A 107,989-nucleotide genomic window follows, 5' to 3' on the forward strand; every position below is an offset into this window, starting at 1 on the left:
AGATTTCCAATGTCAGATGGAATTATAGAAATGTTGTTGTTTTGTGCATCAAGATAATACAGTTTGTCAATATTGAAAAGGGCTTTGGGCAAAACCTCAATCTGGTTGTGTGACAGATATAGATACTCGAGCTTCTTGATCAGATTAATTGTTGGCGGGATGACTTTAATCATGTTGAACAAGAACTTCAAAGAGTTTAATTTATCTAGGTATTGCAGATTAGAAATATCTTCAATTTTAGTAAGATTGTTACCTTTAAGGTCCAAAACTTGAAGTTTGGATAAGGTATAAATGGCTGTTGGGATTTTGTCCAATTCACAGTTGTGCAGTTCAATTTGGGTCAGATTGACCATTTTCTTCAAGATACTTAAGCTCAAGAGCTTGGTCTTATCATTGTGAATGCAAAGCTTGAGCAAGTGGAATGCCACATCAATGATAGTGGAGGGTATTTTAGAGAGACTTGATTTTAAGTAAAGAACTTTCAAGGAGCGAAGTCCTTTCATTGAATCCAATTCTACAGCCTTCTTTTCTATTGCTAGCTTTCCAGTAAGATACAGTTCTTTCAGCTGTACCAGTTTATAGATCCATTCAGGTATCTCATCACGACTTACATATTTAATTCCCACTTTCTTGAGTTGGTTTCTCAACCACATCAAAGCAGATGGTGTAATTTCAGTTACACAGTGAGAGAGCCAGACTTCCTCCAACTGGCTGAGTTGAGTAATTTTGTTGGAAATTTTAACATTACTACAAAGTTCCAGCTTTAAGATCTGTATGTCACTAACATCATAGACAGCGTCAGGAATTCCTGATAACATGAAGAGATATAACTCATATTGGTCCTTCTTAGTTTTTGTTAAATGCTTTTTCACTTTCTCCACAGTCCAATCATTGTTCAAACTTAACAGTTTTAACTTTTCCTCACTCACTTCCGAGAGGAAAACTGTAAGCCGTTTGCAGAACAGAGTATCGTACTGATCAAGTAGATGCAGCAAGAAGGCAAAATCATTTGTTACATCAGGGATATCACTGAATTGGTCTTCAGCCCGTTTCTCAAAAGAATATTGCTTCAGCGGTTTTCTGAAAACCCAAATTAATGTATGGATGCAGAGTATCCAATAGATAACTATTAAACTCAGATATAAGAGAGACAATTTTCCAATGAAACGAGCAGTAGTATAAGTACATCTGAAGCGCTTGTAAACAACCAGTGATATGGCATTAGGCTCACAAATATTGTAAAACTCAACAACATAAATAAAGACTGGAAAGTAACCCATAATAATCACACAATGTATAGTTTTGAACAATGTTTGCCCAGCATATAATTTATAGATGGTATCTCTCTCTTCCACATGGAGTTTAAATTTCCTTACTTTTTCAAACAAAGCTTTGGCTTGCTCTGCATCCTTCTTGTCCAGAGATGAATCGGCTTCCACTGTGCTTGACTGAATGTGCGATGGAGCTTTAATGGCTGATGCATCAGTTTTAATGGCTAATGCATCAGTTTTAACACTAAGCTCATCATCATCACTTTCAGTGGCCTTTGGAGATTCCAACACCCTTTCCACTTCACTGCTATCAACAATGACAGCTGTGGACAGGGCTTTGGAAGTCCATGGTGACTGCAGACATTTATAGAGGATGTCAAGAAATTGTTGCAGTTTGGAGCTTGTTTTAGGATATGTGAAACAGAAATTACTGCAGATAATCAAGCCAACTGTATGGAATAAAATTAAGTAAGAGAAAAATCTGGTAAACCAAGGAATCTGACTGTGACACACTTGATTGATGTAGTAATATTGCCAGTTGTGTAATTTTGTTACTTTTCCTTGATTGAGTCGAGGAGCCAAGATTGGCATTGATTGTGTATTAGCAATGGCATGCGATATTTCTGGAATATTTTGCTGGTTTGATTTTATCACAGTTGGCTTCCCTTCAACTACATTGATGTACGGCAAGCATAAAGTATCATCCATGTACAGCTGTATGCTGCAGCCAAATATAGCCAGCAACAACATAATGATGGTAAGATAATCCATGAATGTGTCCCACCATGGTTTGAAGATCCGGAAAGCTGGTTGCTTGCTTTCCAAAGTTGAAACATCAGAGACAGTAAACATACCTGAAATAAATGTAAACATTTGGTGGTTATTTGAACCAAACACTTTATAAACACTTGAGATATTAGTCTTTCCATTATGCATTTTGGCGAAGGTTCTTCCACCTGATAACATATCTAACAAATTAATCCACTAATATTTTCAACATTAAAAAGTGCTGGACATGGACAGGTGTGTTTCGGTTCGAGAGCCGTCTTCAGACTAGTTTTAGGGGCAGGAGTGAATGCTGGAAAAGAGGGGTGAGGGCAGGACAAGCGGGGCAGGTGATAGATAGATACATGTGGGAAGGGGGACATAATTGGCAGTTAGATGGGCAAAGGTGAGAGAAGAAAAGGAGACGAAACGTGAGAGATGAGGAGTGAAATGAGCAGCCAGAGGGAAGGATTAAGGTGCAAGGAAATGGGGGAAGGGTGGAAAGTGGTGGTGGGGGGTGGGGTGCAGGATGGTAGGAAAAAATTGATATCCGCCCGGATAGGGCAGGGAAGGGGGTGGAAATCAGTCTGAATAAGGGTCCTGACCCCAAACATAATCTATCTTTGTTCTCCAGATATGCTCCCTGACCTGCTGAGTTACTCCAGCACTTTGTGTCTCTTTTTTGTAAAGAGCATCTGCAGTTCCTTGTGTCTCAATATTTTCAATGTAGTTGAGATATGTGAAACAGTACTGTAGTTAAGTCAGTTCAATATAAAATGAGGAACATTAAACCAACTTATATTTTGCACAACCTTAATATGATCTGATTTTAAATACTGTACAAATTTACTTTCCTAAACTCCACCATAATTCTGAACCATAATTTACTTAGCATGATATATCAAGGCTCTACAGAAGTATTGGCTCATAGTCACATGCTTGAAAACCATTTTAAACTCTAGGAACAAGAGCATTATTCAGAGAGGAAAGTGAACATCGATCTTAAAAAAATATTATATTCTTTAGAAAATGGAAATAAATGTTGTTTGTGCACCTAAGAACTCAAGATTAGGAACAGAGATAGGTTGCATTGCCATCTTGAGATGTTCCATTCAATAAGTCCTATATGCAGCGGCAGATTTTTCAGATCTTTCAGGAAATTAACTCCCTAGCCACTAATTGGGTGAGAGGGGATAAGGGGAATATCTTCGGTACGCATGCAAGCTGCCTCAGAGACTTTCAGAGCTTCTACTTTATAAAGCTTCAGCACACAGTCTTTTAATGAATATTTTCTTTATTGTAGATATAAAACAGTAAGATACATCCAAGGTTTTCCGACTTGTTCCAGCAATCTTCTTCGAACTCCAGCGCATTGCTTCAGATACTAGAAAACTCCTCGTGTCTCCTTCTTCACATGAGGCTTGATGCTTGACCTGCTTGACATGGTCGAAGGATAAACCTTCTCCCTCTCCTGTCCAAAACGAATCCCCAACTAAACTAACACGCAAGCAGTTAAGCTGCATAAACACGCCCCAAGACACGTCATAAAATCCCACCCACATTATAACGGGCTGGCTAAAATTTAAAGGAACATGCCATCCACAATGACATGCAAAACAGGCCAAATGGCCACTACACTATATGCTTTAATCCACTTTGGTCTAGAAATCCATCTAATGCAGCCATAAATATCCTTATGGCAGTTTCCACAACTCTCAGGGTAGAAAACGCAAAATACTCGTGACCTTCTAAGGAAACTCCTCCTCAAATCAAACTGAAGTGCACAATACATCACCTTGAGCCTTTTGTTTTATATCAACATTACAGCATCTCCTGGTCAAGCCCTCACCCCGCCTACCCCAACCCTCACCAGAATGCTGCACGTCTCAATGAAATTACTTCTCATGCTTCAAAATCCACAGAGAAGGGCCCATGTAGTTCCTTTTCCTACAGAACATTCCCCTCATTTCAGAAATCAACCTAATTAATATATACTGCTTGCCTAAAGTACACGCAGCATATATCATGTTCATAGGGTCTTGGAGCAGAATTAGGCAAGTTGGCCTATCAAGTACACCCCGCCATTCAATCATGGCTGATCTACCTTTCCCTCTCAACCCCATTCTTCTGCCTTCTCCCCACAACCCCTGACACCCTTACTAATCACAAATCTTTGATTAAATTTGTCATATTTCAGGTTCTGACTTTGTCCACAAATAGATACTTATTTTTTTGCTGTCAATGCATCAGTCTTGTACACCAAGGTATTCAGTATCCATTGATCCCACTGTACTGAACCCACATTTAAATGATGCTTGGATAGGAAAGCTCTAGAGAGATATTGGCCAAAGGCAGGCAAATAGGACTATCTTGGATGGAACATCTTGGTTGGCATGAGATGGGCTGAAGTTTATCTTAGTTTAGTTTAGTTAATTATTGTCACTTATACAGAGGTATAGTAAAAAGCTTCTGTTTGCATGCCAATCAGTCAAAAAGACTGCATGAATACATTCAAACCATCCATAGTTCACAGATAAAGGTTAAAGGCACTATTTAGTGTAAAGATATAACATTGTAATCCAATAAAGTCCCATTAAAGATAGTTCAAAGGTTTTCAATGAGGTAGATGGGAGGTTAGGATCACACTCTAGCTGCTGAGAGGACCATTCAGTTGCTTGATTATAGCTGGGAAGATACTGTCCCTGAATCTGGAGGTATGCGTTTTTAAACTTCTGTACCTCTTGCCTGTGAGTAAGAGAAGAGGAAGTGACCAGTGAAGAGACTGATCCTCGATTATGCTGGCAGTCTTGACAGGCAGCGTCAAGTGTAAATTTTTGTTTGGTGAACAGTCTAGTTTGAGTGTTCCCAAAGGCCATTGTATTTGTTTAGTTAAGTTTATTGTCACGTGTACCAAGGTACAATTAAAAGCTTTTTTGTTGTGTGCTATCCAGTCAGTGAAAATACTATACAAGATCCACAGTGTATACAGATACAGGATGGTCTGGCTACATCTACAACTCTCTTGAATTTCTTGCAGAAGTTTCAGTACTGTATGACTCTATGATCATCAACATTCATTCTATTTTACTGGTCCTAGATTGAAATAGATAAACACATTTCTACACAATATATACTATCTGCCATTTTTTCCTCACATTCCATTAATTTGTCTGTATCCTGGCTCAGATCTTTTTCATCCCGAGTTTATTTTCCCGTCTATCTTCAAATAGTCAATGGTACATTAGCATTTTGTTCTATCTTCAAAGAATAAATATACATAAATGTATACATGACAGAGGCTCCAGCACCGATCAATGACACACTCATTATTTTGCCAATTTAAAATAAACTGATTATCCCGACCCAGTGTTTTATGTCTGTAAACTGATCCACTGTCTAAGCCAAGGTTTTTAATCCAAGATCCACAAGCACTTCTGTTACATGACATCTTATCAAATACCTTGTGAGAATCAAATATCTTCTGAAAATCACTGCACGGGGATCCAATAATCATCCGATTTGACCAAGGGGATAAATAAAACCAGAAGCCATGAAATGTTAAACAGGGCATCATGTTAGGGGCAAAACATATTTATTTTCAGTTATTGACTTCAGGATGGAGAATCAAAGCATCAAAACACGATGGAATCGTGATCCTTCAGAGGACTAGTCAAGTTCTTTACAGCTGGGGAGTTATTGAGCAATGAACCACAAGCAAAGGCTGGTGTTCCCACACAAAAAAATGTATGGCCAATCTTCCAAAACTCCTTAATACCTTTGATTAACAAAAACCTATTATGCCCCAATAGAAATTAAGAATCAAACCAGCTTCAATTAAGATTAAATAGTTACTTACTCTAGACACGTTTTCAGATGGAACTTAATTTGAGTAGATGGCTTTTCCCATAAAGATTAGAATTTGACTTTTCTAAATTCTAAATATAAAAATGTGAGATTATTTAAGAGAGTAAAATTAACAACTCATGTTCAAATAGCTAATAACTTTCGACTTGACACGTACTACAAAATATATAAGGTTCCAAGAAATGATATGGTTTAGAATTTTTCTATTGATGATGTTGAAACAAGAATTTTTGATTGTCTTAATATTCCAATTATTTGAAATATATGAAACCCCCTGACTTCACACAAATTGAGCAGGATGATTAATTTGGGACTATCCTTCAACTAAAAATATATGAATGTACTGTATTCAATACATTGCGTCTTAGAGTCACACAGCAAGGAAACGGGTCCTTCAGCCCTTTCCCATGCCAACCAAGACACCCCATCTATGCTAACCCCACCTGCCCAGATTTGTCATATCAATCTAACCTTTATTATCCATGTACTTGTCTAAATGTATTTTAAATGTTCTTATGGTACCTGCCTCAACTAACACTGGGGGCCTGGGAGCCAAGACTATCGATAAGATGGGGGGGGGGGGGGTCTCTCCCTCCACCAGTTGGGCCAAAGTGGACTCTGGTGCACCAGACTCAGGGAGTCCCTCTGGAGCCAGGTCCTGAGGGAGAGAAGGGCTGGTTTCCCTTACCCCCTCCATGTCTACTGTCTTTAACTGCAGAGACGTGCTCTGCACCTTGCCCTGGGTGGGTTGCTCCTGGGCTTCCTCGGGTGCTTGATGCGGACTTCCCTCCCCAACAGGATTCTTGGTAACCATCTTTTTTTTTTTTACAAAAAATCTATTCAATTATTAAAAAATAATATTTACACTACAATAAAACAAGCCAGAACCCACCACCATAAATACAATACAAACATATATCCATAATAAACTATTATACAATTATGATACAATCCTTATTGAGGATACATTCAACACCCTGCGGAGCCCAGCAGTCCCGGAACTCCCTCAGGGTGCCCACAGACAGGGCGTATTCCCTTTCTAATCCCACCCGGGCACGGACGTAACCCCGGAATTGGTAACCATCTTGGAGGGGATGATGGTATATGTGGGGTGGGGGGGGGGGGACCGTTTAATCTCTTCCCTGTACAGGGACACGACTTTTTCCCTGTCTGGTCTCCGATGTCGTTGGGCCTAATATCGTGGAGCTGGCGCCGGCCTCCAACCGGAACCAACCCGAGGGCTCCAGTTGCGGAGCCTGCAGATTCGCCATCGCGGAGCTGGCCGATTTCGGAGTGGGGTGGGCTGTGGTGGCGCGCGGCTGCAACCCGACTTCGGAACTTCAGAGGCTCCGGCCGCAGGCCTCGTGGACAGGAATATCTGGAGCTCGCAGGTCCCTGGTGGGAGACTGCTTTTCAGAGCTCCCGCAACGGCAACTTCTCCCGCCAGAATCGCAGGGTTTAAATGACTCAGAGCGGGGCCTAACATCACCCAGCATGGCTTAAACGGCCGCGGGACCTACCATCGTCCGTCGGGGGGCTTTAACATCGTGAACCCCAGTTCGCCTCAACGTTGCAGTTGGACTGCTGGACCGCGGGAAAAGAACAAAGGGAAGAGATAAAACTTTTGCATCCATCACAGTGAGGAGGTGTTGGAGATTCACTGTGATGGATGTTTGTGTAAATTGTGTTAAGTGTGTGTCTTTTTGTAATGTTATGACTGCAAGAATGAAATTTCGTTCAAACCTTGTCTGTTTGAATGACAATAAAATGCATTCTATTCTATTATATTATTGTCCAAGTGGTCCAGTGCGGAGTGGAGAGCCTGTGAGATTGCATCCTCCGTTGACCTGTTGTGGCAGTAGGTGAACTGTAATGGGTCAAGGTTCTTGTTGAGGTAGTGTACTATAACTAACCTTTCAAAGCACTTCATCACCATGGACGTTAGTGCCACTGGTCGATAGTCGTTGAGGCATGTCACCTTACTCTTCTTCTGCATCGGTATTATTGATGCCCTCAAAGTAGGTGGAAACCTCAGACCTCAATAGTGAGAGGTTGAAAATGTCTGCATCAACTCCAGCCAGTTGGTCTGCAAAGGGTTTGAGAACTTGACCTGGTGTACCTTCAGGTTCAGGTGCTTTCCTAGTTCCTTTCCCCTCCTCCACCACCTCCACCCACTCATTTTCCAATCCTTCTACTCTGGATCCTCCATTTTTCTCTTCCACCCTCTGGTTTTAATTTTCATTTCGCACCTTCTTTCCTTGTCAGATTGCACCGTCGGAACCATGCTGGCCTCCACATCACGTCCAGCCTTGGTTTCTATCTCCACCCTTCTCTCCTCCACCTGACACAACACCAACCCGACCCTCCTCACCTGCATCCACCTGTCACTTGCCAGCTCTTGCTCACCCCTTCCCACCGCTTCTCTCTCCTCTACTCTATCAGTAGGATGAACAAGAAGTGTCCCGGCCAGATACACCGTCTGTCCATTCCACCGCGGATTCCGCCTGACAACCAGTGTTCCTCCAGCACTTTGCGTTTTGCTCAAGGCTCCAGTGGCTGCAGTTTTTTGTGCCGCTATGTTTGGCCGAAGGGCCTGTTTCCACGCTGTGTAATTACTCTGACTAGTGCGACGAGAGTGACAGAGCTAGTTGGTCGTTTCAGATTTTGCGGGGAACAGTGACAACGTGAGCGGGGACTTTGGATTATAACACTGCACTGAAAGAGGAAAAAAGTGAAAGGAGTAAAGACAGTAAACGCGCGTTGACAATTTTAATCTTTAATTGTACTCATTACATTTCAATTGTGGCTTGTGTTTAAGATGATTTTTTTTAAATGGCAGCGGACGATAAAGGGATCCGCTGGAGGTTTCAGAGTGGATGTATTCCGCGGATATTCAAACCATCGACCCTTCTTGTTCTGCTGCAGATCGACAGTGATAATGTTCCTCAAACCACACAGTAACACAGTCTGTGTTACAGTTCCCCCGAACAAATACAACACTTGCCTGTTCATTCGTCTGCGCGGAGCACACCTCCTGATCGGTCTGAAACAAACGCAGCCGAGAAGTCAACAACCCGGACCGATGTCTATAATGGAATCTACAGCGAACAAACAGTAAACGCCAGGATGAACAGCAGTCATCTCGATCTTAAAACTAGACAAAAAGTCGTTCCTTCCTCATTTGCTGCCGAGAATCAGAGGTGGAATTTGGCGTCAGATTCTAATTAGTTTCAAGTTCCATATTATTTCTGCAGGATTGGCTAGTCTTTCACATTATTTCCTCCCAAAGGTGAAGGAAAAGCAAGGACAACCACTTATGTGTCCGCAAATTAATAAGAGATTCATTTTTATTCCTTCCGTATAGATGACGTGGAATACGTTTCAGTTCAGTTATCTTACAAGTTGAGGAGTTTGGTTTGAAGTTTAGAATTTATTTGCAGTCAGAAGTCAAAATAAATTCTAGTTGTAACCACGTTCCCTGCTTTATACAACTGAGTTTTCCAATTGAGGATGTGAACCTTTTCCGGGGGCTAATATCCTGACATCTATTGGCATATCCTGTATAGAAGACAGATTTGCTTTGATCGACATCGGAAGTGTCTCGGATAAGAACTCATCTAATATCAGACCACTTCGTTTCAGTTTGGTACACTGCCTGATCTCCACTGGGAGTTCTTCCAAAGGATTCCCTTTCAGTTCCAGTTTTGAAAGTAGGGTACATTGCTGAATCTTCCCGCTGAGGACGGTCAGTGAATTATCGTTTACCTTCAGAGTCTTGAGCTTCCTACATTGGAATAGTTCGTCTGGTAATGCTTGCAGGTTATTGGAGCTCAAATCTAAAGCTCTAAGGTTTTTGAGGTATTTAATAGACGAGGGTACGGCGGCCAAGCGGTTGGCGCTGACGTCCAAATAATTTAGTTTCTGAATAGCAAATAGACTATTTGGCAACGTCTCGATCTGATTGTCTGATACATTGAAACGTCCAAGGTTGCCAATGGAAGTGAAGGTATCGGGAAGGGAAGTGATTTTGTTGCTACTAAGATTGAGGGAGGACAGTCTCGGCAGTCGATGGAAAGATTCCAGTTCGTCCACATGGGTGAGTGCGTTTCCCTGGAGGTTCAACTCCTGCAGGTTGTTGATACTGAAGATTCCCAGGGGTATGGTGTCCAGCTCACAATTTTGTAGGTCGAGGCGAGCCAAGTTGAACATCCCCCCTAAATTGTGGAGCATTTCCAGCTTGTTCCTGTTGTTGAAGATGGAAAGGCCGGTCAGGTGGGGCGCCACGTACAGCACGTTGAAAGGGATCTTCGTCAGGTTGCTATTCAGCCGGAGGATCTTCAGATATCGAAGTTCTTTCAAGAATTCTAGTTCCAATGTTTTGCTGTCTATGTTGACGTTGCCGATCAGGGAGAGCTCCTTGAGTCTGGTCAGCTTGTTGATCCACTCGGGCACCTCGTCGTGAACGGAAAAGATGACGGACAGCGAGTGTAACTGGTTGCCCAGGAAGAACAACGCGGCTGGTTTAACGATGACAATGCAGTTTACAATGGCAAGCTCCTCCAGGTTAACAAGTTGGGTAATCTTGGTGCTGATCTTAACGTCGTTGCACAGTTCCAGGTTTAATGACTGTAATTCGGTCACATCGTAGATCGCTTGCGGGATTCCTGTTAGCATGAAGAGCTGAAGTTCCAGTTGTTCCTTGCTGTTTCGGGTGAGCTGTTGCCTCGCCTTCTCCACCGTCCAGTAGTTGTTCAAACTGAGCAGCTTCAGCTTCTTTTCGCTGGTCTCGGACAGGAAGATGCAGAAGCGGGTGCAGTACAGGGGGTCGTACTGGTCGATCATGTGCAGCAAGAAGGCAAAGTCGTTCTTGACGTCGGGGATGTCGCTGAACTGGGTCTCCCGTTTTTCGAAGGAGTATTGCTTCAGCGGCGTCCTTATGATCCAGATGAGAGTGTGAAGACAAAGCCCCAAGTACGCGCCGACCAGAAGCAGGTAGACCAGTATCAGTCTCCGTAACAAATAGGCGATGCTGAACGAACAAATAAACAAGTCATAACCAACCACGGCCTCCACGCCGGGGCGACAGAGAATGTCAAAGCCGACCTGCCGAATGAACAGGGCGAAGTAACACAGGACGACCAGACACTGTGCGATTTTAAAGGCCAGTTGCCCCAAATATAGTTTGTAGATGGTGTCTTCCAGTTCCACGTGCAGCCTGAACTTCCTCACCTTCTCGAACAGGGCTTTGGCTTGCTCGCCGTCTTTCTTGTCCAGCATCTGAAACCGTTTCTTGATGGCCGGGTTCTTGGTTAAGCCTCGAACCGACTCGCTGATGCCTTGGCTGGGCGCCGTGCCTTTGCGCTTCTCCTGCACCCTGACGTTCATTTTGCTGCTGTCCTCGGTGACCGCCAGGGAGAGCACGTCGGTCGTCCACGGCGACTCGAAACACTTCTCCAAGATGAATATCAGATGCTCGATTTTGGAACTGGTCTTGGGATATTTGAACCAGAAGTTGCTACAAATCATTAGGGAGACAGTCTGCAGAAGTATAAAGTAGGTGAAGTACTTAGGGAACCAGGGCACGGCTTGGAAGTAGCATGCCTGGTTGACATAGCGGTATTGCTGATAGTCCAAGGGGCTCTTGTTGTTAACAACTGCGTAGATAGCGGCATCACGTGAGATTGAATCATATCGTTGGCGAATGGATCTGGGATCAATGGATACATTAAAATCCACAAACATATCTCGCCGACTGAAGTTAGCGTCTATACTTGAGCGAGCTGTCTTGTTAATTGTAATTGGTAAGCACACAGTCTTCTCCTTGTATATCTGGGTGGTGCCCCCGAACACAGCGATCATTAACATGGTTAAGGCCAAGTAATCCATGAAAGCATCCCACCACGGTTTAAAGATTCGGAAGGATGGAGGGGGTTTACTCACTGAAGAGATTTCTTCCAAGGTAAACATTTCTAAATACAAAAGAGAAATACCATTATTCATAGAACCATTTCTCAAGCTAAAGCCAGGGTTAACACCGAGTGGTCAATAATTGTCGCCAATGGTGAAATGGAGAAATTTGAACTTTGTAACAGCGAAAAAAAATGAATATTAAGGTATCTAAAATACTAGATGGACATTCTTCCAACCACAACAGCTGACAATAACATTTTAACACGGGGACTTTAACATCGGGAAACATTCATATGTACTTCACAGTGGATTTTCAAACAAAATACACCATCCCAAGTCACGTTATAAGCACTGGCTGGTCAAAGTCTTACTGCAAGTATAAAAGCTCGTAGAAACATAGAAACATAGAAAATAGGTGCAGGAGTAGGCCATTCGGCCCTTCGAGCCTGTACCGCCATTCAATATGATCATGGCTGATCATCCAACTCAGTATCCTGTACCTGCCTTCTCTCCATACCCCCTGATCCCTTTAGCTACAAGGGCCACATCTAACTCCCTCTTAAATATAGCCAATGAACTGGCCTCAACTACCTTCTGTGGCAGAGAATTCCACGGATTCACCACTCTCTGTGTGAAAAATGTTTTCCTCATCTCTGTCCTAAAAGATTTCCCCCTTATCCTCAAACTGTGACCCCTTGTTCTGGACTTCCCCAACATCGGGAACAATCTTCCTGCATCTAGCCTGTCCAACCCCTTAAGAATTTTGTAAGTTTCTATAAGATCCCCCCTCAATCTTCTAAATTCTAGCGAGTACAAGCCGAGTCCATCCAGTCTTTCTTCATATGAAAGTCCAGACATCCCAGGAATCAGTCTGGTGAACCTTCTCTGTACTCCCTCTCTGGCAAGAATGTCTTTCCTCAGATTAGGAGACCAAAACTTTACGCAATACTCCAGGTGTGGTCTCACCAAGACCTTGTACAATTGCAGTAGAACCTCCCTGCTCCTATACTCAAATCCTTTTGCTATGAATGCTAACATACCATTCACTTTCTTCACTGCCTGCTGCACCTGCATGCCTACTTTCAATGACCGGTGTACCATGACATCCAGGTCTCGTTGCATCTCCCCCTTTCCTAATCGGCCACCATTCAGATAAGTCTACTTTCCTGTTTTTGCCACCAAAGTGGATAACCTCACATTTATCCACATTATACTGCATCTGCCATGCATTTGCCCACTCACCCAGCCTATCCAAGTCACCTTGCAGCCTCCTAGCATCCACCTCATAGCTAACACTGCCCCCCAGCTTCGTGTCATCTGCAAATTTGGAGATGTTGCATTCAATTCCCTCGTCCAAATCATTAATATATATTGTAAATAGCTGGGGCCCCAGCACTGAGCCTTGCGGTACCCCACTAGTCACTGCCTGCCATTGTGAAAAGGACCTGTTTACTCCTACTCTTTGCCTCCTGTCTGCCAGCCAGTTCTCTATCCACATCAATACTGAACCCCCAAAACCGTGTGCTTTAAGTTTGTATACTAATCTCTTATGTGGGACCTTGTCGAAAGCCTTCTGAAAGTCCAGATATAACACATCCACTGGTTCTCCCTTATCCACTCTACTAGTTACATCCTCGGAAGATTCTATAAGATTCGTGGTGAGACTACGTTTTTAAAGTGCAGTGGAAGGATGACGGGCTGATTGCAAGAGTGATGATCTTGTCCAATGAGGATACATTATATGACCAGACCTGCAATCCCTAGAGTTCAGAAGAGTGAGAGATGAATTACCAGTAATTGAATGAGAATTCTTGAAGATGTTAGCAGGGATGGATGGAAGGGAAATGCTTCCCCTGGCTGGGAGTCCAGAACCACAGCTAGCAGTCTTCAACTAAATTGTGGGAGCGTCAGGAATGCATTGAAGAGAAATTCATTGTTGTGAATGAAGGGATTTGTTGGAATCCGCAATCCTTGTGTTCAAGATGGAGATCAATTGATCATAAAGGTGAGTCTGGTGCTGGTGCTGGAAGATGGAGCTGATATTAAAAAGGTATTGGTATTAGATTATTATTGTTATGTGTACAGGGAATACAGTGAAAACATGTGCTATCCGGTCAAATCAGACTATGCACGAGTACAATCGAACAATGAACAAATGCAAGAACGATTTTAAAATACCAGAGTATCATGTTACAGCATTATAGCATTACAATTACAGAGAAAGTGGAAGGGCCAGCTGGTCTGAAGGGGAGCATGCTTTACTCTTGCTTCCTTTTCTTATGATGACAATCTTATCTAGGTAATTAGGTTCATAAATTGACGAGCAAATACCAGGCAAATTGATGGAAATGTGGGTAGAATAAGTTGGGTCAGGGCAATATTAGTGTGAAGATGGATGCCTCATGGTCAATGCCACTGTAGTGGGCCAAAGGGCCTAGTTCGGTTCTATATTTTTATCTAACTAAGACATCACAAAAAGTAACTTAAAAAAAAATATATATATATATATATAATTATATAATTATATTCTGAGGATAATTTACCTTCTGGTCTTTATCTTTCCTCTTACTTTTCCGTTCGTTCCTGTAGATTGCCTCTTGTAGTTCTGTAGGTGACTGTAGTCTTTATGTACCTCATTTGTAAGAAGGTTTTCATCTGTGAATGTCAACCAGCCTTGGCTTCAGCAGCATTCCGTTCAAACTAATTCCTATCTTGTCAACCAAGCCGGGCTCCAGTTGATCCTGTCAGGAAAAATAAAGGCTGGAAGCCGATTTATGTCAGAGATTCATTTTAACCACTGTAAGAAACTTATTGGTTTATATTTATTGTACTCCTTGGCATTCTCCTGTTCTAGCTTGGATATCTACATGGTGTGTACAGTGACAAAACTAGGTGTGGATATTCAGACAGTATAGAACTAGTCAGAATTTAGAGTTTAGAGAATTCACCATTCACCATAGATTCTAATAATCTGTTGTGTTTAGAATGTCTTTTGTGATGTGAACTGTAACTGAATGTTTTAGTGCTAGTTTTGAATTTGATAATTAACTTGGCATAATAATGGCAGCTTTTTTCATATTCCTGTCAAGCCAGCACTTGTATTATAATTAATATAGTTGGCAGAATGATCTTGTTTCCCAACTCTCATAGAAGAGACCTCGCATTGTCTCAGAATATATTTGAACTCGGCTCCTCAAAGTCACTGATCAAGGCCTCCCAGATTATTAAAATAGTAAAGTAACCATTTATAAAACCACTGGTAGACAAAAATGCTGGAGAAACTCAGCGGGTGAGGTAGCATCTATGGAGCGAAGGAAATAGGCGCTGTTTCGGGTCGAGACCCTTCTTCAGACTGATGGTCTACCTTCATCAGTCTGAAGAAGGGCCTTGACCCAAAAAGTCGCCTATTTCCTTCGCTCCATAGATGCTGCCTCACCCGTTGAGTTTCTCCAGCATTTTTGTCTATCTTCGATTTTCCAGCATCTGCAGTTCCTTCTTAAACATTATAAAACCACTCTTGCCTTTTGATGCCTTTGACACTTGTTTTGAAGTATTGAATCCATTTTGAGAATCCCATATCCTCGGGTATCCTTGTGGCTTTGCAGATAATAGATTCTTACAGCTGTTCCACTCATTCAATTTAAAGAAATCCAGCAAAAAATGCATTGGTTTAGTTAATTATTTTAATATTCCAGCATTTCCCCATAAAAATTGCAGGCTAAATTTGTGATGTAATTATTAGGACATTATAGTATAGGCCCATTAGCCAAATCCATGTCACCTTGATAATCTGGGTTCCCAACCTCCATTTATTGGGGTTATTTAGAGTTTCGTTGACAGTTAGGTGTTAAACATAGAAACATAGAAATTAGGTGCAGGAGTAGGCCATTCGGCCCTTCGAGCCTGCACCGCCATTCAATATGATCATGGCTGATCATCCAACTCAGTATCCCGTACCTGCCTTCTCTCCAATCCCCCTGATCCCCTTAGCCACAAGGGCCACATCTAACTCCCTCTTAAATATAGCCAATGAACTGGCCTCAACTACCCTCTGTGGCAGAGAGTTCCAGAGTTAAGCGCACCTCCAATCGTGTTTCCGATGGGCCAAGGCCCAATGGTGGTAACCGACTGACTGTATCATTGAAACTGTGTGGGCCCTTAGTCTGGGAGATAGAAAATGTGTCAAAATCACAAATTATGCAAAGTAGATATTAACAGACTTGGAAATATATATTCCTGGGAAGGGTAAACCTTTATTCATGAATACTGAAATAACAGTAAACGCTCTGATAGAGGGGCATTGATCGGAAACACTAACCCGTTTCTCTCTCTCTCCATGAACTACATGACTGCTGCATATATGAAGTGCTGTCCACTTTTATTTAACACTTCCATTACCCGTGGTATTTTTATTTATTTAAGACTATTACGTCTGCAGAATTTCAAATTGTGTCTTTAAAAATTCACAAAATAACACTACAATAAAAATGTGAAGATAAACATCAGCACTTTTTAGGTATAATTTTTTATTACAAAAATGTAACAAGCAGTTAAAAGTTAAAATTATATACATTCTGGTGGTTTAATGCTGCACATTTAAGATTCCTAAGTAAAATGATGAATCTTAAATAAGCATTAAAAAAAATCAGAATACTCTTAATTGGATCAAGGTCCATAAAATCACCTAAATACAGATTTAACACCAAAGACCAGTCGCTGCACTTTTTTTTTGCACATTAAGTTCCAGTGACTATGGCCACCAGTCTGTGTTGCAGAAAAGATTTTTTATACCGTCTTAATCTTTTTGTTCGACAATTATCTTCACAAAAGGTCCATCTGTCTCCTCAGATCCTGGTGAACTTCTACCGCTGCACCATCGAGAGCATCCTTACCAACTGCATCACAGTATGGTATGGCAACTGCTCTGTCTCCGACCGGAAGGCATTGCAGAGGGTGGTGAAAATTGCCCAACGCATCACCGGTTCCACGCTCCCCTCCATTGAGTCTGTCCAAAGCAAGCGCTGTCTGCGGAGGGCGCTCAGCATCGCCAAGGACTGCTCTCACCCCAACCATGGACTGTTTACCCTCCTACCATCCGGTTGGCGCTACAGGTCTCTCCGTTGCCGAACCAGCAGGTCGAGGAACAGCTTCTTTCCGGCGGCTGTCACTCTACTCAACAACGTACCTCGGTGACTGCCAATCACCCCCCCCCCCCCCCCCTTACACTTATTATTTTTTATTCAAATCGTTTGCTATGTCACTCTTCAAGGGAGATGCTAAATGCATTTCGTTGTCTCTGTACTGTACACTGACAATGACAATTAAAATTGAATCTGAATCTGAATCTGAATCTGAATCTGAATGAGGCAACGGTATTCCTATATAATTGTGCACTCTGCACATCATCTGGTGAAGTTGAAACTGGAACTATCCTGATTTACTTGGTTCTTCGGGTGAATATTGACTTGATGACCTAATTTTACATCATACAATAAATCGGTATTATTAATGGCCTATGATTTACCAAAATAAACTCTTGACTCCTGCATTAATATTTCTTCAACTTGTACAGTTTAATCCATTTTTTAAACTCTTACCATATCCATTTATTTTTCTAATAATCCTTAAAGAAAATAAACTACACCTTCACCATTGCCAAACTGGAAACATATTTTCACAATGCGACCTTTTGGAACACTAACAGATGAATAATTTGCTTATTTGAATGGAGTGGGGGAAAAAAAGCAGTGCTGTATTAAGTTACTACAAATGCTTCATGAAGTCAGGTAATGAAAGCTTAGACAAAGTTATTTTGGAAATTGCCACCCTACATTTAATATTGCCATTGAATGTTTGAGGAAGCAAGTAATTTTAGAGTATAGTTTTTTTTTTGTTTTTTTTTTCTTTTTCTCTTTTTTTGATTTGTATGGATTTATTGCATTGATCTGTTCAATTAATTTAATCAATCTCTGTAAAGCACTTTGGTTCAAATACTGGTTTTGTTGAAAAGTGCTATATAAATAAACATTATTATTATTATTATAGTGTGTGAACTGGGAAGAAGGGAGAAGGTTTCAAAAACAGAGTGTAGCTGTAAAGGATATTATGGATGAGAATGTAGACAAAAATGCTGGAGAAACTCAGCGGGTGAGGCAGCATCTATGGAGCGAAGGAAATAGGCAACGTTTTGGGTCGAGCCTTCTTCAGACCCTTCTTGAGGATGAGAATGAGGAGTTTGATTTCAAAAGGCCAGCAAGCCTTGAAGGTGTGGGGAGGGACTGGGTATCAGTTCTGTCTAATTTCAGAGTTTATGCTGACTGGATTCCAGAGACAATTATACAAACCATTATTCACATTGATTAGAATGGTTCTTATATGAAAGGGTTCAGTGGCAGAGCACTGAGTTAGGAGAGTCAATTATATTCATACATACTGTAAGTCATCAATCTACATAAAACCAGGGATAGGTTTGACAATTCTATATTATTCTTAGTAATGTGTATTCATCATTAGTGAGACCACATTTCAAAAAGGTCTTTTTGAAATGACAGCGGCATCATTTTGTTTTCACAATTTACAGTTGCAGCTATTTGTAAAATGACAATTGTGCTGTATAATCAATAGCAACATTTGAAATATTATAACAGGTCAAGTTGAGTGCCGCATCTTGAAATACTATAACAGGTCAAGTTGAGTACCGCATCTTGAAATACTTCATGGTATAAATTAAATCCAAGAAAAAAGACCGAGCATGCAGTTGAGCCATGGACTCGTGCATCACAGAAACAGGCCCTTCGCCCCAACTGGGTAACACCGAACCAAATACCCCATCCAAGCCAATCCTATTTGCCCCAATTTGCTCCATATCCCACTGAACCTTTCCTGTCCATGTACCTGTCCTTATGTTTGTTAAATGTTGTTATTGTACGACACGATATTTATCAGGGCAGTCTCAGTGTCGTAATTTGCTCTGAAACCAGATTGAAATTTCTTTAAAATATCATTTTGATTCAGAAAGTGTTATATTTGGTTGAATACCACTTCCTCCAGTACCTTGCTGTTAAAGGGTTGATTTGATAGGGGTCTGTAATTACTCAGTAGCCCACTGTCTACATTTGGTTTCTTTAACAGAGGCTTTACGAGAGAGTTTTTATAAGTATCTGGGAAAATTCCAGTCTCAAGGGAGATGTTCATAATTGTAAGTACAAAACTGGATAAACTTAAAAGCATTCTTTAAAAATGTTGTATGAACCGTGTCGAAATGACAGGTAGTGGATTTACTCTCAGCCGCAATTTTACAAAGTTCTGAGGTAGAAATACTTACGAAACTGCTGATTTTGCCTGTCCTACTAGGTCGGGCAGCAGGGGACAGTAGAATCTAAAGGGATACCAGTTCTGACAGTCTGAACTTTATCTTTAAAATAATCAGCAAACATTTTTCAGCAAAAAAAAAAAATCAGGAGTTTAGTAATCTGTCAATGGTGGAGAACAAAATCTTACTCTTTCCACCATTTTTGTGATAATTTGAGAAAAATGGGTCCTCCTTGCCGATCTTACAGCATTGTTATAAGTAGCAATGGTCTCTTTATACATGCCAAGATGTACTTCTAGTCTTGTTTTTCTCCACTTTCTTTCGGCTACTCTACATGATTTTTAAACGTATGAACAGAGTTATTTAATCATGGAGCTGTTTGAATTCTCACTTTCCTTTTAATCTTGAGAGGTGCAACTTTATCAAGTGTCGTAGCTAGGTTACTGTTGAAAGCTTTTATCATTTCGTCAACAGAATCTCCCTGGGTGAAAGGAGCGAATGTACTTACAAGCTCAGAAAATTTGAGTTCTGCTGCTGGATCTAAAAAGCGCCTTTTACATGTACTCCAAAGGTCACCTAAACAACTTTAAAAACACATAAAAAAACATACAGTAACGGTCGAAACAGTAAAATCAGACACCAGGATGTTATCAATTTTTAACCCTCGGGATATCACCAGGTCCAGAGTATTTCCATGTTTGTGAGTGGCCTTGTTTATATGTTGAGTCAAGGTGAGGATGTTGAGTAAGCTCAGAAACTCTGTCACGTTGAGGTCTGTGCTGTTGTTTACATGAATGTTAAAATCTCCATTTAAAATCACTGTCATATCTCATTTTGACCAGTGAGATCAATTCAGAGAATTCTACATGGAATAGGGATAGCTGTCTGGGTGGTATGTACGGTGTTAAGAGTGTCCAAAATTCTACCACTTACCTGCATATTGGAGGGAATTTACAGTAGTCAGTTAATGAACCAATCTACACATCCTTGGTAATGTGGAAGGAGACCTGAGCACCCAGAGGAAACCCACATGGTTACAAAAAGTATGTGCAAACCCCCACCACACACAGTGCTGGAGATTAGATTGACCAATGTAGGTGGAGCTACGAGGCAGTAGTTCTACAAGTTGTGACATTGTGCTGCCCCAACATTGAAAATGATTTGAAAATCAAGACCCAAAAGACTGAATGAAATACTTACATCTTGCTGATTCATCTCAGAACATTGTCCTTTTACTTGACATTTTTGCTCTCTAGCTTCATGCATTGGTGTCATTTTCTCTGTGATCTTGTCTTGGGCTCAGCTGAAAATGAGTAACTTGCATTTCTATAATGCTTCTCAGGAAATGCTTCAAATGCAAAATATAAATGTATCCACCTTAAAATTGGATGTTATCTGGATATTTAACTATTGAGTGATATTGTAACATTAAATGTAATGATTTGCAAGAGGTTTAAATTGCCAGAGTTTCACAATATGGTTTGTAAGGCAAGTACCATGGCCCTTCCCTCTACTCTTTGATTCTATAATTACTTAGATTCCACGATTTTTCAAAATAAATAGTGTGATTCAAATTAAACCAATCATCCAGATTCATAATTGTAAGATGCTTGCTTCATGGTTACAAGGATAAATTGGCTCTGTGCACTATTGTGCATTCAGGAACGCTCCCAATTCAATTTTGGGCCAATGCTAAGTTAGCAGACCTCAGTCAACATCAGAACCAATGTTAAGAATGCAAAAAATGAGAATTAGGAATGATTTGTGTGTGGATGTATGAACTTCCTATTACATTGTCCACAGAGTGTGAGGTGATGCACTCTGGGCGGTTGAGTGCAAGGAGAGAGTATACAGTAGATGACAAGACAATTAACAAAATTGATATGCAAAGGGATATTTGGAGTTCAAGTTCATAGCTCATAAAGGTGGCAGCACAAGTAGATAGGATCGTAAAGAAGACATATGGTAGGTTTACACTGCCTACACTGGTCGGAGCATTGAATATAAGAGTCAGGAAATCTTGATGCAGTTCCATAGGACTTTGGTTAGGTCATATTTGCAGTATTCTGTAATTCTGGTTGCTCAATTATAGGAAAAAGTGGAGGTTTTGGAGAGTGTGCAAAAGAGGTTTACCAGAATGTTGCCTCGATTAGAGGCTTTCAGCAGCAGGGACAGGTTAGATAGACTTGCATTGTTTTCTCTGGAATCTCAGAGGTTGAGGAGAGACTTTTGATAGTAGTGTAAAATTATGAGAGACATTGATAGGATAGACAGTCAGAACCTTCTTCCTAGGTGGAAATGTCCAACACCAAAGGGCACAGCTATAAGGTGAGGGGGAAAAGTTTAATGGAGATGAGCACGGCAGGTTTTATTTTTAAACAGAGTGGTGGGAGCCTGGAACGCATTGCTCTGGGTTGAGGCGGCAAATATGATAATGGCGTTTTAATAGGCTTTTAGATAGGCACATTGAAGTACAGGGAATAGAGGGATGTGGATCAAGTATAGGCAGATTAGGTCAATTTAACTAGGCATCATATACTGAAAACATTTTAGGACGCAAAGCCTATTTTGTGGAAGCAAAGCAGAACAAACACCAAGGTCAGTTTGCATATAAAATGACAATCATGGTACTAAAAATTCAGTGAAAATCTTGTCTACTGATAAAGATTTTATATGTAATTTTACAACTTTAAATTCAGAAACTTGGGTTTCCACGTGGTTGATATGTAGGATTTGTGTGTTCTGAATTGCCATATTTTGTGTAATTCTGACCGATTCATTTTATTCAGCAGAAATAGATAAATGGCCAAGCTGAACAAAGGTACGTGACTGGAGCAGAAATGTATCTCTGTAATGAATCATTTTACTTTGCGAATATAAACACATTTTTAAAAAGGTGTAAAATCTCTGCATCATTTCTTGTGTTGTGACTTGTGAACTAATTCTGCACAAATTATCCTTGTTAACGTAGGAGACACTGTTCCTTTCAATATCCCTTCAAATTCATTTTACACAGGATGGTTGATTTGCACACAAGGGCCTATGTCACAGTAGAATTATTCCATGTATAAATCAGTATTGTGCCCTTTTGTTTTCATACCAACAGCAGGGGTGATGAATCACTCTCCGACATCTGAATATTTGATCATTTTTACGGCAGAAATTGAAATTATCATTGCAGAATCACGGCAAGAATTGATATTATCATTGCAGAAACAGAAAAGACTGAAGGCGAAAGTGGAAAAACAATATCAAGTGTAAGTAATCACATTAGTTTCCATAAAAGCATCGTGGTGCAAATAAAAACACACGCTGATATCAATACTTTAGAATATGAATAATCTTGCAATTTATTCCTAACATTTCAATTTATTTAGATAAAAATGCCAGATTTTACTATTCTGACAAGAGGTAAATGTAAAAAGATGGGCTTATTATGAAGATCTCAATCTCCTACTGAGATGTTGACCATTGGGAACATTGCAACTTTAAAATAGCTGTTAAGACAGTAACATTTCAGGTTACATTTTAAGAGAGAAGCAAAATTAAACATTGTTTTAAACAAAGTGTGAATAAAGCCCATTTGTCGACATTGGATAATACTTTCTACGGCCTTGATTAAATGTAGAAGCAAACCAACAACTAGTCACTTTAACATTTAACAGGTCAAACAGTCAAAATAACGAACCTGAGAAAAAGTGTTGCTACAAGATCGAGGCATATTCACCCCTGAGGGCACAGAAATGAAGGCTTAGTATCAGTTACAATTAAAAAATGTATGCAGCATCCAAGCTGTGTGTGAAGCAAGCCTGTTCCATTAAATAACTATTTAATCCTTATCGAGTAAATGATCATTGCAACGTGAACAGTAATTTGAGCATTCATAAAATTAGAAGTTTACCACATGCATTTTGCTGGGTAAACACATAACAGAGATAACAACGTCCTTGATGAATACCCCTTTCCCCTGTGACGGGGGCCAGTATATCCCTGGAACTTACTTTCACTCTCTAGCGACCTTATTTCAGGTATGGCTTATTGCTTTACATACCACTTGCTCCTTCTCCAACTGTGCACAGCAGAACATGACCACTACTAATCCATGCCTCCCTGTCACATTGCTAATTGGGAACTAGCTAGAAGTGGTTAAGTGTACTATGGGTCTGCAGCCACACAGAAATCTCCAAAGGGCTCATACAGTGTAGCCTCTTATTTCATCAGTCTAGACACGACTTGGAATTGGATATAAGTGTTCACAAGACCATATAGCTTATTTTCAAATCCACCCCAACATCCATGACCACCCCCTTCCCTTCCCTGAAGACACTTCAAGACAAGACACTTAAAATTATGTGCATTATCAATGGTTGAAATGCTAACCAGCACAATGGACTGGCAAGCGAAAGGATAAAGCACATGGGTACACAGAATGCAACGACTAATGATAAATGTTTTTTTTCCCCAGTGGAAGACTGTTACCACTTGGCCCATGCTTTTTTTTTTTTTTTAATTAATGATTTATATTTAACAACAGGGAGAATGATGAAGTAGTTTGCAGATGATACAAAAATAAGTCTCTGGTTGTCAATACATTGGAAAGCTTTAAAGTTGGTCTTAGAAATTACCACAGAACTTTCTCTGGAGAAGTTGGAGATAAAGTATTGGAGAGATGCAACAGACAAAGGAACACACAATCAATGGGAAGATTTTGGGAAGCGTGGAGGAACAAATCCTGAAGAGATGACAGACACAAATAACACGGTGAAATGGGCTGATTGAATGTTTTCCCTTATTAGCTGAGAAGCCAGGAGCCCCAGGTTATACTAAAACCTTATGTGACACGAGTTAAAGTAAGGTTTGTGCAATGCATACAGTTCTGGTTACCTCATTGCAGGAAGGATGTGTTGTAATGGAGGGTGTGCAGAGAAGGACTGTGAGGAGGTTGCCAGGACAGGCAATTTATAGCAATGAGGAATAACTGTATAAGATTCAAGTTATTTTCTTAACGGAAACATTTGTGGGGTGACACAATTGAGGTATATCAAATTCTGAGGGTTTTAGATGGAGTAACCAGGTAGGACTTAATTCCCATAGCATAGGAATTAAAAATGGTAAGCATGTAGGACAAAGGGATTTATTTTCACCCAGACACTGAATTAAAAGTTGAGGCAGAAACCCTAATCTAATTTGAAAAGTACTTGGACGTGTCCTTAAAGAGCTGTGGAAGATGACATTAAGCTTGGTTGCCTTTTTGACTGTCAAAATGTTCTCCGGTGACATTGGTTTTCTGAAACTCTAGGTACTGGCTTGCAAAGTTCTGGATATTATAAGCAAATATCAATTTTAAATGAACCTGGATACTAATAATTGGTTATTTAACTAAGTTTCACAAATTTACAACTCGGCTGTGTGCAATAAACAGGAGCAAGATTCTCAAGCCCTCAATATTCTCTTGGTATGTTAGATATTCATTGAGATCCAGTAACTTCCACCCCCAAAAAATATATCTAGAGAAACATTTCTCACATGTTATCTTTAATACTACAATCTGAATTATCATTTAAATTTTATGTCATGGAAAATACTTAGATTAGGATCTTTTACTTTCAATGAAAGATTCAAGTTGTACAACTTTAACAAAATGAAATGTTAACTCTCCGTTAGTCTTTTACCACCTCAATAAATATTATACAAACGGTATCGAAAACTCACTCCTATGTCTTCTCAGACTAGTCCCTAGATCTGATAAAACAGCCCTTGTGAAAATTCCCCTTGCTATCTAATTGTTTTGACAATATGAATTTGACGCATAGTGTAGTGATTCTCTCAGATTGAAAGAAATTGGCAGAAAGGACATGAAAATCTGGTTCAGCTCAATCAGCTTGACATGAACAAAACTTTTAAGTTAGTTTAAGAAGATTGAGGGAGTTATTTTAAAATATCCCCTGTTGTTTCATGCAGACGTTGTACTGCCTACTCAGGCATATACAGTGCCGGCCCCTAACATAGTACTAGTTAAATAAATAACAAGACATTGGCAATATCAGTCTGTTGACATGTCATGGCTATAAATGTATTAGCTTTGTTTGTGATTCATTAAAGCAGAAGTATTAATAGTTAATCCAACTATTGAAATGATTCTTTTAATTACTGGCAGCATTCCATTCCATCTATGCCTCTGTTCCTTATGGGCAGCAGCAGTTCCACCAACTGTAATCAGACTCGTTCCATATAGAACTAGATCACAGATCTGCTCATCTTGCAGTGCAGCAGGCTTCAAAATCTGCTGAAGACTTGGCAAGGTAGATTATTTCCCTTTTCCCCCTCTGCGATACAAATAAAATTCAGGCTTGTTCCTTGTCTGCTCGCCACAGCTGCTCCTTGACTTCGGACGGAAGAGTATTGAAAAGGTCATCCTCCACAACAAGGGCACTTCTTTTGAGTAGCCTGCACTCCCCCAGCTCCACGGGGAGACATTCTAGTCGGTTTCCACGAAGTTCCAGTAGCGTCAAGCTCGTTAGCTCTCCAACCCGCGACTGTAACGATAGCAAGCAGTTATTCCCCAGGTTTAGGGTCCGGAGCTTGCGACACTGGTATAGTTCAGGCGGCAGGTTTTCAATCTATGAGAAAGGGGAAGGAAAACGCAAAGGGAACAAAAATAACTGTTTAACTGATGCACTTATTAGACCTAAGTAGTATTTAAGAAACATTTTTAAAATAGAGCTTTACATTCAGAGAATATCGAAGAGTTAGAATCATAGAGCACAGAAATCAGCCCTCTGGCCCAACTTGTCCCCAGATTTACACTACTTCCATTTGCCTGTGTTTGGCTCATATCCATTTAAACCTTTCCTATCCATGTAATTTTTTTAATGTAGTTATTGTATCTTTCTCAACTATTTCCTCTAGCAGTTCATCCCATATATCCACATCCTCTGTGGGGAAAAAATATGCCCCTCAGGTTCCCCGAGTCCTGGTAGCATCCTCTTAAATATTTTCTGTACACTTTTCAGCTAAATGGCTTCTTTCTTCGGGCAGGGTGACCAAAACCTAACACACTGCACTAAGTGCAGCCTCACAAACGTCTTGTACAACTGTAACATAACGTCCAAACTTTGATACTCAATTCTCTAACTGATGAAGGTCAGCATGCCAAAAGCTTTCCACACCATCCTGTCTCTCTGTGATACCACATTCAGGGAACTACATACTTGTATTCCTAGATCCCTCTGCTCTACAATACCAATAATAGACAGAAGCTGGCAAAGGATGCAAGTGCAAAGAGTGCAAAATTGAATATATATACTCACTCTGTTTGCAGTGACCGCAAAATATTGCAGATTCTGAAGAAATCCAATGTCCTGTGGAATGGAGGTTAGATTGTTATGGCTCAAATCTAAAAACCGCAATTTGCGGCAGTAGAAGAGCTGTGTGGGAATCTTTTCAATTTTGTTTCGATTCAAGTAGAGCCTTTCCATGTTGGTCAGAGTGCCAATTTGAATAGGGATGTAGGCAATGTGGTTATACCACAGCTTAAGGCAGACCAGTCTCCGCAGGTGTTGAAAACTGATTATTTCCTCGATTGTCTTCAGGTTGTTATCTTTCAGATCAATCTCCTGCAAGTTATGGAGACTGAAGATAGAGTGTGGGATTCGTTCCAAATCACAACGAATCAACTCCAATTCTGTCAGATTCACCATCTTCTTTAGACTATTGAGGACCATAAGTTTGGTACCTTCATTGTTGATGGACAGTTTCTGGAGATGAACACCAACATCGGTGACGACCTGCGGCAACTTAGTCAAGTTACTCTTCAACCTCAAAACCTTGAGACATTTGAGATCCCGCAGGCCATCAATCACAATGTAGCGGTTGTTTTCTGCGCTCAGATTCCCAGTTAGATGAAGCTCTTCAAGGTTCTTCAGGCTGTAGATCCACAGGGGGATCTCTTTGATGTCTGTAAATTTGATATGCAGCGACTTCAGGTGCTCGCGCAAAAAGGCAAGGGCTGGTGCCTCGATCTTTGCTGGTGTGTGGTACAACCAGAGCTCCTTAAGGTTCGTGAGTTGGGCAATAATCGGGGGAATGGTGACATCCAGGATCATCTCCAGTTTCAGCACCTCCAGCTCCGTCAGGTCAAAGATAGTGTCTGGAATTCCACTCAGCATGAAGAGGTGGAGTTCTGGTTTGTCCTGAGAGTTTTTCATGATCCTCTGCCGGAGTTTCTCCAGTGTCCACTCATTATTCAGATTGAGCTGCCGCAATTTGTTCTCACTAACCTCGGACAAAAAGACAGCAAAACGTTTTGAATACAAGGGGTCGTACTGATCAATCAGGTGCAGCATGAAAGCAAAATCATTCTTGACATCAGGAATGTCGCTGTAGCTGCTCTCCTCCCTGATGGACTCGAACGAATACTTCTTCAGCGAACGCCGGAGCATCCACCAAAGTGTGTACATGCAAATGAGTCCGTAAACAATGACTAAACTAATGTAAAATGATGCCAGAATCTTGAACAAGGTGGCTAATGGATGAGCACACTGATACACACGGTACCCTGTGAGATTCTGAATGTCCACAATGCAAGACACATCAAATTTTATATCATCAACATAATAAAGTGAGTAACTAATAATAATCGCAAATTTGATCACTTTGATAATAGTCTGTCTCATGTAAAGTTGGTAAACTATATCCCCTTCCTCTACATGGGTGCGGAACTTCTTTACTTTTTCAAAAAGGGCCTTTGCTTGCTCTCCCTCCTTCTTATCCAGCACACCCGTTTCCGAGCGGTCCACTATCCCCTGCTCGATGCGAGACTTTGTTCTCTGCAACATGGGTACGCTGGCCTCCACGTCCTCGCTCGCCGAGGATGATTTCTTTGCCATGGAGCCATTCATTTTAACAAACGACTGCTTAGGGTCACTCTCCTCGACCACAGTCTCAGAAAGTGCCCGTGTTGTCCACGGTGAGTCAAAGCATTTAAGGAGGATAGATACAAAATGTTCCAGCTTGGAGCTGGTCCGAGGATATTTGAACCAAAAATTACTGCACACCAAGAACACTAGTGTGTGCAGGAGTACAAGGTATGGAAAGTATTTTGCAAACCAGTGAAGGTTATTTTCATAGCACACGGCATCCACGTAATTGTACTGATGGCGGTCCAAGTCATATTGGATACCTGTGGGTTCATCGGAAAATGGGGGAAGAACTGAAGATGGAGGCAGGGATGCGTTCAGGTATTCTGCAGTTGGCAATACTGTGAGCAGTGGCTGAGCGGGTTCCATGCAAGTATCGTTCGAAACCCACTTGCAGGGTAAACAGATCATTTTGTCCTGTGTGACCTGTAACGTTCCCCCAAACACTGCTATCATAAGCATCACGATGGAGATGTAGTCCGTGAACACGTCCCACCATGGCTTCAAGATGCGGTAAGCAGGCTGGGTGTCAGCAAAGTATCGCAGCTCCGTTACTGGAATCATCACGCTCCTGGAAGTTAACAGAAATAAATTTCAGGAGGCAACTCGTGCACCGAGGTTAACGTTCTGATCACTAACTGGAAACGTAGCTATGGATATTGTGCAGTTTTACACTACTTATCATGATTATATCCTTCAAACAAAGAGGTAAGAAACTGCAGATGGAGGAATCGAGCAAAACAAGGTACTGGAGGTACTCAGCGGATCAGGGAGCATTGGTGGAGGGGATGGACAGATAACATTTTGGTACGTGACCATCACCGGTCTAAAAAAAGGTTGTCTGTCTATTCTCTCCAAAAATACTGCCTGACCTGCTGAATTCGTCGGGTGCTTTGTATTTTGCCTTTCAAATTTGGATTATTTCCATATATTTGTTTGACAGTTGCCCATCTGGCTTATAAGGTTATAAGTAATTGGAGCAGAATTAAGCCATTCAGTCCATCAAGTCTACTCCGCCATTCAATCATGGCTGATCTATCTCTCCCTCCTAACCCCATTCTCCTGCCTTCTCCCCATAATCCCTGACACCCGTACTAATCAAGAATCTATCTATCTCTGGTTTAAAAATATCCATTAACTTGGCCTCCACAGCCTTCTGTGGCAAATAATTCTACAGATTCACCACCCTCTGCCTAAAGAAATTCCTTCTCATCTCCTTCCTAAAGGAACATCCTTTAATTCTGAGGTTATGACCTCTAGTCCTAGACATTCCCACTAGTAGAAACATCCTTTCCACATTCACTCTATCCAAGCCTTTCACTATTCGGTACGTTTCAATGAGCTCCCCCCCCCCACCATTCTTTTAAACTCTAGCGAGTACAGGCCCAGTACCGTCAAAAGATCATCATAAGTTAACCCACTCATTTATGGAATCATTCTAATAAACCTCCTCTGGACCCTCTCCAGGGCCAGCACATTCCTTCTCGGATATGGTGCCCAAAATATTGTGCTTGACCAGCGCCATAGAGCCTCAGCATTCCATCACTGTTTTTGTATTCTAGCTCTCTAGAAATAAATGTTAGCATTGCATTTGCCTTCTTACGGAACAAGCGTATGGAACAAGCTGCCAGAGGAGGCAATTGAGGCTGGGACTATCCAGCCATTTAAGAAACAGTTAGACAGGTACATGGATAGGACAGGTTTCGAGGGATATGGACCAAGCGCAGGCAAGTGGGACTAGTATAGCTGGGACATTATTGACAAGTATGGGCATTGGGCCGAAGGGCCTGTTTCCATTGTGTCACTCTATGATTTGCAGATCAACTTTTTGGGAATCCTGCATCAGCATTCCCAAGTCCCTTTGCACCTCCGATTTCTGGATTCTCTCCCCACTTAGAAAATAGATTACTCCTTTATTCCTACTACCAAAATGCACGACTCCACACTTTGCTACACTATATTCCATCTGCCACTTCTCTGCCCACTCTCCCAACCTGTCCAAGTCCTTCTGCAGAGTCCCTGCTTTCTCTGCACTACCGGCCCTTCCACTTATTTTCTTATCGTCTGTTAATTTGGCCACAAAGCCTTCAATGCCCTCATTGAAATCATAAATATACAACGTGAAGAGGAGCAGCCCCAGCACCGACCCCTGCGGAACTCCACGAGTCACTGGCAGCCAACCAGAAAAATCCCCCTTTATTGCCACTATTTGCCGCCTGCCATCTAGCCAACCTGCTATTCATGTTAGTATCTGCCCTTTGATACCTTAGCAGCCTCACATGTGGCACCTTATCGAAGGGTTTCTGAAAATCTAGGTAAACAATGTCCACTGCCTCTCCTTTGTCAGTCCTACTATTTACGTCCAAAGCATTCCAGCAGATTCGTTAGGCAAGATCTCCCCTTCACAAAACCATGCTGGCTTCGACCTAGTTTATCATGAACTTTGAAGTACTCCGTAGCCTCGAACTTTATAATGGACTATCCATTTATATTGGATCACAGGGCCATTTCACAGCCCACTAATTTTCCCTGTACCCACCCTGTCCAGGTTACAAAGACCATATTTATGCACACCTATACATATGATCAAACAGCAACAATCGTGGCTGGATGGAGCCAAACAGAACTACCTGGACAAGTGGGAGTGCTGAGCAGACTCACTCAAGGTGTCACCAGTGGCCACTCTTCCCAACCTGCTCAATGTCCTGTCATAGCTATTTCTTGGAAACTCTCCCACACTTCACAGTGGCTCAGCTCGTAGAGCTGTTGCCTCAGCACCAGAGACCAAGTTTCGATCCTGACCTTGGATGCTGTCTGTGTAGAGTTTGCACATTCTCCCTGTGACTATAGGGAGAATTTGAGTTTGACGTGAGAGTTTGTATGTTAATTAGCCTCTGTAAATTTTCCCTGGTGTGTTAGGAGTGGATGTTAAAATGGGATAACATACAACTAACGTGATCAATGGTTGGCGTGTACTCATTGGGCTGAACAGCCTGTACTGTTATCTCTAAACTAAATACACTGTTGTTTTTCATTTTCAACTTTAAAAAAAATTGGGTTCCAAACAATTTCTAGGAAAGGAACCTGGGGCCCACCTGTAATCTTCCTATCCTGTTACCATTCGCCTACCGTCAACCTACACCAGGGGCAATTTACAATGGAATGTACATCTACCAATCTGCACATCTTTGAGATGTAGGTGGGAAGTGTGCCAGACTTGAGAGGATGTTGCCGGGCCTTGTGGGCCTGAGCCAGAGGGAGAGGTTGGGCAGGCTAGGACTTTATTCCTTGGAGTGCAAGAAGCTGAGGGGTGATCTAATAGAGATGTTCAAATTCATGAGAATAGATAGGGTGAATATTTGGGTCCCTGGGTGTTGGAAGGGAGGAAATAAAATGATAGTTACATGGGAAGGTACTGTGAGAAAGAGAGTGGGTGTTGGAGGTGGAAGGGTGAACATATTTTCCAAAAGTATTAATCATGCCCCCATACATGGTAAATTGTAAACTTTTGATGTCTTTAGTTCCATAGGCCTGTCTTTACATTTTAATACAATTAAAATATCTCTCAACTCTTAGATTGGTTTTAAAACATTTGTAAAATGTTGCTTTCTCTCAGGATTAATTTTATTACCAAGAGAAGGGATAGGATCCAGTTCAATGGTGCCAGAACAGGCAGCACAGGGGAGCCTGGCCAGCATCTATGAATAAAAACTAGTTATGTAAACATTGTAGGAAATGAATACAAATTAACATGTCCCCATGCTCTTTCCCAAAATTGTTTGTGGAGCTTTTTCGACATTATTAACCCTCTACTCAGACTTAAGAACAAGAATGAGTAATACTAAAATAACACAAACACAGGAGTAGGAGTAGACCACGTGGCCCGTCGAGCCGTGGCCCTTAGAGCCGATTCAATAACATCTCCAGTCTGACCTTGGGTTTCAATATCCTCTTCCTGCTTGATTGCCATAACCATTAATTTCTCTGTTGTCCAAAAGTCTCTCGGCATCTACAGCTTTCTCAGAAAGAGAACGAAAAGGATTCCAATTCTCAGAGGAAACTCCTCCTTACACAAATTTTAAGTTGTCAGTCTCTCATCCTGTGACTCACCCCCACCTCCTTTTGGAGAACTCAAGTATGATTGTGTTTATGTATAGTGAGATTTTTACTGAACTGTGTGCAAAAAAGGAATTACACTATACCAAGGCACATGTGGCAATGAAGTACCATTGAAGGATCTAATGTCTCTATGAGATTGATCTGTTCAATTATTCCTTTTGAGACAACCTCCACATGCAGGGGATCAATCTTGTGACTGTTCGCCATACTGGCTTGGAGGCAAATATATCCTTAGGGAAACCAAACCCATCTGGAGTAAACCAGGTTTGATCTCAAATGCCTGAACAATTGTATTCAATTATCACTCAATATTAACTTTCCATTTGTGTTAGTTACAACTAACTACCTTTCCATTGTGTTAGTTAGTTAATTAGTTGCTGCATCTCCATGGTAACTTTATATTTCAAGAATACCCAGATCTTTAGAGTAATATAGCATTGAAACAGGCAATGATGACCATGTTTTTACCGGTGCCTGGTCAATATCTCCTCAAACTACTCCAGTCCATGTAGCTGTCAAACTGCCTTGTAAATGTCATAAATGCTCTCACCTCTACCACTTCCTCTAGTAGTTCATGCCAAGTACACACTAACATTTCCCCTTCAAGTCCCTTTTAAATCTTTCTCCTCTCACCTTATGCTCTCTAGTTTTAGACTCCACTACCTTGAGGAAAGATTGGCAAACTTTGGCAAATGGAGAATAATGAAATGTTGAAAAGATCTGAGGGTATTATTAAGATATGACACTATTAAATGTTGATTTACCACCCAAGAATAAGGAGGCCGAGAGGTAACTTTATAGAAGTATCTGAAATCACGAGGGCTATGATAAGGTGGATAGCCAATCTTTTCCTCAACTTCCTTGCTCACTCCCAATCCCATCATCCACCATCAGTCAGCCCCACACATTGCTGGCTTTCTAAAATTACTTGGAGCTCACCACTTTCACTGGGCTTCTTCACTCGAGCGAGACTGTTGGTGCAAGCTTCTCCAACGTTGTTTCCTTATGTCTGCCACAAGGTGGCATGCAAGCTTAATCAATGGGCCTGCAACATGCTCAGGCTTGGGTGTTAAACCAGGCCATGTAATTGAGAACAGTGTAGGGGCAATGTTTCCCACCACAATGCTGTACTCACAGCTGACATACTTCCCATTGGAGTGGAGCTAATGTACCAAAGGGAAACTTTCTAACTAACATTACCTCCACTGCAGAACCACAGTCAAACCAACTCCATTATGCAGCTAAGGACACAAACTGCTGGACTAACTGCTCTTAAGAAGAACCCCAATGTGAAGCATCACCTATCCATGTTCTACAGGAATGCAGATTGACCCCGAGTTACTCCGGTCTTTTTCATAAACCAGCATCTGCAGTTCCTGGTTTCTCCATTATGCAGCTGATGCTTCCATACATGGACTGAGATGAAGCTCCAAGTCATCATCATCTCATTTACTGAAAGATTTCAGAGAATGAGGTTTACATTTAACACATAAAAAACGGGTTCAACTGTACATCGTTGCCCTCTGGGAACAACAGGCCATGTGAAGCTGGAATAAGTACACCACTTCCCATATTTAGGGAATTACCTTGTAAAGAGAGCCATTGATTATGAAATTCACCAACTACTTCAGTACACTAGCAAAGAGCATTTGGCTGCCTGAGTGAAAGAGCACTTAAAGAATCAGGGTTAAAGTGATCCTTGGCCTGCTGAGCGCTTGCGACATGTACTCAGGAAGTGGCGGCGCTGTTGAACAGCTGCAGTTCGTCTGCAGTCCGCCGATTTTAATTTTTTTGTTGTTTTTTTTGTCTTATTTTAGTTAAATTTTAGTTTATTAGGTTGTGTTATGGGGGGGGGGGGGGGGGGGGGGGGGGGGGGGGGGGGGGGGGGGGGGGGGGGGGGGGGGTGTGAAACATGGTTTCTTGACTCTTCCTTTGGGGGAATGCGACTCTTTTTGTCGTATCCCCCTTCTCTGCCTCCGTCTGCGCTGAGGCCTAATGGCAGAGCTGGGGGCCTCCAACCGACCTCGAAGCTCTGGAAGCAGAGCCAGCCAGGACTCACCAACACTAGGCTGGCCAAAAACGGAGCTGTGGCGGCGTTCCGGCGCTCCGGTGGCGGCGGCACGACTCGGGGCTGAGAGGGTGCTCCGGTGGCTGAGGCGGCATGACTCGGGGCTGTGGTGGCTTTCCGGTGGCTGAGGCGGTGTTCCGGCGGCGGCGACCTGAATCCGGGGCTTGGCCGCGGGCCAGTGGACGTCATCGTCGGGAGCTCGCAGGTCACAGGCTAGTGACCCGTTTTTACGGAGCTCCCGCGGCAACAGCTGCGTCCGCTGGACTGGAGGGCGGCAGCTTCGACCACCCCGGGCCGCAGAGCTTGAACCGGCCCGTTCGCGGAGCTCAGTTGAGCCGCGGGACTGACTACCATCGCCCGGTGGGGTAACAACATATCGCCTCAGCGCAGAGGGAGAATAAGAAGGGAAGAGACGGTGACTTTCAGACTTTGCCTCCATCACAGTGAGGAGGTGCCTGGTGAACTCACTGTGGTGGATGTTAATTTGTGTTTATTGTGTGTTTTGTTATTTATTATTATATGTATGACTGTAGGCAACGAAATATCGTTCAGACCGAAAGGTCTGAATGACAAATAAAGGAATCTAATCTAATCTAATCTGACTACAGCAGGCACCTTAAAGCACCCGAGAGCTGCATCCAAAACAGGGCCTGCAAAATGTTCTAAACTCCCTGGCAGGATAAGTGAACCAATATCAGTATCCTTCTTCAGGCCAAATCCTCAGTTTTGTTGGCCAGGTTCACTCAGTTGCCTTCATAAGAAGATCAGATCCTTCACATGACTGATATCAAGCTCTCAAAACATGCATTTGAACTTAGATACAGAAAGATATTACCAGATGGATAGAAGATTATGCACAGGTGCAGTGATGTACAGGTACAATGAAAAACCTGCTTGCAGCAGCATCACAGACTCAGACAACATACAAACAAATTATACAAGGCAGTGAAAAGAAAGACTGCAACAAGACGACACTGGGTCAAAACACAATTAGAGAATAGTTTCATGGTAGTGCAAGAGGTATCAGTAATGCTCCTTAGGACTGTGCAAATTGGTTCCAAGAAACTAATGGAAATCTCAATGCCTCCTTGACAAAGTTTAACATCTCCAGTCACTCATGGGAATCCTATAATAACTCAAAATGAAATACATTCAGGAAGGCTTTGAATGCCTCAGGTCCATTCATCAGCAATACAGATCGCCAGCTTAAAACATCCCCCAAACAGATGGCAATTTTTATTTTTTATTTTAAATGCTTTACATATAATACTTGGAAATGACTTTTCCACTTCTGTAATGGCAGCTGGGCAAACAGATGACTTTTTAGTATCTATCAAAAACACAAATTCTCTGTAAAGATTTAAAAAAAAAAGAATCTCAGAGCTGGTGAGAAAGATAACAAAAGTTTTCTCTCATCTGGTACCGATCTCCTGTCTTCGGAATAAGTTCAAATACGAGCTAGTGGAAACAACAGCTTTTTGTACATGCATTCGGTTCAATTTACCAGTCCTTTAGATTCTCGTTTAAAGTGAAAGACAATTCTTACATCACCATGATCCCAGGATTGAGGAACAATGTGGATGTTATTTACACATCTGTATATTTTGTAGATAATTTAAGGAATGAAACCTTCTCAATGTGGATGTAAAGATTCAATTCTGACAATAGATCTGAAGAAAGTACAATATTTCATCTGCAGATTTGTACCATGAAGCTAGAGGAGTACAAACAGCTGATATACATTCATACCTTTTGATCTGTTACGAAGATAGTTGTAGTTTAACCTGTCACGTTATGGCAGAAATCCCAAGGACAGCAATAGCATTATAAAGTGTATGTGATGTTCATTCCTGGGTGATATGCACAGTTATGCAATTTTCAAAAATCAGTCATGTTTCAAAATGTTAAAATCTTCAAAGAAAATTGTACTTGGCTTGAATCCTACACAGCAGCTTTCTATTGCCAGTAACCAGGCTTTTATAAATATCTTTCCAACAAATAACTGTACATCAGATAGGACCCATTTGGATTAAAGTTGTGTGTTTGAAGGTTCTTCAACCGTTTGCAATTCACATCATTTGAGAATTCTTTTGGACTAAACAACAACATTTAAAAAACTAAAAATAGCAAAAAAATATACATCGCAATAAATCATCACACAAAACACACAATAAACAAACTAATGGTTAAAAGTAGTCTTGACCAGACCCCTGTTATGACTATGATAAAATGCAAAATTAAATTTAGCAATGCAAAGAAGCCAGGTTAAGAGTTGTTGAGAAGGGTAAGCTTGTTTATTGGCGAGGCTTGAACTCAAACAATTCTTCTGCTAATTCAATCTCGCTTCAGTTGCCAAGACTTCACTTCAATAAACCAAGCCAGGTTTTCCCACACAGCACATTCAATGAGACCAGTATAGATTCAGTTTCTAACCAACAACATGGTATTATACAGTGCCACAGAGCACTTGGCCAGTCACGTGGACATGAATACACTAAACACCACCACCCCAACTGGCCCTTGCACTGCAGCAGTACCAGTAAATAATTATGGAGAAGTGCAGAATTAATTTAAAAGCATGTAATACAGTTAAGGGCTGTCCCACTTGGGCGACCTAATTGGCGAGTTTAGAAGAGTTTGAAAAAAATAACATGTTGAAGACGTCCTTCGACTATGTTGAAGACTAGCTTCGACTATGTTGAAGACTAGCTTCGACTAGCTTCGGGAAAATTGGACACCGAATAGTGGAGAGTGAAGACGACCTCCTTCGACCATGATGAAGACTATCTACGACTACCTTCGACCACCCTCGATTATCTACGACTAACATGCCGACCTACTACGACTAAACCTATTAGTAAAAAAAGTATCGATTTTTCCCATGGCGACCTTTTTTTACTTGCGGGCATTTTTTAACATATTGAAAAGAACGCCGCGACCTAGCTGAGGCCTCGAGCACGTGGACCACTCTCGAGAATGAAGGAGTGGTACGAAGACCTTCTGCGACTTTGTGTCGACCATGCTGCGAGTATGAGCCAAGGGCAAACTCGCCAGAACTCACGGATTAAGTCGCCCAAGTGGGACAGGCCCTTCAAGTTGAAACACCAGTGCTACTGCACAAATAATTAATTCCTATGAAAACACTTTTTTTTTTAGGAAATAGTTTTGTTATTTATTTCTATAATTTGAAAGTAACAGATATTCAAACTACAATGATAATCTGAAACAGAATCATATTTAGCTTTTTTTTTTAAAAAAGATTGAAACATTCGCTCAATTAATTCTTTCCATTTAGAAAAATAAATATAAATAGGAAAAGGCCTGGAACAGCTGGAGTTCAGAAGTAGTTGAAGTAACCCAATTTCACGACCTAATTCACGACCTCTGGCGAGTTTGCCCTTGACTCATACTCGCAGCATGGTCGTCACGATGTCGTAGGTAGGTCATAGCAGGTTGTGATGCTAGTCGTAGGTACTCGTGGCATCAAGTAGGTCGGGTCGTTTTTTCAATATGATGAAAAATGTCCATGAGTAAAAAAAGGTTGTGAATTAGGTCGTGAAAGTAACAGGCCCTTAACCCTCTACACCTGAATATTTTAGGAGAGGTTGTGGACTGACTTCCAACTGAACATCTGTTTCTTTCTGCTTGCTTCTTGTGCATTTAAATATGAATCAATGTTTCAGTAGAAATAGTTTTTTTTTTTAAAGCAAAACTGTTCAAGTAACTGCTAGACTCTTCAGCAATAGCAAAGTATCCCAGAGCCTGGTGTACCTGACGCTTACAGTAGAGGGTTCGAAATCAAGAGTAATCTGCAGCCAAACATTAACCATGTGTTTGACTCTAAACCTGTGCTTACACTTTTTCGCCAATCACATTAACTCTCATTCCTCCATCTCATTCTTAGCACATGACCTTGTTCCAGTAATGCTCAACACAAGCCCAGAGCATCCCATCGCCTGATTTGATGATTCAGCATCAGTTTCAGTCATTTCAGATAACCAGTTACATCACTCATGTATTTCACTTTTCCACAAGTTTTGTTACCTCTCACTTAGTTGCATGAAATCACAAATACTCCTATTTATAAATAGGTAAACCCCCTCCACAACTGGACCCTCAACCTCCTAGCTCACTGGCTGCAATCAGAGAGGATAGGCAACATCTCTTCTATGATAATTCTCAATATCAGTGCTCCACAAGGTTACGTTCTCAACCCCTTAATATGTAGATAGACACAAAAGGCTGGAGTTACTCAGTGGGTCAGACAGTATCTCTGGAGAAAAGGAATAGGTGATGTTTCAGATAGAGACCCTTCTTCAGACTGAGAGAAAGGGGAAAGGGAAATAAGAGATATAGACAGTGATGTAGAGAGAGATGTAGAATAAATGAATGAAAGATATGCAAAAAAGTAACGATGATAAAGGAAACAGGCCATCGTTAGCTGTGGCCTAGGTGAAGATTAGTATAGACAATGAGAGTCAACAAGACGACTTTGAAGCTGGTAGGGCTTGGATGGGGGGGGGGGGGGGACCCCCCTCTCGGATGCAAGAGTTACTTGAAGTTAGAGAAATCAAAATTCATACCACTGGGATGTACGCTGCCCAAGCAAAATATGAAATGCTGTTCCTCCAATTTGCATTTGGCCACACTCTGACAATGGAGGAGTCCTAGGTCGATATGGGAATGGGAAGGGGAATTAAGTGTTTGGCAACCGGGAGATCAGGTAGGTCCAGGTGGACTGAGCTAAGGTGTTCAGCGAAACGATCGCCCAGTCTACGTTTGTTCTTTATCTGTCCACATCACCATCTATATCTCTTGCTCCCTTTCCCCTGACTCTCAGTCTGAAGAAGGGTCTCGACCCAAAACTTCACCTATTCCTTTTCTCCAGAGATGCAGTCTGACCTGCTGAGTTACTCCAGCTTATTTGTCTATCTTCGGTTTAAACCAGCATCTGCAGTTCTTTGCTACACACATTAAATACATAGCCTACACACATGAATATAGGGCTAAATTCTGCTCCAATTTACAAAATTTGCAGATGACAAACAATGACAAGATGGAATACAGAGTCAGCAGCATTCTGTTAAGACAATAATCTCTCCCACAACATTAGCAAAACGAAGGAGCTGGTCAGAAAGTGGAGTCCATATCATTGGTGTCCATATCAATGGTGCTGAAGTGGAGATGGCCATGAGCTTCAAATTTGGAGGTGCAAATAACACAATCAATTTGTCCTGGTCCAACTAATGCTAAAGCCATGAAAGCACATTAATGCCTCTATTCTCTCAGAAGGCCAATAAAATTCAGCATGTTTTCAATGACTCTTACCAATTTCTATAGATGCACCATAGAACGTGTCCTATCCAGATGCTGGTATAGCAATTGGTCTATCCAATTCTGCAATAAACTGCAGATGTGTAGGTGTAGCTCAGCCCATTAAACAAACCAGCCGCCTATCCCCCCCATCAACTCTAAATGCATCAGGAGAGCAGCCAAGGACGTTTTTCTCCCCAGTCATTCCCTTTTCTCACCTACTCCTAATCTCACTTAATCTAAGAGACTATTTTTGCAAACTCATGTTCAGCCATTGGTTGCTACCTATAATCCAGTGGTGGAGCAAACTGATGAAATCAAATTTGGCAGAGAACTCCGTACTCACTTCCATTCTTTGGGAACGACTAACTTACCAGTCTTTACTTAGTTGCCCGAGTGGCTGAACAATATACAATGAACTATTATCCACTAAAAGCTTCTGTTCTGCAGCAGTGCTTTTCAAAGCTTCAGGCACTTTCACTTGTAACAAAAGTACTGGCACTGCAGCATACACAGAGACTAAAGAAATTATGTAATATGATCAAACTAAACTATGCAATAGAATATGGTGGATACATTTTACTGTTCCAGACCAAGACAAAGGCTAAATTTCCACTAAAGAATGTTCAAACCTAAATTAGGATACACAAAATAGACAAGTGGGAAAATACAACAGCTGAAATGGCACGTAACTAGACAAAGTTAATAGGATGCAGTCTCAAGAATTACTGCTCGTCTCAATGCACCCAACCTGAGACGGCCAAGGTCTCCAGCTCTCAATCAATTATCTAACGCAACTTCATGTGCAGATTATATGAACAATGCAGGAAAGTAAGTAATTCTTATCTTATTTTAATTTCTCAGCAAGAACGCATTGTTATGATTTAAGAAATAATCTAAAGCTTGCGATGACAGGAACAGCAGCACAAAAGGGGAAGGATATCAAATCTGTTTCAGAGCATGAATAAAATTACTTTTGATATTCTGTTGAGAGGATTATACTCTAGAAACTATTTAATTTAATACTCTTGGCACACAATCTGCAATACCATTGTTAACTTTTTACAAGGAAGGCGATGAAAGAAATTTCACATACCTAAAGTGGATTCTCAAAAAGTGACATTGGATAAATTATTTATGTCCTTTGAAACAGATAGAAGTCCAGCCAAAATCTCTGGCTTGAGAGATAGAATTACTTTACCTCATTGTGGATATTTCATTAGGAATCAGGAAACCACATCTTTAAAATCGCTGAGTGACCTGAGCATTATGCAATCTCATCTGCACTGAAGTCTCACCAGCTGACTAGCAAAGGAATCAGTAAATCAAGTGATTAATGAGAAAAATATTTCATAACTCAAAAATACTCAGAAAGATAAGACTGGATTTATTCTCTCCATAGTTTAGACGAATTTGTGGCGATAACATTGATTTGTACAAAATTCTTAAGCGACTTGAAAGGGTAGACACAGAGTGGATGAAGACCAAGGGCCACACTCAAAATATGGGTTGGCTATTTAAGCCAGAAATGACAAGAAATTGCTTCACCCAGATACCAGTAAATCCTTAGAATTCAAGAGGGCTGTGAAAGCTCAGGTGTCGAGATTGTTTCAGAGATCAGATTTTGAGATGGTAAGCAAATCAATTATATGTTCAGTGCCAGGAAATGGCACTGAGGTAACAGATCAGTCACAATCTTATTGAATGATGGAACATGCACAAATATAATAGACAATAGATAAAACACTATAGGTGCAGGAGTAGGCCATTCGGCCCTTCGAGCCAGCATTGCCATTCAATGTGATCATGGCTGATCATCCACAATCAGTGCCTCATTCCTGCCTTCTCCCCGTATACCCGGACTCTGCTATCTTTAAGAGCCCTATCTAGCTCTCTCTTGAAAGTATCCAGAGAACAGGCTTCCACAACCCTCCGAGGCAGAGAATTCCACAGACTCACAACTCTCTGTGAGAAAAAGCGTTTCTTCGTCTCCATTCTAAATGGCTTACCCCTTATTCTTAAACTGTGGCCCCTGGTTCTGGACACCAACATTGGGAACACGTTTCCTGCCTCTAGCGTGTCCAAACTCTTAATAATCTTACGCGTTTCAATAAGATCCCTTCTCATCCTTCTAAACTCCAGAGTATACAAGCCCAGCCGCTCCATTCTTTCATTATATGACAGTCCCGCTGTCCCAGGAATTAACCTTGTAAACCTACGCTGCACTCCATCAATAGCAAGACTGTCTTTCCTCAAATTAGGGGACCAAAACTGCACACAATATTCCAGGTGTGGTCTCACTAGGGCCCTATACAACTGCAGAAGGACCTCTTTGCTCCTATACTCAAATCCTCTTGTTATAAAGGCCAACATGCCATTCGCTTTCTTCACTGCCTGCTGTACCTGCATGCTTACTTTCACTGACTGATGAACAAGGACCCCCAGATCCCGTTGTATTTCCCCTTTTCTCAACTTGACACCATTTAGATAGTAATCTGCCTTCCTGTTTTTGCTATCAAAGTGGGTAACCTCACATTTATCCACATTAAACTGCATCTGCCCACTCACCCAACCTGTCCAAGTCACCCTGTATTCGCATAGCATTGTTCACACTGCCACCCAGCTTTGTGTCACCTGCAAATTTGCTACTGTTACTTTGAATCCTTTCATCTAAATCATTGATGTATATTGTAAATAGCTGCGGTCCCAGCATCGAGCCTTGCGCTACCCCACTAGTCACTGCCTGCCATTCTGAAAGGAACCCGTTAATCCCTACTCTTTGTTTCCAATGATCGATAAGATATTTATTGTTTCATATCCTGTTAAACTAAGTCATTTCCTAATTGGATTCAAGTAGCTTGCAAACTGGTGGCCAATTTCAATTGTATACCTAGACATGCAAATTATTGGAGTACCATCTAAATATGTATAACTAGCTCATGGTGACCCAAATTTAAGGTATCGGTCTACAATAGTTGACAGTCTACAAGAATTAGATGCATTGTTCACTTAGATTTTAGAAACAGTAGTGATGACCTTGCTGTTACATAGTTGACCATAAACTTGAATCAGAGTCATAGTTATTGAGCTGTTCCCGAGTCTGGTGGGGCACACTTTCAAGCTTTTGTGTCTGCTGCAGGTGGGTGTGGAGAAACATAGAAAATAGGTGCAGGAGGAGGCCATTCGGCCCTTCTAGCCTTCGAGAGAAGGAGGAATGACGAGGGATCTAGATCCCACTGTAAACTTAGATATTCTTCCTCGCAGTCCACCATACCACTAATTTTGGCATCACCTGCAAATTTACTAATAATGCTAATTACATTATTATTCAAATTATTAATGTAGATACAACCAACAGTGGATCCAGTAGAACTCCACAGATTACAAGTATGTAACAAGGCCATTTTGCGCAGAGTTTAGTTTAATCTCAGAAATAAAAGGTTCCCATAGGAAACTTTCACTGTTATCAAATTATTTCCATGCTCTATTTGTAATTAGTCTATTATGGTTGTACACAAAGCTGTTTTCTCTAAATTGTCTTGTGCGGTATTTCAGCTATTTTCTCACTCACCGTGTTGCTGGCTGTTATCTGTCGTCAGATGTTCTGTGTGTTAAGCAAACAAGCTTTTCTGCTGGATTCCCACCAACTTTTGGCACCTTACTCTCTCTCTCCGCCATAGGAGCAGTTGCTGGCACTGAAAGGCAGAAGAAAACCCAGTGATGAAATGGCAAAGTAACATAAAGCTTAGTGTGAGTTTATGACACGACTGCACAGAAATGTGCACTTTACCCAGCCCTAAATATCAGGTACACAGGAGAGATTAGAGGCACTGTTTTCTTTGCGAGATTGTGGACAGTGTTGCTAATGGGAGGATTTTATTCTTTATTCTTTTCCTCTGTTTATTATGAACCAAACAAAAATAAACCCTTCGACAGATTTAAAAAATATTTAAACCTAAAGCATTCTAGAATATAATTTTCTACTACTGAAGTATGTACCTTGTATATATCTAGTGCAGCAGTAATCCAGAACATTGATACAAATATTTCAACACAGCATATCACACAGTATGGTTTATTATTGTCACACACATCCAGACACAGTGAAAAGGTTTTGTTTGCATACTATTATGTCAAATCTAACCATATTATGCATCAGTACAATCAAGCCATATACAAATATAACAGGTAGTGCAAAGAGAAATTTACCAGAGCAGAATATAGTGTTACAGCATTGTGGCACTACATTTCAGGAGAAAAAATACAATGCTCTCATTGGAAGATCAGACTATACCCTACCCTACACTTTAAGCTATATATAGCTTAAGAGCGGTACAGCAGTAGAGTTGCTGCCTTACAGCTGTAGAGACCCGCGTTTGATCCTGATTAGAGGTGCTGTCTGGAGTTTGTACGTTCTTCGTGGGTTTTAATCGGGTGCGCCGGTTTCCTCCCAGACTCCAAAGACATGCAGTTTTGTAGGTTAATTGGTTACTGTAAATTGTGCCATGATTGTAGGATAGTGCTAGTTACGAGGTGATCACCTTTCGGCGCGTGCTCGGTGGCCCAAAGGGCCCGTTTCATGCTGTATCTCTAATTTCTAAACTCTTATGGGAGCACCATGCAGTAGTCTGATAATAGCAGAGATGAAGCTGTTCCTGTTGCTTTCTAGCGTGTACTTGGAAAAGCAGACACATAAAATATCAGGATACCAAACAACACACAAAGCTTGAATTTTTTTTTTTTAAAACAGCTGACAAATCAAGTTCCCACATCAATCTTTTCTATTTGCTTTATTGCAGATGTCAAGCTGACAACTTGCCTCTCATTTACAATATTTAACTAGTTTGTTACAAGCACATGCGAGTCACATTATTCTAATATCCTGCAGTTGTAAAATTCTTCATAAAACTGTTGCTTATTCTGAATTACTGGAAAATGAAAGCAATCACTTACATTAGCCATTGAGTTTTTTGAACTTTCATCAAGATATTTATTCTGACAGGTTAAGACCAGAAATATGAAAATACCCCACAGGCAAAACAGATTGCTTACTTTTACAGGTATTAATGGAGTTCATTAAAAACGAGAACAAATGGAAACCAAATTATTCAAATGTGTGTGAGCAGAGAAAAAATAAATCACTAGTTATTTACAAGATTCTGATTGTCGGCCTAAAGCAACAAAACCAGACTCTCTTTTTCAAAGATGGCGGCTGTGGAAGATGAAGGGAAAAATGTGCGGATGTGAACTCTCCTCCCACAACTGCAGAATGCACCCTGAAGTTCAGCGGGACATGGTGACCTTGTCGCACAGAAGTGGTGGGGCAACTGCTGGAGGTGATGGACGGCATGTTTGTGGTGATCATGGTGTTGGCTGTGGCGCCGCACTAGAGCAGCTGGATTAACGAGCAGCTGCATGGAGCGGCGGTTGAAGGAACCGACAGCATCATGCTCGGCCAGACGGAGCCCCACTTCATTGACCCAATGTCGGCAGGACACCAGGCCTCAACATGAGAAAATAAGAAGTTGCATATCTTCTTGGGCCAATATTAGACTTTTCAGAGACTTGGAAGTTGTAAGAGGGTGCTGGAATAGGGCTCACTGCATGCCGTTCCAGAAGAGAATGGACTGCACTCATGTATAGTGAGATTTGACTGGAAAACACACAGAACATGGATTTCAGTGCATCTCTACAAACATGCCAATAAATAAACTAACAAACTACACCACATTCTGAAATACTGAATACATTCAAAGTCAAGATTGGGAAGCTTTTGATCTATAGGATCAGGATTATAGTGACTAGGTAGGAAAATGAAGCAAAGGCCATGAACTGATTAGCTATGAAATTATGGAACATTAAATTATGGAACAGCAGAGTAGGCTTGAGAGCTCGCACACAGAGGAGGAGAAGGGAGGGCCAGAGGCAGAGGAACCCCAGGCAGTTGAAGAGGTGAACACGCTCTGGAGGCATGATCTTCCCTTCTGTTCAAAGATACCATGAAAGTTAAGGGTAGGAAGGAAGTTTTACTTAGATCATTGATAGCAAACTGGCAGGTAAGATATATTTTAGGTTATTAAAGACTAATTGGATTGCTGTGTATATTCAATAGTCTCTAAAGCTCAATGTTAATTCTAAGGTTAAATAAGTAAGATGAACCAGAAAGCAGACCAAGATGAAGATTCAGTAGCCTATTTAAATATCTTAAACATTAAGGTTTCTGCACATCTAACAAAAGAAAATCTATACTAACAGCCTACAACTGGCAAATTCTATTAGATAACACTGAGCTGCATCTTTGGGCGGCTACCTTAATGTCGGTATGGTTTATAATCAACATTCTTGTATTTCCGTTTCATACGGTGTGAAAAATGCTTCTGTACAGAAATCAGAGCTTGAGTCTTCATCCTACAAACATACACCTTCAGCAGAATGGATCATTTCTAGTGTGGGGATAAATGAGATTACAAAATGTTTTAATGTGGTTGATGATTAAGCTGTACAAATCCAAAATCTTCAACAGAATTTCAAACTAGGTAAATATTAACATGCAGATTACTTACTGCAAAAAACTTTTGTGTTAAGCTGCACAGCAAGTACTTATAAGTGTTCCAGATTTTATTAATAGTCTCAAAGTTACTTTATGCCAGGAAGGAAAGGAACACAATTCCATATACGCCTTCATTTTCAAAATGGATATCCTGAAGTGGTCTGTTTTTGCAGGGCTGGCTCATAGTTACATCTCTACAATGTGACACCTCCTGATGTTCTTGCCTTACTTGTCATCTACCCAACATAAACCTTTTCCAAGTTGCATGGAATGAAGCCGTTTAAGTGTTGCATATTGTAGACATTCAATTTCTATACTGCTGACAATAGGTGCAGGAGTAGGCTTCGAGCCAGCACCGCCATTCAATGTGATCATGGCTGATCATCCCCAATCAGTACCCCGTTCCTGCCTTCTCCCCATATCCCCCGACTCCGCTATTTTTAAGAGCCCTATCTAGCTCTCTCTTGAAAGCATCCAGAGAACCTGCCTCCACCGCCCTCTGAGGCAGAGAATTCCACAGACTCACCACTCTCTGTGAGTAAAAGTGTTTCCTCATCTCCGTTCTAAATGGCTTACTCCTTATTCTTAAACTGTGGCCCTGGTTCTGGACTCCTCCAACATCAGGAACATGTTTCCTGCCTCTAGCGTGTCCAAACCCTTAACAATCTTATATGTTTCAATGAGATTCCCTCTCATCCTTCTAAACTCCAGAGTGTACAAGCCCAGCTGCTCCATTCCCTCAGCACATGACAGTCCCGCCATCCCGGGAATTAATTAACCTACGCTGCACTCCCTCAATAGCAAGAATGTCCTTCCTCAAATTAGGGGACAAAAACTGCACAGAATACTCCTGGTATGGTCTCACTAGGGCTCTGCACAACTGCAGAAGGACCTCTTTGCTCCTATATTCGATTCCTCTTGTTATAAAAGCCAACATGCCATTCACTTTCTTCACTGCCTGCGGTACCTGCATGCTTACTTTCATAGACCGATGTACAAGGACACCCAAATACCGCTGTACTTCCTCTTTACCCAACTTGATGCCATTTAGATAGTAATCTGCCTTCCTGTTTTCACTACCAAAGTGGATAACCTCACATTTATCCACATTAAACTTCATCTGCCATGCATCTGCCCACTCCCCCAACCTGTGCAAGTCACCCTGCATTCGCATAGCATCCTCCTCACAGTTCACACTGCCACCCAGCTTACAAATGTGTCATCTACAAATTTGCTAATGTTACTTTGAATCCCTTCATCCAAATCATTGATGCACATTGTAAATAGCTGTGGTCCCAGCACCGAGCCTTGCGGTACCCCACTAGTCACTGCCTGCCATTCTGAAAAGCAGGTGAGCTTGTGTGTTTTTTATTTGTTGATAAGTTCAGCCACTTTCTTGCAGTAAAGATAGAAAAAGATTTACAGCAGGCAAAGCAAGAGTCTGGAAACTATCGGGAGATTTGGATTTGAATGTAGCATGTATGATTACTAAGTTTGCAAATGACATGAAAACCACTGTTGTTGATAGTGAGAGGATAGTGAGTCTTGGGTTAAAGACGGCTATTGATCAGTTTGTAAATGAGCCAACGTAATGGCAGATGAAATTTAATCCCAACAAGTGATGCATTGCAGGAGGTTTATAAAGTGTAGCATATACATCAGAATTAGCAGGGCTCCAGAATAAGTTGTAGAACATAGGAACCTTGATGTACAGGCCCATTAATCCATGTGGTGGCAGCATAGGTGGTTGAGATGAAGAAAGCAGCAAATGAGACACTGGACTTCATTGTACAACTTCTAAAAACTTTATTTAAACCCAAGATAGACACGAAGTGCTCTAGTAACTCAGTGGGTCAGGCAGCATCTCTGTTGAAAAATGCTAGGTGAAGTTTCAAGTTGGTACCCTTCTTCAGACTGAAAGTAGGGGGGTGGTGGGTTGAAAAGAGAGATGGCTCTTCTTCCCCCCTCCCCAGCCCTTTCTTAAGCTTGAATTGGCTGGAGTATTATTTGCAGCTCTGGGTACTGCACCAGAGGAAGAGTGTAAATACACTGGAGAGGGTGCAGAGGAGATTTGCTAGGATATTGTCTGGGATGAAATGTTTCAGTTGAAGAGAGACTGGATACACTGGCATTGCTTTCCTTGAAGAGAAGGGCGTGAGGGCAATCTGATCAAGGTATGCAAAGGAGCATACGTAGTATGGTTAGTGAGAAACTCTCCCCATCATGGATGTCTAAAACAAAGGGCAGAGGTTTAAGACGAGTAAGAGAGCATTGGAGGAATTTTTTTGAAGACCTCAAGGGGTAATGGCAATTTGGAACACACTGCCTGAAAGGCGAGCAGTTATTATTTTAATGTTGTAGTGATTCAAATGAATCACTGCAACATTAAAAGCAGCTAACAATGTAAATGGGATAGTATAAAAAGCTATTCAATAGTCAGCATGGACATGATGGGTCGATGGCCTGTTTCTGTGCTGTGTGACCTTATGGCCATTTACTTTAAAAAGGTAAAACTCCTCTGCACCATCTCTAGGGCAATCATGTTCTTCCTATGGCACGGCATCCAGAACTACAAACATTACTCCAGCTGAACTAGATCTAACCAATGTTTTTATAAAGCTGTATGATGATCTTGTACCCTATGTCACATTCTACTTAAAAATAAATCTCAAGTTTATACTCAATTCTACCTTTTTTTTTAGTGTGTCATCCATATAAATTTTTCCAAGATTCAATAAATTATGTTGCTCCCTTACCTGTATGTCTGCTTCAAGCAGGCGATCCCTGTCCCTCCTCTTCTTTTCCAACATCCTTAATTACATTTAACAATCTGATGGGGTTGTCTCTAGAATGGTTATCTTTAAATCATCTTTTAGCTAACAGCCTGAAATTTACTCCTTTATCATGGTAAAGTGTTCTACGATTAGAGTCTAGCTGAAAATAGGCCTCATCTGGGATAGAACTGCAAGTCTGAACCCCCATACGATGTCATCACTACTGCATCCATTACTGTTGTACAAAGTGGCCAAAGAACCACTGAGATGATATGCTTCTTTGATCTATTATGCATTTATCCATAGAGGCATAGAGGTGAATATAAATCGGCCCCGACTCCTCATCACAAGAAAAGCCATACATCCACTAAACTATTGTTAAAATGATATATTTAAACAAAGAGCAAATCAAACTTAATAACAAAACTTCAGGGATAAATTTAATGTTAAAAATTCTAAACAATGCAAAAACAGGGTGGGTGGCTGCTTGAATGCTCTCTTAGACCTTGACTCCTGTGTTTTGTCATCAAGCTCACTACAACTGAACAATTACAATCACAAATCTTGGCAGTGGAATACAACACAATAGGAAGAGTCAAGTAAGCGAAGTATGATTTCAATGCAACTTCCTCTCATATCAGACTATCAGTCGGCTTCAATCTCCGCTATTTCTTCAATATTCTAATCCCAATCCACAGATGGATACGGCTTTTCCATTTAGAACAGGGACATTTTTAAACATTGTCTGTAAACCTTGCCTTGAACTTATTGTTCCTGTACACTACTGCGGCATTCAAAAGCTCCATTGACAAGTCAAAATGGAAATTTTAAGATGATTAAAAATAGTTTGCTTTATAAAAATGTACTGATGTGTTGTCATGAAAAATATACTAAACCCCTCATTTGATTTATTTAACAAAAAACACACAAAAAAGCCAAGACTCATCATTTGTCACTAAGTTGTTGCAACTACCAACATACATATAGCCAATGTACCTTAATCATGGCTCAGAACACACTCCGTTGAACACTGAAGGGCAAATCCCAAACGTACAACTTCCACCTTCCATTAAAATCTGGACATAATGTGTTATTGTCATTGCTCAATGTTAATTTATTTCAACTTCTTTGGTGCATAGGTCATTAAAAAAATTTGATTACTTGTAATCTCCTTTTGTTGCCCTAAGAAACAGGGCTGTCAATATTTCACAATTTGGAAGACACGTAAGCCACATTTGGAGGAGTAATTTGTTTTTATGTATGCAATTGCAAATTTGGCTAAAAAAAAACCCAAAATATTTCACAGCTCTTGGTCGTTTCTTCCTGTTTATAGATATTGTTGTAAACCAATGCATAACAATTCAAATATGCTGCAAAATCCTGTATTAATATACCAAATGAAAATACTTCAGCAAGTCAAACCAGAACTAGAGCAAGCCAAATAGCAGGTGGAGAAACACAGTACATTTCCAATTATTCTTACTACAACATGAGCATGCAACATAAGTTTTTAAAATGAACTTGCCTGTTTCAGATTTGGTATTAATTTGTAAAGGACTTTATCACTTTCAAATAATAGTATGTGCAAAATATAGTTGGACTTAATTTTCTCCAATGAAATAACCAATCATTAAAATGTTGGATGACCTATTTACAACACAAGGATTCCCAAGTCGGATCCCAGATTCCAGATAATTGCTCTGCTCACACGGAAGCCACACATCAGCTCATATAAATGGCACTGAGCCAGCCAACTGCAACCAAGACCCCACAATCAGTCCACAGTCACCAATGGAAAGACTGGAGTCCTGGTACTCAATGTACACGTTTCATTAATTCTCAGCCAAATCACTGGCTGCTTGATGATGAATACTGCTAATATGATGTATATAACTGCTGCACTAAACATCTTCTTGCCAATGGCTATGTTCACAGCCCAAGGCATCAACATTTTGTTGAAGAAATAAATTTTGTCAATACAGATTTCCCACAGGGGATTGAGATCAATTACTGAATGTGAGGCCAACTGAATTAACTTGAAGATATATTAACCATCAGAGGTTGATTTTGAAAAAAGAGCGAGAGCGAGAGAAAGAAAGATATTAATTTGACCAATAAAATCCAACCCATTACTCAGTGAAGGGTGCTCTATTTCATAAGACAATATCAACAAAACCTCAAAACCACAGTTCCCACAAACTAGATTCTGATTACCAGAGCAAAAGATAAAGTACTGGAGAAACTCAGCAGGTCAGGCAGCATCTGTGGAGAGGACAGATAGACAATGTTTCGGGACACTTTTCAGACTCCAGAATCTGTAGCTTCTTGCGTCTCTCTCTTCCAATTGCCAGAATTATTTACCATATCCAAGCCTCCCAACTACAAACAACTCCACAAACCCATTGACAGTCGCCACACGACACATATACAGTCAGTCCTTTTCATTGAAGAACATTGGTCTTTGTCTAAGACGGCAAAAAATTGCAGAGTGTTGTAAATGTAGCCTAATCCATCACACAGACCAGATTCAGAAAAGCAGCCAACATCGTTAAAGACTTGTCCCATCCTGATCATTCCCTCTTCTCCCTGCTCCCATCTGGTAGAAGGCATAGAAGCTTGAAAGCACATGCTTCAGAATGGTCCTTCCATCAGCAGGGTATTGTCTGATTCACCTCTATTCCATTGTGGACATTGGACTTTGTCTAATGAACTGATGTGCTACGATGCTGAGAACTATATTCTGCAATGTGTATCATCTATTTTGTTCTATCTATTTTACTTGAGTTTAACTTGATTGTATTTATATCTGTTATTATCCATTGCTTGGATAGCATGCAAAACAAAGCTATTCACTGTACCCCAGTATAAATGACAGTAGTAAATCTAAACCTAAAATAAACATTGAAAAGTTTCAGCTGTAGGCTTACAACAATGAGTGACCCATTTGTTTTGCTACAATCAACAGACCCAGTAATCCCCAGAATAACCATCTACGCTTTGGCTGCAATGGTCATTCCAAGCTCCCGGTTGCATACCATGACAACTTCCCTTACCATTCCCACAACAACCTGCCCATCCTTGGCCTTCTTCATTGCCAGGGTGATGTCAAATGTAAACTGGAGGAACGACACCTTACATGTCCATCATCCTACATCAATCTACCTCGCGTCTACTAGCCAGTACGTCCTCCCTTCCTCTTTATATTGGCTACCTTCCCTCTCCACTGTCAATCCTGATGCAGGGTCTCAACTCAAATTCCTTCCACCTTTCAGATGCTGCTCAACCTGTGGAGTTCCTCCAGTGGTTTGGCGCTTTTGAGCCAGATTCCAGCATCTGTAGTCTCCATTCTATTTCCCTTCCCCAGAGTATGGTGCGCTGGTCATTTGCCTGACTCTAGATTGCCAGCCATTCCCATTCCACCAGATCTCGAGCTATTAGTCACTCTCCTTCACCAGTGTCCCAGCCGATCCCATTCCCCAGCCAGGCATTCTCACTCTCCAATGTCCCAGCCATTCCCTCTCCCCAGTTTCCCAGCCATTCCCATTCTCACTCAGCCGTTCCCACTCCCCAGCCATTCCCATCTGCACTCCCCAGCCATTCCCTCTACCCAGTGTCCCAGCCAGCTATTCCCTCTCTACTGTCCCAGCCATCTATTCCCTCTCTCTAGTGTCCCAGCCACCAGTGCCAGCCATTCCCTCTGCCCAGTGTCGCAGCTATTCCCTCTCTCTACTGTCCCAGCCAGCTATTCCATCTCTCTACTGTCCCAGCCAGCTATTCCATCTCTCTACTGTCCCAGCCAGCTATTCCATCTCTCTACTGTCCCCGCTATTCCATCTCTCTACTGTCCCAGCCACTATTCCATCCCACTGTCCCCAGCTATTCCCTCTCTCTACTGTCCTGCCAGCTATTCCCCTCTCTACTGTCCCACCATCTCTCTACTGTCCCAGCCTCTATTTCCATCTCTCTAGTGTCCCAGCCAGCTATTCCCTCTCTCTACTGTCCCAGCCATCTATTCCCTCTCTCTACTGTCCCAGCCATCTATTCCCTCTCTCTACTGTCCCAGCCATCTATTCCCTCTCTCTACTATCCCAGCCATCTATTCCCTCTCTAGTGTCCCAGCCAGCTATTCCCTCTCTACTGTCCCAGCCATCTATTCCCTCTCTCTACTGTCCCAGCCAGCTATTCCCTCTCTCTATTCCTATTCTCTCTACTGTCCCAGCCAGCTATTCCATCTCTCTACTGTCCCAGCCATCTATTCCTCTCTCTACTGTCCCAGCCAGCTATTCCCTCTCTAGTGTCCCAGCCAGCTATTCCCTCTCTACTGTCCCAGCCATCTATTCCCTCTCTACTGTCCCAGCCATCTATTCCCTCTCTCTACTGTCCCAGCCATCTATTCCATCTCTCTACTGTCCCAGCCATCTATTCCCTCTCTCCACTGTCCCAGCCATCTATTCCATCTCTCTACTGTCCCAGCCATCTATTCCCTCTCTCTACTGTCCCAGCCAGCTATTCCCTCTCTAGTGGCCCAGCCATTCCCATTCCCATTCCCATTCTCATTCCCCAGTCATATCCAAAGATACTAGAGTCATATCCACTCCCCAGTGTCCCAGCCATTCCCACCCCCGGCGCGCTGCCTCAGAGAAAGGGACCGGCTCACCGTTCTCGCCGCTGCCTGTCCCAGGGCTCGGGCTCGGGCTCCTGCTGGCCGCCACGACCCGGGGCTGCGGGGCTGCGGGTCTCCGGCGCTGCCTGTCCCGGGCTCCCTCCCTCCCGTCACTCCGGCTGCTCTGAGGGGGCGCCGCGTACCCCGCACAAAAACATCCCCCACCCCGCCGGAAGTGTTGCGAGCTCCCGCCGGAAGAGGCGTCGCCGCATCCCCGTCCGCAAAGAAACAGGGCGACGTGTAAAACACAGAATAAACTGTAAGCGGCGGCGGCCGGGCGCGATAAGGGAGTCGCGGTAGGTCTCTTAATGTGGGCAGAAGCGAGGGGCTGCCAGTGTGAACCACTCGGCTGGTCCGGCCAGCCCCATAGAGACGCCCTCAGCTGGGGGTGTTACACTGCGGTGGTTCCCCGAGTGCCAAACCCGAACCCAAACACCACTGGTCCTGGCACCGCTTGTCAGTCAGTCTCAACAACACGGCAGTTCCCTGAGTACCGGCACCAACACCAACACCAGGTCGGGTGCCGGGGAAACGAAGCCCTGTAAGTGGTTGGTTCGTTGTAAAACACCCATGATACTAGTATCCGACAAGCTGGGAGGGGATGGATTTTATGTGTGTTTATGGGTCAATTTAATTATCTTTCAAATTATTGTACTAATTTTTAGATACACAATTGTGGAGGTTTGGAGTGATCACCTTTTGTAGCAGGAGAGGACAGAAGAATAGTATTTGTCATTATGTCACGCAATCTATTTAAATCCTCTCTCTCTCCCATCCCCCTGTATTTTTGGTTCCCAGATTTATATGCTGCTGGACATCCAGAAGTAAACAAGTGACTCAGCAAATTAGCCGATAATTATGGACAAAAGAACAAAGTTTATGTCTCAAAACGAACTCCAATGTTATGACAGCATGAAGGACGTTTATGCTTTGTTGATTTGAGACTAAAGTCCATGCACCTGTCTGACGCAGTGGGAAGTGCAGTACTCCTGTTGTGCATTACTTTTCACCTTTACTAGCAGAGGGGAATTGTAGAAAAGGAAATTGATACGACATTGAGAATAAAATGAACAATCAGTTAAATTTGACTGTAGTAAGTTAAGAAGACATATGGTATGCTTGACTTCATCGATTGAGGCATGGACAATAACAGTCAGGAAGTCAATGTGCAGCTTTATTGGACCTTGTTTAGTCTGCATTTGGAGTATTGCTTGCAGTTATGGTCGTCCCATTGCAAGAAGAATGTGAAGGCTTTGGAAAGTGTGCAGAGGATGTTTATCAGAATGAAGGTTGGATAAACTTGAACTGTTTTCTCGAATGCCAGAAGCTTCAGGGAGACCTGATAGAAATATATAAAATTATGAGAGGCATAGACAGGATAGAAAGTCAATTTTTACCTCAAAATGGAAAAAAGCAAATACTAGCGGGTGTAGCTTTAAGGTGAGAGAGAAGTTTAAAGGAGATGTGCGGGTCAAATATATTACAGAAGGTGGAGAATGCTTGGAATGTGCTCCCACTGACGCTATTTAGGCAAATAGGAAATTGAAGAGATTTTTAGATAGGCATATGGATGCACAAGGAATGGAAGTACATTGGTCATATGCAGGCCGGTAAGATTTGGTCTTGGCATCGTGTTCAACACAGACATCGTGGGCCAAAGGGCCTGTTCCAGTCCTATGTTCTATACCAAGATAGAGGTGTGATCAAATTTAAACGTATACTGAAGTCCATAAAGGATAGAAAGGAAAAGGCTGGAAAAGAAAAGATTGCATGTTAAACCATATTGATGATGCCAGGGATAATGCATTTAGCAAAAGCTAATCTGATCCAAGGCAAATGTTGGTCATATAATACATATTTAAACAAGTGAAACGTGTGATGGAGAGGACAAATAGAAAACAGCTATTTTTTTTTGTCAGTGGAAGCTACTTGATATGAAAGCCATTTTTCCTGGGCAAAAACTTAAATTTCATGAAGTTCATTTTCTGATGTATTAATTAATAAATGGTGAATATCAAACATCTTGGAATAATCTGTCATGATGGGCATTACTCACATATGCTTCTTAACTTTCAATATTGGCAAGCCATCTTGGGTTGAAAAGTGCAGCAAGACACTGCTGTTATTACCCACTTTTATAGCCAGTTACTTGACATTCCAGTCAATTTTCTTGTTGCTGTCAAGTTGCTGTTAGTGTCTTTTTAGCTGTCCATCCTAATTTTAAGATGATGAATGGGAATTCAATGTAGGGCACTTTTGAATTGTTAATGCACCTTCTATGGGATAAACTCACTAAGATTTCAAGATTATGGTTTTTGATCTATGAAAACAATATCGTAAATTCCCAAATTTATGTAATGGATAGAAGAACATGTTATTATTGTCGTAGCACCTAATATGTAACCTTACACCTACCCCATCATCTACCAATCCATATAAGGATATAGATGTGAAGCGTTCACAGCTGAAAGTAATTTTTGACTGGTGTTAAGCTGTTTTATATATATTCTAATTTATTCAGAATAAGTGTATGGACATTTGTTCAGGCTCTGCTGACTAAAATGAGATGTAAAGCAATTTATTTTCCTTGTTATACTAAAGTCACACTGCAAAACATGAATACATTAAACATTTTGCATTTATTAAATAAAACACCCCCAAAGTACTGGAGGAACTCAGCAAGTCAGGCAGTTTCTGTGGAGGGAAACGGTCAGATGACGTTTCAGATTGCGATCCTACCAAAGCGCATTGTTATTTGCTTGGGACTCCAGTATGTCTAGTCTAATGTGCCTTCATCTTGCACTTATCAAAGGTGCTTTTAACGCATAGATCCTGCCCAGTGTGCCCCTTCCAAACATCCTGCTAAACAGGCTTTGGAACAATGAATGGAGTAGAACGGCTCTCCTGGTCCTGTCATTCATCCCACCAGCTTCTGTACTCAACCTTCTGCCCGATCCAACAATATTCCACCACCAGGCACATATTCCCCTCCCTTTTCAGAATTTTGAAGGTATCGCTCATTTTGTAACACCCTGGTCTCTTTTGTCCTGTCTACAACTACTGCTTTTTTTTCATTTTCTGTAACTATTTAGCATATTGTACTTTCAATTTTGGCAGATGATGTTCAGACGATGCAAGGATTGTAAGGGTATCTTTCTGGTTCCTATTTACCCAGAAGATAGCAGATATGCTGAGAGCCCCAGCGCACTTGGTCATCAGAAATAACACTTTGATCAACAACATTTTAAATAGTCAAAAGGTGAATAATGCGCTTTGTGTAATAACTCTTTGTGCGATGATGAATCAACTGGCTGTAAAGGAAGGAAGACGTTTCTATAAATGTAGTGACTAATGTTAAGGAACCTGGCAGATATTTTTGTTTAGAACTTGCCTTTAGGAACCTGAAAATAATTACTGATAAATTTGTTAGCTTAAAGAGGAATGTTAGGAATTCTCTCTCAAACTTCCTCCCTTTCATGATGGTAAAGATTAATGGTTAGGTAGTTATGGTTAAATGTCTCCAAGCCAAGGGCTACCAACAGGGATTTTAAAACAAATATGTGCATGACAATTCATGCAAGTTTCACAGAATTGCAACAACTAGCTGTTCCTTTGAAGAAAATAACATATAAGGTGCATCAGAAAAAATTGTCCTGTTGACATTACCTGACAAATTATTTGCCCATTTTTTCTCTAGTTTATGTTCTTTATGTCTCAACTTCAGCTTAGATATTCTGCATTGACATTCTTCTCCACGGTTACTGTCACGATATCTTCCTGGTATCCCTAAAATACTTTGTCCGTTTGCTAAGAATGTTATTGTTCCGTTTCAGTACATACGACAATTAAAAATTCTTGGCTCTTGATTTTCTTCTTGTATTGTGGTGAGCTATGAGGTTGATATCAACAGACTTCAAGAGGATGTAAACAGCAGATGGAATGTATCAGGCAACAGCGGAAATTTAACTGATATGAAGTGTTCATTTTCGGACAAATCCAGAGAGACAATTTAATCTGGAGGATTCAATTCTAAAATAACTGCAGGAGTTGAGGCAGCTGGGGGTGTATGTGCACTAATCACTGAAAGTTTGTGTAGATTTAGAAAGCAGTTAAGAAAGCACCCACATCCAAGACTAGTGGGGTCAGAGTTCAAGAAAAAGGTAGTGTGATGACCTTTTGTAAGATATTCAGCTGCATTTCGTAAATCCATCCTCCCATATTAGTCGATCTCTCGGTTACTGCTTTTGTCATTTATTAATCTGTATCCATAGGCATCTTGGTGAGCTTATCTAACTTGCAGCCTTACTGTACTGGCTGCCTTATTTCTGTCAAATACATCGCTTGACTATTTACTACTAGTTCATTTTCCACTGGCATGCTTACTTTGCATATTTATTGATGTGTTTTGCTCACCTTTCTCAGTATCAACTATTATTCTGCTTGTTTGTGGAATGTTGCTTGCTTTATCAGATGTCTTTAGTTTTTCACTAAAGCGTTATGAATGTGCACAAGGTACAACCTTTAAATGGCACGTACCTAATCATAATTATTTGATTTCAATCTATTTGATTACTGCAAATAAAATACAGTTGCCTTTTTTTCAGGTAAAGATGTCCCACCACAAATCTTCTCGCAGAATTGAAGGATTGGACAAGAATGTTTGGTAAGTTGATTTGTAGTTTATGGGGATGATTTATTGACTACATATAGGGATGTTAACAAACCTTGTCTGCTGCTAGAATTCAGTGAATAGAATATCATGTGAAAACACACTTCAATATTTGCTCTGACAATGGCAAGATTCCTCTCAAAGTGAGACGAAGTCATAGAATTATATAGCACAGAAACAGACCATTCGGCCCAACATATGTGCTGACCAAGATGCCCATCTAAGCATCTATTTGACCCATATCCCTCTTTCCTGTCCAAATGTCTTTTAAATGTCATTATCGTACCTTCCTCAAGTACTTCCTCTCATAGCTTGTTTGATATACCCACTCAGAATGGAAAAAGCTACCCCTCGGGTTCCTATTAAACTTTCCCTTTCATCTTAAACCTATGTTCTCTAGTTCTTAATTCCCCTACCTTTAGAAAAAGACTCTGCTTTCACTCCATCTAATCCCCTCGTGATTTTATACAATTTGATAAGATCACCCCTCGCCCTCCTACGCCCCAAGGAATAAAGTCCTCGTCTGCCCAACTCCCTCGTGTCTCAGTATTTGAGCCTTTCGACCAGGTACAAATGCAGTTAATCCTGTTGTCCAATTTAAGGAACAAGTTGGGTTTCCCAAGACCATTCTTAAACCCATTAGTAATCAATGGTAAATTGACTCATAATTTTCTGTAGTTCGTTCAACAATTGATCAATTGTCAGAGATGCCTAATGTGAGTGACTTGCTCTTCCCCCCCCCCCCCCCTCATGAAGCAGGTATTTTTGCACAACGCCTGGGGTAAGGTATGAAAATTACTTAAAACGATATCTGATGTGCATTTGTTTCCAACATTTTTAGGGTGGAATTTACTCAGCTTGCTGCTGACTATTCTGCTGTCAACCTGGGACAGGGATTTCCTGACTTCTCGCCTCCAAATTTTGTAAAAGAAGCTTACATAAAGGCCATCAATGGTGGTCTGAACCAGTATACCAGGGCTTTTGTGAGTATTTGTGGAGCAATACTCCAGTAAATATTTCGTGCATTGGACAGTTATTTTGAAGAGCTGCTTTGTACCACATTTTGAAATGGCCATATATTGTAAAAAAGAATGATTCTACAAGGTGTTATTTATGTTTCAGTGATACAACCATTTTCGTGCTCAGGGTTGAGCAATGCAATGCCCAGTTCTGAACTGTGGATGGGGGAGGGAGTCTGCCGTGTTTCTACTTCTGATTATTATCCTTTCCCCAGAAAGTGTGTGTACGGCATAGCAAAACAGAACATGGATTTGCAGTTTGGTTTAGATCCTAATCTGTTACAGTTGACCATCATGCCTTCTATTTTCTGGGACCTCATTTATGCTTGCACAGTGGGCGATCGTTTTGTGAATACCATTGGGGTATAGGCTGAAAAACAATGCTTGGAGGTAGAGATTGTGGTGTTGACGATGGTAACTAATTTGATAGAAATTTAAGAGCAGGCAGATGTGAACTTAGTCATATCTGAATTTAAATGAAACTAAACATCTATGAAACCAAAATTGTAAAACCCTCTTGATCCATTGTCTTTCTAGGCAGACATTGTATGCCTGATAAAGTCCTCAGATGTTGAGTTGCAGTTTCCTCTGAAGTTATTTCAGAAATTATGAAATTAAAATCAACTAGTGATAAGTAACAAATACTTTTCCTTTAGAGTTGCTCGTGTCCTGAACAAATTAAACAATTAAGACTCTTGGTCACAAATTATAGCCCCAATTTTTTTTAAATCATATTGATAAAATCATATTATCTTTTGTGAAGCAATGATTATGTAGATTAATGCTAGATCTTTTCATTCGTAGATTCAATTAAAAATATCACACCTTGTAACTTATTCTCTTTTGTTTGTTTCTCTGTACTTTTCAGGGTCACCCACCGCTGGTGAAAATTCTGGCAAAGTTTTTTGGGAAATTAATGAGCCAAGACATTGATCCATTCAATGAGGTGCTTGTGACAATTGGGGCATACGAGGCCCTATTCTGTTTCTTTCAGGCCATGGTTGATGATGGGGATGAAGTAGGTGAATACTGTTGATGCTCTCAGAAAAGTTAAGACGTGATAATTCCAAACTCATCAGCTCTTCCAAACCCACTACCTGCTCCCTCGACCCTCTCCCCACTCCTCTGCTGAAGTCCTGCCTCCCCGTTCTCTGCCCCTACCTCACTAATCTCTTCAACTCCTCATTGTCCCAAGGAATTGTCCCCTCCGATTTCAAAACTGCTGCTGTCACACCAATCTTAAAGAAACCTGGTCTTGATCCCTCCTCTCTCATTAACTCCCGCCCAATCTCAAATCTCCCCTTTCTTTCAAAAACCCTGGAGCGTATCATTGTGTCACAACTTCATTCCCACCTCCTTGCGTATAACCTATTCGAACCCCTCCAATCTGGCTTTCGCCCCCTCCATAGCACAGAAACTGCTCTCCTCAAAGTCATCAACGACCTCCTCACCTCTGCTGACACTGGTTCCCTCAACATCCTCATCCTCCTCGACCTGAGTGCAGCCTTCGATACAGTGAACCATAACATCCTGCTTACCAGACTTGGGGACCTTGGCATTGAAGGCTCTGCACTCAGCTGGCTCTGTTCCTACCTTTCCAACAGATCCCACTTCATCTCTCTCCACAACCACACCTCTGCTACAGCCACAGTCACTCAAGGCGTTCCCCAAGGCTCCGTACTCGGCCCCCTCCTCTTCATCATCTACATCCTCCCCCTTGGTCAGATACGCCGCCACTTCAACCTGGACTTCCTCTGTTACGCTGATAACACCCAGATCTACCTCGGCACCAAACCCCCCCACAACCCCCCCCCTCCCATATCAACTCCTGTTTGTCAGCTATAAAAACCTGGATGCAACATAACTTCCTCAAACTCAACAGCGATAAAACAGAATTCCTCCTCATAGGCTCCAAATCCACACTCAGCAAAATCAATAACCCCACTCTCACCATCGACGGCACCACTATCTCCCCAGGCCCACAACCTTGGCGTGATCTTTGATTCCACCCTCTCCCTTGAGCCTCACATCCGCCATGTCAATAAAACCTCCTTCTTTCACCTCTGCAACATCGCCAAAATCAGACCCTCTCTCACACCTCCCGCTGCTGAAAGACTCACCCATGCCTTCATCTCCTCCCGACTGGACTACTGCAACTCACTTCTCCTTGGCATCAGCTCCACCTACATCAACCGCCCAACTCAGAACCGCCCGACTCATCACCCACACCAAATCCTGGCATCACATCACTCCAGTCCTCAAACAACTTCACTGGCTTCCCATCTCCCACCAGATCACCTACAAAATCCTGGTCCTCACCTACAAAGCCCTCCACCATCTGGCCCCCCCATATCTCACTGACCTCCTCTTCCCCCTACCAACCCTCATGGTCTCTCAGATCCACATCAGCCGGTCTCCTCTCCATCCACAAAAATCCAACCTCCGCAGTTTTGGGGACAGAGCCTTCTCCAGGGCAGCTCCCAGGCTCTGGAACTCCCTCCCCCAACTGATCCGCAATTCCGTGTCCCTCACCATCTTCCAGTCCCGCCTCAAGACCCATCTCTGCCTATCCTTAGCCCCACGTCCCCCTCCCTTTTCATCTGTGCTTGAATTGCCTCATATTGTGTTTTGAATTGAATTCTGTCTTTAATTTGTGCACTAGTCATGTCTCTACTATTTATTTCATTCCACTTACATGTTTTTCCTCTACTTGCTAAATTTTTGTAAGGTGTCCTTGAAACTCTTGAAAGGCGCCCATAAATAAAATTTATTATTATTATTATTGTTAGAAATGTTAGTTTTCAATATTAAACTACTCCAAGCTTTTAATAATTAAAAAAAAAATCCAATGAGATTGTAACCGAGTCAATTTAGTTCATTATATATTTGTAGGTTTCAAGGCTGTTGTTATAAAGGTGTAATGGAACCTATGTAAAAACTGTATACCTTGTAATCAGTATGCACAGTAATTTTTTTTTTTTTTTAACTAAAAAAAATCGTACTTTTTAAAAACGTTTTTAAACATCATGGGGAGACTTCATTGAGGGATCCTTTGGAGCTTGATCCTGTGTGGGCCTTGTCGCTGTATTCTACCAATTCAATAAATACTCCTGTTGAATGCACAGCTCATATCAGAATTAACATAAAAAAAATGATGCAGATAGCAATGAATGAAGCCTACAGTTTTAAAATCAATTAGTAGGTTCTATACTTCTTCAATCTTGATGATTTTTCTGGAAGAATAATTTTTCCTGTGTGGACTTCATTTTTGAGCCCGAACAACAGTTGATAACATTTATATGTGGAATTTTAAGCTGTTTTGGTTTATGATTGGAAGCCTTTAGTTTCTCAGGACGTCAGTTTCAACAAAAAAAACTTATGTACAATTGATAGCTTGTTAAAATTGACTTCCGTTTGTTAGATTTTGACAAGGTATTTTCAACCTACCTTTCATAATATTTGTTAATATATAAAGGTACTTCAGAATGAGCAATGCATAGAGTTAAAAACATTCCCACACAACACTGCAACAAACAAGTAACAAGCGAAAATCCCAAGTTTTCTTCTGAAGTTCTTTAAGTATCTCATTTAGTGTGGAGTGTCGCTCAAGCAAACAGTCAAGAAGTATCAGATTTATTGCCTACCTGTTTCTTTATAAACTGATCTTGCAATTAGCTGCTTAGCGTTAATGTAAAGTGAAGCATTTAGCCAGGGTTCCTATTTATGATTGAAATCTTTTTTTGTTTCGTTATAGGTGATTATCATTGAGCCTTATTTTGATTGTTACGAGCCCATGGTTCGAATGGCAGGTGGGCAGCCAGTGTTTATTTCACTGCGTCCGGTGAGTCTCTGGGGCCAAACAAAATGACATTTGTTTTATTACTGGGTTTGCATTGTGGAGTTTAAAATTAGAATATTTAAATTTTAAAGAAAATTTCTTCTATGTAAAGATATTTTACCATCGTATACCAGGATTGGAAATGTGAGCTGATTCTAGAGTTAGTGAGAACATGACAAAAGATCCTGTCACACTTTTCTGTTGTATTAAAATATGCACTCTGACAGACGTAACTCTTTTTTTTAAACCCTTATCAGCAACCAAGTTTATTTGCAAAATTATGTTTAAAGTTCTGTAATGTTTAAAATTTAAGACCAAAATATATTATCCGGACACATATTCAACAGCTCTGTGCAGAATAAGTATTTACATTGCTTTCGTACTTTGAGATTGTCTTCAGGTCATAGAGCTGTATAACATGAAAACAAGCCCTTTGACCCACCTTGTCCATGCTAATCAAGATGGTATACTGGGCTAGTCCCATTTTCCTGCATGTGGCCTACAGTGCTCTAAACCCATCCTATCTATATATCTGTCCAAATGTCCTTTAAAAGTCATAATTGTATCTGCTTCTGTAGTTTCCTCTAGCTGCTCATTCTAGATACGGACTACTTTCGGAGTGAAACAGTTGCCCTGAGATCTCTCTTAAATTTCTCCCTTATTGCCTTGGCCTACACCCTCTAGATTTAGAATCCTCTATCCAGGGGAGATAGGCTGAGCAATCTCTGTATGATCTTGTGCACCCTTGCCTTTCATGATCTTGTATACCCTTATAAGGTCACCCCTCAGACCCCTACACCCCACAGAAAAAAAATCAACCTATAACTCAAGACTGCTATCAACAGTAACACCCTGCTGAATCCCTTTTATGCCCTTTCCAACAAAACCATATCCTTCCTATAGATTAAAATCACATGTTTGATTAATTTAGTGTATGAATGACTGGCCTAGTCATGGGTATCATATCAAGTTCTACCCTTGAACACGAATGTTACTTTACATTATTGAATACTCACTTGCCTTCTTTTGTAACTTCTGTAAAATTATTTTCTGAATAGCAGCAGAAGTAGCTGCAGGAATGAACTAATATCTGTGTAACTCGATAAGAGAAGCAAAGTATTCCCGTTATCCAAACACATTTTGGAGGTTACCTATTGTTCTTTCAGAAACCAGTATTTGGAAGGTTAATGACTAGTGCCGACTGGGTATTGGATCCTGTTGAATTAGCAAATAAATTCAACAAACGTACTAAAGCGATTGTCATCAACACTCCAAACAACCCTCTTGGCAAGGTAAGACTGTGTAATTATTGATAATCCACTTCTAAATACTAGACTTAAAATATTTAGTTAATGTTTATTATGAAATTCTTCTTCTGTGCAACTACACGCAAGGAGAAAATAATGTGAGGTCAGCAAGGTTGGAGGAATGGTGGGGTGGGGTGGGGTGGGGGGGGGGGGGGGGGGGGGGTTGAGGGTGCAGGTGTAACTGAATCAAGATAGGAGGAAATTATGACAATTGGGGAAGAATGAAGGTTTAGCTTCCTGACAACTGATGTGGCAGAATTTACATGGGTGCTGTTTGGAATGATCCATTTGCAGAAGGTAGTTGTGGTGACCAGAATATTGAATTATATTAACAATGCTGTTCTATTGATGGGAGAGGACTGCTGGTCTTCAGAATAGACCAATTGGCTGTGGAGAAAAACTAGTTTCACAACGTGATGAAGTTCAATGAAATCTGAAAGAGAGACACAAGCTTCTCCTATGCATTCCGCTTACTGAATGAAACAAACCGCTTCTATGAGGTTTTAGTTGAACACTTTTCTACTGAGCCATGTCCACGTCCACTTTGCATTTTAAGCACTGGAAAAAGATTCTCATGAAAACTTAACATCTGTGGTTCAAAATGATTTTCTGCTCTGCTGTCAGGAGTGCTAACAAAATTATAATTACTAATATGTTTACAATGAGCATCACTTGGTAGACAATCTATAATTTTCTTTTAGCTTTGATAAACCAAAGTCTTTCCCCACATGACATCTGCTGTTATTGTGCTAGTAACACTACTGGTTCTGGTAATTCTGGTTTGGTTTGGACTGATAGTTTGACAAAATGTAGGTGGAACATTGCATTTAGATGTAGCAGGGCTGGGTTTTGGGTGAATGTAAAGGAGACCTAATGGATATTGTCTGGAAATTTAATGAGCATTTCTAAAGCCGATGTGAGGTTTTATTTTATCCTATTTTGCCTTCTAGACTGCTTGAAAATGGCTGATACTTCAAAACAATCTAGTCTGCAAGCAATCATTGTAAATAATTATTTTGTGAATGCAGTTAGCTGAAAGTTTAGAACACAGCACCATCTGCAGGTGGAGGAGTATTATAATGAAAATTGCCATTAAATGTTCCTGACTAAAGTGAATTCGGAAGTGTGATTTCCCTAGAGGTCAATATTGTGATCATTGCTTACCTTGTAATGCCTATGTGATTTTGATTCAAGAAGGACAGCTTTGAAGGCATTTGATATTCTTACTTTCATTTGCGCGTAGTTAAATAATAAAGACATAGTGGGATAAGGGCCCAATGCAGGCAAATGAGAATGGCATATAGGCATTGTAGTTGGTATGAACAAATTGGGCCACAAATGATCCAATACCTGGCAACATAGTAGATAAGCAGACTTCAAGCAGTGCCTTGATTTTTCTTAAAAGTACTCTCTACTTTCTAACAAATTCTGAGCTACGTGTATGTGTCAGTGTAACTAGGCCACCTGAAATGAAGAAAGAGGTAGATGGCCATATGTAAGTGATGTAGAGTCATAATCATACATTGCAAAAACAAACCTGTTTTCCCAGTTTGTCCATGCTGACCAAGATGCCCATCTAAACTAATCCCGTAAACTAATAGCATTTGGCCCATGTCCCTCGAAACCATGTACCTGTCGAATTGTCTTTTAGATGTTGTTATTGTACCTCCCTCAACTACTTCCTCATAGAGATTGTTCCATATGCCCACTACTCTGTGGAAGAAGTTTGATGATTGATTCCAAGACCTTTGATACATGGCCTGTATCTCTATATTGAAGTGGAATGCTGTGACCTACGCACTGTTTTCAATGATTATTGCTCCAATCAATTTGAGAATCAAGCAAGTAGAAACTCAATATTTATCAACATGCCTCTTCCATTTTGATTTTTTACTTGACTGGGAACATTATCACCCCAAAAACTTCCAAGCCACTTTTGGTTTAAATGGTGGCAACAAACCCATTCCCCAAATGACAAAACAATTCATCTCAATATTTAAGTATCTTCCAATTTTAATTTGACAGGTAAAGGATGGCAAAGATTGCTTCATGGGCCAATAAATGGTGTACAGCACTATTACTCGAGTTCTCCAACTGAGCAGTGTGTCCTTCTGCACACCATGCCTATGCTTATACTGTATACACTAATCCCATTTACCTGCATTAATACCATGTCCCTCGATGCTCTGTGAATTGAAGTGCCTGCCCAAGTGTCTTTTAAAAGTTGTTAATGTTCCTGCCTCCACCATCCCCTGTGGCAGCTCATTCAAGATTCCAGCTTCCAATTAAAAAATGTACCCCCTGATCTCCTTTAAACCTCCTCCCTCACACCATGAACCTATATCCTCTAGTTTTAGGCACCCATGCCATGAAAAGTGAACATTGGGTATCTCTTCTATCTATGCCCCTCATATTTAATATATTTCTATCATACCACTTAGTCTCCTCTGCTTGAGAGAAAACAGACCTAGCCTGTAAAATCTTTCTTAATAATTCAAACCAGGCAACATTCTTGTGAATCTTTTCTACACATTCTCTAGCTTGATCACATCCTTCTTGTGTGGCGACCAGCATTCTCCTTCCGCTCTCCGCTCCTTCAACGTCAGCAGTGAGATGCTGCAGATGTTCTACCAATCAGTGGTAGTCAGTGCCAGCTTCTTCACTGTCGTGTGCTGAGGCAGAAGGCGAAGGCTGCGGACGCCAATAGGATCAACAAACTCATCAGGAAGCCTGGATCCGTCCTGGGGGCTGAGTTGGATTCATGTGAGGTGGTCTTGGAGGGGAGGATGCTCCTCAAACTGTGGAGCATCCTGGACAATACAGCTCACACCCTCCATGACACGCTAGTCAACCTGAAGAGTACCTTCAACAACAGACTGGTTCCACCAAGGTGCAGGACAGAACGCCACAGGAGATCCTTCTTCCCTGTGGCTATCAAACATTAGAACTCCTCCCCCCTTCTGTCGTGAAGTAGACTGAGACTGACTCTCCTCCCCACCTCCTCAATCTTTGCACATCCCCAAAACCTTTCGACTCGTCACTTTAATTTTATGTTTCACGGAATTTTGTGTTTTTTCCCCTCCTGGGATAAATGAAGTTCTACCGTATCATATCGTAATATTCCAAGTGCAACCTAACCAACGTTTTGTACAACTGTAACATGATACCCAACTCCTCACCACCTATATACTTCACTTTAGTTTAGAGATAAAGCGCGGAAAGAGGCTCTTCGGGGGAGAACGTTCAAGCTACAAGCTTCGTACAGACAGCACCCAGTAGTCAGGATCTAACTCGGGTCTCCAGCACTGCAAGCGCTGTATGGCAGCAATTTTACCACTGTACCACCATGCCACCCTTCAATTAACGTTTACAGGGAACTATGTACCATCAAGCTTGCCGTTACTTCAGCCCCTTTTTCTACTTCATCTGCACAAACCTCCCTTGCACCCCTTTAAAATGTTCTCCCTACAATCATCATCCACACCTCACCCTACCCAACATACACCATTCCAAAATCAACCCTAAGAAATATTGGGATTTTTGTCACAATTCATTTGAACAGTTATTTAGCTCAACTGCGATGAAGAATTTTGTCTCTGGTTCAATGATCAATGGTGGTTTGTTTGTATATAAACGCACAGTGAAATTCTTTTTTTGCAAACAGCTCAGTGAAGTATTGCCATACCTAAGCACAATCCCTGATTAGCAAAGTGTACGGAAATAGTCCACTGAGACCGCATACAAGAGGCGCCAATTTTGGCGCCATTTTCAGGTCCAGTCCACGCTCTTGATCTTATGAGCGGCACTAATTCCTACTGCCAAATGCTTGAAAATATTAAGCAAAGGGTATGTTCATATCACATTTGTCTTTAAAACACGTCTAAAATGTTTGACCACAATGCTGATAGTATTGAATAGTATTCAATACTATCAGCATAGTATTGAATAGTATTCAAAATAGTATTCAAAAAAGCTGGAGAAACTAGCGAAGGAAATAGGCAACGTTTCGGGCCGAAACCCTTCTTCAGACTGAAGACTTCGGTCTGAAGAAGAGTTTCGGCCCGAAACGTTGCCTATTTCCTTCACTCCATAGATGCTGCTGCACCCGCTGAGTTTCTCCAGCTTTTTTGTGTACCTTCGATTCTCCAGCATCTGCAGTTCCTTCTTAAACACTTCAAAATAGTATTGATGTTTGTGGAATAGAAATGTGGCACTAAATTGTTTTTATCACAATAATAACAAAAATACAAACAAGTACCAAATTTACTTGGTCTTCATCAGTCTGAGACAAACGGGGTGGTTCCTGGATGGCAGCTTGCAAGTCAAGCAATTCCTTTCTGCCTGTTTCAGTGGTTCAAGATATTAAGATATTAAGCCCTGAGACTGCTAGAGGACACGAGATTCATCTGACTCGCCCAGTGAAACTGATCAAAACATCTCCTTGCTGTTTGAGATACCTTGTTGTGGGGGAAACAACTGCTGCATTTAATTACATCACGTGGTATTTTGCCATTCATCCTCGGTAAAGCTCTTGGGGATGTTCCTAAGACATGCTGAGGTATTCTGCAAATACAGACTATATTTTAATTCGGTGACATGTTCTATTATTACCCAGGCCTTTTAGCCATGAAATACAATGGTAAGAAACATTCTTTTCTCCATGAAAATGAAGGTTGGAGATTGTATTTGATAAAACATTGTTGCTGGGGTCCAAACAATTGTAATCTGTGTGATCAGGCTCATTCAGAATGAGAAAAGATGTGAAAACAACATGTTCTGCTTTGTGACTGACATTCCACTCTAATGAGTAAAAGGAAGTGGGTCAGTTCCGTGACCTGACTGAAAAGAGGAGCCACAAGAAAGATGAAAGAATGATTAACCCAGTGGGACAGAACACAAAGAAAGGAAGTTTAGGTTGGTTTCCATTTGCTTCAAACGTATTACTCAACAGTTCTTTATTTTAACCAAATTTAGGTCTTGAAATGTGAAGAATTGCAGGTGATCGCAGAGCTCTGTGTAAAACACAATGCCTTGTGTATTAGTGATGAGGTGTATGAATGGCTCGTGTATGATGCAAATGAACACAAGCGAATTGGTAAGAAAGCACGTGTGTAACTGCAGGTATTAATAGTTTCAGAAAATAAGTAATGTTTAAATTGGGTTTACTTATAATTGAACTGGTTTCTATTATAGAACATAGAACAGTACATCACAATGGACAGCCCCATGGCCCACAAAGTTTATGCTGAACATGATTCCAAGTTGAGCTAATCTCCTATGCTTGCATTTCCGTGTAAACGCCTCTTAAAAGCCACTATCCTGTCTCCCTCCACCTCCACTCGTGATAGTGCCTTCCTCTGTAGTGAATAGATCTATCCCACCCATCTACATTAATTTTGTCCCTCTCACCTTAAAGCTATGCCCTTTAGTCTTTGACAATTCCACCCTGAGGAAAAAAGGTTCCATCTACCCTATCCATGCGCCTCATAATTTTATATTATTCCACTCTGTTTAAGAGTTATTCAGTTTTGATAATCTAGAACAGGGGTTCCCAACCTTGTTTGTCCCATTTACCCCTGGCAACTTTAATGGCATGTTATTAATAGCAGTTATTTTACTTATTTATGAACAACTTATGATGAACAGATACCACCAAACACAGCCAATGAGAAGAAATATGTACAAATCCAGAATCAACAAATTTACCCCCTGGGTCAGTGAAATTTACCCCCTGGGGGTAAATTTAACCCAGGTTGGAAACCCTTGATCTAGAAGATTATAGAAAACAGATTCTGTCTGTTATCGCAGAAATGTATGTTTGAGGAAGGCTCTCTTGACTGAACCGATAAAAGCACCTCCAGTAAGCACAACACACTATCTCCAACAACACTAAATCACTAAGTTATGTTCTGCCATTTCTCTTCTTTATTAATCTAGCACTAAATGTCCAATATTATCCTTTTTGCTGAGACCTCAAATTGCATTTCTCTACTTCTTGGAAATTAAGGCTCTTTACCCTCAAGCCCAAGTCATTTAATATATATTAAGAAAAGCAGTTTCCCTCACAGACCCCTGTACATTCTCCCTGCATTCTTATAAACAGCTGTTCCTTACAATTGTTTTCTGTCACTCAACTATTGTTCTATTGATGAGCTGCAAATCTTATTCCATTCTTCCTTCCAAACATATTGACACACACTCACACTCTTTAGGGCCTGTCCCACTTGGGTGTCATTTGCGCGTTACGCAGGTGGCGTGCGAGGATTTTGAGCATCCCACTACATAATTGCATGCCATGTGTGCGTCACGATGCGCCAACCAATTTTTAGGATGTCGTGTAAATGGCGCGCAATTGACGCCCAAGTGGGACAGGCCCTTTACCTCCCTCACTTCCCAAGTTTCTGAACATGTCCTTTGACAGCTTGTAGGATGCTGATGTGTGCCAGAGTTTGTCTTTCATTAATCTTGGGTATTGAGATGATACTGTAAATCAGGAAGAGCAATCTTTGTGGCTTTGCAGGAAGCTTGATGATGAAGAATCAATGTTTAACTTGCCTCACTTCAGTTATCTTACAATAGTCAAAAGTGTGTTTTATTGTCATATGTTCCAGATAGAACAATGAAATTCTTACTTGCAACAGCACAACATAATATGGAAACATAGTATAAACGATATAATAAACGAGAGAAAAAAGAACTATATACACATACTCACAAATACACATACACATATTATAAACTCATACACACACACATACGTACACATAAATAAAACCTGATAATAGTGCAATAATAACAATAATAGTCTATGTAGTTCAGAGCTTATTTGAGGTTGTAGTGTGTAATGGCAATAGGGAAGAGGATGATCCTGAACACTACAGTTTTCAGGTTCCTGTATCTTCTTCCTGGTGGCAGGGGTGAAATGAGTGTGGCTAGTCTCTGATTATGCTGGCTGCCTTTTTGTGGCTGCGATTCTGGTAAATCCCTTCGATGGTGGTCCAGCATTTCTTCCTGCTGGACCAGAGCAATGGTGCTTCTCAAATTATTTGTTTCCTACCTCCTATAACAGAAACATTTCCATGGACAGTTTCTGTTTTCTTCCCATGGGGTCACTGCATGAAATCCTTCTTTGCTCCCTCCTCTGTATCCAGCTGCTGACGACAGAATTCCTAGCTGCAAGGTTAATCAAAGACTTGTCCCACCAAAGTAATTTCATTTTTCTCCCTGCTCCCATTTAAAGAAAGTTGAAAGCATACACCACTAGTCACAGAAACAGCATTTTCCCCTCGGTTATCATGTTTCTGAATGGTCCTTCCATAGGCTAGAGTACTGTCCAATTCACCTCTAGCCCATTGGACTTTGTCTATAGAACTAATGTGCCACAATGGTGAGAACTATATTTTGCCCTCTGTATCTTCCCCTTTGCTCTATCTATTGTACTTGAGTTTGACTTGAATGTATATATTTATAGTATTATCTGATCTGTTTGAAGAGCATGCAGAACAATTTTTTTTACCATAGCTCTGTATGCGTGACAATAATAAACCTAATCCTAAGGTTGGCTTACACTTAACTCTTTCAACTACTTTGTATGTACGTATATTCTATTTGTCAGCTTGCCCGATCATCCAATTTTGAATACATTCCTCTTATTGTGGAAAACTGAAACCCATTATCTTTAGCTCCAACCAAGCTCCGTTCTTTAGTAATTTAAGTGTCCTCTCTACTGAGGCAATTCTGGCTTTTGGGTTGACCCGAACTTTGCATGATATATACTGCTTTCATCTCCACAGATCTGCTGCTTCTGTCTGTGGGCCACCCCTTACTTTCAAGCTGAAGTGGGAGCACACTCTGCAGATTCAGTAACTCCACTGTGGTCTCTTAGTGGTCTCTCCTTCCCCATCATTAATACCTGGTTAGCGGTCACTTTCTTTCATAGACTTAGTCATAGTCATAGAGTGATACAGTGTGGAAACAGGCCCTTCGGTCGAACTTGCCCACACCAGCCAACAATGTCCCAGCTACGCTAGTCCCACTTGCCTGCGCTTGGTCCATATCCCTCCAAACCTGTCCTGTCCTATCCATGTACCTGTCTGTTTCTTAAACGATGGGATAGTCCCAGCCTCAACTACCTCCCCTGGCAGCTAGTTGCATACACCCACCACCCTTTGTGTGAAAAAGTTACCCCTCGGATTCCTATCAAATCTTTTCCCCATCATCTGTGTCATCTGGTCCTCGATACCCCTACTCTGGGCAAGAGACTCTGTGCATCTACCCGATCTATTCCTCTCATGATTCTGTACACCTCTATTAGATCACCCCTCATCCTCCTGCATTCCATGGAATAGAGACCAAGTCTACTCAACCCTTCCCTATACCTCTAGTCCTGGCAACATCCTCGTAAATCTTTTCTGAACCCTCTCAAGCTCGACAATATCTTTCCTATAACATGATGCCCAGAACTAAACACAATATTTTAGATGCGGTCTCACCAACATCTTCTACAATTGCAACATGACCTCCAACTTCAATACTCTTGGCTATTCTGCATTGGAGTCTTAGCCACCACAGCATTAGTTTCAAAATGGATCTTTACCTTTCCCTACATCTGCAGCCTTGCACAGCAATGCATCACCTCTTCCTGACACTGGGATTTTATGCAGTATCCATCTTTCTTTGTCCTCATCCTACCCACCAAACACAGAATCCTCAGCTCCCGATTCATGCTCTGGAATTTCTTCAGCCTTTTTCAAAACCCATAAATCTTTCTCTTTTAATCTCTCTGTTATCACATCCACTCTCTCCTGTTCTGGGACTGGTTACACCTGCTTCCCTGGAGTAGTATTAAGTTAAACGTGCTCTGTAAAGGCAAATTAATTCCTGTATTTGATTTGAACCAATGAATTATATGAAGTGTGATCCAATTATCTGTGGGCGAGTACAACTTGATTTGCCACATTTTAGCGAAGTAATATTTCTTGAGATTCCCCTATAATGCAGGGCCTACTAATAACATGCACTCTTTGTAAAATCTGTTTGCACAGATGTAAATTGGGTTCTGCTAGTACACTTATGCAAATATACAAATCTGCTAATGTACTAAGGCACCGTATTGACGTGGAGACATGCAATATTCACCCTTTGTTCTTTCGACACTGCTATACCTCTAATTAGCTGCTTTTTATATTTGCAATCCTAGCCAGCATGCCAGGGATGTGGGAGCGAACAGTCACTGTTGGAAGTGGAGGAAAAACATTCAGTGCTACAGGATGGAAGGTGAGGTTAGCGAAAGTTTTAAAATTGAATAGCATACTTAAGCCCCTGTCCCACTTTCACGACCTAATTGGCGAGTTTGCCAGTTTGTCCTTAAAAATGTGTGGTCTCCGCGTACTCGTGGCCTCAAGTAGGTGGCGGTGTTTTTTCTCGCCTGATAAAAAATGTCCATGAGTAAAAAAAGGTTGGCATGGAAAAAATTGATACTTTTTACTCGGAGGTAGGTCGTAGTAGGTCGTGATGGGTGGAATGCAAACATGACATAATTTTATCATGTGATCATTTTCCACTCATAGCTTGTCATAGTTGGTCTTAGGTGTGGAAGACTAAGGTCGAGGGGGGTCGTAGGAGATCTTTTACTTTGGCGAGTCAACACTACCTTGACATTTTTTTCAATTCGTCTAAGGTCTTCTAAACTCGTAGATTAGGTCGTCCAAGTGGGACAGTCCATTAACTCTCCTTGGAGCTAATTAGTGAAGTTTACTTATGGGTGGCTGTTCACAACTCGATATACACCAGGTTGTAATGGGATTCCTTGTTCACATTAAATTTATACTATGCATAACTGAATAACAGAATGAGAATAAAATTAAGAGTGAGAGTGTATGGCAGGAAGGGGATGAGAAAGATGTGATTGGTTCAGGAGTCTGATGGCAGTGAGGAAGAAGCTGTTCTTAACACTGGATTAAAAATCATTTCACAAGTTTGCTAATTTAGAAACTTTAAAGTTTAGTTTGTGATGAAGCATGTTATTTATGCCTGTGGAATAAAATGAATTAATTTAAGTAGGAATTCAATACAAAATATGTTAAGAACTATTTACATTTGAAGTTCTAAAATACTGACAGATGTCCTGTTACAGATTTTACATCACTCTGTACACAATTAATTGTAGATTGGATGGGCTATTGGACATAAAGACATTATCAAACACTTACAGACAGTCCATCAGAACTCGATATACCATTGTACTACTGGACCACAGGTGAGAAATACTGAAAGCATTGTTTTTCACATTTGTAAGTGGATCTGTGGAGGGATTGGATAGGCGATATTTTGGGTTGAGAACTTTCTTCAGGACAGATGATCATCGACTATTGTCCAAACATGACATTTCTAACTTCTCATTGCCCAAACCAACACCAACCATCTTTTATTTCACTCCTCTCATCTTTTGTTTTCACTCATTGCCTCTCGCCACCCACACTACCCAATCTGATGTATTTTTGTTCTAATGCTAAAAGAGCCCATTAACACTTTGTTTTGTAATTAGATACAAGTTGCAAAGACCTAATGATTAAATATCTATAAATGTGATTAACTGGAGTCTATAATCGGGTAGAATTACAAAATAGATAACAAAATGGATAACAATCATTCAGGGATTATTTTGAAGAACTGTATACATTAATTTGAAGAACTGTATACAGGTAAGTAAGAGCAAAATCAGATGCTTGGGTCAGATCTACCCTTCTATTTTCATCAGCGGGTCACATTAGTAGAGCAGTTAATAATACTTCTTGCCTTGGAGTTGCAGTTTCAAGAGTCGGCATTCCAAATGTATCACTGGTTAATTCTAAAGGAGATAAGAGTTGGCTCCCTCCATACCTTCCCAAGATCAATCTTTAGTTTTGTTGTAAAGACAGTTGTATGACACAATATAATAATAGCTATTGATTTTAAAATGTTAAGTAAAACTGCATTGAATGGGAGTGCACTTCTAAAATCAAATTACATTTTGTCCTGATAGCAAGCAGTGGCGGAGGGATTTGAGAAAGAATTTGAACTTCTGGGAGCACCAGAAAGTTATTTCATCAGTTTGCGTAAGGAGTTGCAATTGAAGCGTGATCGCCTTGCTGCCTGTCTTGCCTCAGTGGGGTTGAAGCCAATTATCCCTGAGGGTGGCTACTTCTTGATGGCCGACATCTCAGAAGTCAGTGAGTAATCCTTTGGACCTTTCATAAGCTATTAAATAGGTTGATCTAATTTGCTTTAAATGGTAACTGTAATAGCTGGGTAGATGTTGTTCTATGAAACACACATGAAATACACTCCTATAGAAACAAGATATCCATTTTAATTTAATTTTGGTTCTAACTGCTTTGTTATTTTAAAGTATTATTCTCCCTTAATCATGCATTCTTTGAGCATGAGAGTGGTGACTAGCTGCACCTTAATTATGGTCATAAAAGTAGATGATGTTGGGAACAGAGTTTTGTAGTTTCTCTCTTTGCTTTCTCAAGCAAGGAACGTTTGGCCACCACTGATGTGTTTTGTGAGTTTTGCACGTGCATAAATAGGATAAGATGGAATTGGACAGATTATGTCTTCTGAAATGTCTGACTTTTTTGCATTTTTCCATCAGATGTTGACCTGCCAGAATGCACCAAGACCGAGCAGCCATATGATCATAGGTTTGTGAAGTGGCTCACAATCAATAAGGTAGGGAGCTGTAAAATGGAGTGTAGCTGACTCAAATTTGTAATTATTCCTGAATGTGAATATATGTAGATGTTTTCTTCTGAGCAGCTTTCTGTTAGATATTATGTCCACTATGAGGATATGCAAAATCTTCTTGAGATTTTCAATAGATATGCATGGCTGATCTATATCGGTGAGACCAAGCGGAGGTTGGGCGATCGTTTCGCCGAACACCTCCGCTCGGTCCGCAATAACCAAGCTGACCTCCTTGTGGCTCAGCACTTCAACTCCCCCTCCCACTCCGTCTCCGACCTCTCTGTCCTGGGTCTCCTCCATGGCCACAGCGAGCAGCACCGGAAATTGGACGAACAGCACCTCGTATTCCGTTTGGGGAGTCTGCATCCTGGGGGCATGAACATCGAATTCTCCCAATTTTGTTAGTCCTTGCTGTCTCCTCCCCTACCTCAGTCCCCCTGCTGTCTCCTCCCATCCCCCAGCCTTCGGGCTCCTCCTCCTTTTTCCTTTCTTCTCCCCGCCCACCCCCGCCCCCGATCAGTCTGAAGAAGGGTTTCGGTCCGAAACGTTGCCTATTTCCTTCGCTCCATAGATGCTGCTGCATCTGCTGAGTTTCTCCAGCTTTTTTGTGTAACCCTCGATTCTCCAGCATCTGCAGTTCCTTCTTAAACATCTGTAACGGTTTTGGCCTGAAGGTCACATTGACTATGATGATCTAGAATGATTGACTCGAGTGATCATATGGTCAACGCCAATACTTTACTTTCTAATGACTATGTTTTATTGGTCTTTCATTAGGTTCTACAAGGTTATCCTTCAGATACATCTGTTACATAAAGTTAGTTTTAATATACATATTTGACAAATTAAAAATTGAAATGGTAAGAGTAGGCCATTTAGAACTTGCTCTGCCATCCATCAGCATCATGGCTGATCTTCTACAGCACCACTTCCCTGCTTCACCCCTTGATACCAGAGGTCTTTCAGCCTACAGCGTAAATACAATCAATGACTGAGCCTCCATGGGCCCCAAGGATGGAGAATTCCAAGGGTTCTCAGTCTTCTGAGTGAAGAAAGATTTCTCATTTTAGCCCCAAAGGACTTGCATTGGTACTGGGACAGTGACCCCCTGCTTCTAGACTCCTCAGCCAGAGGGAACATCCTACCTTCATTCAGCTTGCTAAGCCCTATGAGATTTTTATAATTTTAAATTTAGTTTAGTTTATTATTGTCAAGTGTACTGAGTAAAATGAAAAACTTTTGTTTGCATGCTGTCCAGTCAAAAAAAACACTATACATGAACACAATCAAGCCATCCACAATGCACGGATAAAGGGTACAACATTTAGTGCAAGATATAATATTAAAGTCTGATTAAAGTTTGAATGTATTCAATGAGATAGATGGGTGTTTAAGACCACACTCTAGCTGATAAGTGGACCGTTCAGTTGCCTGATAACAGCTGTTATCTCGTAATCTTCTAAACTCTGTAGAATTCAGGACTATCATCAGTTCTTGTAAGGCAAACCAACCATCTCTGGTACCAGTCCAGTGAAATCTGCTGCACCGCAGCTGATTTTATTTTCTGCCACTGTTTTTCCATAGGGTTTGGCCACGATTCCAGTGTCTGCTTTCTACTCAACTGATAGCAAAAAAGGCTTTCAAAATTTCATACGATTTTGTTTTGTTAAGGTGAGTTGTATTATGAAGTTGCTGAGGATATTGATATATTTGTTTATTGCTGTAGGCTGTATCGAAGTTTAAGACTGCATAGTTTGGATGCTGCACCTTTAATGCTGTAATATGTAATGGATAGTCCATCATTTTCAGTTTTGTGAAGAATCTGAAATCTGTTGTCAATTTCAATATTTTTCTACTGACTTCACTCAAAAATATGCTAATTCTAAGCATTATATTTCCACCAGTTAAATACTATTGGATGTATTTCCCTGCATAGAAACAAACTTTACTGAGAGAACACCACAACTCTAGTGGCCCTGACTAAGATTATAGAACAGGTCATACTAGATCCAGTTTGGATGTATTTTAATTAGAAAGTCGTGTGTTCCAGTTCTTATGCAAAGACAAGCATGAAATTCAGTGCAGTGCTGGTAGTGTGTTGGAGCTACTGCATGTCAGATATGAAGGTAAACAGAAAACCTAGCGTTGGATGTTGAAACATTTTATAGGACGGTACATGTTGCTACCTGTATCCCCACCTGGATTTAATTACATCTCTAAACCCCGCCCCTCCCGCCATGGAGGTGGCCTCACTGTTATTTTCAACCAGAACTTTCGGATCACTGAACTCACCTTCCCCCCCAGTAGCATCATTTGAATTCTTCGCCTTCAAAGCCCTTTCCTCCATGACAGTCATCCTCATTTACCGGCCACCTAAACCAAACCCCTCCTTCCTATCTGACTTCACTGAACTCCTCACACTTGCCTCATCCCTCTCCCCACGTCTGTTGCTACTTGGTGACTTAAATATTCATATGGACTCCCCCACCTGCAAGCTCGCATCTGAATTCGCCTTTTTACTTGACAACTTCTCTCTCACTCAGCACGTCACCTTTCCCACCCATGACAAAGGTCACATCCTTGACCTGGTCTGCTCCACAAATCAACCGGTACTCGACCTCCATCCATGCCTCTTCCCCCTCTCTGATCATAAGCTTATATGGTTCACCATCCCTTCTCCGACACCTTGCCCCCGCTTCTTCCGAGAAATCGCCTTCCGTAATCTAAAATCCATCGATCCCCACCATCTCTCTGACCTGCTCTCCACCACTCTCCCCCTGGACTCAACCCATATCTCACCTGATGATCTGACAAACCTCAACTGCACCTTGTCTACCTCCCTTAACATTCTGGCCCCCCTCAAAACAAGAACCGTAACTTTTAACACATCTTCACCCTGGTACACACCTGCACATCGTAAGCTGAAACAGACTGGTCGCCGACTTGAACGACTCGCAAATAAATCATCTCTCACAGTCCACCATGAAGCTCACAAACTCCACCTCACTGCCTACAAAGATGCCCTCATTGCTGCAAAATCTGCCTACCTCTCCTCCATATTCACCGACCACTGCCTAAACCACCGAACCCTCTTCTCCACAGTGGGCAACCTCCTCAAGCCTCGAGCCAACACTCTCCCTACCTCTATTCCGGATCTCTGCAACTCATTCCTCCACTTTTTCGCTGATAAAATCAGCACCATCTATCAATCTTTATCCCCTGTACCCGACTCCCCAGCATCTACTCCACCACCTACCAAGGCCCCTCCTTTCAACATCTCCACTGACCTCCTTACCCCTCCTCCACACTGCTTCCTCCCCCAGTTTGACCTGGTCACCCCTACTGAAATCTCCAAACTCATCAGCTCTTCCAAACCCACTACCTGCTCCCTCTACCCTCTCTCCACTCCCCTGCTGAAGTCCTGCCTCCCCGTTCTCTGCCCCTGCCTCACTAATCTCTTCAACTCCTCATTGTCCCAAGGAATTGTCCCCTCCGCTTTCAAAACTGCTGCTGTCACACCAATCTTAAAGAAACCTGGTCTTGATCCCTCCTCTCTCATTAACTACCGCCCAATCTCAAACCTCCCCTTTCTTTCAAAAACCCTGGAGCGTATCGTTGCGTCACAACTACATTCCCACCTCCTTGCGTATAACCTATTCGAACCCCTCCAATCTGGCTTTCGCCCCCTCTATAGCACAGAAACTGCTCTCCTCAAAGTCCTCAACGACCTCCTCACCTCTGCTGACACTGGTTTCCTCAACATCCTCATCCTCCTCGACCTGAGTGCAGCCTTCGATACAGTGAACCATAACATCCTGCTTACCAGACTTGGGGACCTTGGCATTGAAGGCTCTGCACTCAGCTGGCTCTGTTCCTACCTTTCCAACAGATCCCACTTCATATCTCTCCATAACCACACCTCTGCTACAGCCACAGTCACTCAAGGCGTTCCCCAAGGCTCCGTACTCGGCCCCCTCCGCTTCATCATCTACATCCTCCCCCTTGGTCAGATACTCCGCCACTTCAACCTGGACTTCCACTGTTACGCTGATGACACCCAGATCTACCTCGGCACCAAATCCCCCCACAACCCCCCCCCCCCTCCCATATCAACTCCTGTTTGTCAGCTATAAAAACCTGGATGCAACATAACTTCCTCAAACTCAACAGCGATAAAACAGAATTCCTCCTCATAGGCTCCAAATCCACACTCAGCAAAATCAATAACCCCACTCCAACTATCGACGGCACCACTGTCTCCCCATCTCCCCAGGCCCGCAACCTTGGCGTGATCTTTGATTCCACCCTCTCCCTTGAGCCTCACATCCGCCATGTCATTAAAACCTCCTTCTTTCACCTCCGCAACATCGCCAAAATCAGACCCTCTCTCACACCTCCCGCTGCTGAAAGACTCATCCATGCCTTCATCTCCTCCCGACTGGACTACTGCAACTCACTTCTCCTTGGCATCAGCTCCACCTACATGAACCGACTCCAACTGGTCCAGAACGCAGCCACCCGACTCATCACCCACACCAAATCCTGGCATCACATCACTCCAGTCCTCAAACAACTTCACTGGCTTCCCATCTCCCACCGGATCACCTACAAAATCCTGGTCCTCACCTACAAAGCCCTCCACCATCTGGCCCCCCCATATCTCACTGACCTCCTCTCCCCCTACCAACCCTCACGGTCCCTCAGATCCACATCAGCCGGTCTCCTCTCCATCCACAAATCCAACCTCCGCGGTTTTGGGGACAGAGCCTTCTCCAGGGCAGCTCCCAGGCTCTGGAACTCCCTCCCCCAACTGATCCGCAATTCCGTGTCCCTCACCATCTTCCAGTTCCGCCTCAAGACCCATCTCTTCACCTCTGCCTATCCTTAGCCCCACGTCCCCCTCCCTTTTCATCTGTGCTTGAATTGCCTCGTATTGTGTTTTGAATTGAATTCTGTCTTTAATTTGTGTACTAGTCATGTCTCTACTATTTATTTCATTCCGCTTACATGTTTTTCCTCTACTTGCTAAATTTTTGTAAGGTGTCCTTGAGACTCTTGAAAGGTGCCCATAAATAAAATTTATTATTACATAACAAAGAAGAGCAGATGAGGTTTACAGTTAATTGCAAAGTACATCCCTAACAAACATCACTACAGACGAGCATTGTGGAAAAGGGGCGATTCTGCATGCCTTCTCTCCCCACTAATGCCACCTCTCCCTTCCTGAGCAATACTTCCTTGGTACCCATTGCCCTCAACTGAAAGGCCCTGTACACTATTGGATGCATATTATATGTTGAAAACGCCTTTAATCTGAACATTCAGAATGTATTGCAAATCATATTATTAAGAGAAGCAATAGATACATTTAAGAAAATGGGTTGCATAGAAGCTGCTTAAATTATTTTCCTGTGTTTGAAATCTTCAGGAGGATGCAACGCTAAGCAAGGCTGAAGATATCCTACAAGAGTGGAGCAGGACCAGGAAGATTCAGTGATTATCCAATAAAGTAGATTATTAGGAACAAGGAACTACGGATGCAGGTTTAACTCAGCTGGTCAGGCAACACCTCTGGAGAACCTGGATAGGTTATGTTTGGGATCTGGACCCTTCTTCAGATAATACATTTCTGTAAATGTATTACTTACTCTTTCACTTACTGTGATACTTGTGTTTGTAATGAAAAGGCCTCTGGTCCACAGTGATATTATCATTAGATTAAAATGTGACCCTAAATGCTACTTAAAATTTCTCTTTCTAGCTTTATTATCAAATACTGATGTCATGAACAAAAAAAACAGATGGCCAAATGGCCCGTAGACTCTGTTCCTCCATGACTTGGACGTAAATGTAGACAGGCTGGCTAGTAAGTTTGCAGATTGTGGTCATGGATTGTGAGGAAGCCTGTCAAAGCATACAACGGGATATAGATCAGCTACAGAAGTGGGCAGAGAAATGGCAGATTGAGTTTAATCCGAGCAAGTGTGAGGTGTTGTCTTTGTCAGGACAAATGTAAGGGGGAAATGGCTTGATCCTTAACAGCATTGATATACAGAGATATCTTGGGGTCCAAGTCTGTAACTCCCTGAAAGTAGAAACACAAGTAGATAGAGTGGTTAAAACAAAATCACATGATAGTTTCAGGTGAGAACAAAGTTTAAAGGAGATGAGTGGGGCAAGTTTAAAAATAGCTTTTTTTAACACAGTGGGTGGTGAGTGTGTAGAACGCATTGTCAGGGGTTGTGGGGCAGACAGATACTACAGTAGCATTTAAGAGGCTTCTGGATAGGCACATGGATATGCAGGGAATGGGGGGGATATTGATTAAGTGCAGGATGATAAGGTTGGTGTTGGCACCATGTTCAGCACAGGCATTGTGGGTCGAAAGGACTGTCCTATGTTCTAATAGATTTTTTTAAATTGCCATACTTGCAGGAAAAAGACTCTGGAAGTGTAATTAATATTATTAACAATTTAAAAAGTAACCACGACAAGCAGGTTACGTCATGTAGCTTAAAAAAAAAAAAGTCCTTGGAAAATGAAATATAATAACAATATCCTTCTGCAACATACTCAGAAAATATAAAAAGCCAGGAAAGTAATCATAAAGTTACATCCTCTGCTTGATGAAAGCAAAGCTGTTAAACTTCAAAACTGACAGATAACTTGACATTCATAACAAGTCCAAGCAGTTATGTCGCTCATCAGATATGAAATAAAATTCTATAAAATCAGGACAATGGAATGACCTGCAATGTTTAAAAGGCAGGAAAAGAGAACACATCTTCCTAGTCATCTGTTTCCCATTTTCCCTTTTCTCTCATCAATCTGCTTTTGAGACCAGCATCCTGTGCCTTTCTGAAACACAATGATCTGAAATGCACCTTCATGTTGCTGCAGTTTACATCTTGGAAAGGATATATCTATATGGTCAACTTCATATTCAAACAAAGTTCTGGACTTCTTAGGTACAATCATACTCAGGAATTCATTAGATGTGAGATTTTCATAATATAGTATTTCAGTAATTAGACTGGAATCTTGCTTCTGTGATGTATCTCATAAGAAAGCAAAGATGCGTTTTTTTAAATTCTGGCTGAACATGGTTGCAAATGTTTCACCTTTGTTTAAGCACTCATGCTACTCGCAGTTCATAACTAGATATGATAGGACTGCAAATATTTGATCTGATCAATTGTTGTGACATCCCTTAGCTCTGCCTATTGTATGGCGCTTTTGTCGTTTAGCAGGCAAATAGTCCAGTATTGCAGTTTCATTAGGCAAGTGCCTCATCATGTTTAGTGTGCCTGGTGCTGCTCTTTTGAACCATCAATGATCTAGGCTTATTTTTAATAATAGACTGAGGAATATGCCAAACTTTTTGTTAATCTGTATGCAGTCAATTCATACAACAAATATTTAAAAAAAAACAAATATATAAATAAGTGGTATCAGGACCTGGTAACGGGAGGTAAAACAACAAAAACAGACTTGGTTGTTAGTCCCCTTTCTGCGGAGTTTAATGTTATAATACAGCGATTGTTTCTATTCTCTCTTTCTTTCTTTTCTAGGGTCTATTTTCTCACTTTACTTCATTCTCTAACTTCTTTCCTAAGGGGCTTTCTTTTCCCAACACTCTTGCACTTCACGACTCTCTTGCACTTTCTTTACTTTCCTTACTTCTACCTTTTTCTTAAAGCTCAAAAAAAATGAAGCGGTACAAAAAATGTATTAAGATATATGTGTTGTGTAGGATTGTAATTTACCGTACTTCTAATAAAAATAAAATTAAAATAAATAAATAAATAAATAAATAAAAAAATCATACAACTGCTTTGGAAGAGTCCTTGCCTGAAGCGTCGCCTATCCATTCCCTCCACAGATGCTAACTGACCCGCTAAGTTACTCCAGAACTTTGCATTTTGCTCAAAATTCTAGCATCTGCGGTTCCTTGTATCACTGTTTAATTGCTTGCCCAACCTAAGGAAATCCTAAAATGCTTTTGTACGATTGTCAGTACTTTTTTTAATTAACTCATACAAATGTTCTTCAGTTTCTTGTTAGCTTTAAATGGTAATGTAATACTGTATCAATTGTATTTCAAGGCTATTATTTGTAAATCTTTGTAAATTGGTAAATAACTAAAATAACAGATTTTAAGATTTCTATGGTAATTTGAAGCATTAAGATGCCTGTAGATACTTACCAGATGCAAGGTCTAATTTTAACATCCCCAGATCTTTTGATGTATTTTTAATTCAATAAAAAGCGAAGCTCCATGTATTGCTGCTGATTCTACACAGAGGCAGAGAGTCATGGAAGGGTTGACATGAATTTGCTTTGATTTTTATTAACACATGAATTAATGGCAACATGCTGAGAACTTCTGTTTCAAAAAATTGCAAAAGGTAAAACTATTAATGAAGCAGAATTAGGCCATTTGGCCCATCGGACCTTGTCTGCCATTTGTTAATGGCTGATGTGAGGAGGTGTTGGAGATTCACTGTGATGGATGTTTGTGTAAATTGTGTTAAGTGTGTGTCTTGGGTTTTATTTGTAATGTCATGACTGCAGGAATGAAATTTGTCTGTTTGATTGACAATAAAAGGCATTCTATTCTATTCTATCTATTTTGCCCTCTCAACTCCATTCTCCTTATACCTTTGATGCCATTTACTTTACATTACAACCTAACAATCATAATCCGTAAAAAGTATGTGTGCAATGAGTACAATTCAGTCTTCAGAAGCGACAACAAACTGTATGGCTGACATTATAGGACTTGTTTACACAATAACTGCCCATTTCCTTCACCTATCAAATACCAGTAAATCAGTAAACTGAATGTTTTATTGTTAAAGTAGCAGAAAGTTGCTGAAGAGAATGCAGTGGATATTATTTACACATCTTAAAAAATAATTTGTCAAAGTATCACATAAAAGACTGCCTTACAAATTTGAGGTATATGGAATGGCAGTCCCAATGTTAGTTTAGTTAAAAAAAATATTGAACATAAAATTACTGAATGTCCACAGCAGCGACCAAGATCAGGTTCCAACTTGGACTGTTGGAGCTGTGCGCCAGTCTACTGCCAAACTACAGTGGCTTGCAAAAGTTTTCATACCCCTTGAACTTTTCCACATTTTGTCACGTTACAACCACAAACGTAAATGTATTTTATTGGGATTTTATGTGATAGACCAACACAAAGTGGTGCATAATTGTGAAGTGGAAGGAAAATGATACATGGTTTTCTAATTTTTTTACAAATAAAAAACTGAAAAGTGTGGCGTGGTAAAGTATTCAGCCCCCCCTGAGTCAATACTTTGTAGAACCACCTTTTGCTGCAATTACAGCTGCAAGTCTTTTGGGGTATGTCTCTACCAGCTTTGCACATCTAGAGTGAAATCTTTGCCCATTCTTCTTTGCAAAATAGCTCAAGCTCAGTCAGATTGGATGGAGAGCGTCTGTGAACAGCAATTTTCAAGTCTTGCCAGAGATTCTCAATTTGATTTAGGTCTGGACTTTGACTGGGCCATTCTAACACATGAATATGCTTTGATCTAAACCATTCCATTGTAGCTCTGGCTGTATGTTTAGGGTTGTTGTCCTGCTGGAAGGTGAACCTCTGCCCCAGTCTCAAGCCTGTATTTGCCTCCTATCTTCCCATCAACTTTGACCAGCTTCCCTGTCCCTGCTGAAGAAAAGCATCCCCACAGCATGATGCTGCCACCACCATGTTTCACAGTGGGGATGGTGTGTTCAGGGTGATGTGCAGTATTAGTTTTCCGCCACACATAGCGTTTTGCATTTAGGCCAAAAACTTCAATTTTGGTCTCATCTGACCAGAGCACCTTCCTCCACATGTTTGCTTTGTCCCCCACATGGCTTGTGGCAAACTGCAAACGGGACTTCTTATGGCTTTTTTTCAACAATGGCTTTCTTCTTGCCACTCTTCCATAAAGGCCCGATTTGTGGAGTGCACGACTAATAGCTGTCCTGTGGACAGATTCTCCCACCTGAGCTGTGGATCTCTGCAGCTCCTCCAGAGTTACCATGGGCCTCTTGGCTGCTTCTCTGATCAATGCTCTCCTTGCCCGACCTGTCAGTTTAGGTGGACGGCCATGTCTTGGTAGGTTTGCAGTTGTGCCATACGCTTTCCATTTTCGGATGATGGATTGAACAGTGCTCCGTGAGATGTTCAAAGCTTGGGATATTTGTTTATAACCTAACCCTGCTTTAAACTTCTCCACAACTTTATCCCTGACCTGTCTGGTGTGTTCCTTGGGCTTCATGATGCTGTTTGTTCACTAATGTTCTCTAACAAACCTCTGAGGCCTTCACAGAACAGCTGTATTTATACTGAGATTAGATTACACACAAGTGGACTCCATTTACTAATTAGGTGATTTCTGAAGGCAATTGGTTGCACTGGATTTTATTTAGGGGTATCAGAGTAAAGGGGGCTGAATACTTTTGCACGCCACACTTTCCAGTTTTTTATTTGTAAAAAAAATTTGAAAACCATGTATCCTTCCACTTCACAATTATGCGCCACTTTGTGTTGGTCTTATCACATAAAATCCCAATAAAATACATTTACGTTTGTGATTGTAACGTGACAAAATGTGGAAAAGTTCAAGGGGTATCAATACTTTTGCAAGCCAGTGTATGCCTTACAGGATGTCGGAAACAGATTTAATAGTAACATTCAAAAGGCAAACACATTTCTACCTAAAGGAAAATATAGTCTTGGGGCTCTACGGAAAGAGCAGGAGAGTAGAATAAAATGGGTTGCTCCTTTGGCCAAAAGCATCTTATTCTACAGTCTCACTTTATTTTATAAAATTTTGGGCGTGACTTAATTTTATAAAACATCACAGAGGTAAAAATGTCTAAATGAACTTTACGTATTTTAGGTGTTGCGATGTAGTATAGAGAATCAAGCCATTTACTGAGCCCTTGATTGCAAGTAACGCTGACTGGTGGATTCAAGGTAGGAACAGGTGAGAAAATAAATTAAAAATCTGGAAACTTCCTTCCCAACAACAAAGATAGTGGTCATTTCCTTGATTTTCACATCACTATTTGATTTGGAGACAATGGAATTAATTTTCTTGCCATTATTCTTGACAAAGCTGGAAGGTCAGAAATTGTGATGATGTTGTAAATGTGCACGTTCATGTACAGTATTTGGTTCAGTAACTAATTCAATTTAATGACAGATTAAATCTTAAGCAATATTGTGTTTGTGTAAGATTAATCAACAATTTCAGTAAATGTTTGAGATAAAATCTAACTGCAAATTTTTGTTGAGGCATTGGTGTAGGAAAACTAGCCAAGTTTTTGTTAGTTATTTTGCCATTCAATTATAAGTTAAAAAAAAGTATATAAACATATTACTATTTTAATGTTTTTTATGGAATACAAGCAATGAAGGTTGAACAATTTCTTGTTTATCCTGTAAATTAACTCCAGTTCGGTGTGGAGATTGCTGAATGCGAGGTATAATAACAGGAGAGAGATTCCAAAGAAGGTTTCAGCAAGCATCTGGAATATTTAATTGTCATATGCTCCGTGACCAGAATAATTAAATTCTTACTTGCTGTAGCTTTTCAGACTAGAACAATGACATAGTGTTGGATGAGCCCAGTCCCCATTGGATTTGGCATTATTGTGGCCTTGTTGCATGTTCCCCTTTACCTCTTCGTCACCTTCAAAATGTAAACCATACCATTCTCTTCCAATAACTTTCCTCCAACATCCCAAGTCTGATAGGGCTCTCATTTGAAAAGTGGCTTGAATGGGTCTGTGATTTTCTGAGCCAATAAGGCTCCCCAAATATTTTGTGGGATAATATTTGACTAACGCACAACCACAGTGCGTGATTGGTGAATATCTATAAAAGCTTGAACCACTCAGAAACTGTCAGCGTGAACGTACCCAGTGAGACGTCAAACTGATATGATTGAACTTTATTAAAGGAAATACTAATTGAACTTCTGAAAGCCATGGAAAAAAAAACATAATCTGAGATGGAAATATTGGAATGTGGCCATCTGAGGTCTCTACTGTAAATGCAAAGAGGCATTAGAAGGTCTACTCCTTCTAAGGCTTCAGCAAGTTGAAGTGTTCCCCCACTAAGGAAAAATACAGAGTGAAGATGGCGATGAGATAGGATAAAGCCATTCCACATGTTGCCAAGGTAGACAAAATGCTGGAGAAACTCAGCAGGTGAGGCAGCATCTACGGAGCGAAGGAAATAGGCAATGTTTCGGGTCGAGACCCTTTAGACTGATGTGTAAGGGGGGTGGGGGTGGGGGGGGGGGGGGGCAGGAAGAGAAAGGAAGAGGCGGAGACAGTGTGCTGAGGGATAGCTGAGAAGGGGAGGAGAAAGCAGGGGCTACCTGAAATTAGAGAAGTCAATGTTCATACCGCTGGGGTGCAAACTGCCCAAGCGAAATATGAGGTGCTGTTCCTCCAATTTATGGTGGTCCTCACTCTGGCCATGGAGGAGGGCCAGGACAGAAAGGTCGGATTTGGAACGGGAGGGGGAGTTGAAGTACTGAGCCACCGGGAGATCAGGTAGGTTAATGCGAACCGAGCGGAGGTGTTGGGCGAAGCGATCGCTAAGCCTATGCTTGGTCTCACCAATGTAGAGCAGTTGACATCTAGAGCAGCGGATGCAATAGATGAGGTTGGAGAAGGTGCAGGTGAACCTCTGCCGCACCTGGAAAGACTGCTTGGGTCCTTGAATTGAGTCAAGGGGGGAGGTAAAGCGACAAGTGTAGCATTTCCTGCGGTTGCAAGGGAAAGTGCCAGGAAAGGGGGTGGTTTGGGTAGGAAGGGACAAATTGACCAGGGAGTTACAGAGGGAGCAGTCTCTGTGGAAAGCGGACAGGGGAGGAGGTGGGAAGATGACCAGTGGTGGGATCCCGTTGCAGGTGGCGAAAATGTCGGAGGATTATTTGTTGTATTTGACGGCTGGTAGGGTGGAAGGTGAGGACAAGGGGGACTCTGCCCTTGTGACGAATGGGAGGGATGGGGAGTGAGAGCAGAGTTACGGGGTATAGAAGAGACCCTGGTGAGTGCAGTTCCTTCTTAATCACATATTACCAAAGTGGCTCTCCTCTATTCATTCTAATTATGAATGTATGTATCATTAGTATTATTTTTTAGCGAATGCAAAGTCCTTTAGCCAAGCAGTTGCCTCTTGATTTGCTGTATGAAGGGTGACAAGTCCTCCTTTGAGTCTTTGTTGAGGGCATCCTTCAATGATGTGTTGCATTGTTTGCTGCTCTCCACAAGCACACCGTGGGGTTGGACTGCTGCCCCATTTGTGAAGGCTGGCCAAGCAGGGGCCATGTCCAGTCCTGAATCTATTCACGTCGTCCACTGCTTCCTTGGGAGATTGGTGCCAGGGACCGGTATGGTGGGGTCTGACACCAGATGTTTATTTGGGACGTCCTTGGATTCCCATTCCTTTTTCCAAGCTGATTGGATGGTGAAATCAGCTGGTGGTGGGTTCTTCCAAATTGGTCGTCTAGATGGAAGTCGAGCAGTGGGTGGGTTGAAGATGTCCCAAGGAAGCAAATTAGTATTGAGCCCCAAGGTTACACAAGGAAACCTTTCACATTTAACTGGCTATTTGAACAGTCAGGTTATATACTGCAAGAGAGCTTCTGCATAAGATTATAAGATCACGTGATAGCAGAATTAGACTATTCGGCCCATCAAGTCTACTCTGCCATGGCTGATCTATCTCTCCCTCCTAACGCTATTCTCCTGCCTTCTCCCCCATCACCTCTGACACCCATACTAATCAAGAATCAATATCTCTGCCTTAAAAATATGCACTGATTTGGCCTCCACTGCCTTCTGTGGCAAAGAATTCCACAGATTCATCACCCTCTGCCTAAAGAAATTCCTCATCTTCCTAAAAGAACATCCTTTAATTCTGAGGCTATGACCTCTCGTCCTAGACTCTCCCACTAGTGGAAACATCCTCTCCACATCCACTTTATCCAAGCATCTTGCCTCTGAGGTCCATTTTTTTGGTCAACTCTGATATATTTCACCAGTTGTGCAAACTTAGATAACTAAGTGAACTCATTATCCCTTTCCATTTTATCTATTATAGTGAGAGAGGTTTAGGTTGAAGAGAGCCATGGAATTAAATAATGTATCAACATGCACTAAATGTAATGAAAAAAGGCAAAACAAATTGATGAGGAATGTGCTTTCATTAGTTCTTGCCTACATTTAATAAAATTTCTGTCCTTTCAAAAGAAATCTTGGAAACTATATTGTACAGAGAATCATGCAATTAAGTCCACAGAATGTAATTAGGAAATAACTGCTATCTAAATATTCGCTTTCCACTATCAAGAACTTTAATATAAACTTTCTTTAGTGAAAGACAATTTACTTAAAAACTTGTGATGCTGCAAATACTTTGCTCCTTGTGCATGCTTTCTGTATTTTCAAAGCTGTTGGAATTTTCCAATCAGCTTAACAAAGTCACGAATCATACCAATAAAACATTGAAGCTGTAGTGAACTGATCACACTATACTATTTTTGTATGTTGTGTAATGCTATGTCACACAAACCAGAAACTTATAGATTCATCTTTGTCAAGTATCACATGAGTGTTTTAAATGGCCTCAGGACCTAGTTTAGGGAAAGGAAATAGCAAACAGACTTCTGTTAATTACTGAGCTATTCAAGCTAGCAACTTAATTTGTGAATGTTAATCAAGTGAGCTGCTTTATCCTGGATAACACCAAGGATCTTGCGAGTTGTTGGCACAGTAGTCATCCAGGCAAGTGGAAAGTTCTTCATCATCTCCTGACGTGGCATGTAGATGGTGGAAAGACTTTAAGATGTTAAGAGGTGAAACAGAAGGTGATGTCAGGAGGTTGCTATGGAATATGCAGCCTTATGGCTGATCTTTCAACCTCGCATCACTTTCCTAAGAGAGTCAAGAGTGTTTTATTGTCATATGTCCCAGATAAAACAATGAAATTCTTGCAGCAGCACAACATATGTAAACATAGTACACTGTAAACAATATAATAAATGAGGGAAAAAAAGTTCATGTGTGTACACACACACACACACACACACACACACACACACACACACACACACACACACACACACACACACACATAAAAAATAAACAAACAATAATCTATATTACTAAATCTCTGATCTTGACCGCTTTTGGCCCACTGTGCGGCGATTTCTGACAGAACAGCCGTCATTTTGGCCACCTCGCTCAGAGCCCCCCTCCGCCTTACGGGTGCGGAGGATTTTCCCATCGATGACAAATCGGAGAGATATTAATGTTTTTTTTTAATTCACCATTCGCTTTGCTGCCCCTGCTGGAGGGAGGGGGAGGGACTATAAAACCAGGATGTGGTGTGCCTCACCCACACTCTGCAAGATGGATGAAGCCAAGAGTCATGTCTCTGAGCTCTGAATAACACTGAACAAATGTCTACACAACTGTGAGTACCCTTAATGTGGTTTGAAAATGAAAATATGGTTTGTTTGAAGTAAAAAGGCACTGCCTGCAAATGGTTGTTTGGGTGCTTTGGCTTGAAGTTGAAAGGCACTATTTACTGCAAATGGTGGCTTGGGTGGTGGCTTGGGTGTTTTACTTGAAGTTGAAAGGCACTACTTACTGCAAATGGTGGCTTGGGTGCTTTGATTGAAGTTGAAAGGCACTACTTACTGCAAATGGCGGCTTGGGTGTTTTGGTTTGAGGTTGAAAGGCACTACTTACTGCAAATGGTGGCTTGGGTACTTTGGCTTGAGGTTGAAAGGCACTACTTACTGCAAATGGTGGCTTGAAGTTGAAAGGCACTACTTACTGCAAATGATGGCTTGGGTGCTTTGATTGAAGTTGAAAGGCACTACTTACTTTAAATGGTGGCATGAAGTTGAAAGCCACTACTTACTGCAAATGGTAGCTTGGGTGCTTTGGCTTGACGTCGAAATGCACTATTTACTGCAAATGGTGGCTTGGGAGCTTTGGCTTGAAGTTTAAATAAAATCACCATTCTCTCTGCTGCACCTGCTGGAGGGAAGGGGAGGGACTATAAAACCAGGAAGTGGTGTGCCTCACTCACTCTCTGCAAGATGGATGAAGCCAAGGGTCACGTCTCTCTGAGCTCTGAATAACACTGAACAAATGTCTACACAACTGTGAGTACCCTTAATGTGGTTTGAAAATGAAAATATGGTTTGTTTGATGTTGAAAGGCACTACTTACTGCAAATGGTGGCTTGGGTGCCTTGGCTTGAGGTTGAAAGGCATTACTTACTGCAAATGATGGCTTGGGTGATTTGGCTTGAAGTTGAAAGGCACTACTTACTGCAAATGGTGGCATGAAGTTGAAAGGCTCTACTTACTGCAAATGGTGGCTTGGGTGCTTTGATTGAAGTTGAAAGGCACTACTTACTGCAAATGGTGGCTTGGGTGTTTTGGTTTGAGGTTGAAAGGCGCTACTTGCTGCAAATGGTGGCTTGGGTGCTTTGGCTTGAAGTTGCACTATTTACTGCAAATGGTGGCTTGGGTGCTTTGTCTTGAAGTTAAAAGGCACTACTGGAAATGCACTTTCTTCCTGTTTGCACTGTATATTGATTTTAGATCAAACTCTACCACTTACAGCTGTGATTTTTGTCCATCTTACTCAGTCCCCCCTCCGATGAGCAGGTGCAGACAATTCTTCCCATCAATGAAAAATAAAAGTGTTATGTGTTTAAAAAATGTTGAGAATCTCTATCCTGTCAATCACACCCTGAAAGCCACACCTTTCAGGAGGGAGGGGGAGGGGTTATAACACCCGGAAGTGTGGGTGTGGCTCAATCTCTGCATGATGGGGGAGGAGAGGTCATGACTCCGTCTGAGCTGTGAATCAACTGAACACACTGAGTTTGGTGTTGTGTGTTGTTTTATGGTGGTTTCACCCTGCATGAAATGGTATGTAGCTGTATTTGAATTTGGTATGAAGCTGTATTTGAATTTGGTGGCCTTGCACCCTGCTTGAAGTGGAATGAAACTGCACTTGAATTTGGCAGCCTTGCACCCTGCTCATAGTGGTAAGAAACTGCACTTGAATTTGGTGGCCTTGTACCCTGCTTGAAATGGTAGGAACATGGATTTGAATTTGGTGGCCGCGCACCCTGCTTGAAATGAAATTTCAAGGACTAGTTATGAGTCAACTGCCAGCCCACCAGCCGTGAGTGAGCTGCCAGCAGATCGGGCTTGAAGGACTGAGCTGCCAGCAGATCAGGCTTGAAGGACTGAGCTGCCACCCCAAGAACCCATACCAGCACTCCAGAAAGCCCCCCCCCCCCACTGGCCACCAATATTAGAATTGGTGGAGAGGTGGAATATTGTGTCGGGGGACCAGCCCTCCCGTGTGAACATGGGACCCAACGGGTCCCACTTAGTCTAGTAGTCTATGTAGTTCAGCGCTTATGAGGTGTAGTGTTGAATAGCCTAATGGCTGTAAGGAAGAAGCCTGAACATTACAGTTTTCAGGCTCGTGTATCAATCATATCACTTGATTCCCTTAATTACTAAAAAAAAGTTAGATAAAAATATTTAGATTTAGCCAGTTTGATTTATATCTGCCTCTAGACCTTACTTTTAAATGCCCTTTAAAATGACCCGCAAGTCATTCAATTTTACCAATTCTATTCTAGAAGAGAAAAGAATTGGAATAAAAGTAGATGGACCATCTAGTGTCACATATGGATGTCACCATGTCACATCCAGCACTATCTGGACAACTCCTACTCTACAGTCTACTCTCAATAGGAGCATAAGAAACACAAACCTTAACTGGTACCTACTCATCAACAACCTGTTCCCATGAAGGGTCTCGACCCGCAATGTCACCCATTCCTTCTCTCCAGAGATGCTGCCTGTCCCGCTGAGTTACTCCAGCATTTTGTGTCTACCTGTTTCCCAATGCTGTTTGACTCTGCTAGAACTCATCATCTCCAGATCTCAAACGTCTACATTTACAACCTTCACCGTTGACACAATGTGGTTATGTTGAGCCACAAACAAAATGTTCCAACAACAACTTGCTGCACTACTTCTAAAGCACTTTCCAAATCCGTGACCTCTGCCACCTAACAGGAAAAGAATAGCGGGTGCATAGAAATGCCACAAACCATTTGATGAAGGGTCATGAACCTGAAGTGCTAACTACGTTTCTTTCCACAGATGCCCGACCTGCTGAATGTTTTCAGGATTTTCAACGGAAATGGGAAATTGTCAACAAAAGAAATACATTTCTATCACAATATCTTGCTGTACCACGATGGTCAAATGTTTGCGAACTTCCCACAGCCTAAATAAGAACCAATAAAACCAAACTTATATATGATAAGCATATGTGTAAATGCTTGGTAGACAACAATATTTTTTCCAACATCTGCAGTTCTTTCTTAAATAATTAAATGCTAAGTTACTTTAGGTTTGTGGGTGGGTTGAATGTTGCTCTGATTGACAACACAGGAGCAAAAAAAATTGTTGAGACCAAGCGCAGACTTTCCGATTCTTTCACTAAATACTTATGCTCGGTCCCCAAGGCCTACTGGATCTGACAAACACGGCATCAAATCATCATTCTAACATTAGGCCCAATATCAAAATAAATATCAATTTTGTTTTTTGCACATGCTTTGTGCTTCTGTCTCTAACTCCAAAAGTAACTAACTCCTACATTGTGTGAACTATCAGATTCAGTAGCTAGAATTGCTTTAGGTATGTCCACATCTAGTACATAAATGCTGTATTTACTCATATCATATATTTCTGCTTCATCTTGTTTGAGTTATTTTGTGTAGGAAGGAACTACAGATGCTGGTTTAAACCAAAGATAGATACAAAAAGCTAGAGTAACTTAGCGGGTCAGACAGCATCTCTGGCGAAAAAGAATAGGTGACATTTCTGGTCAAAACCCTTTTTCAGCCTGAAGAAGGGTCTCGACCCGAAAGGTCACCCATTCTTTTTCTCCAGAGATGCTGTTGGACCCGCTAAGTTACTCCAGATTTTTGTGAGTTATTTTGTGATCAGTTTCTAACACTTTTAAATTCTGTCGGCAAAATATCAATATGATTCTCTTCTTTGTTTTATTATCAGTATCATGCCACAAATTTCCAAATTTTCTCTATTGTCGAATTTTTTGCCATCTGAAATATTTTTCTTTTACAAATGCAAGTTTAGTTTATATGGTTGATGTTTTTTGTGAGTTTGACCACTAAGTGGAGCTCTGTGATTATACCGGAGAAAATAGTGCTCGTTTACAATTGTGTTCATTAACAATTATTTGTTCATCGGCAATTTTAGACCATTATTGGTCTAAATCGATTCTAGTAGCTGTTTCTGCAGAGTGAATGAGATGGGACCAGGAGGGAGGGGATGTAATTTTAACTTCCAATTAAATGGAGTAGGGAGATTCGCCGGTAGATGGGAAACACAAGAGACCACAGGTGTGGAATCAGGAACAATAACAGGAATCTCTGAAGGAACCAAGTGGGAAATGTGGAGAGAAATGGTTTTCATCATTTCAGGTTGAGACTTTTTATTTGGACTGAAAGAGTAGAGAGCAAATTGCCAGATTATAGAGGTGGCAGAGTGAGAGGACAAATGACATTTATTGTCACATACACCATTTCTGGTGTAGTGAAATTTGTTTTGCTATTTGCAGCACACCAATAAAAACAAGACACCACATTAAAGAAGAATTTAACATAAAACATGAAAATAAGGATGGCTGGTGACAGATGGGAGCAATATAGAGAGGTTGGGAAGGAGTGAACGGAAAAGATCAAGTTGGGGGGAATGTGTGCTCGATGAGGTAAGTGAGAGGAGGGGAAAGAAATGCTGATGGGGGCTGGGGTATTGTCAGAAGAAGAAGGATGTGTGTGTGAAAGAACAGAGGTATACAGGAGCGAGAAAAGGACTGGGGGTGCAGATTACTTGAAATTTGACACCACTTTAGCAATTTATTTGTTGGAATTGATTGAATGTAATATTGGTTACACAGCCAGAGACGACATGACCAACTCGGGTTCATTCATCTTAGAGTTTTAAAAGGCAAATTACAGATATCACTTCTAATGGTGTCCGAAGTTACTCAAAGCACCGCGAGAAATGGACAATGGATGTATGAGAACACAAAGAGCTGGTGGATGGGTTAGGGAGCATCCAAGGAGGGAATGAACAGGTGATGTTTTGCATTGGGACCCTTCAAGCTGAACCCCACTCAAACTTAGATTTTAAAGGAAGTTACCAAAGCTATACATCATATCATCCATAAAGTAAGGAGCATCACTCCGAACATAGATTCCCAAATGTTGTATTAGCTTTTGATTATTAAACTTAAAAGTAAATAAATTAAAATAAAAAGATTGAAGTATTATTGAGAGAAAGTAGTCACTCTTTGGTAATGATGACCCATTTGGTTTGGATGGTGAAGCATGCTCGGGGCGCTGATTGTTATGCTTCTCTTCCCCATTCTGATCTACTAATGCAAGGAATTCCAGCAAGAGTATGCTCAACTACTGGATCCATGTGGAGTCCAGCAAAGGAGCATAGTGTCAAATGTGGTGGCATCTATCACTCGATTGTCCTTGGATTTACATTGGGTCCATGTTAAGTCCTGCAGTTAGGACAGGCAAGTAAACAATTGGTATGCTCAATGTGTATCTGAATGAGAGGAACTAGGGATGGAGGTGTCAGCTTGTAAGAGAACACTTAAGTTTAATCCAATGTCCAAAAGATGTTATTGAAATTATTAAAGCTGTAATCTTTTGTATTTTAATTAAATTTGTAATTTAATTTATATGATCTAACATAAATTACATAGAATTTACTACATGATTATGGGCCATCAGGGGTAGCTTTCAAAATGTTCTGCTGAAGATAACACCATAAACTCAAAGAAAGTTGCAGGGGATTTCCACTAATTCTGTTTCTTGGTAAGGCCTAGGGAAGTAGAGAAATAAAGAACATTTAAGACATCAGGAAATAATCTAAATATAGAAAGAACATGAGATAATGATGAAGGAAAAGAGGAAATGGGTTAGAGAAGCAGGGATGTGCAAAAAGGAAATGTGACATACAAAAAAAAAATACCAAACAGAAAATGGGTCTACATGAGTTATTGTACATTTAGAGAAAAGGTCAGAACTATAATTTGTTCTTCAATCTGGAATATACATTAGTTAGAAATTAAAGGAATGAGAAGTGGTTTATTGATTAAACTAATATTCAATTGCAAGAATAAATGTATTTCTTAATTTTCTTATGGAATTCCAACAAGCTCACAACTGGATTCCCTGTGGAATTATATGATGGAACACAATGTCATTGCATACCCCTAAATGCTTGTTGAAACAAGGAACCAGTTGTTGGTTTACAAAAAGGTGTTTCTCTGACACCTCTCTCCCCTTTGATCTGTCTCCATCACAGGGAACAGACTATCGGCTGACGTCTACTACAAACCCAACAACGCCTATAATTAGGAAAGAACTGCAGATGCTGGTTTAAATGAAAGGTAGACACAAAAAGCTGGAGTAACTGAGCGGGACAGGCAGCATCTCTGGAGAGAAGGAATGGGTGACATTTTGGGTCGAGACCCTTCTTCAGACTGATGTCAGGGGAGTGGGCGGGACAGCGATAGAGTGTAGTCGGAGACAGTAAGACTGGCGGGAGAACTGGGAAGGGGAGGGGATGGAGAGAGAGGGAAAGCAAGGGCTATTTGAAGTTAGAGAAGTCAATGTTCATACCGCTGGGGTGTAAGCTACCCAAGCAAAATATGAGGTGCCTCACTCTGATAATGGAGGAGGCCCAGGCCAGAAAGGTCAGATTGTGAATGGGAGGGGGAGTTAAAGTGCTGAGCAACCGGGAGATCAGGTAGGTCAAGGCGGACTGAGCGGAGGTGTTCAGCGAAACGATCGCCGAGCCTGCGCTTGGTCTCGCCGTTGTACAGAAGTTGACACCTGGAACAGTGGATACAGTAGATGAGGTTGGAGGATGTGCAAGTGAACCTCTGCCTCACCTGAAAAGACTGTCTGGGTCCTTGGATGGAGTCGAGGGGGGAAGGTAAAGGGACAGGTGTTGCATCTCCTGCGGTTGCAGGGGAAAGTACCTGGTTTGAGTGGGAATGGACGAGTTCACCAGGGAGTTGCGGTGGGAACTGTCTCTATGGAAAACAGAAAGGAGTGGAGATGGGAAGATGTGGCCACTAGTGGGATCCTGTTTGAGATAGCAAGTGTTGGAGGATTATATGCTGTGCCTTTCTATATTTATAACCTATAACTTTATAACCTAATGTTATTTGGACTGCACCTCCTTCCATGCCGTCTCTTCCACGCTAGCGCCTACTCTCAATTTCTCTCCCAAGAGTAGTCTTTCCTTTCAAGGACACCAGAGATGCCCTCTTTCTTTAGTAAACATGGTTTCCCCCCCCCCCCCCATAGATGGATCCCTCATCTGTGTGTCGTAGTTCTGTTCTCAATCCCTCTCACTAAGGAAGATACAAACATTCTCCCAGATGTACTAGGGGACAGAGGACCTAGGGTGATAGAGCAAATTCACATTAGTCAGGAAATGGTGTTGGGTAGACTGATGGTCTGCTTCCCAGGGTACTCAAGGAGGTGGCTCTAGAAATTGTGGACGCATTGGTGATCATGTTCCAATGTTCTATAGATTCTGGATCTGTTCCTGTGGATTGGAGCGTAGCTAATGTTATCCCCCAGAAAGGAGGGAGAGAGAAAGCAGGGAATTATGGACCAGTTAGTCTGACATCAGTGGTGGGGAAGAGGCCAGAGTCGATTATTAAAGATGAAATAGTGGCGCATTTGGATAGCAGTAACAGGATCGGTCCAAGTCTGCATGGATTTACAAAGGGGAAATCATGCTTGACTAATCTTCTGGAATTTTTTGAGGATGTAACAAGTGAAATGGACAAGGGAGAACCAGTGGATGTAGTGTACCTGGACTTTCAGAAAGCCTTTGATAAAGTCCCACACAGAAGATTAGCGGGCAAAATTAGAGCACATGGTATTGGGGGCATGGTATTGTCATGGATAGAAAATTGGTTGGCAGACAGGAAACAAATAGTAGGGATTAACGGGTCCCTTTCAGAATGGCAGGCATTGACTAGTCGGGTGCCACAAGGATCGGTGCTGGGACCGCAGCTATATATATTAATGATTTAGATGAAGGAATTAAAAGTAACATTAGCAAATTTGCATTTGACACAAAGCTGGGTGGCAGTGTAAACTGTGAAGAGAATGCAATGAGGATGCAGGGTGCAGTATTATGTGGATAAATGTGAGGTTATCCACTTTGGTGGCAAGAACAGGAAGGCAGATTATTATCTGAATGGTGTCAGGTTAGGAAAAGGGGAAGTACAATGACAACATACATTAGTCACTGAAAGTAATGCAGGTACAGCAGGCAGTGAAGAAAGCTAGTGGCATGTTGGCCTTCATAACGAGAGGAGTTGAATATAGGAGCAAAGAAGTCCTTCTACAATTGTACAGGGCCCTGGTGAGACCACACCTGGAGTATTGTGTGCAGTTTTGGTCTCCTAATTTGAGGAAGGACATTCTTGCCATTGAGGAAGTGCAGTGTATACAAGATACAAGATACATTTAATTGTCATTTGGACCCCTTGAGGTCCAAACGAAATGCCGTTTCTGCAGCCATACATTACAAACACATAGACCCAAGACACAACATAATTTACATAAACATCCATCACATCGCTGTGATGGAAGGCCAAATAAACTTATCTCTCCACTGCACTCCCCCCCCCCATGTCAGAGTCAAAGTCAAAGCCCCCGGCTGGCGATGGCAATTGTCCCGCGGCCATTAAAGCCACGCCGGGTGGTGCGAGGTCGCACACCGGGTCTTGGTGTTAGAGCCCCCGGTGTGCGCGCGCAGAGTCCCGCGGCCATTCCAAGCCGCGCGGGGCAGTGATGTAGGCCCCGCTCCAGGAGCTCTTCGACCCCGCAACTCGGGCGGGGGAAGTCGCCGTTGCGAGAGCCCTGAAAAGCGGTCTCCCTCCAGGGAGCCGCGGGCTCCCGGTGCCGCCGTCCACAGACCTGCCGTTGGAGCCTCCGACTCTCCGGTCGGGCCGCAGCAGCAGCAGCAGCGCTCCTCCACCGCTCCACCTGCTCCGGACTCGGCCAGCCCCGCGACGGCGACGGTGGGTCGTAGCACCAGAGTCCCCGGTCTCTTCCTGTTGGAGGCCGCTCCTCGTTGTGGCCCCAACGACAACGGAAACCCGACGAGAAAAGGTCGGGTCTCCCGTGCAGGGAGAGATTTAAAAAGTTCCCCCCCCCCCCCACCCCACCCCCCCCCCCCCCCACACACACACCCCAACAAAAAATAACAAAAACTACATAAAAACACAGACAGAAAATAATAAAACGCGGACAGACTGCAGAGGCCGCTGCTGACCAGAGTCGCGCCGCCCACCGGTATGTTCACGAGGTTAATTCCCAGGATTGCCGGAATGAAAAAATGAAATGACTTGGCTTGTATTCACTGGAATTTAGAAGGATGAGAGGATATCTCATAGAAGCATGTAAAATTATTAAGGGATTGGACATGCTAGATGCAGGAAGCATGTTCCCGATGTTGGGGGAGTCCAGAACCAGGGGCCACATTTTAGAATAAGGGTTAGGCCATTTAGATCTGAGATGAGGACTAACGTTTTCACACAAAGAGTTGTGAACTTGTGGAATTCTCTGCCTCAGAAGGCAGTGGAGGCCGATTTACTGGATGCATTCAACAGAGAGTTAGATAGAGTTCTTAGGGCTAGCGGAATCAAGGGATATGGTTCCCTTCTTTTTCACCTACTTTCTCCCCTGTGCCCCACATGTATTCGCACCTATTTCTCCCCTCCTCTTCCACCTATATTCCTTCCTCTAGCTTCACAATTCACAACTCTTTAATCCTTGTCTCACACCTTCTATCTTTTCATTTCTGGCCTATGTTCAAGCATCAACCTATCACCCCCCCCCCCCCCCCCACCCCCTCCTCCCTATTACTCTCCTGGGTACACAAAAATGCTGGAGAAACTCAGCAGGTGCAGCAGCATCTATGGAGCGAAGGAAATAGGTGACGTTTCGGGCCGAAACTCTTCTTCAGACTGATAGGGGGTGCGGGGGGAGAAGGAAGGAAAAAGGGGAGGAGGAGGAGCCCGAGGGCGGGGGGATGGGAGGAGACAGCTCGAGGGTTAAGGGAGGGGAGGAGACAGCAAGGGCTAGCAAAATTGGGAGAATTCAATGTTCATGCCCGCCGGCCGCAGGCTACCCCAGGCTGTTCCTCCAATTTCCGGTGTTGCTCACTCTGGCAATGGAGGAGACCCAGGACAGAGAGGTCGGATTGGGAATGGGAGGGGGAGTTGAAGTGCTGAGGCACCGGGAGTTCAGGTAGGTTCTTGCAGAATGAGCGGAGGTGTTCGGCGAAACGATCGCCCCACATGTTACTTTCCAGGCTTTGGCTTGCCCCTACTCTCTTCCAGCTTTCTTCCCCTCAATCACTCTGAAGAAGGGTCCCGACTTGAAACATCACCTATCCATGGTCTTCAGAAATGCACTGAGTTAATCTGGCACTTTAAAAAAAATCCCAAACTGCTTCCTCTAATTGCGATCAAACTAAATTATTTGATCAAGAAATCAGGCAGTGGCAAGTCTTAAAGAGCCATTTCAAGGGAAAGATGAGCAAGGGAGGAGAAAAAATAGGAATGACAGATTTTAGAGATTTGTGACAATGAAATGGCTGCAGGCAATGGAGCAATTAAATTTAGGGAAGTTCAAGAGGTTAAAGTTAAAGCACAGAAATCATAGAGAAAAGCCCCAGAGGGATATGAAAACAAAAGGAAGTTCATTTTTCAATATTAAGTCCCTCAATGAAACAGATGAGCAAATAATCCAAATTTCTAATTGGAAAGCAACCATACTGTTAACTCCATTTTTTTTCTCCATGGATGCTTTCTTTTAACTTACATTTCCAGTATCTGCAGAATATTGTCCCTCACAGTTCCATCTTTTTTTTTTGTTCTCCTGTTTCTTCCACCTTGTTTACAAGCCCTCACCACCCCCTCTCAAATGGTACCAATTAGATCTGTGGCATTCAGTCTTTATTGGACCCCACCCTTTTAAAAATATTGCCTTCACTCCCCCTTGCAACTTAATATCTAGCGCTTCTTGTCGTGGTCAAAGGTCAGCAACCTAAAATATTAATTTTGTTTCTCCTGGTAGTTTCTACCTGATCTGCTTAAATTTTCCAGCATTGTGTTTTTATCATTTGTTTTTTTTTAAATATTATTTAAGTTAATTGTTTTTATTCCTGTTGTTTTTTGTGCAACCGAGAGATAAGGCTGAATTTCAGTTCCTCATCTTATAAGAAAGATAGCACATAAATTGTGCAGCAGTTCAATAGTAGTTCACTGAAACAGCAGCTCACATGATTTCTTAAAAGCCTGTGTGTTGTACAGTAGGGCTGATATGTGGTAACTCTGGAACTGTGTAAAACCAAAACTCTTAGAATAAGTCTTGATCAGTACCAACAATCTCACTTCCAAATTATATATTTTTTAGGTTTTGGCCTAATTCCAAAGACTGCACATTACCCAAGAGGAGTGAAATACTTGTAAAAGAGGTAGAAAATTGTTAAAACAATGTTACTCGTCTTTTCTTAATCGTCCTCACTTTTCCAATTCTTCCCATTGTTTACAAGGATAAAAGGATCCCCTCATTCGCTTGCAATGCTGTCATTCCTCATACGATCTTCATTTTGCTTTTACCAAAATTAATTAGAACATCAGATTTACAGCATCTGCAGTATCTTGCATTTGGCCCATAATTTAGGGCAGAAAAACATTTTTGAGATGCTACAAACCTATGCTTGTGTTGTATGCAATTTTGAAATATTAAACGAACTTTGGGGACCCAACTTAGTTTGGGGAAAAAAAAGTTTCTCAACTGCTATTCCCTTGCCATGTTCAGCCAGTACATTAAAAGTATGTGAATATTTTGTGAATAAAGAGTTAAATTTTAAGTGACGCAATTACAAGGCAGAGAAAAGGTCAACAACAGAGACAAAGGAAATATTTTATATTTGGGGCTATGTCCGGAAAAATAATCCAGGCAGAAAATAAACTGACACTACTGGCTCCTTTCTTCTCAAGTGTATGTCACCACCCTTTGTGCATTTCTAATACTTTGCCCTTTATGTCACTGTGACTCCAAACAGATTTTCCAGTGATATACTCCAGTCTTGTCTGCTTCCTATTTCCAAGGTTGTTTGGCTGCATATTCCTATCAGTTGATCTCATACTTTCCTGTTTTTTTAAAGAAAAGTCTGTGAGTCTGCAATTTAAATGTCATTACTGTCTTGCCTTCTTGACGTCTTGGATGTAAGCTTGTTAACAAATTTTAATATTTCCTGACATATGCTGCAATCTGTTTTTTTATGTACAATACATTATTATACATTGAATTAATATCCACTTATTTGATTATGTATAGCAGCAAGTGTGTAGATTTGCCATAAACTCGTATATCATCTTGATATGAATGCACAAAATGATCTGAAATTTTCCCACTCTGTGGCTTAAATTGGGCAGCCAATTGTAGGAAATGGATCAAAGTTCAATCCTAGCAAATCTTTATACAGTTCGCGTCTGCAATATTATTTGCAAAATGGAGGGCTCTATGTAAGCATTTATTTGGGGGCACATATGTTCTGAATGTTATTTCGATAACAAAACAGTGAATTTCAGTAACATTAAATAAACCACATTGTGGTGCTAAACAGTGTAACACAATTGGCCGAGAGATACAACCAACTGTATCTTCAGATCACGGTACTTCTAACTAGCAATACCTATGGGAAAATATTTTTAATAGGCCTAAATCAGAAAACAATATGATGCATAGCTGTCCCACATGTTGCAAAGATGAATGCGAGTTTTATTCCCTATAATATATTAGTTGATCGCAAGATCCTTCCTGCATCCTTGCAATTATCCTGCAATAGTAATAATGGATGAAAAAAGATACAAAGTGCTGGAGCAACTGACCCAAAACGTCACCTGTCCATGTTCTCCAGAGATGCTGCCTGACCCGCTGAGATCCAGGACAAGCGGTCACAGCTTAAGGATAGAGGGGAAATCCTTTAGGACCGAGATGAGGAAAACTTTTTTCACAGAGAGTAGTGAATCTCTGGAACTCTCTGCCACAGAAGGTAGTTGAGGCCAGTTCATTGGCTATATTTAAGAGGGAGTTAGATGTGGCCCTTGTGGCTAAAGGGATCAGGGGGTATGGAGAGAAGGCAGGTACGGGATACTGAGTTGGATGATCAGCCATGATCATATTGAATGGCGGTGCAGGCTCGAAGGGCCGAATGGCCTACTCCTGCACCTATTTTCTATGTTTCTATGAGATATTCCAGCACTTTGTGTCTATTTTGGTAAATCAGCATCTGTAGTTTCTTGTGTTTTAATGAAGGATGGCACCGAGGGCTTTTACCTCAACTCTGACTTGGTGTAACATAATTTCCACTAATTTCCACATGATCCACCTATTACTTGCCAAGCTTTGCCTGCCCCTCATATCTTCCAGTTTTCTTCCCACACCCACCCAACACCCCCCAATGATCAGTCTGAAGAAAGGCCCAGACCCAAAACATCACCTATCCATGTTCTCCCGAGATGCTGGCTGACCCACTGAGTTACACCATCGTTTTGTATCTGTTTTTGTAAACCAGTATTTGCAGAACCTTATTTCTATTACTTCCACTTCAATAGTTAGATGAAATAACCACGTTTCCCTTTCTATTTCTGTTTGGCTCAGTTTGCTGCTAGAGTTAGGATGCCCATTTAAATTATTCAAAGGCTTTCATTATTTCTTACATTCTTTTGTAATTGTCCAGATCCCTTAAATGCATACACACAAAACCATTTCTAGAATACATTCCGCTCGTACAATTCTTCATGTGGTTAATGGCAAACATTGCTACTTGGATCATAAGAACCCAGAGAGAGACTAAACATACCCAAAGAAACAGTTGTGAGAAACTTTTGAAATGTAGTAAATTAATGTAAATTTGTAAAATACTAGAGTAGTATGGTGATAGTTTTTGCATACTCAGGAGAGGATTAGGGCATGGTTTAGTTAAATAGTTTGTGAAAGATGAAGGGAGCAATTATTTATATCAAAGGTACACGAATCAATAGTAATATCTGTAGACACAAAATGTTGGAGTAAGCGGGACATGCAGCATCTCTGGAGAGAAGGAATGAGTGATATTTTGGGTCAAGACCCTTCTTCAGACGACCTGAAACGTCGCCCACTCATTCTCTCCAGCTTCTCTGGCTGTCCCGCTGAGTTACTCCAACATCTTGTGTCTATCTTCGGGTTAAACCAGCATCTGCAGTTCCTTCCTGCACAGTAATATCTGTAACTTTATTGGTAGCATTCTTGAATCTAAATCAGAAGGTTCAGAATTCAAGTTGTAATGCAGATATCGAATCGTATACCCCAGCACAATACTGAAGGAATGCTGTATTTCTCAGTTAACATGTTAAGCCTAAACCCTATTTTTCCCTCACACATGGACAACAAAATATCCCCTGCCTTTATTTCAAAGATGTGGGTAGATATTTCTGATGTGCAGATTAAGATTCATACTTTAGTCAACATCACTAAAAATAATGCATTGACCATTACAGTAGGAGTTCCACATTATGTAAACTGGCTGTTGCATTGGGTCATCTGCATAATGTCTCATTATAAAGCTATCAAAATGTGTTTGATTGTTCTTTTGTGAAATGTCTTGCAATGTTTAGCTATCTTAAAGGTACCTCAGAAGTTTAATTTGTGCTTGCGGTGCATAAGGTTACAATTTACAACACAAAATAAGTTTCCTCATGCCACCACTGGTTATTTTTCTAATCTGCATTGAATAACTGTCCTACACCTATTGACATTTCTGCAAGGAACCAGTTCTATTTACTCCTCTATCAAGATATTAGTCGGTGTGGGCAAGTTGGGCCGAAGGGCCTGTTTCCACGCTGCAGGACTCTCTCTATAAGACAGTTCACAATTTTGAATACAATTTCCTCATATTCTTGATCAGTCTCTCACCATCCACAATAATCTTCTACCAAAGCTGGGCCTATCCCAGTTCTCATCCATCTTCCCTCTATCCTTGCTTATCTTCTAGTGGTTATCACCCATGAGTACAATAAAATGGCAGTCACGTTTCTGGACTGGTACCTAACACCTGGATTATGATCTGTCGATGTGTCCAAATTCTACCAAATTGGTAATTTCAATCCAAGTAATTAATTAAATAAATAAATAAGCTGTGAAAAGATTTCATCAATCATCGCAACCATGAAACTTGCAGATTTTTGCGACTATCTATCTGGTTTATTCATGTCTTTCAAATAAGGTAGATGTTCAAACATAATCAAAAATCAGCCAATGCTGTTGACTTTTAATTGCAATGGACTAGCAAATCACAGTGCAGATCAGAATGATACATATTTTTCAATGTAATGAGGGCTCTATATAATTGGAGCAAGGCATCTATTTTCTTATACTCAAATCTTCTTAACACAAAGTCCAACACTGTTTGCTTGTTGAACCTGCATATTCACTTTGTTAATCACACAAATTTCTCTGTACACCATCAATTTCCCCAGGATTTATTGTTTTAAATCTCTGTTTGTCCACAAAAGTGGATGACCTCACCTCTTTCCACATTCCATTCCATCTGCTTACCCATTTACTTTGCCTGCCTATATTGCCTGTTTCCTTCCACCTCTGCCCAGGATGCCACCAAGCTGTAGAATCAGCAAACTTGGGTATATTATATCTGACCCCCTCTTCCAAATCAATGCTATAGATTGAACAGCCATGGACCCTGCGCAAATCAATGTGGCATATCACCATCAACTGGTTTATCCTATATTCTGCAGATTAAAACCTTAACAAAAAAAAAAAAGATTTGTTAAACATAATTTCTCTTTCATGAATCAATTTTTTTTGTTCTACTTCCAATTCCTTAAGAAGTGTCATTATAACTTCTCTCTGCTATCTCATATTATTAATTAGATTTCCTTACACATAGGCCTATTGCCCCAGAAAATCACTGCTGCCTCAGAACAATCTCATCATTCTATTCTCTCACTAATTTCCCTGCAGCTTATTTTCTCTCATTTATTTGCCAAATCCAATTTCTCCTTTCACACATCTTGAGGAATATGCAGTAACTAATTAATCTGCTATTCAGCAAGGGCATCAAAATCTAGATCAAAGCATCTTGTGGAAAACCACGATGTCAGAGGGAGAGCAGCAATCCCCACAAGGTACAGTTGATTGGTAGTTAGATAGTTGGAACTTGAAGCTATATGCTATACCAATGTGCTCCCCTTCGTCAATAACCCTTCTCCCCAAGCTCCACAGCATCCACTCTCTGTCCAAGCTCCCTTCAAGCTATACCTACCTTCCTCCTCCACATCCCTGTCAGTGGACTCTCTACACACCCCTCTTCCCTGTCCTCAACCCTATCTTTCTTCTCCATCCCTTCGCGCTGTCTACGTTCTCCGTTCCACTTCACCCACCCCAACTCACACCCACCTCTCACCAAAGATACTAGAGGAGCCTCTCACTTCTTGCAATTGTCCACCTGCCACCCCGTGTACACTCCCCACCACCACCCCAATCTCCCCTTGCCCCCCTCCCCAACGAACCCTACCTTCCCCATCTTCCCCCCCCCCCCAAAAAAAAAACAGTTCCTACCTCACCTCGCTCCCTCCAACGGTCTTTCCCCAGCTCCC

At 41.4% G+C, this 107,989-nt stretch overlaps 4 protein-coding genes across 10 annotated transcripts in view; 1 reads left to right on the forward strand and 3 right to left on the reverse strand.

Moving 5' to 3' along the window:
• Positions 1–6,021, reverse strand: part of LOC129711971 (volume-regulated anion channel subunit LRRC8D-like) — an 8,473-nt gene extending 2,452 nt beyond the window's left edge. Inside the window, exons 1-2 of the mRNA XM_055660048.1 lie at positions 5,893–6,021; positions 1–2,125 (exon numbers count right to left, since the gene is read on the reverse strand). The exon at positions 1–2,125 is cut by the window's left edge and continues 2,452 nt beyond it. Coding sequence (XP_055516023.1) covers positions 1–2,123 — 2,123 coding nt within the window. The 5' untranslated portion in view covers positions 2,124–2,125; positions 5,893–6,021. The remainder of the gene's footprint in view (positions 2,126–5,892) is intronic.
• A 2,632-nt stretch (positions 6,022–8,653) lies between these two features.
• Positions 8,654–14,788, reverse strand: LOC129711973 (volume-regulated anion channel subunit LRRC8D-like). Its single transcript, XM_055660055.1, has 2 exons — positions 14,354–14,788; positions 8,654–11,869 (listed from the first exon to the last, which is right to left on the reverse strand). Exon 2 carries the CDS (start codon positions 11,865–11,867, stop codon positions 9,384–9,386), a length of 2,484 nt encoding a protein of 827 aa, XP_055516030.1. The 5' UTR covers positions 11,868–11,869; positions 14,354–14,788; the 3' UTR covers positions 8,654–9,383.
• A 7,659-nt stretch (positions 14,789–22,447) lies between these two features.
• LOC129711974 (volume-regulated anion channel subunit LRRC8A) lies at positions 22,448–53,667 on the reverse strand. Its single transcript, XM_055660056.1, has 4 exons — positions 53,522–53,667; positions 43,112–43,235; positions 26,433–28,611; positions 22,448–25,742 (listed from the first exon to the last, which is right to left on the reverse strand). Exons 3-4 carry the CDS (start codon positions 28,602–28,604, stop codon positions 25,467–25,469), a joined length of 2,448 nt encoding a protein of 815 aa, XP_055516031.1. The 5' UTR covers positions 28,605–28,611; positions 43,112–43,235; positions 53,522–53,667; the 3' UTR covers positions 22,448–25,466.
• Positions 53,668–53,695: 28 nt separating this feature from the next.
• Positions 53,696–84,714, forward strand: LOC129711975 (kynurenine--oxoglutarate transaminase 3-like). Of its 7 annotated transcripts, none has more exons than XM_055660059.1 (14): positions 53,708–53,786; positions 56,645–56,786; positions 58,132–58,190; positions 59,038–59,179; positions 60,084–60,233; positions 62,970–63,056; positions 64,220–64,345; positions 69,335–69,455; positions 73,560–73,636; positions 74,529–74,618; positions 75,384–75,570; positions 75,999–76,075; positions 77,675–77,761; positions 81,519–84,714. In XM_055660059.1, exons 2-14 carry the CDS (start codon positions 56,715–56,717, stop codon positions 81,585–81,587), a joined length of 1,344 nt encoding a protein of 447 aa, XP_055516034.1. In that variant the 5' UTR covers positions 53,708–53,786; positions 56,645–56,714; the 3' UTR covers positions 81,588–84,714. The 7 variants fall into 7 exon arrangements, with proteins under 7 accessions (XP_055516036.1, XP_055516034.1, XP_055516033.1 ...); XM_055660058.1 differs by having other exon boundaries at positions 53,712–53,823; XM_055660057.1 differs by having other exon boundaries at positions 53,784–54,068.
• Positions 84,715–107,989: the final 23,275 nt, after the last annotated feature.

This window comes from Leucoraja erinacea, chromosome 31 (genome assembly GCF_028641065.1).
Source record: "Leucoraja erinacea ecotype New England chromosome 31, Leri_hhj_1, whole genome shotgun sequence".
Classification (NCBI taxonomy): Eukaryota; Metazoa; Chordata; class Chondrichthyes; order Rajiformes; family Rajidae; genus Leucoraja; species Leucoraja erinaceus.

Excerpts from the sequence above, each read along its gene's own strand:
- LOC129711973 (XM_055660055.1), bottom strand. The coding sequence starts at position 11,867 with ATGTTTACCTTGGAAGAAATCTCTTCAGTGAGTAAACCCCCTCCATCC.
- LOC129711974 (XM_055660056.1), bottom strand. The coding sequence starts at position 28,604 with ATGATTCCAGTAACGGAGCTGCGATACTTTGCTGACACCCAGCCTGCT. Across the intron at positions 25,743-26,432 it reads TTGCGGTCACTGCAAACAGA|ATTGAAAACCTGCCGCCTGA; the intron begins GTGAGTATATAT and ends CCTTTCTCATAG.
- LOC129711975 (XM_055660059.1), top strand. The coding sequence starts at position 56,715 with ATGCTGAGAGCCCCAGCGCACTTGGTCATCAGAAATAACACTTTGATC. Across the intron at positions 59,180-60,083 it reads ACCAGTATACCAGGGCTTTT|GGTCACCCACCGCTGGTGAA; the intron begins GTGAGTATTTGT and ends TGTACTTTTCAG. Across the intron at positions 76,076-77,674 it reads AGTGGCTCACAATCAATAAG|GGTTTGGCCACGATTCCAGT; the intron begins GTAGGGAGCTGT and ends GTTTTTCCATAG.